General features: G+C 46.0%; 1 protein-coding gene across 1 annotated transcript; it reads right to left on the reverse strand.

The window, feature by feature from the left end:
* Nucleotides 1-3,505: 3,505 nt before the first annotated feature.
* LOC142588607 (ATP-binding cassette sub-family C member 3-like) lies at nucleotides 3,506-100,897 on the reverse strand. The gene is made up of 15 exons (XM_075700442.1): nucleotides 100,797-100,897; nucleotides 99,329-99,536; nucleotides 54,131-54,307; nucleotides 51,856-52,023; nucleotides 51,267-51,448; nucleotides 49,502-49,577; nucleotides 46,172-46,367; nucleotides 45,232-45,542; nucleotides 42,183-42,524; nucleotides 36,466-36,567; nucleotides 35,246-35,461; nucleotides 26,267-26,425; nucleotides 24,273-24,349; nucleotides 11,659-11,853; nucleotides 3,506-4,451 (listed from the first exon to the last, which is right to left on the reverse strand). Exons 1-15 carry the CDS (start codon nucleotides 100,895-100,897, stop codon nucleotides 4,286-4,288), a joined length of 2,676 nt encoding a protein of 891 aa, XP_075556557.1. The 3' UTR covers nucleotides 3,506-4,285.
* Nucleotides 100,898-144,179: the final 43,282 nt, after the last annotated feature.

A 144,179-nucleotide genomic window follows, 5' to 3' on the forward strand; every position in this document is an offset into this window, starting at 1 on the left:
CCGTAGGAAGAAATCTTTCTCATTTCCCTGACAGAAATTCAGGTAGTTGGTGAGACCAAGGAGCCCTCAACGGAAAGGAAGGAAAGGCATTCGGAACGGCGAACCAGAATCAAAGGCAAAAGAAAGAGGCGTCGCAAATTCAGAATTGCGGCAGAGGAGACCACGCGGCCGTGTAAATCTAAAGCCACTTAACCCTGTGGGTAGCGCAGGGAAAGATTTAGAAAGCAGCGTTTGTCGGTTGGAACTTTTCGAGTCAGAGCGCGTTCGAGCCGTCAGACGATGTTGAAATGAAAGCGACGTTCGGCGCGGAGGCGGACAAAAACCAGGGGGCAATTACGTTCCTCCTCGTTTAGTTCTTTTCGAGGTGTAACGTGTCTCACACGGTAGAACGCCGCTGTCAGGCGACGTGACGTATTCATACTAGGCAGGGCATTCCGAGAAGTATGCCAGAAAGGTAGGTAGACAGTACGAAAGGTATCGTTCCACTGCAGTGAGAGGAATGACAAACGTTCCATTTGTATTCTAGGGTTGAGAAGTTTGGCAAGAGCTTTCGGAAAGCGCCCACCTCTAGTGCGTTTTAAGGAGCCAATTTTTCGCTCGCGTAATGTTTCGAACCTCTCTTTTCGATGTGTGGTTTTTAGCAGATAGGCTACATTTTTTATGCGCTTGCACTGCCCATTCTGGGTTAGGTTTGAAACCTGTAGTGGCGCGTAAGAGTTAGTTCGGTTTTCGTAAGTCGTCGCGAGATTTTTTTTCCTTGGAGGAACGACGCCTCATTTAGTGGAGACGTTGTTGAACGCCCAATTTAGAAAGTGTTAGTACTCTCCCTTTGATACGTGCCATGATCGGACAAAAAGTAGCGAAGCGCGTTGCGTGCCTTACACGTGTCTCCATCAGACAGCAGTGTTTTAGAATAGCTTGGAGCGTGCGTGGGTAGTAATTAGAACTAAGCTCGAATCTTCGTAAAATTTCAAGTGCATAAGTTACACGACAAATTTGGGTTCTTGCATTAGTATGGGTACTTTGTGGATCAGCAAAAGAAAAGGCTAGTGCATGAGTCGCACGAAAATTGAAGGTTAGGGGAGCTTATTCGGAAAATGTGGGTGGGAAAAGGAAGCTTTGTCTTCGCGGCCTGTACTTGTCTCGCCAGACTTCTGCAGAGAATACCTTCTCTGGTGTGACACCATCAACCGTGGTCCCAATGCCATCGTTGCCCAAAGTAACGAAAGTAAGGAAGCGCATCCTGTTCGGTACCTCAGTCGAAAACAGACGTCGCGAGAAGAGGTGTTTAGCAACTCGGAGAAAGTGTATTTGCATGGTATCAGCAATTCAAAAGCAAGGACACGATATTCAAGGTACTATATTCACGGTCAAGCGCGACCATGGCCCACTTGCATGGCTGAAGGAAATGGCGGAAAGAAACGGAAGACGAATCAGATGGTCCCCTTTGGTCGGAATAAAAATGCAGACGAGCTGGGCCGGGGACAAGAGCTCAGTTTATTTAGGAACGTGTTTTGTACGTATTGCTAGTGATGTAATTAGGTTAGGCAACCTATAGCTGTCTTGTCGTGAGCCGACCACGACTAGAAGGAAGGAAGACCGAGAGAGGGGCAAAACATTGTAAAGCGATACGGGGATCATAGCGTCCCGTAGGCGTGACGCCCGGGCATGAGAACGAGAGTGTGTGTGCGTGCCTGCGTGCGTTTGTGAGTGTGGCGGGGGGGCTGTGTGTGTGTGTGTGTGTGTGTGTGTGTGTGTGTGTGTGTGTGTGTATTCCCAGGGCGGTGGACACAACGAAGCTAGCGCTAGGCCCTCTGTCTGTCGTGTGGCATCAGCGATCACACCTAGGTGGATCCCCGAGGCTGCGACCGAACATCGACGCTTCGGGCACCCTAACATTTGGTCACCTTCAGGTCGAAACTCATTGCGGCGGAGGTCTTTGTTACGTCTTAACACCACAAAGACGTTACTTGGACGTTTGCCACGTGTCAAACCACCACCCCTCCATCAGCGCCTACCCAGACGTCAACGCAGCGCCAACACCGGCTGTTGAAGGGTCCCACGAAAGGCCCTCACCCCCACCCTATACCTGCAAGCCTGTGCAAAGGATAAAAAGGAGGGGAACAATGACGACGATTTGCGAGTCACAGTTAAGTATACCTTTATTAGAAATCAAAGCACCACCCTTCCATTAGCGCCTATCCAGAGGTCAACGCCATCTGGTGACCAACTCTTGACGGGTCCCACAAAATACTCTCACCTTGCCCTTTACCTAGCAGCCTGAGCGAAGGACGAACAGGAGGGGAACAACGGTCGACGACCGGAAAGGTACAGGTTGCTTTCTTGCCACATATTCCAAACCAGACTCTTCGGAGGCGGAGTTACTGCGGGTTATTGCGAGCATGGGCGTGGTATCGCAACAGAGTCTGCAAGGGCGATATGCTTCTAGACGGGCTTCACATTCTCTAGTCAATTCGCCTAGGGAAGACGACGGTATTAAAGGCGAATGCTTCTTGAGAGTGGGGACGGAGGGTATTCATGTGAACTTCGACATTTAACTTGCTCCTGCATCCAGTAGGCTTCCATAAATTGAGTCATGTAACTATGCAAAATAAACTGTTTTTCTTTCATTTTCTAGAACCCGAGGTAGCAGTCAATGGGCTAGGTGGATTTGATGCCCTGAAGGCCACCCTATCAGCAAAAGACGACTGCCAAAATTAAAATAATGATAATGCACAAGCACGATGGCAACAAAACAAACATGACATTGTGCATGATGATGAAATGGCGAGAATTCCATGACCATTGTAGGAGTACAATGAGATGGTTAGTGTAGCATCATCAACGATGGTGCGACGGCGACTGTATGAGGACAAGTACATGGCGACGATGCTTTGAAGACCACAGCATGACCAGCTTAGGATGATGAAAGTGGAGTGATGACGATGGAAAAGACGATGCCGACATCGCGATGATGATATGACAAGGATTTTCATGACAAATTTACGATGGCTATATTATGCTGACTGTTTGAGAAGACTCCGTTGACAACGATACAACGGCTATGACGCCATCATGACCACCAGAACATACCTAGAGCCCCTAACTATTGGGGAATTTGGGCCACTTGGTCAGCGGGAAAGGCTGATGATGAGGGCATGAAGAGATCAAGGTTACAAATTACGAATTACGAGGAGGGATTTAATATGATGGCAACGTGTGGACGAGCACGTACCTAGTGGTCAAAGCTAAAAGAACAATAGCCACTTTGTGTGCCTTAAGGGTTGGACAGCTAGGCTCAGAATCATAAGATAGGCAACTATTGCAAGTCGCGTTGAATATTTGAGAGAGCGTTTCTTTATTTCTGTATATCTGTGACTCCAATGATGCGTATTTCTTCCAGCAAACGACAGAAAAGCAACGGTCTATATACAGGTCAGATATATATATATATATATATATATATATATATATATATTCCAGTAAAACAGCGAAACGGTGTATATGAATTGTCAAAAATGAAGGAAATATTCCTATTTATCTCTGCAGTGATGCCTACATATACAAGCAGCACATTATGCAATGATGGAAAGGATACATTGCTTCTCGCCGGACTCGAGAGAGAATAACGTTATGCGATCCCGACATACACTATAGTGTAAAGGCTATTTTACGCAATCCGCTAACAGAAAGGTGATCTATTACCATTCAGTAATATTGGTGATTGCTTTGGATACAGGAAGTTCATCTTTCAATTATAGGCACTAGTATCCCTGGTGCTTCTTTAACAATGTATTTGTCTGGGCGAATAATTGCAGTGTTTACACTACTGCGCTGCCAAATATGTCCTCTTTTGGCAGCCATTCCAGCCCCCGAAAGAGTCCTACGGTGGCACTAGACATGCTTTACAATCTGCACATTGTCTTTGCAGCTAGCATCTTCATTGCCTACCGCTTAATATTATTCCTTCGAAGTGTCAAGAACAACAGTTGTGTGCACTTCTTGAAGGCTGAATTGTTAGAAAAACTTTGCGTCTTCGACATATTTGTTGAACTGAATACGAACATATTCAGTTGGTAGAGTTTCTCCATGAAATTTACAGGAACAGCTGCGATTTTATCAAACACAGACCATATGAAATTCCTTTCGCCAGGGCAAGGCATTTTACCATGCTAACATTGTTATTTCGTACAATGACAGTGTTATGACACTCAATGCGTGCTAAACAAACATGTCAGCACAAATGAAGTATTCAGCTATGTACAGGCAGCAGTTATCCCGGTGCTCACAAGGGGGTTTTGTGACAAGGTAGGTCATCATAAACTCCCGAATGGTCCTTTGGTAGGAGACCAGCCTGGCGAAGCATTGTGTGGAATGCGGAATTTCGATTAGAGGCCAGCTGCTGTGTGGAACCGTACTCCACTACCCGACCTTTGGACATCACCAAGATCCTGCGAGTAGAAAAGAGAAGAGCAGAATGTGTACACAACGTGACACTTCATCGCGTCAAGCCATAATATTTATGAGTTGCAAGTTCTTTATTTCTGGAAAACAAAGACAAGGTTCGCCCGCAAGGTAGGGCGAAAGGAGGGCGTAAACGCCCTGACTAAGGCATTTGCCCCGCTGGTATATTACACACACATTGATGAATGATACCACGACACAGTATGTCATGTTACAGCAGATCAGTTCTGTGGTATGCCACAGGGTTGAGGAAGCATAAGTAAATCATGAATTGTCATCCAGCCGAATGTAGCAGTAAACTACAAACGAAACCCACAACGAATTTTCGCAAAAAGTGCTGCGCAGTTGAACAAAAATTCCTCCTGGTCCAGCATCATGGAACGTGGTCCTTAGTCCCGATCTGAGATCCCAGACAGACTAACTTGCCTCAACTGCGAAGCTTTTGTTTTGAAAACCCCGTACCTGTTTTCTTGATAAGTTCTTGCTTCTTTCGGCTGGGTGAGCTTTTTTTTAATGCGTAAGCATTTTTGGTGAGGTTCCCAGTCCTGTAACGCAAGAACTGCAATTCCCTGTTTCTTAACAACTAATTTGCGAAGCTATCTAGTCGTTATGATAGTGTAAATGTTCATCATTGGTATATTTTAAGCGATAAAGACAAATTTAAAGAATAAAATATTTGGAAAGATACTACCTATAGAGATACATAAGGCTTCTTAGAAAAGACCTAGGGAAGAATATAATAGGGGTGGGCCAACTTAAATTTTTGTGTGGGCCAGCTTAAATTAGGGGATGCGCAAGGTAAATTTTGAGGATGGAACGACTTGAAATTTCTGCATGAACCAAAGTAAATCTGGAGCTGGGCCAGCATGAACCTTCCACGTGGGCCCACTGAAATTTGCGGGTGGGCCCTGTTGAAGTTTTCAAGAGTGACATCTCAAATTTGGTGACGGCTCAACTTGGACGTTCCGCAATGAAAATTTGGGGGGTGGCCAACTTGATATTTGGAGGTAGGTCAACCTAAATTTGGAGGCGGACGAAGTTTAACTCAGGGTATGAGACAAGTTAAATTTGGGGATAGGCCAACTTCAAATCTGGGGGTGGGCCAACTTAAATTTGAGGTCGGCAAATTGAAATTTCGAGGCACTCCAATTGAAATTTGAAAGCGAGGCAACTTAAATTTGGAGATTGGCGAACTCAACTTTGGGGGTGGGCAAACTTGAAATTTACACGTGGGCAAACTTAAACTTAGGCATTGGTCAAATTGAAGTTAAGGGAAAGGAGGTGGCTCAACTGAAATTTGGTGGCAGGTCTACTTGAAATTTAGGGTTTGCACAACGGAAATGTGGCGTTGTCACAATTTGAAATTTGGGGGTGGGCCTCCTTATATTTGCGGAACAGCTAACTTGATATTTTGGGTTGACTAAATGTCAAACAGCGTCCTTTTATGAAGACATAAGTGGCACGTGAGCGCGTTGAGACATTTGGCAAGTTTGCGTGCGACCTTACGCAGGTGCAGTCATAACGCCGGCGAGAGCTTGCGCGGACAAGGAACGCGCGCATACTACAGGCTGGCGAGAGAAAAAGCGAGAGCGAATGGCATTGTGGCGATGCACTGTACCCTCACACAATGCCTTATGCGCTACTACGGCAGCTGGCCTTCCCTTTCGACCGCTCAGCTCTGTCAAGGAGTGCTCGTTCCCGACGTTCAGGCTCAATTCGCACGACTGCATTGATGGGGACGGAAGGGGTGAGAAAAGATGACAATTGTCTACTAAAGCGTAAGCACTCTTCGCCACCAGAAAGGCCATGGGTAGACGTGCATAACCAAGGAAAAGCAAGTAAGAAAAACTTACCAAACACGAAGTCACAGCCGAGCCAACAATGCTTACGCATTAGTAGACGTCAGAATTTCGGTACCTTTATTGGAACAAACGCGGGTAAATGACATCTTAGTTGAAATCAAGAAAAAGAAATGGGCATGGGCCGGGCATGTAATGAGGAGGGAAGATAACCGATGGTCATTAAGGGTTGCGAACTGGATTCCAAGGGAAGGAAAGCGTAGCAGGGGGTGGCAGAAAGTTAGGTGGGCGGATGACATTAAGACGTTTGCAGGGACAACATGGCCACAATTAGTACATGACCGGGGTAGTTGGAGAAGTATGGGAGAGGCCTTTGCCCTGCAGTGGGCGTAACTAGGCCGATGATGATGATGATGATCATAATGATGATGATGATTTTTTAAGCATATCCTGTTGTAATCACTGCACCTCAGCTGAAACTGCAATTTATGCTTGTCCTAAATTGTATATTGCTCTATCCGCTTTCAATCAAGTGGTTGCGCTAAACACGAAGGCGTCCGTTGTGACATTTCGGGCAAGACATCCCTTTTATCGCTTTGCCAAATACATTGTGGGTGACTAGCTAAGAACGGGCACGTAGTGGTATTGCATCAGCATTACCAAAGTTGTCTCTTTGAGCACACGCCCAGTGATACACCAAATTACCCAATTCTTTTTTTGTCAAAAACTATCGCTCAGTGGAATCGGCTGTCATGTTAGCAGGTGTGCAGTGAGAATCAAGATGTATTCTTTTCATGCTTTTAACCCCCCTGCTGCAACGCTTTCGGGCTAAGCGGGGATATGGGGATATATTGGAGTTGGAGTTGGAGTTTATTTTCACCAGAGTGATTCAATATTTACATATTCATACATGAGGCAAAGATACAATGTGTGGTGTGGAATGCGGGAAAAAAGCTGCGACATAAACGCAGCTTGACTAGCCCCACATCCCAGCAATACAAGGCATAAAAGTGACAACATTCGTAGTCATGGAAACAAGTAAATAGGCACATAAATACATAGTGAAATTGGTACAATAAGGAAATATAGTTATACAAAAACAAAAAACACATAAAAATTTGTACTCCTCGAGAAGACAAAAAGAATCGCAAAAATGCAGCATCTCATGCCGCATTTTTTGCTCCAAGAAAACACATCAAGAAGTCCATCATGTCAGTAAAAAAGATTGGACATATCCTGTCGCGAAAGAAGGCGTAATCGCTCTAATGAAAAATTGAACTTGTTTAGTACGTGGGGGAGGGAATATTTCAGCATTTGGAGACCATAGTTTGTTCGGCATCGAGGAACCTTCCCATAATCGCTCTGTCTAGTAGGTCGAGACGAGGTGCTGCGCTCTAAGCATGCTATGGAGGTAAGATTATTTTTTCCTTTGTTAAATTCACTTTTCAAGGACACTAATAAACAATATTCATACATGTTATCAAATCTGAATACGTTGAATTTGTTGAATAAAGACGAGGTATGTGCATTATATTTGGCATTTGCTATACAACGTAATGCATTTTTTGAAGCGCGAGTAATTTTTGCTTAGATTGCAGGGTGCAAGTGCCCACACCAAAAGACCGTAGCGTAGCTGTGAATAAAAAAGCGTGTTATAGATAGTTAACATCTGAGTAGTCGGCAGAAATAATTGACATCTCCTAAGCATTCCTAGTGCCTTACTTAGCTTTTTTCTTACAATTTCACTATGGGAATCCCACAACATATGTTCGTGAAAAATTATTCCCAATGCTTTAGCTATCTAAGAAAAATCAATCGCGGAATCGTTCAGGTATAGCTTTGAAGTAGCTGTGTACGTTCTTCCCTTCGATCGAAACAGAACAGCTTTGGTTTTTGAGCAGTTGATTTGTAGGAAGTTTACGGTCGACCATGCATACAAGTCACCTAGTGTCGCGTTTGCTGCTGAAATAATGTCATTTACGTTTAGACCTGTGAAAAACAAGGAAGTGTCATCCGCATATATGACATATTGGATTGCCTTGTTTATGTTTGTAATGTCGTTAATATAAGTAATGAAAAGTAGTGGCCCCAATATACTACCTTGAGGTAGTATATTCTTATATACATTGAGGTAGTATATTCTTATATGGATAAGAATAAAGAATAAAGAATGCCAGACAGCAGCCGTCTGCAAGTTGTGTTTCCTGCCACATATACACTGCCTCGTGTTGTCTGCTTGTAAAACGAACGACCAGAACAGACGTAGTGGACGAAGACAGTAGAAAACTTGGGTGAATGGGGAAAAGAAGTTCAATACAAACAAAGCACAAGGTGGGTAAAGTTAAAAAAAAGCTAATCGCAGTAAAACATTGTAATTCTGTCTCCGGCGTTCACGCAGCATTCTGCTCAGCTTTCTCATACAAACAGCATACACGCACAACATGACGTGAATCAATGTTAAATAAACGGACTTCGTATAGATACTGCAGCAAGCTTCCCAAGCCAGTCAAGGTACATTGATGTGCTCGATGTCAAGTCTGATGAACTTCGAAATTACCTTCTGGGTATTTCTTTTTCCGGAGGCAGAACATATAGTACAATCTCATGCACAGCATCAGCCTGCTGTAACAAATAGCGATTTGTCTTCAAGATTTACTTTGAACTTTAAATTTATGCTAATGGGGAGAACTTGAGCAATAGCGCCTAACTTGTAGAGTGATTTTAAGCAGGAAAGGAAATTTAGATGTTTCCCTTCTTTATATCTCTTTCTGTGAGCCATATTTCTTACTCATGTGCCCCCCTAAATCCTTTGTACTTCATTAAATTCTAGTTTGGTTTCTTCATTTTTATGTACTCTGTGATTGGCGATTTTGTTTTTATTTCATGTTTTGACAAGACGTACTTACAGTTCCCTTTTGTCATTAGCCCCTTTTGCACTTAGGAAGATATAGCTGGGCGCATTTCACTTTTCGTAGCTATCTTTCTTTTCTCTTTCCTCAGAAAACTAAGACAAACAGGTTGACGTGACCGCCTTATAACTCGTGGTTCCTGCATTGCTTTCTGTTTCTTACAGCTTAGAACAACACGCTGTGCTTCATGCACACCCGCTTCATTGTCATAACCAAACCAATTTTAGCGTTTCATTATTATTCGTGTGACTTGGTTCTGTCGTACTCAAACATAATAATCCTCCTTTAAGGGGTGAGTCAGCTATAAAACGCTGCCGAGAAAATGAACTGTTGCTAGGGCGAAAACAAATTGCCTTCTCGAAATTTCGGCATAGGTAGAGATGAGATTTGTCCTCCCAATCCTGATTATTTTAGTCACTACCTTCCTGCGAAGTCACTGTATTGTCTGAATGGCCACGAAAGAAAATGGTATGAAATGTCATCAGTGCCTTCTTTCACGCGGAAAATGTATTTCAAGACTAGGGGTGTTCAGCCGGAGAGTTGCGCTATGACTTTTGCATATCGTCGCATAGGAACAGGAGGTCGTAGAAGTTCTGCGAAAACCCGCAACGTCGAGACAAGTAATTAATTAAGGGAAAATCAGACGTCCACCCGTTTGTAGCAATTGCTACAAAGGAAACCCATACGGGTTCCTCAAAAGAAAAGCCTCAGAGTTGAAGAAAAATTCGTCCTGGTTCGGGACTCGAATCCGGGACCACCGCCTTTCCGGGGCAGCCGCTCTACCATCTGAGCTAACCAAGCGGTTACCAGATGGAAGGGCGAAGTCGAATTTGTCTACAACACGAAGCAAACGCAAGTGTTTGACGTAAAAGTTCTGCGGAAACCCGCAAGGTGGAGAGAAGTAATCAATAAAGGGAAAATCAGACATCCACCCGTTCGTAGCAATTGCTACAAAAGAAACCCATACGGTATCCTCGACAGAAAGGCCTCAGAGTTGAAGAAAAATTCGTCCTGGTCCGGGACTCTAACCCGGGACCACCGCCTTTCCAGGGCAGCCGCTCTACCATCTCAGCTAACCAAGCGACTATCAGATGGCAGGGCAACGTCGAATTTTTCATACGGGTTCTTTCAAGGAACCCGTATGGCTTTCCTTTGTAGCAATTCCTACGAACGGGTGGATGTCTGATTCTCCCGTTGTTAGGAACAGGAGGAGTAAATATTGATTGATCAGTGAAAAATACATGCCGGTAAGGGATAAGTGCAGGGTGGGTCCATATTTCAAGACTCCAGTGGCCACCGTGATCCGCCCAGCTAGATCCAGGAGGCCCTTTTGGGCCTCGAGGTCAGCAAGAGCAGGATGGCCTCCCAGGCCATCCTGATATACCTCCATAGTAAGGTGAGTACCAAAGGTGAATTATTAGTACGAAGTGTTTTGGCGCACTCCCATGTTACCTGAGCCAATGAAGGCCGGGTCCCGCACCACGGGCAAGATTTATTGTACAAGGCTGGACTTAGTTTATGGTATTTACCTAAGTATAGGTAGGTATGCGTCTGTATTCTAGATTTCTGCGCCTCCTCCGCATCAAGTAGTTTGTCTAGTAGGGCGTACGGTTGTCCAGTTCATGGCTGGTGCTCCAGTGTACCGCGGACCAATATGGAATCTGCTTTTTGATCGTTGTGCGTATCTCTAGCTCGCTTAGTAAAACCTTGAGCTACACGAGGGTTGCAATGTGGGCTCGTTAGTAATGCATCCACAAGGGGTGTACGGTTGCGTGATTGAAAGACAGGACAAAAGAAGACACACCGGGACACACACAACGCTTTGTGTGTCCCTGTGTGCCTGTTCGTTCTCGCGGTACCTTTCTGGCCAGGACTACAAAAAGTGGCGTTCGTCTAGAATTACCTTCCCACGAAGCTGCAGAGCCAGCAGTAGGTGGTTCTCTTTTAGTGGCCGAAGCTTGAAGTTGAGTCCAATATGTGTTTTTAACACGTTGCCCATCTACGGAAGGGCGCTAATACTGCACGGCGGTGCCAACGTACGACGAACAATCTGATATATATATATATATATATATATATATATATATATCAGTAAGGGGTAGAGTGTTTAGTTCGACATTTCAATAAAGCTTCGACTGGGGCTAGTTGGCATGGCATCGATGTGCTTCCTGCGCTATACTGTTATACAAAAGACAAAATACAGACACACATGTGCTCATATGTGTGCCTGTGTCTTTCGTCGTTTGTATAACAGTGTGCGCAGCAAGCAGAATGATAGTTCTCCATTGTTTGTATGTTGCTACCGTCGCACAGTTTCGGCGTCCCTTAACCAAAGGACACCATGTTGCAGCTCATATTAAACGCGGCCGCGTCTCTTGATTTCATTTTTATGGTATTCGAGGCTTAAACCCTGCACTAACGGAACACCTGCTCTTCGGACGTTGTGCCCTCATACTGCAGCTGGCAAGGAAAGCAAGGCAGCTTACTTGTCGTAGTCTAGTATAGTCTCGAGCCTGTGCGCGATGGTGAGTACGGTGCAGTAGGCGAAGCTCTGTCGTAGCGTAGCCTGCACGATCCTGTCAGTGTCGCTGTCCATGTGTGACGTGGCCTCATCCATGAGCAGCACACGTGGTCGCCGCAGCAGTGCCCTGGCGAGGCATACAAGCTGTCGCTGTCCGGCACTGAAAATATTCAGCCGAAAAAAGGCAGATAGACTCAATAGTAGGGCATAATAAATGCTGAAATATTGCAACACCGGTTCGGTAGAATATTAGTAGCTACATAACAGTGCTGCAGTCGGCAGATGAGTCAAAATACACACGTAAACCATTGTTGAATACACTGACTTCTTCAACGTAGGTGCCAAATAATTTGGATGATCGCTCTGTGTCAAAGAAAAGATATATATATATATATATATATATATATATATAGAATCCTCATATCCACCAACCCCCCAAGAGCATATGTGAATCTGGAATAATTAAGGAAACAAAGTGAATAACCAGGCAAACTTTATATTGTCTGTTAATTTTCACAACCAGCAACAGCAAGAAGGTAGCTCTTTCCGCACATACTAGACAGCGTCTAGGTTAAGAAAGGAAGGTCACTATATTTGCTCTATTACCAATCTTCTTTATTAGAAGTTCTACATGTATGCACAGAATGAGGGCGCCTCTTTTTTATTGTGCTTCAAGTTGTCCGGCCAAGCTGTGAACTCATACGGTGAACTTCGGCAATCTGCGAAATCCTCCAGCCACCAAGATCAGAGCGGATTGCAGAGTCCCGACTTTCAGCAGCCGGTCACGTTGCGAAGTGAAACTATTTCCACATATGTTGAAATATGGTTTTTCAGAGCAATCATGTGGGTAAGTGTCGCTAGCCCCCTTTCGCAGGATTTAGGGAAAGAAAAGCTAGGCTGCACTTTACACTGCCGTAGCACGTGAAGACGAAAGCCTGCTGCACACTTGGTAATGCATTAAGTTATATGATCGGAGGGATCAGACTACTTGCAGGACATAACAAACTGCAGTGCGAAGTAAACAAGCGGCAAGCCGTTGTCTTCGAAATTCGGCGTCCTCTCTACATTTCCGTCTCGCATCGTCCCGTTGCTGCATGCGCAGTTTGGCTTCTACGGCTCGTTTTTGTCGCTCAGCTGCGGCTTACCGCACTCGTACAGTGGGGTCAGACGTGCGCCAACGACGTTTCGTTTCCATCTTACGTTGCACGCTTTGAGCAGGGGAGAGCAGCACTCGCTGTCGACCCCTTGCTCTCGCCGCTTCCCACGCCACACCTTTTTTTCTCGCTTGGCGAGCATCCTCGGCCGTAGCGCATTTCCAAAGGAGTATGAAACGCATTATTGATGGCTCGGATGTTTGTGTTCAGTTTTTTCTTAATTGAAACGTATGCCCTTTAGTGTGTTTTCTTGATGATATCCATTTATGAATGCCCTGTTCGTTTTACTTCACTGAGCTCTTGTAGCCTCTGCTTTATGACGGTATGAGTCATTGCATTTTTGCTTGCGTAAGGGGTATCGGCCTATCGGCCGTTGGTTACGGGGGTGTGAACCATTGCCCCTTAGCTTGCTCACGGGGGTATGAGCCATTGCTGTTAATGGTATTTTTGTAAGACTCGACTAGACGCCCCGTTGGACAGCAGAGCTGCATATCTCCATTCTCTCATATACTTTCTAATGTCCGCGCCTCGATATTCCCGCGCCCTCTTTGAGCAGACAAAACAAGCCAGTAAGCCATGTGCTGAGACCTGGCGTAGCAAGAGGAAAGCTAAGAAACCACAGTTCCATACAATAATTAGTAAAGGGAACTCCGCTGCTAGTATGGACGAGAGCTGCAAACGTTCCGGCAGCATGGAAATTGAGATAAGTACATGCATTTGCCTAAACTTCGTTCCTCTGGCTTAAAGTGTGTCTTCTACTTTATAAGTTTCTAATTTTCAACAAAGCACTGTGTAATAAATAACTAAATGAACATTATTAAAATTATCCGCCAGCAAGGTACGAACACAAGACGTCTAGCACTGAATCTTCACACTGAAACCGCTCTGGACCGGACGCATACATTCACAAGTGGTATAGAACGCGATTATGAATTCCTCGCGGGCAAGCTGTTGCCTCGAGACGCTTGGCGCATTTCAATTTAGACACCTCGACACGTTGAGCTGCTATTAGTTGCGATTGTGTGTGTTCGCAGGCACAATCGCAAGCGCGGAACAAGCGCGAAACGGAAAAGCCCCAAAATAATTATACTTTTACACTCAGTGACGTGCTTTGCCTTTTTTACAGCTCTGCTGGTAGCCCACAGTCGAGCAATGGAATAGTTGCGATTTTTTTAAGTATGAGCCATTGCAAGTCACCACTGCTAGATTTAGGTCACACAGTCGCAGCCTCCAACGTTAAGTTAATAATAATAATTTAAATATCAACAACTGAATCTTTCTTTCGGGGCCGTCGAAATTCAGATATCATTAAAGTAATATCTGCCCCCGGTGTAGTCCACCTAAACAGGCCAGAGTATGGCGTCAATTCTGCACAATTTTTGAAAGACCTGGAGAAGAAGAACGGGGCCTATATCAGGCGTTGAATAAAAGTGTGCACGTAATTATACGGTCTTATGTGCGTATACGAATGTACATGTATGCGTAAAAAAATGAGAACGGCACGACTACGCCACCCTCAATTATACTGAGAATTTCACGATGCTTTCAGTTCGTAGCCGTTAACAGGAACTTTGCAGCGCATAATATACTTTGTGCGAGAAGCTTTTAAAGGCGCTGCAATCACGACCCGCAAACAGGCATGTCACGTGGTTTTCTCTTTTTTTGTATTTCGCAGGCATCTTGAATAAACGGGAAAACACTTATAACTAACAAAAAGAAAGTTAGAAACTATTTCATAAGACATTTTACAAAGCTCTCTACAATTTTCTAATTGGAATCTTTGCCTAACTTCGTTTCTTCAGAAGTTGGTTATTCAATCTTGACTAATTATGGCATTAAGCAGAATACAAAAAAAATCGCAGTGCCCTTCCACTTTGTGAAGAAAGATTACCAGATTACCAGCGAACCTCTGTATGTGGGCCTCTTATTGGCGAACTGCACCTTCGCCGAGGGTCTGCCAGGCATTGCACTATCTTTGGGATAGGTCCTCGTATGGGGAGTGCTTAACGCCTGCTTCATCTCCGCCGCGGGTCGGGCCGGCATTGCACTGTCTGCGGGATCGGCCTACGTATGGGGAATTTTTTTGCTCACCACAACGATACAAAAATTTTTTTTCACGGTAGAGGTATACAGCAAGGTCGATCCAAATAAGTCGCGAAGCTTCGAGCGAAAAGCGGTTCAGTACAGATTGTCATCGACATCAGCAAGGGGGGTTATAGGAGCAGCGATTGAAGGGCGACTATGTTTGGGGGGAACAAACATTCAGAAAGAAAAAAAGTGTTTTTAATTCAAGCGAGACCACAGTTAGATTCATTCAACGAAAATAAAATTCCTGGTCAATTTTATATATTCGTGACGAGTTAATAAAATACAAGATTATTCAGTTTTATTATTATTAATAAATGCATTTATTTTCGGCGCCCATCGTTACAGGAGGCGTTGACGCCACTATCGCTGGCAATGCAATGCACGTCTTGAAATGGGCAGAAAGGCGCACTCGTAAAGTTCACCTGTTGAAATACGCCCCCCTCACAGTTTGTGCTTTCTTGCTTGTCGAAGTTTGTCTGAATTTGGTGACGCGGGTAGCTTCATCGCTTCTTAATCTGCTCAGTCAAAAGTAGTGAGTTACGACCTACAGATAATTGTGTAGCTGTTTTCGTTCGACTGCGCCGGCCGACGAGCTTGGCGTCCGACGATAGGATCAGCACTCTACACCTAAAGCGTTCGTCGGCCTCCAAAGAATCTATGTTCTAGGCAGGGGTGCGATTTCGACAACCGTACGGCTCACTTTTCCTGCATCGCTTTCCGCGCTAAAAGCTCGAAACGCCCATGAAGTCAAATGGCGGGGCATTTGAATATATAGCTCCAAAAGCAGGCCAACAAAACTAATTTCGAGCCTTTGAAAACAAAATGGCGTCATTTCTGCTTTTAACGGACATGGCGTCACATTATTTGTTCTTGCGCCGGAAGTGTTGCCACCACATACAGATTGCGCTAAACCCCATGGACCACCGATGAACTGCCATGTTTTGAACGTATGGGCTCCTATGGAAGCTTCCCTACAAGGTATATTTACATTGTATACAGCTTCGCTGTAAAATATTGTGACTTACTCTATGGAATAGCCAGCTACCTGCATTTGGTCGCGTCGTCTCCGAGTCGTCGGCATAATTTTAAACTCTGGCTAAAGTTAGCTAAAACATCCTGTATAATCTGGCGTTTTCAGTATCCCAGGCTGCGGCGGGCGCATTCGGATGCGCCTCGCCAGCGACGCCAGCATCGTCGAAGGTTCCCCCTACATAGCGCGTTGAACGCGACCCGGAGCTGCGCGGCGCACAGCTGTTGCCGCAGCGCATGCGCAGAAGTGCGGGACGAGCGAGCGCTGTTTTAAGGCGAAACGTATCCGACTGCACCGGCCACACCCTGGTACACTGAAAACACCCAACTGTGCGGGATAGTATATTGAATGCGGAAGCGAGCAAGCGCGACCTAAACTTGACTGTGTAAACAACAGCAGTGAATGGTGCAGGTTTTCGTCCTCTCATTATTGCACTACCTGCCGGGAAAAATATGCAGTTTCACGTGCAGGTGTCTGCCCTTCGTATTTTTGAGGCTGTTGTGGCCTTGAACAGGAACATGTCCAAACAAAAGCACGGGATGCACAATCTCGCAGCCCGTGCTCCCAACACAAGTTTGCACGAATGCGCGCTTGACTGAGCGGCCTCCGATATAATCATGTGCTACCGAAAGTGCCGCTGGTCAGGAGCATCTGTAGCAGAGAATCGCTCTAGTTCGGAATTCTGTAGGTCCTTTCCTTGCCACTCCCGCGGGCGCGGGGCATGTTTGATCACGTGTGGACGCGCCAACTGCTGTACTCATCTTCCTCAGTGCTTACAATATATGCGGATGGCGCTGGTGCGGCTGCGGAAACATCTTATGCAGGCTGAAATCATACACGGCGACTGGGTAGACGGCAAAAAGGTTTGGCCCCTGCTTCAGATAATGTTTATGAGCTCTCGGAGTTCAATACGCCTTTGTCCAAACAGCGCGAGCCACATATGCAATAGTCGTACAAGAAAGCTAGTCTAGAAATGTATTCTAAACAGCTCAAACATTCTCCCTCATGAATTGATCAAGATCAGCGTGCTATTCTTCGTTATTTATTAGGCAAAGGCTTTGATGCAGACGTTTGCCGTGCCTCTGACTTAGTACCATTCTTCGGTCTGGTTACTATCGGATTGTTTATTTTTGCGCTAATCGCTCGCGGGTGTGCTCAATGGCGATAGGTTTTGTTTTTCTTACTGCGCTGAAGGCGTGAAGCATAGATGTTCTGTAGTTTGTAATAATTTGTAGCAAAGGCATATTATCGCTAGTCACTCGCTTCCTCTGATGACTGTGACGAAGCGACCAGCTTCGTGCATTCATGTACTGTTGGCCTAGTTGCGGTCACAGAAGCTTCGGGGAATCGATTAAAAAGTGCGTCCATTCATATATTCTTCATATGTTGGACCTAGAATAGGCGTATGTTTCGAGTATGAGCAGGGGTGGATGCGTGTCGATAATGTCCGTTAAGCTTGGTACATCGAAAAGTGGCGCCAGTCTCCTAATTTCTGTGTAACGAGCGGTACGAACTTTTGCCAACGTTGAAGGGTTGACGTGCTTTTTTTGGAGGTTAGCAATAAAACACTGACAAATGAGTGAAATTTGTTGCCTTCGACAAAAGCCATACATCACGAAGTGCCCAGCAACACAGACAGTCCTTATATAGCAGCGGTCCGTGAATTTCACCTGGCAGGTTCATTCCATGCATCCCACGTTATGCTAGCATGTATTTTTGCACCCAACTACTTCACACGTCTTCTTTTAAAGGGCCTCACCCCAAGTCTGGCCATATTGAGCTGACAAGCGGTAAGCATACAATGCCCGCTCATGATTGTGTTCGCAATGTGTTACATCGCTATGTGCCGCGGAAAGGTCTGAAATTTCAATCTAAACGCCGTTTCCCCTTTCCCTCGCGCCGACCGTCTCCCAAGCCGGACCGTGATGTACACGTGTTCCTGCGCCTACGTAGTCGTGTTCGCAATGGGGCGTGAATCATCGAGACACGTGACTTCGAGAATTACTCAATGTAATATCTGTTATTTGTGCTATCTGTTGCTTGAATTGACCATTTGAAGTTTAGAAAAATAATAAAACACTCAAACGGAGTCTCTGCGTAAGTTATGTTTTATTGGCACTGAAGCAAAAGAAATGCACTTCCGCTTCGTCTGCTTGTTCCCTTGGTAGTAGAGCCACGTGCGCAGGTATGGAAACTATGCCATTTTCTACCGTGTTCCAGCACGTGACAATGCTCTGAGATCCGCATGTGTCTGCCTCAGTGTTCGTGTAGCACTGAATTATACCGCTAGTCATGTGTCCTCGTGCACAGCGCACAAAACGGCGCACTGTGAAGCGAGACAATCACAACAGCTCGCGTGCAACGACGTCAGCGAAAATGCTCAGCGCCGCAAAAAAAAAAAAATAAGCGAGCATAAAAAATGAACGCAGAGCCCGTGCCGTATGCGTCACGTGATCCTCAAGGTCCGGTATGGGAGAACGCCGGGAAGGAATTTCGCTTTCGAAGGCTATACGGTGCGAGTGGAGAGAGTATCTCGCTCAGCAGTGGAGCTCGCCTGCTGAAATCATGGGTCTGCGGCACTGAAATATTGCTATCTCGGCTAATAATGAGCCGATGTGAAAAATTTTTGCGGCGGAGTGGTCCCTAGAGAACATGTAAAAGCTGCCAGCGTATAATCGAAATTTTCGATGGGACCTGGTAAGGGCCCCTCATCAGGCCTGCCCATTCTGGGCCGGCGAGCACATTGCATGCAATGCCCGCTAACGATCGTGTCTGCTAAGAATCATACCACTACACGCGGTCGAAAAAGCTTAAATTTCAAACCAAATAGTTTTTGCTCGGGCTCCTCGAAAGAAAAGTCTTCTGGTTAAAGTTTTACTTTACTTCGTACCGTAGATGTAAGGGTACCCCCCTTTCGTTGCCTTGTTTCTGCGTCATGTATTCGTGAACTGGGATAAGAAAACAATGGCCCTTTCTACCATGCTCCTGCGCCGCGTTCCTGCTATTTCATGCTCTCGCGTCTCCACATTTCGCAGCATGAATGCAGAAGAGTGCAGCAGCGAACACTCGGTTGCTGTTCGGACAGATGATCGCACAGTAGCAGGGAAAAACAGATAATGGTTTCGTATTCGTGCGCTTTCTCTGAGACAACGTATTTTCAATATTTTCATTTTGTCGCAGCGTTATAGACACACTCTCGGGGATCACACCCTTAGAGTTCTGTTTCCGCGGTTAAAAACGATGTCCCCTATTCTGTTTCATCCCTAGGGAGAGAAGCGGAAACTATGGGCAAGGCAGAAACCGATTCCCGGACGTCGTTGAGACACCTGTCTATTCTTTCACCGTGGTATTACCGTTTTCACCATATGGCAACACGTCATTGTTAAAACTCTATACAAGATTCAACAATTGCGTTAGCGTACACGGAAGCTTCGCTGAGCCGAGATTCCCACAAATACCTGGAATGCATAAAGAATTTTGGCAGCAGCGGCAACGGAAAACAGCGACGACGTACTCACAATCGTGTGCTTCTTCCACGCAGGCCTGTTCTACGTCAAGTTTCTTCGGCCTAACATAGCTGATCACCTAGCTCATCATATCAGCAAAGTTTCGTCACCTGGCCGTATGACACGTGCTGCTGGAGGCCTGTGACGTAACGTGGACAGTAATTCCCATTGGCTCTTCGAGGAGAAGACTACTACAAAAGCTGCGAGCACTCCCGCTCAAGGTTCATTTTGGCAGCAGCGGCAACGGAAAACAGCGACGACGTACTCACAATCGTGTGCTTCTTCCACGCAGGTCTGTGCTGCACTGTTTTACTGAATTTATTTTTTCGTTTGGTTTCCTACTGCTGCTGCTGCTGCCACGGTGTATTTTGCATTGCGATGTCCAAAGAAATCAGGGCTCTTTTCGAGGAACTGAAACATGAACTTCATGCAGAGTTCAAAGGTTTTAGAGATACATTTGAGAGAGATTTTCGGAAAGAAATGAGGGAGGTGAAGAACAGCCTGTCGTTCATTAGTAAAGAGTTTGGTAGAATGAAAGTGGAGAACAAAGAACTGAAAGAGGCGAACGTTCAACTTGAAAGTCTGCGCAGTGACCTTGCACAGCAGTTGAAGGCTCATGAAAGTCGTCTCCTGCGTGCCGAACAGTACTCTCGAAACGCAAATGTTGAAATTACAGGTGTTCCTTGCAACATGCCAGAGAACCTAACCGAGATAATAGGTAGAATTGCAGCAAAAGTGAATGCCTCTATTTTGCCAACTGACATTGACGTAATTCACCGCGTCCCGACAGCCAACTCGGCAGTAAAAAATATACTTGTGCAGTTCAATCGGAGGCAGGTCCGTGACGCTTTTCTTCAGAAAGTGCGCGCTGCAAAATTGGTATGCTCTGACATTGGCCTTGATTCTGACATGCGAAGATTTGTTAATGAGCACCTTTGCCCTGAACTCAAGCGCATTCTGGATGAGGCAACTGCGCAGAAGCGCCAAGCCAAATGGAAGCATGTTTGGGTGCGCAATGGTAAAATCTTTGCTCGTCAAACCGACGATACGCCCACAATCAGAATTGCATGCAGTGAGGACATTGCGAGGCTCACTGCGTCATCCGATAGGGACTAAAGCAAAAGGTGTCACTGGCTCAGAAATGGTAACGTTTGAAAACATGTGGCATGTCTATGCTTCTGAAACCAAGCGCATTTGCAGTGCGACACGTTTATTCTGTAGAAGTTTTGTCATACCCTCGTACATCCCTTGTGAGTATATTATACCCAAAATGAATTGCGTCATGTTACGTTGTTTTGTCCCCATGCTTAAGGTTGTGGCACTAAACAGTTTCAGTCGTGATGAAGCATCCAGTTTGATTGCCCAAGTTTATATCGTACAAATTAACAGTCCCACGTGGTTATTGTTACTGTACCAGGGATATCTGCATATGTCAGCAAGAACTCGGCCTTGCAGTTACACATGTTGCGTCTGCCAACCATGTTCCTATGGTCACGTACTTTATTCTTCTTATCATTTCTTGATGACAGTCAATCGGTATTTTGAACGTGTTTGCCCCTGTGAACTGGCATCTAGTATGAGAAAGAAAGGCTTGTTCTCAGCGTTGCATTTAAACATTCACTCAATGAGGCGTAAACACGAACAACTAGACCAGCTGATACATAATCTTCCGGTATCTTTTGATTGTTTGATGTTTACTGAAACATGGTGCGCACAAGAAAATGATCTCATTTGGATGGAATCATTCTCGCGCTTTTTCTTGAACAGAGGGACTCGCGGGGGCGGCCTAGCAGTTTATATTAAATCTTGTTACGCATTCGAGCTTGTTGATGAATTTTCAGTTATAACAAATGACTATGAAATTTTCACATTACGTCATAACCATCAAATCTTATCGGTAGTGTATAGGCCCCCGAGCGGGAACAGTGCCCACTTTCTCAATTATGCAAACAAATTTCAAGAATTCTGTTCGAGTAACCGTTATAGAGTGGTCATGGGTGGCGATTTCAATATAAATATAGCTGAAGATAATTACACGTCACTTAGTCTTGCCAACATAATTGAATCCAATAGTTTTACAAACGTAATAGTGTCTCCCACAAGAATTACGGATTCCAGCCAGACAACTATAGATTTATACGTCGTAAATGCAGACACTACTGTCGAATACGCTGGTACATTGTCGTCCGACCTTAGCGACCACTGTCCAATTTTTGTGTCGGTTGTACAAAAACTTGCAACTTTCACTAGAAAAGTCCTTACTACCTATCAGTCAATTAATGACACAAATCCTGATAAATTCAGAGAAATGATAAACAGTGCTGACTGGTCCGAAATTTATACTAATAACAGTGCAGATGAAGCGTACAATATATTTATAAATAAATTTCGTAAAATATATGATGTATGTTTCCCGTGGTCTACAAAGCGCCAATCTAAAAAATGAGAAAACCATGGATTACGCCGTCTCTTTATAAACAGATAAAAAAGAAAGACAAGATGTTTCAAAAATTTTTATCCAGCCGAGATTTGGCCGATCTGACTGCCTTCAAACAGTTCAGAAATAAATTAAACAGCGAGTTGCGCAAGGCGCGTAAGGAATATTATACGAATATATTTGAGAAAGACGGCCGCTGCGACGCAAAATTAGTTTGGAAATCAATAAACGCAGTCCTTAACACGTCCAAGCCCTCCAATTCTATAGGAGGTCTTACAATGAACGGTGTAGCCTTAATGGATACTGAACTAGCGGATAGCTTTAACAAACATTTTAATTGTCTCCTTAAAATAGATTACAACAAAGATGCTACCTGCCTAATTTCTGTACAGACACCTGAATCCTTTTTTCTCCCCCCTACGCACCCATTCGAAGTTTTTGCTACACTAATGGCCTTAAAGAACAGCTCCAGCCATGACGCAGAGGGTCTGTCAGTAAAACCAATCAAAGTTGTAGCTGACCTTCTTGCACCTCACTTATCGTATATATTTAACCTATCGATATCTTCATGTGCCTTCCCAGACAGACTAAAACTAGCCAAAGTGATTGTTATGCATAAATCTGGGACGACACACGACATGGGCAACTATCGACCAATATCGATTCTGCCAATTTTCTCGAAACCACTAGAAAAAAATTTTGCTTAAGCGTTTGGAAACTTACTTTAACGATAATCACCTTTTTACAGATTCCCAATTTGGTTTTAGACAAGGCTTATGTACGGAATCTGCGCTACTTAAACAAAAAGAACTAATTTTGCAAAACATTGAAAATAAACTTCTAACAATAGGCATATTTGTCGATTTCAGCAAAGCATTGCACTGCATTATTCATAACATTCTTTTAGATAAACTTTCTACATATGGTATTAGAGGCAATCCGCTTAAGTTGATAAAGTCATACCTCGAAAAACGGCAGCAATCCGTATGTGTTGATGGTTGTAGCTCCAGTTTTGAGTATATAAGATGCAGAGTACCGCAGGGCAGTATCTTAGGTCCGTTCCTCTTTAACGTATATATAAACGATCTCGTCCATATTTCCAAGAAGGCTGAATTTATAATATATGCCAACGACACTAGTTCATTTTTATCTGGAAACTCATCGAATGAACTCCTCTTTGAAGCGAACGTCATATGGGAAACCCTCCATAACTGGTCACATGTAAACAGTTTAAAGATTGATCATAATAAAACAAAGGCGGTTATTTTTCGTTCGATAAATCGGGAAGTAACCATATCAATCCCACTGCTGATTGGAGACTACGACAGCGAAATCGTAAGTAAATATAAATCTCTTGGCGTAATATTTGACGAACATGTTAAATGGGCTGATCACTTCAGTCATCTTCCTTTAAGCTTGTCGAAATCTGTAGGAGCTCTTTCGCGAGGTCGCGACTTGTTTCCCGTGAAAGTTAAAAAATTAATATATGATTCACTATTTCACTCTCAAATAAGCTACTGCCATCTTGTGTGGGAAACTGCGGCTCGCGTGCATCTAAACCATCTACTACTTCTGCAAAAAAAAAAGCTATCCGCATAGTTTCTGGCTCAGATTACCTAACTCACACCAGACCACTGTTTATTAAACATGGAATATCTCCCATTCATCATCTAGTGTCATTTACCATTCTTCGCGCCTTGAATAACTTCAGCTTACCTCGGGCTAAGTTCATAATCCAACTCTCATCGGTGACAGAAACGCACACTCATGCAAGCACCAGACGCAAAGAGAAATGGCATCTACCTCGACTTCGTACGACGTACGGCTCCCAAATGTTGGATTTCCTGGTTCCGAACACCCTTAACACAAAATAATGGTACACAAAAAGTATGAACCTAAACAGAAAAACAATTGTTCAGCAATTTTTTGAGCATGTGGTGGGTTCTAACCCAAATTAGGCTAATAATGTTTTTCTTTCCATTGTATAAAAAGAAATGCTTCTATGTATTGTTTCAACTTGACATATTATATCGTAATGTTGAAATGCAATTACGTTTTACTCCTTCTGTTTCTGCTATACCGATGTATTATGCTTTTTAGTTACTTCTGTGTGCATTGTATATTTGAATTTTTACTTTGTATTGCATTAAGCTTAATTGAAATTCTGCATTGTGTATGGTTCCTTGTTTCATGATGAATGTCAAATTGTACTTTTTTCCCTTCACTGCTGCCATATTGTAAATGGGGCCCCGGACCCCGTCAAGCTGCTTCAAGGCAGCTTTTTTCCCCGGCTTTTTTCTCTTGGAGAAATAAATGAATCTTGAATCTTGAATCTTTTATGGAGGGAGAGCTTCAGCGCCTTACCTGAGATTACTGCCGCCATCTCCCACATCCATTCGTAAGTTCATAGAATGGCGTGAGACGAATTCGGTCAGGTGTGCCTGTCCCAGTGCACACCACACGTCGCTGTCAGAGTGGCTGCCAGTCGGGTCCAAAACTTCCCGGAGGGCACCTTGTGTCAAGTAAGGGTCCTATTACGTGGAAGTTAGAATTTTCGATCGTCCGTTGCCAGTTTAGGCAGCGTCTGCTGCGTTCGTGAAACACACATATCTCTAAAATGGTAAACACAAATTATTCTTTACTTTATCGACATTTCTTACCATATGCGTACAGACTTCATGAGAAAGGGAATGGTGCATAATTGTTCAGTTTGGCAGATCCTATTTGCAGTTTGTTAAAGTTTGCGCAGGCATCTGAAATCACATTTTATGTGCGTGTTTGTGTGTGGAAGATACCAAAAAAAGCACGTTTTCGAGGGCCTGCACTGGGTGCCATATCCATGGTTAACAGGGTTCACGACATCACAAACAATAATTCTCTCATCCTTTTATGTGGTCGTATTTTGGGGAGATTATGAAATGTCTGTGGCCTATGATTGGCGGTGTCGGAGGCATCTTCGGTACTTAAAGCAACACATAACGTTCGTTATTGGCAGGCCACTCTGATAGTGCGTTTGTTGCACTACTACCATATAAGCGTAATGTATAGAAGCGCCACAATCAAGCGATTGTTACAATATCAACGTGTGTAGTGTCCCCCTTCCTTCCATACCACATTCTCGCTTTTGGGAGCTGAGATTTCGGAAAAAGATAATATGCGTATGCGAGCATCATGATTTCTAAAGCCGGCGCATTGCAACCACTAAATACTTTAATAAGTACTTGTCGAACTGCAACCAAATAATCTGTTCGACACAAAGTAACAGCGAATAAAGTGATGATGATGACCATTAAGACGTATTGACCCCCTCTTTGACACATAGACAATACAAATCGTCGCCTAGCCTGTTCATAAGGTAAGCTCTACCACTTTTTTATACATTTCCTTCATGTTTTTCTTTTCCTCAGAACTTCTCTATCTAACTTGCCTAATTTGTACCTTTGACGATGCCTGTAACGGATCCGGTCGTATCGGTAACTTCCCTGCTTTTTTTTTTCACGAATACCCTAAGTGCGTCTTGCTTGTCCCAGCTACTGACCAGTTGATGTTTCTGTGCGCTTTAAACCTAAGCGCTTATAGAAGGCGTAGCTTACTTAGGGCCTTACTAGCCTTCACTATTCATTAAGGTGTGCTGTCTGAACTACCGATTCTCGCTGCAGCACAGACATCCCTCACCTTATTGCGAGTATATACTCCAGAATGTTGTTGTCCTTCGGGAATCAGCTCGAGGCTTTGTGTTATCGTACAGATTTTCCATTCTCATTCCTTTCTTCCCATTTGTGTAACTCTGCATGGTCTTTTTACCCATTCTTTGTGTCCAATGTCCAACTCACTGTCTCTGTTTCTGTGACTTTACTTGGGATGACTCCTTGTTGTCCATTTACAGTTTCAACTACACCTAATTGAAAGAATGGTGATGTCGAAAGCCCGCCTGTTTAAAGAAGGGGTACTCATAGTGAATTATCGTTGGGCACAAAAGTTGTGGTACAGGCAAATCCTGAACATGTTTGACGTTTATCGAATGTATGCTGTATAATATGTCACAGCATTTCTCAGCGCATTCCTATCGAGGCGACCCAGCAGCGCCCAGCGCCACTATTCAGTGAAGAATTATTTCGCTTCAGACGTTTTCAAACAGGGTTTCTTAATATTTGAAGGAAAAAAGGTGAACAAAATAATGAGAACGTTTTTCGTATTACTAACTTGAAGGCTAAGCATAAAATCAAAGGTTGTCGAAGACTTCAGCTTATCATATTTTTTCCAATGACTTTCTTTTTCTAAGGTAATATTTGCCACCCATTTCATAGTTTATGGCTTGTCATCTAGATTTAGCAATAATAAGTGAATTTTCTTCTCGCCTGTGGGATGATGGTGACAGCGGACCGTAGTCGACGGAGCGACACCGTTGTTATGTCGACATTATCGATACGGATGGAACCTGCTGATGCTTTCAAGACTCTGAGAACAGCCATGAGCAGTGACGATTTGCCTGCGCCGGTGCGACCGACAACGCCAACCTGAAATCGAAACAGATAAAGAAATCTTTTAAAGGCAGTTCAGCACGTATAAAAGATACATTGAATACCGCAAGGACTTACACCTAATATCATAAGAAAATATGTTGTATTGGCGTTTATGGAGGTGATATTCTCGGAGACCAGTCATCGTCATCCATTTGAGAAGTCGTATGAAATCTTGGTGTGACCTGGCCGCTATGAATGGCCCATATTAAGCAAACGGCTGAGCATCACATTGAGCCAACACGTGCTGAGCTTTCGTCGAGCTGATCATGCTACCACGCCTTGCGCACAAGAATAAAGACACTACAGTACTGATTACACGTTCATTTGCTTCCAGCATGCTCCCGAGTGGGGTGTGCATTACTATCTTGGTTGCATCGCAGTGTTCTATGCACTCCAATGTCTAATACACAGGGCTCGTTACTTTCCTCTCAGGAAATTTACATCACACCAAAGCGTGCATGCTGTTTCTCACTGGAAATTCCCGGACATCTTTCACTTTTGTGTCTTTGTGTGGTAAGTAGAGGTAATATGAACTCCAGCCTCGTAAAAATACAGCAAGCCCCAGCATCAGTTTCACTTTTGTTTACGTGTATATGGCCTGACGTCATTCAAGAGAGGCGTATCACGATGCACTTTCACTTGATCCGGCTTCCCAGGCCATCAGTTATGCTGCTACCTGTTTTATGGAGGGATATGCAGCATAGCAGGTAACGGAGAAAGGTGGAGAGTGGGCCACATAGTCCTGACGCTGTGATCCCCAGTGGCCACCTTCTGCGTCTCGACGTCTTCACATGTACACCCTCTGGGAAAGGAAATTAAAACTGGGCCACTGAAAAGTTACCAAAGCCAATTATTGAAGGTGTTTCGAGCCTTGCCATGCATTGTCATGGCTCTCGAGGTCCAGGTTATCGAGGTTATTTGCCAGCAATAATATTGAAGATGGTTGTTTAGCAAAAACATAATCACCAAAACCCAGTGTGCTTCCTTTGCCTGTTGAGGGTGTCAAGTGTTTCGTTTTGCCTTTGACTTTGGTTATCTTTTATGGGAATACAGCTAGTATGTTTAGGACAAGAAACGAGACACATTTCATACAACTGATTATTTTTTTCACTATTATTACACGTATTCTTCGAAAGGCATGTTACTGTTATTAGGCTGTGCGCAGCCCTTTGACGTTCAAATATTACTGGTTTATTCAGTTGTTCATCAAGAATTACATTCAAAGAGACGTCACTTATAAGGTACGTCACTTATTATGCGTCTCGTAAGCATTGTGTTATTAATACATCCGTCCAAATGTACTGCATTTCTAATTGGCACGATTTTCCTGAATAAAGTACTTGAATACACCGAAATATCAACGCGGATTATAGGACACAGAAAGGAAGCCCATATTGTAGGTCGTTATGTGGTGGTGGTGGTGATGAAAACTTTTCTTTTCCTTTTGAAGGAAAGGGACAGAGGGGTGAGGGTGCTACGCATGGTCGTCCCTCGCAACCCTTTTAGCTCAACCAAGGATGGACTCCTGGATATTGTGCCTGGGGCTACGCAAAGCCTCCTCCCGCTGCTTCTCGCATCCTATTTTTTACGGAGGGACGAGGGAGGGGGTGCTTATTGCACCACCACATGGTCTTATTAGGATTGGCTTCGGTTGTGGAGTAAAATTTACAGCTAGAGGCGAGGTAGATTAGGGGTGGATGAGTGAAAGGAGGTGATGAGAGGGTATGGTGTGAGTCTGCAGCTGTCGCCACAGCACCTCGAACCTGCGCGGTATTTGTTTTTTAGATGCCGGAATGTTAAATGACCTAGGCGGTAGTGACTGCGTCTGTCATGAAAGGTTAGAAGGTGATCCCATGCAGCTGACGTAGCCGTTGACGCAACGGAGTCCACTCAACTATGTCGGTTTGATGTACCCGCTATTCTAAATTTGGTGCTAAATAACGGGGTCCAAATTCAAACTGACGTAAAGTGTTGTATTTCGCTCACTTCATCGTCACGAGTCTGCATTTCAATGTTCAACACAGCTATTTGAAAACATAAAGCGCGAATTACACACGCGCTAAGCGAAGTTTGTCAGCATCCAAGTTTTTTAGCGTATTTTACATGATGTGATTGCACCTTTAAATCTACTGAAACCTACATTACTAAGAAATATTTTATTATCTATATTAAATGATTTCATTGATTTTTAGCTGGTTTGGTGAGCACAAAATTTGAACTCATGCGAATAAAGGTGCTCTGCTCAAGTCCGATTTGCTGTATGTACAATTGCATGTGCCGTATTTTCATAGTGATCATTGTTTTGCAATCTTGTACCTTAACAAGGCATTTCGAACACGTTCGCAGAGCGTGCTGCCTAAGGTACAAGAAAAAAATGGCTCGACATATGCGTTCAACGCATATACAATGACCACTTCAAGCCCTCGTGGTTTATTGTGTTCATGAGGTGCTATTTCATAACCTGTATTGCCTAAAATAAGACAAACTGATATAAGAAAGGAAACAATTAAAAAACCAGGGCTTATGTTGAGGGCTACATGACAGACCTGACCTAAGGCATTTCTATTTGACAGTGTTTTATTACGATATGGGATCATGGCGAAAGATTGCTCAAATTTGAAGTTTTAGCACGCTATATTAAAACACATCAAACATGTGCAGAGGGCCTGCGCCTTCAGTTTCCTTTCGCATATTTTTCGCGTGCATACTTGGGCCTGCAGAAACGAGGGCTTTGTGCGCCACGTTGCCCGTTTCATTGCGAACTGCGATTCAGCCAATGAACTGAAGCGAAATATATTCATCAGAGTCATCACGAACGAAATGTGCCAGAACAGGGAACACACAATCAAATACGAAAATTTGGGCCGACCCTATCTCACGATGACTATCGACGGTAATGCGATTATCGTAGGATAAACATAATGATGCACTATATTGGTGAAAGCATGCTTATTGCTGAGAATCGGCGGAGGTCATTCTGAAATTTCCTTGCTTTGACTATATGCGACATGCACCTTCTCTAGTATTGGCCATCTTTGCTGTGAGTCTTAATTTTTTATGGGCAACCATGAGTACGACGGCAGCACGATGACCCAGTGACGATGATAAAAAGATGACGAAAGAACGACATCGATGGAACGACAAAGTCATAGAGAAAGTGGCGGCACGACGTCAAGGATGTGACGATTGTGAAATGATGACGCTTCTATAGCGGTTACTGCTTGTAGACAATGGGAATATGACGAATGTATGATAACAATGGCATTGTAACCACTATATGAGGAAGACTGTATGAAACTGAGGGCGTCACGTAGACGGTACGTCACGTGACGCCTTCTATTAACGTGATGTCTACGTGACGGTACGTCACATAAACGTCACGTAGATAAAGAAGACAGAATGACGACGATTCAACTACCACGACTGCATCACGACGACGGTATGACAACCAATGCATGACGACGACTGTCTGAAGACGACGCAATCAGAAACATGTAATGGCAACGGTGGAATAATCGCGAATTAATGCCGAAAAAATTATTACGATAGAACGGCGAATTATTTATGGCGTTTTACGACCCCCAAAACCACCTTACGGGTATTAGGCATGCCGTAAAGGGGCCCTCTGCTTTATTTTGACCACCTGAGGTTCTCTAACGTACACTCAATCTGTGGTACACACAGGCTTAAGCATTTCGCCCTCATCAAAATGAGGCCACTCTCGCGTGAATTCAATCCCACGACTTTATGCTTAGCTGTGCAACTCCGATGCCCTACGCCACCACAGCGGGTAGAAACGCAAAGAACTAGTGACATCAAAAGGAACGACAAAGGTGGCATGACGATAACTTCATGACAATAGGATGACGTTTCTGAAGTGATGTCGTTACTAAGGCGACAGAGTGAGGCTGACGGCATACCGACAATGACATGACGATGACTGCGTCCCGGCGATGAGTGGCGATGATGGCCCGACGAAAGTCGGGTGACAAAGTTAGCGCGATGACAGAAAGAACAAAATGGAAAGGTTAATTACTTAATTACACAATAATTACACAAGTTTGCAATTACCTAATTACACAATGACCCTCAGTCCCCAGCAGCTGCGGAGCAACTCACCAAGGCGGCGGTCAGACCTGTAACGCAGCAGAGGGTGCTAAGGATATCTGGATCCGGAAAGGCCGCCAATAGAAACTGACCCTTGCGACTTACCATCCGAACCCTCTCGATTGAGGCTAGCTTAGCAGGACTCTTTAAGAGATTACCAGATATTGCTTGGGATATCATCGGCCTTCTTTCTGTATCATTGACAGAATGAAAATAACGATTGATTGATTGATTGATTGATTGATTGATTGATTGATTGATTGATTGATTGATTGATTGATTGGTGAGATTAGAAGAACTAATGAGGCGTATTCATTGTTGAATAACGGACATGTCCTCTGCAATAGACCTCTCGTAGATAAGAAGCGATACAGGGTAGAATTCCTAATCCATAAGCACATAGTGGGCAACATTGACGAATTCTACAGCATTGATGAGAGGGTAGCAGTAGTCGTACTCAAACTTAACAAGAGGTATAGATGAAAGTAGTCCAAGGCTGTGCTCCAACATCCAGTCAGGGCGATGAGGAAATAGATCCGTTTCATGAATATGTTGAATGAGCGATGAGAAAAGTCCAAACTATAGTAATGGGCGACTTCAATGCAAAAGTGGGGCAAAGGCAGGCTGGGAAGCAAGCAATTGGCCACTACGGCGTCGATTTTAGGAACGCTAGAGGAGAGATGCTGATAGAATTCGCAGAAAGGAATAAGCTTTGAATAATGAACACCTTTTCCAAGAAGCGTAGCAACAGAAAGTGGACTTGGAAAAACCCTAATGGTGAAACAAGAAATTAAATTGACTTCATACTTTCTGCTGATCCCAGCATAGTGCAAGATGTAGAAGTGATAGGTAGGGTAAAGTGCAGTGATCATAGGTTAGTGAGGGCTAGGATTCACCTCAATTTGAAGAGAAAAAGAGCAAAATTGGTCAAATAGAAACAGGTCACCCTTGAGGCAGTAAGGGTAAAAGCAGACAAATTCAGGCGGTTACTTGCAGAGGAATATGGAGCCTTAGAACAAAGAGTTGATGACGACATAGAGCTAATGAATCAAACTAACTATGTTGGCTTCAGAGGCAGCAATTGAAGTGGGAGGCCAAGCAACAAGGCAACCAGTAGGCAAGCTCTCCCAAGTAACAAAGGACCTAATAAAGAAACGACAAAATATTAAAGCGTCCAACTCAAGAGATAAGATAGAATTAGCGGAACTGTCTAAACTGATCAACAAGGCGAAACTATTCGAATTCGTTATATTCGTTATATTCGAAACTATAACGTGAGAAAGACTGAAGAAGCCGTAAAAAATGGACCTAGCCTGAAATCAATGAGAAAGAAACTTGGAATAGGACAAACCAAGATGTATGCAATTAAGGAAAAGCAGGGTAATATCATTAGCAATCTCTAAGGTATAGTAAAAGCAGCAGAGGAATTATATACTGACCTGTACTGTACCCAGAGCAGTCAGGATACCTCAATTACAAACAGTAATGAACAGGATACAGAAACTCCTCCTATATCTAGTGATGAGGTCAGAAGGATCCTGCAAGACATGAAATGAGGGATAGCGGCCGGAGAAGATGGAATGACAGTCGATTTAATCAAATATGGAGGAGAAATAATGCCTGAAAAACTGGCGGCTCTTTATACAAAGTGTCTATCGACTGCAAGGGTCCCAGTAAGCTGCACGAATGTAAATATTATACTAATCCACAAAAGCGGAGACCTTACAGAATTGAAAAACAATAGGCCCATAAATTACTCCCGGTGTTGTAGAAGATATTTACCAAAACAATCTTCAATAGAATAAGGGCAGCACTGGACTTTACTCATCCAAGGGAACAGGTTGGCTTCAGGAAGGGATCATATCCATGTCATCAATGAGGATATTGAGAAATCTGCCGAGTACAATATTCCACTCTATATGGCTTTCATAGATTTCGAAAAGGCATTTGATTCAGTAGAGATACCAGCAGTCATAGAGGCTTAAAATAATCAAGGAGTACAGAACGCTTACGTAAATACCTTGGAAAATATCTACAGTGGTTCTACACCTACCTTAATTCTACATAATAAAAGCAGTAAGATACATTTAAAGAAAGGAGTCAGACAGGAAGACACAACCTCTACAATGCTATTCACTGCGTGCTTAGAAGAAGTATTGAAGCTATTAAACTTGGAAGGCTTAGGAGTAAAGATCGATGGCGAATGTCTCAGCAACCTTCGGTTTGCCGATGACATTGTTCTGTTCAGCAACAATGCAGACGAATTACAACAAATGATTGACGATCTTAACAGAGAGAGTGTAAAAGTGGGGTTGAAGATTAATATGCAGCAGACGAAAATATTCATAAATAGCCGGGCAAAGGAACAAGAGTTCAATGTCGCCAGTCGGCCTCTAGAGTCTGTGAAAGAGTATGTTTACCTAGGTCAATTAATCACAGGGAACACTGATCATGAGAAGGAAATTCACAGAAGGAAAATGGGTTGGATCACATACGGTACACATTGTGAGCTCCTGACTGGAAGCTTACCATTATGATTGAAAAGGAAGATGTAGAATCAGTGCATTTTACCAGAGCTGACATATGGAGCAGAGACTTGGAGACTAACAAAGAAGCTTAAGAACAAGTTAAGGACCGCGCAAAGAGCGGTGAAACAAAGATTGCTAGGCTTAACGCTAAGAGACAGAAAGAGAGTGGTTTGGATCAAAGAGCAAGCGGGTATAGACGATATCCCAATCGACATGAAGAGGAAAAAAATGGAGCTGGGCAGGTCACGTAATGCGCCGGTGCGATATCCGTTGTACCATTAAGGCTACAGAATGGGTACCAAGAGAAGGAAAACGCAATCGAGGACGATAAAAGACCAGGTGAAGCGCTGATATTAAGAAATTTGCGGGCGCTTGTGGGAATCGGTTGGCGCAGGATTGGTGTAATTGGAGATCACAGGGAAGCCTTCGTCCTGCAGTGCACATAAAACATGCTGATGATGATGATGGTTATGACAATGATGACGACGACGACGACGATGATGATGATGATGATGATGGAGTGTCTACAATAGGACCACAATGGGATGACGACAATGGCGCGACGAAGATCGTGTGACGATGAATGTGGCGACGATGGCATGATGACGACGGTATGACAAGAATGTCAAGACAAAGTGGAGTAAATACGATGGAGTGACCAAGGTGGCACCATAACATTGGTATTACAATGAATGTATAAAAACCTCATGACGACGATGGCGTTGCAACGATGGCTTGATGAGTGTCAGGTGACGAAGCAGGAATTGCGACAATGCAAAGACCACGATGGCAGTAGGACCGCATCCACATGCCTAGTGGCCCAATCAATAAGGAAACATTGTCCAACGGAAAAAGTAAGGCTTGAAGTTGATGTAAGGCGTCAAAAAGTAATCGTGTTTCCCAAAAAACGCCGTTGTAACCAGCGCCATGTGTGTCCCATTCTCGTGTCTGTGTTTTGTGTCAGTCACGCCGGTATAAACATTATAGAAAAACTAAACCTAGAGATCATCTTAGCGTTTCACAGAAAACTATCATGAAACACATCTCAACCAAACATCATTATAACAGACAGGCAAATATTTGCGTGCTTTGGAGCGCGTATCGCGAGAGTGAATAACAGTTCTCCTCTCGTCGCTTTATTGAATGAAACATTGACAAATTTATCTACGTAAGAGGGCCGTGAGACTATGTATCGTTTGACGCTTGTTCATATTGACAGGTACGCTCATATGTGCCTTTTGCGGGGACTTCACTTCGCCCGCTTATAGCTCAAGGTTGCAGTTCAGCGCAAGTCACGTCCGCATTATTTGCAAGTTACTCGAATGTTATCGTTCATACTATCTGTTCTGTGTGTTCTCGTCGAACTTCCTGTAATCACATTGTATGCGCGACACAAATTCTGTAGGAGGTTCTGGAACACATGCGCGAACCAATGATTACGCTGGAACATTCGACAAATACTGCATAAAAGTCGACGTGCCTTTATACATGTTTCATTATACATTATACATTTATGCATTACACCTTAGGTCTGACACTGCGCTCACCGCTATCGTTGTGCTTTGAATGCCGCTTGTATTGCTGGGCTAAGGTTGGCCCAATAAAGAGTTAGTTCTATGATTCATAGTTTTCTCTAAATTAATAAAGTTGTTTCCATCCATCTACTGTATTAGTCGCCATCACTACAACGTGACAATATATATATATATAGGGGGTTTCTTCAAAGCTCAGCACGCAGGAGCCGGCGTAACCTAAGCAGTACAGAGATGACGAACTTTTTTGAAGACTTATTTACTAAACGTGTTCGGCTAGTGAAGCGCCGAAAACGTTTAGTAATTAAGTCTTCCGAAAATTCGGCGTCTATTTCCTGCACACACACACACACACACACACACACACACACACACACAAACATTATATATATATATATATATATATATATATATATATATATATAAACTGCTTGTCGTTTTCGTTGTTGACAAGTTTCTTACCCTCGTCCCGTCTATACCACCCCAGTTTCCAAGCATGCAACCCTTCTAACTTCCCAACATGTCTATACTTTTGATGAACAATCGACCTTGAAAACCAACTTATCATCGGCTTGAAAGAGAAGTCAAATTATCTTAGGTTATTTATGCGCCAAAGAAGCTGAATGTGAAGATGTAAACAAAGATACCTTCTCTCGAGGATGCGCAACAAACGACAAATCGGTGAGAACGTCTGGCAGGATTCCCGGCTTGTAGGATGCAGAATAGTGGTCGAATTCGAGCTTTCCTTCAGAAGGCCACGTTGTATCATGCATTGGACAAATGCCAATGATCTGGCTGCTCTCCCATCCTTTCGCATTTATCCGAGCATTGTCGGTGGTGCTCTTTGATTCGTCATCGTCAACCTAGTTTGATGAAAAAGAAATTTCGCCTGATATGTCTTAGTATCAAAATAATGACAAAAACTACCTCGAACACTCTTGTGTTGCGGAAACGAAGTACTCGGGAAATCAATGAAGCATCGCTCCATTTTATCTGTTCTAATGACATAATATGGAATGCTTTTGCTAGGTATTTTGTTACAACGAAGCTGTTAAGGGCTTTGTTCCCCCAAGACCGTGTCCATGTGTGCACGCAAAACTATCAAGATTGGCTCCAGCATCGTTGTCTTGTTTCACAGCTGGCTCACTGGCGACCCTGCGCGCTACCGCGCAAACACGCTCGCGTTGCTCGTCGTCATTACCTAAGTAATTAAATGAAAAACATAACGACTTAACCGATTTCACAATGAAGTTGTTAACGACTAGTTCCCCAATGATCATGTTCTTCGGTACACACAAAACACCCGATACGTGGGCCGATACCAAAGATAGTGAAATTCCAGGCCGACCCGCAGCGGAGGTGAAGCAGGCGTTAAGCACTCCAGATACGTGGGCCAATCCCGAAGATAGTGCAATGCCGGGGCGACTCGCGGCGTAGGTGCAGTTCGCCATTGAGGGATCCACATACACAGCTTCGCTTTTCATTCTTCTTCGCAGAGTGGAAGAGCACTGAGCTTTTTTATATAAATGCAATAAATTTGCTGACGTATTGTCACCGATTGTCAGCTCTCACCAGAAAACATTGGTGGAGTGGGGGACAATGCTGAAAACTTGTTTGCAAAGGCTTATGTACGTCCTCTCGTTTGCATCTTGAAACTGTAAAAGCGCACAGAGACGAGGAGTGAAGAGAGTGGACGGGAGAAAACGCTTACACACAACAGAAAATTTTTATTGAAAGGAAATGACTAGCCAAGTTATTCATTCTGTTACAGTATATATCTTGTTTTTCTTTGCCGCAAATTCTAATTTTATGCCACAAAAGCGCTTTAATAACTACTGATTTTCCAAAATGATCTTATAGCACTTACCTCTTGCGGCAACCGAGTGTACTCGAGACACTTCTCGAAGGATACTAATGTTTGGACGAAAAAGAACACGGCCCCTGTGGACGCCATGACAAGAAGCGAAACCTGCGAGAAAGAAAAATTGTATTTTAATTTCAAGTAGAAGTCTGTCAGAGAGGAAAACATTTGGGGCAGCTTTGCACTAGTGGCGCGAAGACTGGGCAAACAGCGAACGAGGCGGGCCCACCTAGGTTATTCTTGGTTCGACTAAGTTTTTCGTGGCTATGCTTGGATACTTCGACAAGCCTTCTGTGTGGTTATGCTGCGAGCCTCGGTGAAGTTTTCTGCGTGGTTTTCCTAAGAGCAATGAAACTGTGTCTATAAAGTATCTGGATTGCTTTGTTTTATTTTCAGTACCAGCCTATCACAACGGCCACTGAGGCCAAGCTCACTGCTTAGAAAATCGCGGGCAAACCATCCGTCAGCACCTCCCATGGGTTTCTGAAATTGCCGGTGAATGGTCTCCATGGCTTGGCCGGCGTTATCGTGTTGTCGACGCGACTGGTTGCACGCAAGCTTTTTCTCGGTAACGCGAGCTCGTAACTCGGGATCTTCTGCAACTCGCTGACGTTACGCCGCCGCTATACGAGTGCGATATTTGGGATTGGACTGAAGTCGTCGCAACTGTTCTCGAGTAGCGGCGCGGCGGCGAAAGCCGCCCCGCCGCAACTTTTTTTTGGGGGGGGGACTCCTTTTCCTTCGGGAACGACGCGCTTCATGCGCCCCATTTCTCTCTTCGCCGGAGATTCGGCTGTCCTGTCGGCGCGGCGGCGGAGAAGAGCTGCTTTTATACCCCCGTGGTGATGTCACGGACTAGATCTGCTTTTGCGCATGTGCGGCCCCCGCATGGCGCGGCGAGCCGAAGCTACGGTGGAGTGCTGCCCGCGCGCGCGATGACGTCGTGGATCGGCCAGGTCTTCCTGCCCACGTTCGCCGGCCTAACCACGAGCTTAAACAGCATCGCTGTTAAAGATATATATTCGTACCAAAGTGCTGCTTCTTTTTGCTTGCGAACTGATGGAGTTAATTTCTTAAGCATGCGACCAATACGACAATACATGATAGTCAGTTATTGACCTAAATATAATGCCTTATGGCACTGTGATGTAATTCTCGGAAATTTCTCATTTTGTGCATAGCAAAATAAATTGTACAATTAATATGAATGCCACAATTGCTATTCCCCACTTTGAAAATGATTGCTTTGGTTCGACAAATATAAGGTAATGTGCCACTCTTTCATGGTAAGGCCAGGTACATCAAAAAAATAAACAAGTGCCCACGTAAAGTTCTTTTTTTAAAGCTTGCATTTAGGCATAGTACAAACCATATTAAGAGTACTCGAACAACTCGTGCAAAAAATCTAGAAGTGAAGGACTATATGGTCCATGAATCCAACGTTTAAGGTAGGGTGCGCGGCCAGTCCGAATGCCTGTTGCACGGAAGTGACTGATACGGCTTACATGAAGTCCTGGGCACGTGCATAGTAGGTGTGCCACTATCACATTTTGCATTTTTGTGTCACAAGATGAGCATGACGCTCCGTAAAGACGATGTTACTGTTGGGACCAGAGAGCGGTCACAGGTGGGTTGAGCATGACCTCGACACGCAGCTTCCTTAGCGTAATCTCCTCTCGACGGGTTAAACCACCAGGGAGGTCTGACCCACACGTCAGTAAAATAGTTCGTGTGGTACGCCGGAGGTTTTCATTTTCCTAGACCAGTCGACTGCAGGCGTCTTCCGGAAAATTTGGAAGTGGGTACGTTGTAATCTGTAGATGGGTTACCAGACCTGCTTGAAGGAGACCCGACAGGGCTATTAGAGGCACCCACCATATGCGTATCAGTATATTCGTAGTGGCAACAAGACAGTGAATGCTATCTGAGAGTAGAATGGACCAAGATGCCCTACGTATGTCGTGGATGGCTTCAGTCGAGTCCGTGCGAATGATGAGCTGAGAATATCGAGCAGCTTGAACAGCAAGGAGCAATGGGTCCAAGCCGTCTAGTATGACCGCAAGCTAAGCAAGATAGGCCGGTGGTGCAGGATCGACAACACACGAGAACTTGTGTCCCTATCTGAGCACACCAGTTGTGCGTCACGTTTAGGGCCTCTTGGAGCGCTTGTTCTTGGTGGCAGATTTCAAGATGAACAGACCAAAGAGTGACCTCATCTGCATACATTACGTACTTTGCGTTATGTATCGTCGCTAGCTTCCAAGCTAGTGGAAGGAGGGCAATGTTGAAAAGGACTGGTGCGAGCATAAATTCTTGTGGGACACTCCGATGTGGGACGAAGTGACCTGCTGTTTGACCAGCCAGGTGAATGGAAAAGGCGCGAGCGGACAGGAAGGCTTCGACGAATGTGCAGACAGGGCTAGGGAACTGAAGCCAACGGAGAATTCCAACAATGACTTCGTGACTCACATGGTCATATGCTTTACGAATGTCCATTGCCAGAATGGTGCAAATTTTTCGGAAATAGCATATGATAAGGGCCATAGAAGAATGGTACGCAAGGCCATCCTCAGCACTGAGATAAGCCCCGAACCCGATTTGGCCAAGGTGATAAAAGGAGTATCGCTTGAGCGATCATGCAATACATGTCGCGAGCGTACGCTCCCTCAGCTTGTCTAACGTTGAGGTTAGCGCTATTGCGCGTACGAGGAATATTGAATTGGGGTTTTCCGGGTTTGAGAATATGGACCATTTCTGCATGCCACCAAGAATCAGGGATGACTCATGTAGCCCAAACTTTTTTTATGGCCCCCACTAGCCACATTGAGAAACTCGCCTTCCGTGTTTTTATAAAGTTCATAAGGTATGCTGTCCGGTCCTGGCGCCTTGCATGGCTTCAACAGGTCTATTGCCAATGAAAATTCCACCATAGTGAAGACAGCTTGTATACCCTCCATGTCGGAGAGCGTAGGCGCGCCTGCGTCCGCGGGAAGGCAGTTTTGAAGAACGAAAGGAGACGGTGCTGTGTCCAAAGCAGGAAAAAAAGGTGTGGGCGATAGTTTACGCAAATGCTGCCGGTATCTCGCCTGATACTACAACGGTGCAGGGTGTGGGTTCTGGAGGGCGCCGACCACGTTTCGTTATTTAGAAGGTCCGCCAAGTAGAGGCATTTGACGACGAAGGACCCCGAGAAGAGCACCAGTCCATCCAGAGGCCACGTTCTGAGCAGTGATGACGGCGCAGAGCTACTGCATAAGGCATTGGGCCTCTAACCTAAGGGCATTTGATGCAGGGTCACGTTCTGATGCTAGTTCTTGGCGGCCACAGACTCAGACGCCCACAGACGCTGATGGTGCAAATCCTGAGCGGTTCGCGGTTCATGAACGCACGACGTACACGTTACTTCAATTAATGCAGCACCAAAAGAATGGGATGGGTACCATATGAAATCCGATGCAGGGCTTTCTGATACCACCATGTATCGATCCTAGTCCCCCGCTCAACATAGTTGGCGGACGTAGCCTGTCCCGTCAGAAGATAAGCCAAGGTGAATTGGATGGTTGTCGCTACACCACAGCAGTCGGGTTTACATGACCACGAGACGGTCTTCCTTCCTAGCCACCATGAAAAGTCCGGTAAATGTGGCAGCGAGTGAGGGTGGTTCCGCCGATGGGTAGGCATTGACACATTAATAAGCAGCTTGAATGGGGTGTCCATAGATATGTCCGCCATATACCTAATCTGGATTCCGTAGGCCTATTGCGTTGCGCTGGCGGCGCAGTGGATCCCTGGTTCACGGCGCTCTCCATGCCGCGTTTACCGTTTTCCGGTAGTATGAGATACTAGGCCCTCTTGAGCAGTGCGAAGCCTCGCGGTTTGTGTTTTTCTCTGAGCTGTACTGCGGCTGGGATTTGAAGGATTTCGTGTATGGGAGATTTTGCACCGTACCTTCCATCAAGAAGAAGCAAAGCGATGTCCGGAATGTGCACCTACACCGCGCACGAGAAGTCGCTGATGCAGTTGCGCTGCGGCGCCGCTTTCAAGCACCTACCACTGAAGCCTCGCGACCTCAAGCTGTAACCACAGACCGCTACAACGTGTTTTCTTGCTTAACACGTATACACTTGGAACCACGGCCCCTGAGAATAAATGTAACGAACTGGTTAAGGTAATGCAAGAATAAATAAACTGCTTTAGTGTTGGCGCTAATACTCAGTCTGACCACTTATGATGCGTTTCCACGCTGTCTGCCTTTTGTAAAGCCGCACAGAAGTTCGCCTATGCAGCAGTTGCACTTTTCGTGGAAGTGGACGTCGCCACACGACGCTATTGTGTCTCCCAGCCTTGGCGTTCACCCGTAGGAATCTAGCTCATGCAGAGATGATAGATGCGGCCGCCACTGTTTCGTTTGTCATTCATTGGCTTAACAGCAATACATAATGTTAGAGCAGATCTTTATTGGTCACTTCTTATATTTAGTGCATTTCGCGCTGTAAGTCAGTGTATGTACGACGTGATTCCATCTTCTCTTGCTTATCCTATGAGCAACATATTCGCGAGGAATCTGTAGTGCTTTATGAGAATTCCTTTATATTGCCTGTGCCACTCGGCATGAAGAAATCGTTATAATCTTGCAAATACCTGTGCGTGGCTGTTCCTGAAAAAAAGAAACAAGACTCCACCCGAGTTTCAAGAAACACCACTGCATCTTTGCTACAACGTTGTGCACTGTTATGCGAAGCATGCAGGACATTTTCGACGGGGAGGGAGACCACGTACGCTAAGCGAACGAAGGTCCCTCTTCCGGTATTAAACACCCGCATAAATGAAGCAGTGCAGCCTGAACGCACAAACGAAGTGAGCCAGTCTGGTTGTACAGCCCAGAAACAGCGTAACATATTTGGGAGGTGAGCTGCGACTTGTACCACCCAGCAAGTTTTCTCGCTTGCGAGAGGTAGCAGCACGGTGCGTTAAAACCTCCAGTGCATCAGGCACATAGAATATTAGCATTGAAGAAAAATAACCTTGCACTCAATAGTACAGTGCAGAGGCCACGTATCGGTGCTGTCTACAACGCTGGAATAGTTTTTTTTTAAATCGTACGCAAATGTAATCAATCTAACTCACATACCAAACTAATCCATACATGAAAAAAAATTACTGAGTAAATAAATTTTAAACGGTCATGTGCAGGAGATTCCATAGGGTAGTAGAAACTGTAGACATCCAATGTTTTTTTTAATGCGTAGTGGTAAAATGATAACGTTCACTTTATTATTTGTCTGTTCTCTATTCAATTCCTCTGTTCTCTATGTATTTGCAAAAATAAGAGAAATAAATAAACAAAAGATGCTCCCAACGTAGGGATCCGTATTTAATAATAACCAATGCCGATATATTTCAGTGGTCGCTATCTTATTTTTGGCCTGATACGCTCGAGGCGTGCGACATAAAAATTGACATTGAGCTTGGGAGCACACATTTTAGTTTACTCTTCGGTCATAGTGGCCCGTTTTTGCACACCGAGTAGTGTATTCTACCATTCCGGGTCAATAATGCGTTCGGCGGCCACCGTAGGTCCTTAAAACGCGCGTAAGTGTATAGCAGCGCATGACCACTCTCAGCTCTGTGCCCAACTGTGCATGAAGTATTACGCAGGGAGAGCAACATATCTTTGAGCATACCAGCGAATACAAAAAGAAATACAAAAAGCAACAACTCACTCCCATAGACGAACTAAGTACAAGCCCGACAGAGCTTCCATCCGCTGCAACGTTCTGGATGCGTCCCGACGGAAGAACGGCAAAGACGACGGATGCCAGGATGACAACAAAGCCACACAAGCCACCGAGAAAACGGCAGCACCGTAGGCAGTCCGCTAGCGTCAGCAGGGCAGTCATCGCCGCGTCCACGAGTCGGTAGCAGTGTGCGCAGAAGCGATCCTCGACGCCGTACGACCGGACCACGCTAAGCGTGTCACGTGTCTCAGCCACGTGTTGTAGGAGGCGCGCCACGTGCACGCTTTCAAACCGGCGGGCCATATTCGAGGCTTTTGCCAGAATCACCTGCAAAGGGACAGTCACGAATTTCGCAGAAACAAGAAGGCATTCAGACGGCTAACGACGGCACTGCTTGAATCAATAAATTAGCTTGGTACTTTGTTTAGCGTCAGCAGCAAAATAAAAGCTCCGTAGCGTTGCGGCTGTTGCGGATACCCGATTTCGGAGCAACTGCTATTATAGCACGTATTAGCAATTGTTCCGACTTCGAATATCCGCAATAAGGCGAAATGCTACACAGGTTTACGTTCGCAGTCAAGGGACAGTAATATTTTTACCATTTGGTAAGATCAGTCATCATACACACAACATGGAAGTTCTCTTCACTGCTCAGCCGTAATAAGTGAACAGATGAATGAGCTAGGGTTTAATTGCGGGTCAGAAGGGCGGCTTATTGGGCCAGGTTGTACAGCTGCTTTTCGTCATATTATAGTAGCAGTAGCAAGAATGAAAACCATAAGAAACGTTTTTTTCTTATGTTGACATAGGATAAGGCGCCAGATGAGTGCCCGCTAGGAGCACTAGGTCAATAAGGGAAGTCGACAAAAACGCGCCTCTGGGCAATATTTACATTGGCCAGAGAACTGCGCATCACGAAATGAACGGTATGTTTTTCGTTGAGTGCAACTTCTCCTGCTCTCTGATAAGCGCTCAAGAAAACAAGAATGCAGGCCCGTCCCAGCATACTTCCTTTTTTCCCTACAATTTGACGTATTTTCACACTGACGCACCCGCTCACTTCAGCTTTTCTCTGTTTAGACAAGACAACCCACGCAAGCAAGTACGACACTTGTAGCACTTTTTGCTCTGCCTCCTTGTCATAGCGCCCATTTAAAATATACAAAAAATATGCATGCCTTATACCGGCTATCCATGGTAGTTTTTAGACGCGTGATGGCGCATATGCGTAAGAGTACCCTTTCCTCGCATATTATACGGCCCCCTCAAAGGTTGTCTAGCAGCATATTAAGGTATTTGACGCAGTTAGCCCTGATAAATCACTTAAAATGCTGTTGTTAAGTGTTTTTATGAATAATGGTATAGCTAAGCTAGCGTAAGAATTTAATCCTGATATCTTTTGATGCTTTATTACTGCGCTTACAGCTGGCAGATGCTTAGTCCTGTAGCTAAGACAGCAAACTTATTTACCACAAACTTGGGATCATCGCCGTGTAAGCTCTCGAACGAAGTAGCAGCGAGCGCCTATTGTTATGCAACACTGACGGTACTTTAGAGGCGCGCCTTCGGACGAAGCGACATCCTCAACCAATCTCGACCCAATCAATGACGTCTTGGCATGCTTGCCTTTCCGTAATGTTTTTTTTTCAAGCGAAGCTTGCATTCGCTCACAAGTTTTGGTTGAGACATGATCACGACAAAACCCAATTATTCCGCGATCAGAGCAGCTGCGGCAAAGGGCGGTTTAATGAGTTAACAGCTGCGCCAGCGCCGGAGCGTGAGCCATTAGCAACCATTCCAGCGCGTGCTCACGCCACGCGCGCAACCAATAAGAGCCAATTCGCTTCAGCCGGGAAGGGAAAGGGCAGGAGAGAGGTTCGCGCGCGCTGCACCAGTTTCGTTTCCGGTCAGTTCACTCTCAAAAAACGAATGGGATGGTCGTGCGTTGTGCATTCCGCCGAGTAACGGGCAGCGTTCGACGAGCGGCGGCGAGAATTTGCCCATGAAAGCGCTCGCCATCGCCGCGCTGACCCAGCCGTCGTAGCCGCCCGAGCCCAGGAAAACCGATAGCAACGAGAAGATCCCGAGCTGAGGTAGCGGCAGGTCTAAGCAATCCCGCACTGTCACCTGCGCGTTGCTTAACCTTGGCGAAGGTCAGGTGCACGCAGAACAAGCTTTGCTTACCGAAGCAAGGTTGACACCCACTTTCCGGTAGTAGTAATTTTTTTTTCTGGCTCCCTCTCCTCCACGAGCAGATAAACTGAAATCCTCGCCTTCGAAAAATAAGGAGGAACAAATCGAGACCCTAATCAGTATAATGTTTATTTTACCATCAGCGTAAGCACCACGATTGAATTCGTGCACTTGAGCGACCTCAAAATTGCAGCCAGTATTGTTTGTTACAAATGGTAGAATCCAATGTCCAGTACTATATATATATATATATATATATATATATATATATATATATATATATATATATATATATATATATATGTGTGTGTGTGTGTGTGTGTGTGGTGTGTGTGTGTGTGTGTGTGTCATTACACAAAATGCTTATATCTATCGTTTCCTAAACCGAAAGCTGCCGCAAGCGTTACGTTGTTGAGCGCTACCCTCAACAGAACAAACCGAGCGGCAGCTATCGAGTTTTCTGTCGTGAAGTGCCGTTTCAGCCCGATTTTTCACATGGCTTCACATGGCTTCATTTTTTTCACATGGCTTCAACTTATTCTCAGAATAGTTTAGCTTCAGATTAGGACAAAGTTCAAAAGCCGCGATATGGCTGGACCAGCGATCTCAATCATTTTTAATGCAACAGCACAACCAGTCTAGCGCAACAATGTTTACTGTACCATCAGCGAAAGCAATTAATAAAGTTTTTCATCCATCCATCCATCAGCGAAAGCAACATTGCGAGTAGCCATTAAAATGAGTAGCCTGTATAGCGTTAGCATCAATGGGATCATCTTTCCTTTATCTCCTTAATATTATAGTTCGCGGAAGCAAAACTACAACTAAAATGGCACATTACCATTGCGAATAAGTAGAATGTGACAGCCAAAGCTGCCAGAACTGCTGCCGTTGGCACTTGGAGTCCTGTCACGATGATCCTGGCGATCCCTGCAGTGAGCGACTGCAGCAGCTGCTTGCAGCCCATAAAAAGACGCGAGTCGATGGCGTCCAGTTCAGTGGAAAGGCGGTTGAGCACACGGCCTCTTGGGGTGGCATCGAAGAAGACCACAGGACAGCCTAGGACGCTCCGGGTCATCGCTTTGTACAGGCGGTTGGACAGGTTGCGTTGGCTCACAGCGAGTGTGAAGGCCCCCAGACAACCAAAGAGCACTAAGATGATTTCAGAAAAGCGAAATTTATTACTTACAGCAATATAACGCTTAGAACCCCAAATGAATTAAACAAGGTTCCAATCTGCTCCCAGGAACGCGTTATGTGAAGACACTTTTCAATCGCCGCTGCAGCTCAGTGTTTCTTGCAATCAGAAGCTTCGCACGAGGTTGAGATTTCAATTTTTGGCCGCGTTTGGATGGGCATGAAATGCGAAAACGCTTGCGTATGAAGTATATAAAGTTGGACGTTTAATAACACCAGGTGGTTGAAGCTATCATTGTACTACATCACTACTTCACTCATAGCCCCATCAGGCTATTGAAGGCGCACGCAATACTAAGAGTGTAGGTTCGGCGTCCACTAGCGGCAAGTTGCTTTACGCGCACTTTAATTTCCTTTACCTTTTCGCCAGTGCTCTTCGAAGAGAGAAAAAAAATGAATTTTTTCCAAATTTTGCTAGCTTCATTAACGGTTGGCTTCGCATGGTTCTGACACAAACACTGTAATTTTCGGTTCCCTTTATTCTCTTTAAATAAAGTAGGACGGACAGAGCGGCAATACATGACAGGTCAAGCTATACAACGTTCTGTGAATGATTATGCGGTACACAGTGAACATGAACTCACCATCGCAAATGCATATAGCTATCAGTCCTCCGACCCATACGGACGTACTCCATTGCGAAGTGCTTGCATCTGTCCACTGCTTCATCCAGACCAAATATGCTCCCACGGCGCATGCTCGTAGCAGGAAACTCGAGCAGCAGAAAGCCAGCGAGGGTCCGCATATCCGCACATAAGATAAAAGTAGGTCTGTGTTTCTCTGCAAGGCAAACAATACCCTTTAGTCAGCATTCTTGGGGCATTTTTAGAGCCCAGCTTTCTTTGCCTACCCCTTCGGGACGTAGATGCATGTTCATATTTCTCGACGTGTAGTTAACGCATTAAATCACGAAATAGACGAATTCAATTGATACCTATCGGTACCCGCACTGCACAGGTGTCGGTGGCCACCTTCCTTCTCTGCGCAAGTACGCCTTCAAACAACAAGCGTTACCGAACTGTCGTCACTTCATCAAATGTCCAGGTGCTTGGGGTGGTTGTTCTATTTGTTCCATGCTGAATAAACAGCACCTTTCCGCAAACTATATTTAAATAAACTGGCCAATCCCGCAGGTTGTGTAAACCACCGTCACGTCCTTTAAATAGTTACGTGGTCGCGCAAACGCGACGTGGGAACGTTTGGATAAGTGACCACACAAAACACATTCTGCGGCTGTGTGGCGTTCGCAATTGTCGCATGGAACAGAAGCGCATTATGAAGGTAAGGAACAGAGGTTCTACCGCGAGGGCACGCATTCGGTGTGCAGCGAAAGGCGCCGCATAGCACGAACAGCTAATACATGCGCGTTACAAACCTAACGACACAAGACTTCCGCGATGCGGTGAGAATGCGAATACTTCGTCGTGAAATTGGAAGTAATGAAAAAGGTAACGGCGTTAAAAGCAGGACCTACACGAGCGCAGAGGAGCGTTTATGCTGTATCTGTCTACTATCGTTTTGGTCCTATATTTGGAGCCGCTACTATCGAGTTCCGAAATGCCCCAACTAACCCAATTCAACGCACTACTGCAGGTCGTTTCACTTGAGGTCTGAAATAAAAGGAAATTGCACGTGTAATGTGCCTCTTTCTGTAAAATTTATTGGACGCTTTTCAGTAAGCCTTAGCTTAACAATAACTAGGACAGGTTCATTCGATCAGCCGTCTGTTTCGTTCGCCACGACATTGCAGTCGTCACAGCAAGTCATGAACCGCAAATGGCGTGAGGATGTCCGCGTTAAGGGCGGCTATAAGTGCCCAGGTTTAAAATGACTTTGATGAGCCACGAGTCCCAAGCGGCAACAGCACTTGCGCTTGTGTCATAGAATTGTGTAAACTGTCTCTAAATGCTGAGGGCCAACGTAGTCATACTATAATTTGGCCACGTTATTAAGGTACGCACACAATATCATCAACTGCCACGAGAAACCAACCTAAATCATAACCTGCGTTCAAACAGTTTCAAATAGGAGTTAGCGCCATTCAGCAATTCGAAGATCAATTTGTTTGCAGGACCTTAATCCAAGCCCTTGTAGCACTCACCTAGCACCATTTCTTCTCTATTTCTCAAATGTGCACATAATTCTCTAACGATGATCACAGGGTAGTGTCATCACGTGTAACCCACGACAAACTGCGTTTTCATGAACTCCTCTATATGACACTTGGGCATGGAGATATATACACAGTGGATATCACAATTCTGTCTCTCGATTGTACAGCACAGACATCCCCACAGCCGGCGTCACTGTCCTCTCACCAGTCAAGGGCGTATTGCTGTACATACATTCCATCGTGCGCGTGTATGGCAACGCCTCCTGTTCGTGAGTACATGTTCTGTTCATAAACGATTCCAGTATACCTGTCGACTTGAAGCAATCCATCTTGATTTACTTATTTCATTGATTATTATATATTTGACGTTTTAATAGCGCCGGCATGCTTGAAGCCTAAGTCATCTCCGCCAAAGGTCGTCCTGGTATTTCACTGTCTCCGAGATCAGCGCACCTAGTTTTTTCACACAGAGATCAAGAATACGCGGAACCCTAGCCATAAATTGTTTCGCTGTGATATTCACTAGTTCAGTATCTTAGGCCCCTAAAAGCTTTATGTCTGATTTGTCTCATGCGAATATAGCAGCTTTCAGTGGTTCCAGTTGGCATTTGTCATTCCTATATAGCACGTTGTACATCTTGTGAGCGCTTGAAACCCTAGGCTTCTCAAAACTATTAACAGGTTAGGCTCTGTAGGATTTGGAGCCGGGCTCGAAGGACGATCGGAGGAACTTGGGGTGACAGGACTAGGCGAGCAGGATTTATTTACAGTATTTACATTGTAAACATCAGATACATTTACACAGTTTAGCGTGACTCCCAAATGGAGCCCGCAAGAGTAAGCATACAGCAAACGAGCACACAGGTCACGGGAACATTGACGAGCGCAGAGCACGACGACGAGCTCACACTAACAGCCGAAAACAGCCGTTTTTAAACACTTTGTGTTCCCTAGATCCCTAGGTGAAGCGAAACGTTCGAGGTCATCGTAAACAGGCCGCCTCTCTGCGGGACGTTTTACAAACACACACACGCACCCACAGGTTTCAGTGCCCCCCTCCGCAGGCAGATGACCTTTGCAGCGCAGTCGTCGAGGTGTCCATATTCCTGCGTCCCCGTAGCCAGCTGGTCCCACCCGACCCCAGCCGACGCCTCTAATTTCCGGAGCGGACCTCGCACAGTAGCCTCCGCCGCGGTCCATTGTCTGGTGTCTCGAAAAGCGCGTGGGGAGGTTCTCGCCTCGAGAACTCCCCTGAGCTGACCCCCGTCATGTGGCTGCCGGTTGTCCGCAGTTGTCTGAAGTAAGTTGATGGTTGGTTACCGCTGTCCTCGCTGGTTCTCTGAAGGGCGCCACTACCGCGGGTGGACCGAAACACATGCAGCGGGCTGAAATAACTTGCACAATGCCCCCTCAGCGGGCCATTCCAAACAGCTCACGTGCCATCCCGCTAAGCTTCCCAGATCTTATGTTAAACATGTTTTGTTACTGAGCTTTCTTCATTCAGTAATGAATACCCTTAGATTTTGTGATCGTTTACACCGCCTTTAGAGCTTCAGCGAAGAAGCGTATCGTTTATCTTCAAAATAATTTAAGAGAACGGAATAAAGGCCTTTTATTTTGCTTTCAAGCACGTCAAAGCTGCAAATCGTGAGATCTGTGCTAGTTTCTGGCCTCCAGTAAGTACAACTAAAAACGGGTCTGCGCTAACAGTCTGAACTTAAATATAATAGCACATCAACAACACCAAATAGTCACACTGTCACTCTACAGTTGTGCCATATTGGGTGGGCAATTTACATACCAAGTTTGACGATTCAACTTCATCCTCCGTGACTTTGTGTGCAAGTCCTTTATTCTCATGATTCAGCGGCATTTCTCTGAAAGAAATAATGAAAGTGCAATTCGAATCGCGCAATTCAACGAGACAGTCATCATACGCTATATTCCACTACAGTGAGGCAGCGCATTACGTGGAACTATGATCTTACTGCGACTGTAGTGGTAGTTGGGCTGCTGGTGTTGTGGTAATGTAAGGGAACAGCGCAAAATCTGGTACGGTGGCCGATCAGGCCATTCGTTTATTTGATCGTGTTCCTGCTTCCACCCCCGGAACTAACTGAGTCATTGAGCCATTGTTCTTGTTCTCATCCAGTTTACGTTGAAGAAAAAAAAACTGCACAACACTATTGAGCCTTATTCTTAGCACTTCACGTCTTTAACGAACGCAATTTCAGGGCAAGTTGCGACACCTATACTTGCAGAGAAACGGCACATTGGTGACCGTCGTAGTCGCAGACCAAAAAGTAGGACGAAAATTCAAAGTGTGCTGTTTGTGAATCGAAGGTCGGTCCGGAACTTGGGCGTCCGGTTCACTACCAGTGCACAATGAATGAATCCAACAACTGGTGAGGCAAATGAGCACCGGTGGTTCTATTCAAACAATATGTAAAATGTTGGATGGGAGGGGGGAAGGAGGCGGGGCCTTGGAGGACTGATTCATTGTGATTGGCGCTTATGCTGACAGTGAAAGGCGCCGCTATGTTCCATCACCACTCCTCGGTGCACGCGTAGCCATGCCTGCACGCGAACGACTCTGTCCACTGACCACGCCCCTTGCCCCTCGGCGCATCATCCGTTGCACATGCCTTTCGCATACCGCACGTTCCAGTAAGCTGGAGTTTATGCTGCCACTTCTTCGCATGCAGGCAAACTTGAGGGTGCCTTCAGCAATTGATCGGGCATGGTAAAAGCATTTGCCTACTCCGCGCCTAGACTGCACAGGGACGCCACGAATGTAAACGCTACCAGTACACATTTGCTAATCAGTTCAACAGCACATACACTGAGCCATTAAAATGAAGGAACGCTGATAGTGTGGTGTATAACGTGAACACCTGCGTACCACACGCTCGGAAAACTTGCACTATCCTCCAAGGGACACGAACGATTAAAAAGATATCGTCATGATTTGGCCGGAAGAAAGTACTAAAAGCACTGCCACACGCCGATGGTGGCGGTAGACGAAATAGCTAGGTCTACCAGCAGTTTTCGGCAAAAACAGGCACGCTTACTGTTTGTCTTTTGGTAACTGTTTTTTCGATGGAATGACATCACGTGAATGGCTTGCGGGCAATGCTCGTGAAATGAATTGTTTTCTCAGAGCGCAAGATTCGTCTTGCGTTTAGTATGCATAGCCCACTTTTGTTCCAGTGTTTTCTTTTTTCTTACTTTTAGTTCTCGTTTCCTCGAGCTGCTACGATCTTAGTGGATATCGTTGGCATGCCAATACGCACCTTTACAGAAGCTCGACAATGGTTTAGGATAGAGTGGGCGGGGGGCAACTTTTACGGTAAGCAAAATGCACTGCTGTTTTGTATAATAATATCGAGCATGGTATTGCCAAGGTCTTTCCTCTTTTCATTTTTTTTTTCACGTGGCCAACTACATGGAGAATCCTGAGACGAATTGTCTATTAAACACAAATTTGCATAGCGTCGCACGCAACAACCACAAAGAATAATTTGTGGTTTCATACCAATACTTGCTGTTTAGAGCTTTCCACTTACGTGTCATTCCCATACGTTCTCCTGTCTTTTATTTTATCACCACAGCAAATCATCTTGGGGCACCTCGGGTCGTTCATTAGTTGCTTCACACTCTCAAAAGTCGTAATTTGTCTGTCAGCCACCAGTAATATCCTATCCATCTGCTCAAGGTACTGAGTCTGCGTGCATACTATGAGTCTCGTCTGAAAACACCAAAACGACAAGGTTACGCTAGTAGTCGTCTTCAAGACAAAGGAAACACACTGTTACTAAAGAGCAACAAACACACACCTCTACTTTCAAGTACGTCCACGCCAAAAATACAGGCCAGCAAAAGGTCACAGTGCCCCAACGGTAAAATGGAAGTGTCGTATCCTTTACCAGATATTAGCCCGGCATTAACATAAGATATAACGTAAGTGCGCTAATATTCAGACAACGTTCCTTGATGCATTTTCACTTATTGGTGCTGTGCGTCACAAGAGCACCTCAAAGTAAATTTGTGCTGTGTGCGTCGCGCGAAGTAAACCTTGACTACGTGCTCGCAGTTTGCGTTTTCTTTCGTTGTCTCAGATTCTCTAGCATAATGATCTTATGTTGAGGAGAGCACCTTTTTCCGAAGCATTCCATGCCTGCCAATCACTCTGTCAAAAACCTTCGAGGCCACATGCACGTCCAGAGCGCTCAGTGTGTCGTCGAGCAGGTACACGCTGCTGTCACTGTAGACCGCTCGGGCGAGGGCGATCCTCTGCTTCTGTCCACCACTCAGCGTTGCACCCTGGCAATCGGGCGAGTGACAAAAAAAGAAATATGCTGCTATTTAATGTCTGAAACAAACTAAGCTAACGCAGAAGTTGATGCCACTGAATATCTCATAGGAAAAGCGAAAGTAGGCACTAGCACATGCCCAAGCAGATGGCATATAAATTTATGTTACCCACGAAGGAAGAGTACACAATAAAAGCATAGACCGGAAGGGGAGAAAATGTCTACTGGCGAAGTAACGCGACACAGCCCCACCGCTTTAGACAGCAGCTAAACCTGCAGGCGACAAAAAACTATCGCGCGTAAGCACATGCGTATAACGGAGTTAGCATTCGGCAGCGATCGCGCTTGCCAGCACGTAGAAACGCATTTTGAAAATATGTGTTTGCGTTAAACGGCAGAAAGAGCCACAAATTATGAATTCGGTCATTTAAAGTAATGGTTCCCCTAAACGCATATGTTTGTTATGGCGAGGACATTCATGTAGCCTTTGTTGTTTCCTTGGGCATTCGCGTAGAGAACAGATCTAGCAACCGACACGTCTTCAGGATTAATGCTGTTATACGCCGACGGGATATATTAAATATAATGAACAGATGGGCGATTTGACATGGGTTCATTCTAGAAACGGCGCCTAAGAAAAACATAGACACGAAGTGACATGGTAACCCAAGCACCGAATAAGTGTCCGCTGTCCTGCGTTGAGACACGTCAGGTAATGACGTAGTTTCCGTGAGAACAAAGTCTCTTGGAGAAATGGAGAAAAAGCTACGTCTACTGCAAACATAAACGAAACCCTTTATTTACTCAAGTGAATTTGAAAATGCAGCATACATCGACATGGCTACCTGGCCGCACAACATATCGCCCACGCTTTGGGATTGCGGCCTCATAGCCCTAAAGGAAAGCGAAAAATTCTAAACAATGCAAACCACTGTAATGGCCACCGCTTTGTAATGATAAGTTCTGAGCAACACTTGCAGCCGAAGGCAAAAAAAGGCACAGAAGGGACAGGAGGTGGTGCTGGCTTGCAACTACTTCCTCCTTTCGCTGCAGAAATAGAAGATAACTTGTCGCAGGTGCAATCAATAGCATTTGCATCGCGAGGACGGTCAGTTATTGCATCACGTGGGCGGCTGCCGACTCCGCGACGTTTTTTCCAGTACAAGCGTTCAGATCCAACTCTGCTTGACAGAACTGAGCAGGCTTGAGTAATGTCTGTTCGTAATATTTGGTTGTAAGTCGCCTAAGAATTCACGCTCTCTTTCGCGAGGACACCTTCACGCTGACTGAGTACACCAGAAATGAGCGAGTAAGCTAAAGTTTATGTATAAATTGAATAATAAGTTTTATTCAATACGTGTTCCATTCCAGAATTCACTATTCTAACTTCTAGATCATTTGTTTCTCTTTAGATTGTGTAAGTGACAACAACGTTTCTCACAGACAAATCCACTTGTCATAACGTTGGCTCCCGCTTTTACCTTAATCTCGTTTTGAACAACGTTTGTGGCATTCTACAGCACGAAAAATTAGTGCTAGGGGAGTTTCTTGGCAAATTATTACGCTGAAAGAAAACTACTGTTGCACAAACGCACCACTAGCAGATCCAGTGCACTGTGAAGGTCCGTTCTGCTGGAGAGTTTTCAGCCAGTAAATAGGTTTACCTCGCCTTAGGCAGCCTGAAACTTGTTGTGATTAAGGCAAACCAATTATTTATTCCTCTAATATAGCCATATTTAGATGCCTATAAAGAACTTTAGGGTGGGATACCACACGTAAGTCCCTAAAGGAACATAATACTCTTAAATGTACATATACATTCAATACATTCATTGTCAAGGCATTCCAGAACGAGATTCTTTCTTTCTTTTCGTTTACAAGCTCTTTAGTTAGCCCAGCGTCGACTTGTTATTGACAATACATACATCAAATAAGGAATATTAGCCTTTTTTGCGCAAACAAAATGCAGTATATTCCATACTTGATTTTCGAAAGTTGTTGTCTTAGAATGCTTGGCTCCGTTCAAAAATATTGCTATTAGAACACATCTAGTCATGATGAATATTTGTAGCTTCTATATGTCGGCACTTAAGTTTAGACACAACCGTGAACCGCACCTTTTGTCCAACCTCCGTGAGGTCTCCGGCAGGAAATCCAGCAATATCTTTCAGCAGCTCGCAAGCAGACAGCACCCGTTCGTAGAGGAGCAAGTCTAAATCTCTTCCGAACAAGATGTTGTCCCTGATGGACATGTTGTAGATGCACGCGCTCTGTGGTACGCATGCTATGGTGCCCTGTAACAAAATAATTGATGGTGAATACGAGCCGTACAGAAGTCGTTCAACTGCAATGGCTGACAAGTGTGATGACCACTCAATCACACACACAAAAAAAATCACACTGTTCAACGATAAATTCATTCTCGTTTTTTTTTTCTTTCGTCGAGCAGGTCAACGTTAATGTGCAGAAGCGGTATAAACGCAAAAATATTTTTAACTGGAGTTTCTAAATAGAACAATAATGAACTGAAGAGCGTGATGCCGTGAGAACCAGATTCAATTTCCTGAGGATGAGGAGAAGTGGTGAAATCTACCAACACAGGAAGAGAACGGACCCGGTACTAATTGTGATGAAAAAAACACTCACCCATGAAAACAACAGTTATAGTGCAACTGCGTCGCAAATAGCTACGGAGTGCTGTTCGAGCTACAGCTGAGGAGCACCAGCAGGCGCTTTCCACCTTGCATGTGATGCCTGATAGATCTTCAGATGTCGAAAGAAAAGCACTGTAAGCTCTCCACACCACTACGGCCGTCATTGTTGAGCTATGGCTAAGGCTCAGCCGGAAACCACCGCACTTAAAAGAAAGCGTAGACCCCTAATGACATTTTTTTTAGTAATCGCATATGGGGATAAACTTTTATCTGCACCTTTTTCCTAAAACCCCATTCTCTTTCTCCTTCTTTGCTGATGGTACTTGCAAAGGAGCAGGACGTACCCGTATGGAAAAAAAATAAAATAAATTACGGCAGAACTCATCTTACAATGACTGTCGACGCTGATGCGATTAGCATTCGAACATAGTTAAGACGCACGGTGATCCCGAAGCCCCGTTTATTTGCCATATGTAGTGGCCATTCGGAGACTTTCGTTGTTTCAGGTATACGCGGCCTACTCTGCTATATTTCAGTGGGAATGGAAGCACTGCAGCCGCCAACATGCTTCAAACACATTTTCGTTTTTGGATGCAGATATTCATCGGATTCGCTGCGTGGGAGAACCTGATCGACGTCGCCCATGCGCAGGTGCTGGCTGTTCCGGCAGCAAAGGTTGGAGGTACCAGCTCGCCCGACCGGTCGACTGAGGACCCGTTCCACTGTGAGGCCACTGAAGCCTTCCTTCATGCCAGCGAACCATGCCTCACCGAAGCGCTGTCATTTCCGGCTGCCAAATCGACAGACGCATCAACGCCGGCACGCTTCAAAAGTAGCTGGAATGGCAGGCGCCACTTCAGTGGGAATGGAAGCACTGCAGCCGCCAACATACTTCAAACACATTTTCGTTTTTGGATGCAGGTGAGAACAGCACCTCAACTTTATTGTAAAAAGTCAAACAATGTTTGGCTGCTAGTGCTTCCAGGCCCACAAGTATTGTTCCAATTAGCATGTGAATGTGTTCTTGTTTCCAAGTTGTTATTTATGTCCGGCAACGTAGAGCTAAACCCTGGGCCCCCTAAAGAAGATCCTAGCCTGTTTAACAAGGAGTTGCTACAGCTAGTTAAATCGCTACACGACAAATTTGATTCTAAACACGAAGAAGTAATGACTGCCTTGAGTGAAGTCAAAGAGGCTCAATATTCAATGGAGCAACGAATAGCCGATATCGACAACAGGCTCTCGGCAGTTGAACAATGCATTCGAACATCTGAAGGCCAACAGGGTGGAAGCCTCGGGTCGCAAGTGGTCGTATTGAACCAACGGCTCAACGAGTTTGAAGACCGTTCACGTCGCGAAAACTTAATATTTCATGGGGTAGCAGATAGCGCTGCGGAAACTTGGGCGCAGTCAGAAGAAAAAATTTGCTCGGTTTTAAATTCAGCATTAGGCATGAACCTAAATAAAAGTGATGACCGCATTTCCAGAGCACACAGACTTGGCCGTTTTATCCCCAACAAGTCCAGGCCAATTATTGTCAGATTTTTATCGTCTAAGCTAAGGGAAACGATTCTTTCTTCTAAAAGTAAGCTAAAGACAACTGGTGCTTCCGTAAGTGAAGATTTTTGTAAGGCAACTAGAGCGGTCAGAACTAAACTGTACGACTTTGGCAAAGAAAGCGGTCAATTTTTCACGGTGAAATACAACAAACTATATATCAACAAAAAATGTTATATTTACTCTCCTGATAACGACAGTGTCTGTGAACTTCAATTGGGCAATGTTCCCTGCACTGTTGAATTATCGTCCACTGCTACTAATCACCATTCTGACGCGTCTTTTTCTTAACAGACATTAGGCACCGGCCACGCAGCCAACCTTGTCGTGATTTCTCTTTTTTATTATCGAATGTGCGAAGTGCAGTTAATAAACGTGACGCTCTAGCATCTATTTTCGATTCATGTGCCGCTGACGTGGTTGTATTGACGGAGACTTGGTTGACCGATAAAATTCTTAGCGAAGAGCTGTTCCACTGTGACAAGAATTACGTTGTTCACCGTCATGACCGCAACCTAAAATCAGGCGGTGGTGTTTTAATTGCCGTCGCCGACAATATAGTGTCTTATAGGATTCCACTTGCGTCGTCTTTAGAATTGGTTTGTGTGCGTATTGTCATAAACCACCAAAACACATTGCTTTGTGCGTGTTATCGGCCGCCAAGCGCACCATCTACTTTTTGCGATGAACTGCATGACACTTTGAATTTTCTTGTCTCAAAATTTCCACATTCGCCGTTATTCCTTTTAGGCGATTTTAATTTCCCCAGAATAAGGTGGACTTCGGTATCGCCATTTGTTGTCGGTACGTCCACAGAAAGTCAATCTTTCCTTAACTTGTGCCTGAACTTTAATCTTACGCAACTTGTTTCTACGCCAACTAGAGCTGGCACTACTTCATCTAACACTCTAGACTTGATCCTTGTCACTGAACCAAACTTAGTACATTCTTTAACTTGTTTCCCAGGACTAAGCGATCACTGTTTTTTGCATTTTTTTGTAACAGGCCCCGTTAGATGTGAGAAGAACAATGCAAAATTTATTAGAGATTATGCGAGCGGGGATTACACTGCAATTAATAATGAGCTTGCAGTATTCATTGATGGCTGTATACCAGAATTTTTCAGCCGTACCGTGGAAGAAAACTGGAACTTGTTTAAAAACAAAGCCACGTCCCTTGTCGCTAAATATGTGCCATTGCGCAGACTTTCCGGAAAGAAACGCTCTCCCTGGTTTTCCACGAAACTAACAAGACTGTCAAACAAGAAAAAACGCCTTTTCCGTATTGCAAAACGCAGTCGAACATCTACTCGTTGGAGTGATTATTCTAGTGCGCTGCATGCTTATCGTACCGCATTAAAAGAAGCGAAGGATGTTTTTTTTAATACCTATCTACCGTCACTCCTTTCTACAAATCCGTCAAAATTTTGGAGCACTGTTCAAATAAACAAGAAAAATATCATATCTCTTACAGATACGAATGGTAACACCATGAGCAATGCAGAATGTTGCAATGTCCTAAATGAAACTTTCGCGAAATCTTTTTCCATTTGCTGTGTTGATACAGTGCCGCACATGCGCAAAGAAGATTTTTTTCCCATGGATCCACTTGTTGTCAATTTTGCGGGGATTTTGAAGTTAATTGAAGATTTAAAACTATCGTCTTCCTGTGGTGCCGACGAAATTAATTCTAAATTTTTGAGGAATACTGCTGTCTACTCCTCTATATTTTTTATGTATCTTTTCACCCAATCTATCGAGTGCTCAGCTTTGCCCGCAGACTGGAAGGTGGGGAAGGTGGTCCCTCTGTTTAAATCAGGTAACCCGCATTCTCCTCTCAATTACAGACCCATTTCACTTACCAGCGTGCCTTGCAAAATCCTTGAACACGTAATATTTTCCAATCTTGTCTCATTTCTTGAATCCAACTCTTTCTTCACTTTATCTCAGCATGGCTTTCGCAAACACTACTCCTGCGAAACACAACTAGTATCGTTTATACATAACATTTCTTCCTCTTTAGACAAAGGCCAAGTCATTGACTGTATCTTTCTAGATTTTGCGAAAGCGTTTGACAAGGTGTGTCATCACTTACTGCTTCTTAAACTTAGTACTCTTAATATTGACCCTAATATTCTGAAATGGATAGCATGTTTTCTCAACAACCGTACCCAGTTTGTAACAGCTAACAATTCCAAATCCCCGCGCTGCGCCGTGAAGTCAGGTGTTCCTCAAGGCTCCGTCTTGGGACCGTTATTATTACTAATTTATATAAACGACTTACCTGCCGTAGTTAATAGTTCTATTAAACTTTTTGCCGACGATTGCGTTCTGTACCGTGAAATAACTAATCAGCATGATAACTTTATGCTTCAGAAAGATCTAGATAACATTTCAAGGTGGTGCTCACAATGGCTAATGTTCTTAAATCCGACTAAATGCAAAATTATGTCTGTCTCACGTCGCTCGAACTCACCAACTCCTTTCGGCTATATTATCAACGAAACCAACCTTGAGCACGTGAATTCGTATAAATATCTTGGAATCCAGCTAAATAGTAATCTTTCATGGCATGCGCACATCGAACATATCACGAACAATGCAAACAGATCTCTTGGCTACGTTCGCAGGAATTTCTCAAAAGCCCCACCCCATTTGAAGTTACTGCTCTATAAAACACTAATTAGACCGAAGCTAGAATACGCGTCATCTGTCTGGGACCCTGGTCAAAAAACACTAACAGATACCATTGAGTCAGTTCAGAACAGGTCAGCACGATTCATCCTTTCTAATTATTCCCGCACATCTAGCGTTTCTTTAATGAAGTCGAACCTTGGCCTTATTAACTTGCACATTCGAAGAAAAATTTCCCGTCTCTGCCTTTTTCAAAAAATCTTTTACCAACACAGCTCGCTTAAACAAGACTTAATTTCAGAGCCTTCGTACATGTCGTCGCGTCTTGATCATCGGTTTAAAGTGTTCATTCCTTTCTGTCGCACAAATGTTTTCTCTGACTCATTTCTGCCGAAAACCAGTGCCGAGTGGAACCGCCTTCCCCCCTCCATCGCCTGCATCGAGGAGGCATCATCTTTCAAGACTGCAATAACTGATTATCTTTGGAATTTATCACCTTAATACTAATTGTTTGAGCATGTATTTTTATTATTATTGTACCCACCCCCCTCTGTAACGCCCTTTTGGGCCCTGAGGGTACTGTAAATAAATAAATAAATAAATTTGCCCTTTGCTTTGAAACTGGCTTGCCACGGTCACCCATCAGTATGGTGGCATCAGGATGACTGCATGACACCAGCGTAGCGACGACGATTGCGTCGATGGAGCGACAAAGACGACATAACAACGACAACATCATGACAATGCGATGTTCATTCTGAGCTATGACGATGGTATCACGATGGCAGCTTGACGACGACAATATGACGACAATGAGATAACGAAGCGTGTGTGACGACGACTGAAGGCCGACAAACGGATGAGGACGCTGGAATCACGACAATGACACGACTATGATTGCGGACGACGAGTGTCTGACAGCGGCTGCAAGATGACCCAGCGACAACGCAATGATGAAGAAGCAATGACGTCCATGAATCGACGAAGGCTGTATGACCATGGTATGACGACAAGCGGATGACGTTACTGAGGAAACGAAGATGGTAAAACGACAGCACGATGACGGCAGCATAAATACAATGGTACAGCGACGATTGTTTATCAAAGACAAGAAGAGATTCAGATTTCCAAGTTAGAATGACGAAGACTCAATGACAGGGACTGCGTCAAAGCGACAGCATGACAACAAATGCATGATCATGACTATACGACAAAGATGGCATGGCAACGGTATGATGATATTTGGATGACGACGAGTGTCTGACGACAGCGGCGTGACCAATACGGCTTTACAAGCGCCGGATGATGACGCTGGATTGACCTCAATGGCACGACTATGATAGCATGACGATAAAGGTCAGAGAACACATGAGTGATAGTGACTCTGTGATGACGACGACAGGAAAAGAGCGACATAATCATTCACGGTAAACTTAAAATATTCTGGAACACACTTTCAGCACGGTGCACTAGCGAAGATTCCTCTAACTACATCCGATGGACCCCCTGTTCCTCCTGAATACTAATCCGCTGTTATGGGCGCTTACTTTAGTTATGGTGTTACTCGGGAATCCCCCCTGGCCACTACTTCCCTACCACATTAAAGTTTTGTCCGCATTGAGTCTGTGCTAATTACCGCTGAAGGAATTATGAACCTTATCAATGAGCTTAAGGTATCCAGCGCCCCGAATCCTACTCACCTTCCATCAAAGACACTGAAAAGTACTAACCTAATTTACAGAAAAATTTTAAAATTTGATTTTACGCAATCAATTTCTGATACTTATATTCCTAAGTACCAGAAAGAGTAAAGTTGTTCCTGTTTTCAAATCTTAAATTGTCGCCCAATTATCGCTTAACTGCATCGCTTGCGAACCGTCAGTTCGGATTACATATTCACATGTTGCGTCCCACTTCAAAAAAGCTCATCTTTCTTTTTCAAACAATAGGGATTCCGGTCCAGTGCTGCACAAATGTTTCAATTTAGAACCGATCTTGACGTAATCTAGATTCTTCCATTCAGACAAACGCGACTATGGGCCACGGTGGCTGCAGAACTGGGTGTGTACCATGGTCCAATGAAACTCCTTGATGCCGATTCGGAGCACTGGCTATGTGCCACTCGGTGTGTGCTGGTCTTAAATAAACGTCGTTGACTGCCACCTTGGGTTAGAGTGTGTACCAGTACGTGTGTTCCACCCTACAATGTCAAAAAATGACCTTTTAGATTTGTCCGATGCTGAGCAGAATGGAGACCTCGCCACAGGAGTTCCTCGAGGACAGCCATCCCACGCTTTAGTAGCCTGCGCCACAATTGCGGTGTATATGTACCCATTTCAATGAGTGTCTTTCACGTCAGTGCTTCAGCGAGCGCGCCATGAATACACTGAGTATGTTCAGCTCTTCTGTGAAACCTTAACCAACTTTGGTCACTGCATATCAGACACTGGGTGTGCGGAAAGCGAGGGAAGATTTTTCAGCATTCGCAGGCACCGGCGCGCCACGCTTGTCGCCTCGGAGGCAACGCGCGGACATCTCGGCAGCGCCAATAAACGGTACAGCGTGTACAGAAAGAAGCACGAGAGGAGTCCCAGGGGCGCTATAACGTAAAACTATTCCAAGCTTTTTTATTCCAATTCGGCAATCAGCCCTCCACGATTCGTCGAAAACTTTTTTGGGCCACCCCTACTTCGCCTGTCCGTCACGCGACGTCATGAAAACCGCGATTGCTCCCCATCTGATATGACATGTACACTCTGATGGCGCGTGATGGCACTGAACAAAACAAAAATAGTTATTACTGATTCGACGCCTTTTCGTCATTCGCCCTCGGTTATTGGTCAAAAGTTTTCGGGCTGCACCGACTTCACCTGCCTGTCACGCGACGTCAGAAAACCGCGAAAGCTTTCCACGTGAAAGTGACTTGTAAGTGTTAAAGATGCATGAATATGCCGAACAAAACTGAATTTTTTTCGGAATAGCCGCAGGCTGCCCGATTCCGAAAGCAATAAGAAATGGTTGCCGCCGATCGCTCAGGCACTGCCTACTCGTACCTGCCGGATAGGATGGGTTTATTGGCGTACAATAAAACTTTTGCGTTGCCGTGTAACGTTTTCGAGCACTTTCGGCACGTTTATGATCTTGTTCAGCCATCCACGATTCGTCGAAAACTTTTTTGGGCCAACCCTACTTCGCCTGTCCGTGACGTGACGTGACGTGACGGACAGGTGCTTCTCGGTGCTCTCGACACTCCGGCCGCTAAAAGTACCCTGCAAATGCTCGCCGTGCTAGAGCCGCTTATCGCAGATTTTTATATGCTATAAAGATTTTGTTTGATGCTTTTGCTGTTTACGCAGGGGAGGCCCACACACCAGCTTCGTCCTAGCGTCTCTATATTGAAGTTCACTCGAATTGGCGACTACAGACTTGATGCGCAACCTGATTGTGGCTTCCTGGATGACATCTGTGAATGTTTATCATCAGAGTGCTGAACTTGCTTTCACCTTTGCGCATCCTTCTTGCTATATCATCATCATCCCTCATCACAACTTTATGTCCCCGCTCCCCCTCCCCCTGTGCAGAGTAGCAGGCTAGAGCGCCTTAGCTCAGGCTGACCTCTCTGCCTTCTTTCAATTAAATTATCTCTCTTGCTCAGCCAACTTATCTTTGCTGAGGATCCTTTTTAGCGGAATTCTTAGCCTTGCGTTGCATGCCACCGCGATTTTCGACCAGCCACCGCAAGCTATGTAAGGCAAAGCGGACCCATCGCAGACGCCTGCACCACCCTCTTCATCAGGTTATCAATTTTCAGTGAACTGGCTCGGCCCCATCGAGTGCCTCTCCACTTGAGCGTGCTCCTCGCCTCTTATCAGCCAATTAGATCAGACAAGCCGCTCAATGTATCCAATGATTTTCGTTTTTAAAGGAAACAAAAGTGACCTCCTATAAACGAGGAGAGCCTTTGACTGTATAAACGAGGGGAGCGTTTGATTGGTCTATTCAGACAACCCTGCGGGTCACGGCCCGATGCTTGCTTCAGCGGTTGCGCAAATTTGGCGTCAAGAGATTGGAATAAAGTCATATTGGAATATTACGTTATAGGGCCCCAGGGGCCCTAAACGTAAAACTATTTCAAACTTTGCTGTTCCAATTATGCAATCAGCCTTTCATGATTGGTGAAAACATTTTCGAGACACCACGCACTGCGCCTGTCTGTCACGCGACGTCGCAACAACCACGAAAATGCCCCATCTGATATATGTGCACACTGATTATGTATGCTCATGCCGAACGAAAGCAAAATAGCAATTCCTGAGTCGACGCCTTTTTCGCCATTAGCAAAAAAGACATCATTTGAAGAATTGCTATTGGTCAAACGAGTTTGGGCTACGCCCACTGTAGCTGTCTGTCCCGCGACGTCACAAAACCATGAAAACTCACCACGGCAAGGTGACGTGTACGCGTTGAAGACGCATTAATATAACGAACAAAACTGAAAGCTTTTTCTGAATAGCAGGACATCACTCCGGTACAAAAGGAATAGAAGATGGCTACCCGCCGATCGCCGTGACACTGGCTGCTCAGAGCTGCCGGGGAACATGGATTTATTTTCGTATAACATCAAATTTTATGTGGTAGTATAACGTTATCGAGACCTTTTGACGCGTATAGGACACAGCTGTGTCAACTCTGCTTTGTTGAGGATCCGTTTTAAAGGCATTTTAAAGCTTCCGTTGCACACCGCCGCGATTTTTGACCAGCCACCGCAATCTAAGTAACAGGAAGCGTACCAATCGCAGACGCCGGCCCCATACTCCTCATGCAGTTATCGAATTTCACTGCGCTGGCTCGACACTATAGAAACTCTCTCTATTTGAGCGTCATCCTCACCTCTTCTCAGCCACTTAGATACGAAAAACTGCTCGATGTAGACAATGCTATTCGCTTTGAAATCAAAAGCAAGTGACATTCTATAAACGAGAAGCGCTTTTCATTGGGCTTTTCAAACAGCGCTGCGGGTGACCGCCCGATGCTTACGTTGATGCTTACGTAAATTTGGAGTCGGGAGATTAGAATAAAAACAAATATGAATATTTTTACGTTATAGGGCCCCTGATTGTTGCATGACGCGTTTCTGAACGTTCTCATTGCACAGGCGCGCTATGCTAGATAACGCCGCATGTTCACAGGGAAGCGCAAAAGAGGAGTCTTGCCGAGGTACACGTTTGATGCATAACTCATTTCGCGGTGGCAATATGTTGTGTCACTATACTAGACAGATTTAGTCGGGCGTCCACAACCCCCCAAGCATGCAGCGCGCGAGGTCGTGCATACAACGATGTGAGCGGTCACAAAACGGCAATAGTTGGCCGGACGCAGATGTTGAGAAGCGGAGTACTGACTTGCGCGCGCAGGAACCTGTAGTGTGCTACTCAGCGCCCCATATTCCAGCTTCTGAAGCTGTGTAGCCAATTTCAGCCGCCACGAAGTCAAACCAAAAGCCGGAGTCGTGTCTTGGCCAAGAGCCATATCGAAAAATGCGCTCTCGGTGACACGCAAGAACACGCGAGAACGTATACCGCAAAGCCCGCAGAGCGCGCAGCGTACGCTACGCAGCTTTTGAAAAGTTGCGGACGCATCCGACAGACACTCCATGCTCCTGCGTACTGCGCATGTGCACTGTCCCCTCTGTGTGTTCCCTGCGTACGCAGAGCTACTGCCGACGCCCAACTATAAAACTGTATATTGACTCAATGCTCACACATTAGCGTCGGTAGTCATCTTGCGAAAGGTTGCACCGCAATTTTTCATTTTCTCGTTCAACTGCTACTTGCATCGTCTTCAGTGTTTTCTTAAGCCTCTTTGTTATCCTGGAAGTTTACGCTTTACATATGGTTACGAGTAGCATGCTAATATATGGGCCTGGGTCAGTCTATATTGCACTGACATCGTGAATCGCCCGACTTCACGCAGTACTGTTTATCTTCGTTCTGTCCTACTTTTAAGGCACTACCGTTCCCTTCTTCAACGTTGTAGTGATGCGAATTCTGCTCTTGCCATCTTCCGCGATAACACGCACATAGGTGAAATACAGGGCGCCCTTCAACTTGGTAAGCATCTGTGTCGGTATCAATTATTTTTTAACAATAAAAGCTGAAGAGCTGTTGTTACTATATCGGTGCCCCAGTCTACTCTAACACAACGCATTTATATTGCTCCAAACCAAATCATTCGTTATACTTTCTATACGAGACTTTTCAAATTACCTACTTGGCGTATCGGACACGTTCTAATGCGTGACCCCGTCCTGAAAAAAACACAAGTTTATAACTTGCCCTAAACGTACCTAGATGTTTGTACAGCTGATATCGAAGATCGGGAGTAATTGCACGTAGTTGGAGATTTATAAGATCTATAGATTCAGATCGACAACTGACGATGCCGGTCAGCGGTAGATGGAACAAGCTTGCAAGGGAAGCCAGCAGATAAGTTTTCTGAGTATGTTTTTCTTGGAGTCTAATTTTATATGCTTAAAACACGTTTGTAAGGAAGACACATGTCATTGTTTTTTTGCGCACAGTTAAGAACATTAAAAGGGGCAATCTTATACAACGTCATGCCGGTTAGCTTGTTCTAAAAGAAGAATACAAAGGAGGGACAGAAATTGCGTATCCTATTATGATGGAACATACGCAGAACTATGTGAAGGAATGACAGGACAAGGAAAAATGTGCTTTTATGCGTTGCATATTGCAATCACTCAGTTCAGCCCTTGGTCGCGACCGGGCAGCCACCATTGACCTTTAGCGCAACCACGTGACGTGACGTCACGACAGCCGGAGGAAAAGCTGGGCCCCAACTCGTGCGGTCGCGCGCGGCCGCAGCCACCACCTGACTCCCGCTCCTCCCGCTAGGGGCGCTGCGCCGGCGCGTGACGTCACGGAGGAAGAGCTGGGCCCCAACTGGCGCGGTCGCGCGCGGCCGCAGCCACCACCTGACCGCGCAATATGCAATGCATTCTTGGCTTAACCAAGCTAAGCCTGGCCATTTTTTTTTCCTCTCAGGCTGTTTCTTTTCATGTTTCCGTGTTCTTTTTCAGCAAATTAGGTATAATTCATCTAACCTACAGCCGTTACTAGCGGTGTTCCGTATTTTTTCGAGATTACCGACAATCGTGAAAATTTCCAAACCTGCCTTCGCAATCAATAATCGACCCTGGGCGAGTATGGTGATGTACTGGGCACCCAAACTCGGCGAGCTTTCCACGGCCGCACTTACCGTCACCCTGCAGCGACCCCTTGTTTGATGAACATCGCCCTGAATTGCGCTTAGCAGTGCCGATTTCCCGCTTCCCACGGAGCCCACGAGGCCAACCAAGGAACCAGGCTGCACTTTCAGGTTCACGTCACGCAAAATAGCTTCCCCGCTTGTTCGATGGCAGGCTTCCGCGGAGCTCCACGTGAACCAACAATCTTCCAGGCACACCGATCCTTCAAGTGCAAAAATATGACATGCGATCGAAAAAAGCTCTTTATTCGCCGTGGTGGCTTAGCGACTGTGGCACCGTAGTGCTAAGCACGAGGTCGTAGAATTCAATTAAAAGGAGAAAAGCCAAATTAATTTGACAAAACAGAGTGTCAGTAATGTTAGCTACGCCATTCATAACATAGTGCTGCAAATGGTTGGTTCTTCCTTAACTGTATAAAATCTTCACATGTTTCCACAAACTGAGATTGGACGTCTGAGCTGCATCTATGAAGTATGCCGCACAAAGATTTTAAATTGTTTTAGCACAGCAAGGATACAATTTTTGTATTTTACACGTCCATATCCAAACACTTGCCATTGAAATTTGAAAGTTTTAATCTCCTCAAGTTCCAAGCAGTATACTGAATTTCTGGCAATTACTTCCGCATATAACAAAAGAGTAGTTTGAATATTCCTTTTTTTATTTTTTGGTTCATTTTCTCGCGCGGTTGTACAGAATATAGATCTATTGGAAAACCAGAATTATGAATAGAAATAATTACGTATTAAAATTTGTTATTCCTACATTGCGTTCTCTTTATTATTATTTTACGTGCCGGGGCACCATAGTTATTGTAGGAAGTTAAAAGCAACTGAACACTTTCTTTTCTACCTGAGACCAGCAGAATTACGGAGAGTAAGGTCTCGCAGCTGGCGCTAGAAATAAGTAAACTTTTAATAAATTTAACGCAGTGATCAATGTTTCCGCGGCCTATTAAGCGAGAAAATGCAGGTTACCCTTCCTTCTGGTAGAACTGTTTCTGAGCAACTGAGTCAACATGGAGACAGTCGACATGAACACGGCTTCAACACAACTTTCTGGACGTCTTGCTTTGGAGCGCTCTTGTGACACAAGGAGGTTCTCCCAACCTATACTCGTAGCGTGCAGCATTAGCGTATGTAACTACAAACGTCGCTTTAAGCATATCAGCAGCATCCAAAAGGCCCAGATATGTTCCTCAATTAATAAGGTGTGCCAGTATCTTGCGGTGCAATATTTGACACCAAGGTTATAAGGGTGAGCTGAGCAACATTTTTAGTGAGGCGGCAGCGAAGGCAGCCGACATCTGTTAGCTTGGTGGCTGTCAAGTATCAAAGAAGTCAGCAACAAAGCCGGCGTCGCAGGCCCAATGTTGTCGTATGAGCAGCCCAGTGGTTTACGCAGCCATCATCGCTATGCCTTGTGCAGGGCACACGAAAATACATCGTTTTTAGGGCCGCCTACATCAGCACTAAGCTCAGATGTAGTGCATGGTGTGTATATACACGGATACAGCGAAGTATTTCCAATGGATACGCTGAGCTGCTTACAAGGCATCGGGCTGATTTCAGGCAGCAACAAAACAGAGCCTCATAACTTTTGAAAGGCGCGGGAACTGCCTTACACAGCTTTACTGCTTCTGACGCATCTGTCGTTTCATCTGTCGCACAGCATGTGCTGCGAGCCCAATTGACACTATGGCAAACGCTTTCCATCAACAGTACCGCGACGGCAGCTGGCAAACGGGATTGTGTGTGATTTTCCGCGTCACAAGATTGCTTTCTCGCATATTCGAATTACAATCCGATGCTGTCATGTAGGTTGTGCGCAAGTCGTACTTTACGAATTGTGTGAGAGATTTTAATTTCATATATACAATTAGTTCAATAAAGTACTTGTGCCAGGTGTAGGGCTTACAAGAATATGGATCCTACAAGGAGCTGGACAACAGCTTTGTATTTCAGTTTCCATGTAACAGGATTATATTTTCTTATGTGTTCGAGTTACAATCCAATGCTAACATATCTGTACCTTGGCAATTTCTGACGAAATTTACTTTTTAACGTTTTTTTAGTTCAATAAGGCTCTTCCACACACGTACGTGTGAGCATAACGTGCTTTGATTGTGTCGTTAGTGCTCGTCAGGTGGGGTTGCGATATTTCTCTAGCGTCCCCGCCAGCTTCGCCGTGCATCCATTTTCGCAGGGTGGGATGGGAGACGGATTTTTATAGTGCAGTACATAGGCGCTCGTTCCTGCGGTGAGCGTCAGCGTCGTCACCAAGTGTACGAGCACAGAGAACGATGAAAAACTGAAAGCGGAGCGCGGGTGAAAATTGGCGATAACAAAGAGTGCGCGAAGAGAAAAGCCAAGCAGGGAGGTACAGCGGAACCATGAGGCGGAAAGCGCTAAAGGAGGGTACGGCAAAAACATTAGAAGAACAGCGTATTCACGCGCAAGACGGGCTTTGCGACGACGATGGTTACGATAGGCGCCAGAAAAGCGCGCGTTGTCTTTTCACCGACGACGCCACGGACACTATATAAAGGAACAAAGCGCTGCATGAGTCGAAGTCAGTCTGCGACGGCGCCCGTGAATCGCACCCACGTGGCCACCGCGCTCTGCCTCCCTTTATCTCCCAATTAACGAGGCAGTTGCTCCTCACTTCGCTCCTTTTGCAACGTGCCGCACAACATAAATTGTCCACACCAGCCAATATATCGCGAAATGAAAACGCTTATACAGTTGCACTTAAATTTTAGAGTACGGAGCATTGTCGTCGTCGGTGAATTTTTATGTGTGCTTTCCTAGAGTGCAGAGCGCGTACTACACTCAACAAGTCCTTCAATGTTCAATGCAGCTACGTTTTAAATGTTGCGGCAGATAAATATAGTTTACAGCAGTGAAATGGCCTATAAGCCTCGGGTGTAAGAATGCTAGTGTATTCTAATGATGTTAAATTGAGTCATGACAGCTGCCGCCACTGAGTGCCTTGCTTGTGATGTGTCCTCTGTATGTATGCTATGAACACACCATCCTTTCCGTGGCGGTCTTACTGCGCTCAAAAATCCCAATGGCGCCATTGCACTACTGACCGTTTCACGATATAATGATACATGGCTAACGGGGCACAGCCTTTAATATTCTGACAAAGGTTTATGCAACTTTTGATGATCTAAGGAGATAGCGTATATAACGTGGAAATTTTAGCATTTTTCGTAAACTTTAAGAAGGTATTCGCCTGTGTCTTCATCTGTCAACAGCATTCTCCACGCTGCTGAAGCTGAAAACATTAGCAATACGTCATTACCCACGCAATATGGACACGACAAATAAATTCTTAAGCAATTAAATAACTATGCCCTGTTAAATACCCGTATTTTATATTAGCGGGTTTACTCACTTTGGGTATACTGGGACGAGAGGACATGCGTGCCCTAGCTGCATATGACAGCTGATATTGGTGTTATTTTTCTTTGAATTGTGAGGAGGGCAGCGCCCTTTTTGTAAAACGCGCATCACAATCTCAAATAGTGGGTTATGGTGTAGTCTAATAGGGCACTCTGGTCGTCTCGGGGCGAAAACGAGGCTCCTTTTGCGGTGGTGGCCTGGGGTGCTGGATCACTCCGGTCTACTAAAGCGTCATCTGTCGCTGGAAGCTGAAGTCATTGGCGGCAAACGGTTCTGTAATGGTGCAACACCGGGCCTCCGGCTTCGGCAGTTATGATTGTCGCGGTGGTTATGCATGTGGGTGCGCAGCTCGCCGATGGCCGCTTTCGCATAAATTTTCGGTAGCAATTATATGAACACTCCAGGCGCACTTTTGCCATCGCCATCGCTGTGATCTTCCGCATGCAGTCCAAGGGCGATAACACCGTCGCCGCGCGTCGCATGCTGTACGTCGCATTGAAAGGGTGCGAGGGAAGCCGGCGATCACGGCTCAATCTCGCGCGCGCGTAGGAGGAAAGTGGAGAGCAAACGCGCCGTCTTCCGTCGCGCGATATGTCGAGGGAGGATCGAAGGGATTTGAGTGCCGCGTTGTGCTCCGGCAGGAACTGCGTATCTCGAGACCGGGCGCGAGGGAAACTGACGATCGCTGCATAGAGAAAGAAATTCAATAAGAAAGCACACTCGGCGAAAACTGGCGGCAGGAAACACGTCCCGCCTAGTGTTAATTCCATCCGTTAGTTCAAGAAGAAAAAAATGAAAGTTTATTTCCACCTTGTAAGGTACAGACGGGGGTAGCGGAAAAACAAGCTGTCCATTGGACAGCTTGACAATTCCACCATCCCTCATTTGGGCAGAGGCAGCATCACATTCTTTCATTCATTGAAAATATATACATGTATACCGTACATACATAATATTGCACATCATATACATTCCTCAAACGTCACGAAGAGCATCAATGGAAAAATAGACATAGAATGGTCATACAAGTGTTACAAAGCATTCACATACATCAGCCGGGGCTGATTGAGAGACGAAGAGAAAAGATTGAAACCAACCGAAGTGTAATAATTTAGTAGTGTGCATAATGTATACGTCAGGCACTGTTTCCCATAGTTTGACCGTGGTGCCGGTACCGCCCAGCCTTCGAAGTGTCTTGTGATATAATTTAGTGCTCTAGTGGGCAATTGGGCGAGTTTATGCAGATTAAAAATATTCTTATAGACTTCCGTCTTATAGACGTGACTTCGTCGATATTTGTACAGATTATACGCTGGAATTACACCAGTGTTCACGAAGAAAATTATTGTCGATGCAGTGTAGGGATCATTATATGTATGTCGGAGATATTTTTTCTGTAGTAAGTGAATATGCTCTAGATTGTTGGATGTCGTGTTTCCTCACACTAACTGACAATTGCTCAAGTGTGAAGAAAAAAGGAAATTATATAGCAAGAGCTTGACGCGCGTAGAAAGAATGTACCATAAGCGGCCTATTTACACCTGTTATTTGGCCCAATGTGATTTCAACATTTTTGACATAATCATCCCAAGTAAGGTTCGCGGAAAAGATGACACCGAGACATTTGAAATTCTCGACTGTATAAATACTTCGCGAGTTTAATTTATCGTCTTGATGCTGAGGTATATGTTTGTTTTTCGGCTCAAATATAACTGCTTTCGTTTTGCTCTCATTTACCTTCATTAGATTAAGTTTCGACCATTCCTCGAATGATTTCATTGTATTGTTACATTGTTTAATAAGAGCATGGATATCATTACCAGCGAAAAAATACTGGTGTCGTCTGCACATATAATAAATCTTGCCTGAGGGTGAATGTTAACGATATCATTAATATCAAGTTGACGCGGGCATCGGATAAAGGGAATCTGAAGTGAATTTACAGAGCGCGCTTTATTTTTTTTTACTTTCCCGCTAAACCTCAAATGCTTTGCTTATAAATGAACGTATAATTCGCGACCTATTTTTCTTGTGTCGCCTAGCAACAAGCTAGCGGCATGCAAGACGCGCCATACGATGCGTCATGCGCCAGAGGAGCCACGGAAGCGACCCAGGATGGCTCCGCATATGAAGGTCGTCTATTCGGCTACCCGCCTCTTCTGGACGTAGCCTGTTTGTTCGGCTCCCGGCGTATTTTTGCGTTCATTCTGCACTTCGACACGGCACCACTGCACTAGTGGACTACGGCAAGGTGATAAATCTTATTTGACGGTCTGCGACACATTTCGAACAAATTTGTGGTCACGGCACAAAACCGAGACTAGCGACGCAGTTAGCGAAAAGCAGCTCGGCCTTGGTGAGGCGGTTAGGTTGAAACGGCGTAGGTTAGGGCGTGTTGGTTCATAACTGAGGTTTTTTAGCGCACGAAAATGGACGAAGGACAGTGGCAAGACAGCGCTGTGTCCACGTCTTGCCACTGTCCTTCGTCCCTTTTCCTGCGCTAAAACACCTCGGTTAGTTTGGCGTGTACAGAAGTTTTGTGGGACAAGTTTGTGACGTTTTCTTTCGCCCGGCAACATCATATACCTTCTTTCGGTACCACGCTTGTCGAAAACCCGACGAGGAATAACAAGAGGGATAACACGGGAGTGTGTTGCTTACGTCGGCAGGATGCACGAAAGATAACACCCAGGGACTCAAAAACCAAGAACTTGAGAATTCTGTCTTCTTAGTGACTGAAAAAAGGCTTTGCACCCACGCGTTTGTCTTGAGTGCGAGCGAATGAATTCTGCGAGCGTGTAACCTGGACCGTTGCGACCGCTGAGGCGAAGTTGTTTTGGAAACACACCTTCGCCCGTGTAATTGTGCTCTTAAATGCAGGAAATAATGACCGGGAAGGGAGGAATGCTTGAATATCATATGTTTCCTTCATATCTTATGGCAATGTTTGGGAGGAGTCTATACTTTTACGAAATGTGTGTAAATGTGAATTTATTTCTAATGCCGCCCATTCATCACTCACGCATGTTTCGCCTCTAAACGCACTATCCCTGTTAGGTCTATATACGAAAATGGTACATGCTTGTAGTGTACTTCTTTTTTTTCAGCAGATGGCGTCCAGTGGACCTTCGAAGGGCAACTAGTGCTGCTTACCTGGTGCCATAACTTTGGATGAATGCACAAAAATACCGGAACGAGCATTTATATAGAGGAGAATAAAAATAAACATTTCATTATTTCAGAAGGCGCTTTGCGTTTACTTATGAAATCGCACGTGGCGCAGGTTCCATATAGGCATGCAAAGAACGTTCGCAATCATGTTTACTTAATAGAGAGCTTTAGTTTAGGGGACGCAAGCGGCTTGCGTACGCAAGAACCAGGGGCGACGGTACTGCGCGTGCGCATGCCCCTACGTCTGAGTCTGCGCATGCGCAGTGCCGGCCCTCTTAGTTCTTGCGTGCGCAAGCCGCTTCCGACCCCTAAACTGAAACTCTCTAATAGTAATTCCGCGCCAAGGCCGCTCGAAGTTCAGCGGTAGAAACGAAAAAAGAAAGCCGCGCCGATCAGCGTAGCCGGCGTGTCTTGTACCTGCTGGTATTCAAAACGCGCGTGCCTAAAACCCCAACCGGCAGGTGTTAATCCCATCCGCTTTGCGCGCTGCAGTCGATTCGGCCGCTGGGCCCTATGTGAGGGTGCACTCTTGTTAAATTTCTTTCTCTATGATCGCTGCTCAATGTCGCGCGCGATCGGGAGGAGAGCGGTGAGACAGCGCGGAAAGGAGGGGGGCGGCGGTTTCTACTCCGCCAAAATATGCGTACTTTTCAAAGTCGCGCTTGCTTGCGCAAGCCGTATTTCTACAGGGATTTGCAGGCGGCTAATACACTTGCACACGGTTTGTATTCACCGCTATTGCGGTGAAGCAATACACAGCACGAAGACAACTTCGATATCTGCTCCTGCCACGCTGCTCACACCTGCGTTCTGGCAGCGAGTATCCGCGCTCATCGAGCGTGATGTGTTCATATTTTCTTGAGCACGCTGACACCGTGCTTGTTAATTCCGTTTGTAAGAGAATATTTCCGAGTTTATCTATTATCCGAGTTTCTACTCCCGAGTTTAACTATTATCCTTTCTTGATATGGCTTCCTACTAATTTGCTATCGCAATCGATTCTTCACCTTTGGGGCGAAACTGCGACCATTTTTTTATGTGCACGGTAAGCACTGGATATGTAAATGTCTTTTTTTTTTCGTTTGTTCATTGAATGTACTGCACAACGATTCGAACTCCGGGCTTTTTCAGATCGCGCACATTGATCACATTGGCTGTCCATATTGACCATATTCTTGCCCTTAGGCGCCCTTTTGCGGAGCAAGATGTCCGAACAATGGTGGCTGCATTCGTTGCAGAGCGTTTTTTTTCTGCCGTGAAATTTGTCGATCGCTTTTTTGTCTGAGGCAACATGAAGAGAAATCCTGTGAAACCCACCAGGTACAGTGCTGGTGCTCCTTCCAGGCTTCTCATCACCGTGTGTCTCGAAACAATTTCACAAAAAAAATGTATGCGTGCTTACCGAACGGAACGAGCAGACGAGTGTTTGCTTGTCTTCTGTAACCCAAACCCTGAGCAGACAATCAGAAACGCTATATGACCTGTGGTTGGAAACATCCTAGCTTGGATGGCGTTATCGATGTATGCTAACAGTTCCTGTGATTTATTTTTTTTTGCAAATTGCAATAAGTTGTGCTGTTTCCTGAAATACTTTTAGTTTGCAGAAAATTTTGCCCAACATATTTGAAATTCGCGCGCTCTGCACGCCGATCGACCACAGCGCCTATCTGCTGGCGTAAGCGCAGCGGCGTCCTCGGTTCTCCCGTTGTTCTACTATACGGAGGACGATACACTGCGCCATTCCAGTACATCGTAACCGGATAGAGCCCATCTTCTTTCACAGAGACTTGAGTAGAGCAAGAAAATGTCACTTAGTAGCTTCGAGTCAACGACGTTAAACATCTCCGTTTAAATGTACCTCTTCAGATTACCTACTGATGCGAGGGAACACACGGGAAAAGCGGGAGATGGAATTTCGAGATAATGTACACAACTAGAAAAAGGGAAAAGTCGGAGACATCATTTCGAAAAGTGGACATGCCTTCTTGAAAAAATGCAAGTCCACTTGTCAGAACGCGGGCTAGGGCTTTCATCTTGTTCTCATATTGCTTATCTACCAACGCTGATCACACGGGCAAACAGATGTTTACAGAAGCAATGCTTAAGATTGATCTTCACTTGATCAGCACTGTTCTCTTTTGTCAGTTTGTGCCCCTGAAAGTGGTGAAAATAAACTTAGGCTTCTTGTCCTGTCTTTATTTATATCTATTTTATTTTTTTATTTTTTGCTGAAGCTTCGCATTTATTCTTGCATGACCCACGTTGTTAGCGTCCGCGACGGTGACCTTATGCAAGTGCATGAATTATCGCCCCTAAATTGCACAGTGGTTTACAATGTACGCCGTGGATGAGTGCTCCAGATGAATTTTCGACTCTTCTCGAGGATATTTAACGTGGAGCTAGAGCAAAATAGGGGATTGGTTTTACATGTCATACTCAGCGAAATGTGGATGCCACGGCTGCGAATCTAGTCCAGGATCTCGCGCTCAACAGCACAACACCAGCCGCTACATTACAAGGAACAGTGACGCTACAGTAATACATTGTGATAATTAACTTATGATTCTGGCAGTAAAAATATGCGATAAATATTTGCATAACTGGTAGAAACATCATCAGCCTGGCTACGCCCACTGCAGGGCAAAGGCCTTTCCGATACTTCTCCAACGATTCCGATCAGGTGTTAATTCTGGCCATGTTGTCTCTCCAAACTTCTTGATTTCATCCGCCTACCTAACATCCTTCCGCCCTCTGCTACGTTTCCCTTCTCTTGGAATCCAATCCGCAACTCCTAATGACCATCGGTTATCTTCCCTCTTCACTACACGCCCTGCCCATGCCCCCCCCCCATTTTTTTTCTCTTGATTTCAACTAAGATGGCATTAAGTAGCGTTTGTTCCCTCACCCAATCGGCCCTGCTCTTATCCCTTAAGGTTACACCCATCATTCTTCTTTCCATAGCTCGTCGTGTCGTTCTCAATTTAGGTAGAACCCTTTTCGTAAGCCTCTAGGTTTCTGCCTCGTAGGCGAGTACTGGTAAGACACAGCTGTTATACACTTTTGTCTGGAGGAATAATGGCAACCTGCTGGTAATGATCTGACAATGCCTGCGAAACGCACCCCAGCTCAATTTTATTCTGATTATTTCAGTCTGATGATCCGGATCCGTCGTCAATACCTGCCCTAAGTAGATGCATTCTCTTACCACTTCTAGTACCTCGCTACATATTGTAAACTGCTGTTCTCTTCAGAGGCTGTCAAACATTACTTTAGTTTTCTGCAGGTTAGCTCTTAGACCCACCCTTCTACTCTGCCTGTCCGGGTCACTGAGCATATATTGCAATTGCTCCGCTAAGTTACTAACCAAGGCAATATCGTCAGCGAATCGCAAGTTACTAAGGTATTCTCCATGAAATGTTATCTCCCATAGTTCCCAATACAGGTCTCTGAACACCTCCTGTAAACACGCTGTGAGTAGGATTGGAGATATCGTATCTCCCTGCCTGACGCCTTTCTTTATTGGGATTTTGTTGCTTTCTTTTAATGAGGACTACGGTGATTGTGGAGCCGTTATACATATATTTCAGTATTTTTACGTGCGGCTCGTCTACACCATGATTTTGTAATGCCTGTATGACTGCTGAGGTTTCGACTGAATCACTCGTAATCAATAAAACTATATATAGGGCTTGGTTATATTTCGAACATTTCTGTATCACCTGATTAATAGTGTGAATATGGTCTATTGTCGAGTAGCCGCTACGAAATCCTGCCTGGTCCTTTGGCTTACAGAAGTCTAAGGTGTTCCTGATTCTATTTGCGTTTACCTTAGTAAATACTTCAACTGATCGGTCTATAATATTTCAAGTTTTGGCGTCCCCTTTCTTATGGATTAAGATTATGTTGACGTTCTTCCAAGATTCCGGTGCGCTCGAGGTCATGAGGCATTGCGTATACAAGGTGGCCAGTTTTTCTACAACAATCTCCTCACCATTCTTCAACAAATCTGCTGTTACCTCACCCTCCCCAGCTGCCTTCCACCTTTGCATAGCTGCCAAGGCTTTCTTTACTTTTTCCGGCGTTACTTGTGGGACGTACAAATTGCTTTAGACTATTACCTCTTCTATTATCGTCGTGGGTGCCACTGGTACTGTATAAATCTCTATAGAACTCCCCCGCCACTTGAGCTATTTTATCCATATATTGATGGCTGTGTCTCTTAGCACATACATCTGATTTTTGCCTATTCCTAGTTTCTTCACTGCTTTGAGGCTTCCTCCATTACTGAGAGCATGCTCAATTCTATCCATATTATACTTCCTTACGTCAGCTGTCTTACGCTTGTTGATTAACTTCGAAAGTTCGGCCAGTTCTATTCTAGCTATAGGGTTAGAAGCTTTCATACATTGGCGTTTCTTGACCACATCTTTCGTCTCCTGAGATAGCTTACTGGTATGCTGTCTAACGGAGTTACCACCGACTTCTATTGCACACTCCATAATGATGCCCACGAGATTGTCGTTGATTACTTCAACACTAAGGTCCTCTTTTTGAGTTAAAGCCGAATACCTATTCTGTACCTTGATCTGGAATTCATCTTTTTTCCCTCTTAACGCTAACTCTTTGATCGGCTTCTTATATGTACAAGTTTCTTCCGTTCCCTCCTCAAGCCTAGGCTAATTCGAGTTCTTAGCATCCTATGGTCACTGCAGCGCCCAGTGACATGACCATGTCCAAACTAATGTCCTCGAAAACAAAGGTTGCGCCAACACTGGTTTTCTTTTTGCGCGTGCGTTGCCAGCTACTTGCCTTCAGGTTTGACGCCCTCTTCGGCAAAGGTGATGTCTTGTCTTCTTTCGGGTTCTGTGCATGCCTTGGTGATCCTCTTCAATGCGTAGACTGACTGTGAATGAGAAAGTGCTTTTCTCATATACAGATAAATGCGAGAGTGCCAATCAAGCCGTATTCATTTGTACTCCGCAGATTGCACATTACGATGACTCAGATTTAAACAAGAAATGAAACTCATGACGAAACCATGCAACGCATTGAACTGCCTCTGACTGGCGTTTCTGTCTTATTTCTGGGCAGACGCAAACAGACACAAGAGGTTTAACCTAACCCTTTGAACATAGCATTTCGTTTTCCGATAATCATAGTTACTTTCGGTTAATACCCTGATGCACGTGCAGTAAAGTTGTCGTGTGTTGCTATGCTTAACAAAAAGCAATTGCAGAAAGGATGTCTCAATTCAATGGTAAGGAAGGAGAACAGCAGGAGAAAGTTCCATCGTCATCGCCTGTCTCGGTCCAGAAGAAGATCCAGTTCGCCCTTCGAGCTGAGCTATCGTTGCTGCGGCTGTGTTTTTGGCAATCGCTCGACGACTCCTATAAACTTCGTCACCGAATTCACATTTTGTGGCCCCAAATAGATGGCTCGTACTAACGACATCGTAGCCGCCATGCTGCTGCACCAGTACAATGATAAGGTGGTTCCGTGTCATCACGTGGAAGCTATCAATAATATGACTTACAATCACGTCAATGAAGAAGCATAATGGTTCACAGGCACGGTGATAAGCTGGTTCCGTGACATCACGTGGAAGCTATCAATAAGATGGCTTGCGCTAACGTCATCGTAGTCGCCGTACTGGTTCACCGGCACGGTGATAAGCTGGCTCCGTGACGTCATGTGAAAGCTATCAATGAAGCTTGAGATGATAAAGAATGTCATCGCGTGCATATTTGTTACAAGGACTAGAGCTACCGGCCATTAGTGACTACGCGTTCCAAATCGTCAGGTTTAGACTCAGACCCTTTATTTTCCAAGGTGTCCATATGTTTTAATGAAGTGTGTTTAATTTGAAAGCTGCTAGCATATTTAGCCCCTCATTAACGAAAAGATGTCAGGAGTGGGTCGCAAACCAAACATTTTTGCTATGCAATGAAAAATGTCTGTTTAAACTATATTTTTCCAAACCGCCTGATTTGCCATTTTTTGGTGAATTCCATTACGATTTTTTTCAGTGATGTAGTAGACAACGCAACGTAGTGGTCGCGTTTACTTCCTGCCCGCCAGTGGCTACGCTTGCAGCTGTGTACTGTTCTTACAGCTATTATTTCGGATTCCCGGCGCGTTTGCGCCAGCTCCGTGGTGCTGTCCTGGTACTGCATCTGCGGCCCGGGCGTCCAGAGATAGGTCCAGAGATAATGCATTTGGCTGGAAACGTAACAAAGCCACGTAGACGCGCTATCACCCTCCACAGAATCAGCCCTGCTGGACCCAGGACCAGCGTTCTTCATTGCGTCCGTGTCTGTCATGAGAGTTGTGCCTATATACATTAGCGTTCCTGCTGAGCACCTGTGTGATACCACACAGTGGTTCATGCACACGTCAGCGCGCAGTAGACAGCAACTGCGAAGCAAAAGTTGAACACGATAACTTAAGGGCCCCGTGTTGCAGAAAATTCGGCGGCATCGTGCGGCGTCCAGCATCGACCGTATTGCGAGCGAAATAATCACTCCGAACCACGCAGCCATCGGTGTAGCGCAACGAGGTTACTTCACTAACTGAATTTCTCCAAGTAAAATGCGTAAAAAATCATGAATGACGACTTACACACAACCTACAAACATGATAACGTCGGAGTGTAATTTCAATATAAGAGAAAACATCATTCTGTTACGCGGAAGCGCAAACACAGACCCCTTGTGTATTGTTTCTACCGCTCAACACTTTCAGTGGTAGAAACACTCCCGCCTTAAAGCTTTCAGGCGGTATGCTATAAAAGCTCAATAGTGAAGAGTATGGTACGAAGGGTGCATGCTAGCCAGGTCAGTCATGTAGTTCCGGGAGAACGCACCGCAAGATGACTGTCGAAGTTAATGCGATTGGCATTCCAGCAATGTAGACACATTTTATAACTTTAGAGACCTTTTTCAAGTTTCCGTAGTGGTTATTTTAAATTTCTATTGCTTACAGTACGGTCGCCAATTGCAAATACGAGCGATCAACTCTGTTATACCGGAAGCTGATAAGATCTTCGCATGTTGGATGTCCTGACAGCAAGTGATACTCTGTAACCGATTTTACATATAGTCGTGATTAGCGTCATGTCGGCTACTGCATGCCGCTGTATAAAAGTCTACAACCTGCTTCACAAATTAAAATGCTACAAATGTCCTGAGTATGCTATGCCAAAGCGTAAGCATTCTTTAAGTCGGCTGCTACTGCGCACTTGCTTACTTGGCTGGCTTATAAATGTCTACACAACGCCATCAGTCATCTGCTATTACACTAATATAAGGAGTATTAATGTTAGCTTGACCAATTAGGCAATTATTCTGCAGACAAATAGTATCAACTGAGCCGAAACACCATCACAAGCGGTTCTTTTTTGCCAGACCAAAGCATTTTGTACGCTTAAGCGTAGATGGCCGTCTGTGAAAACTCGCGATATTATATTCGTAGCCTCGAGGCAAGCGAGCGCCACAGGTCGTGAAGAGAATTGCCGGGTTCGCGCCTTTTTCGGTTCTGCTTCAACACCGCGTCGAAGCACCACGGGAATGGAAGCGGAGGCAGTCGCGGACATTACATTGATCTCGACGGTGCGACGCCTGGTGTGCCACAGAGAAAGCTCTTAATCCAACACATGCAGCGAACAGACACCACTAGCATGCACAGGCAGCACCGCTGCGTCGAAGCACCAAGGCAATGGATGCAAACGCAGCCACCGATGATACATGCACCTCGACGACGCGACGCCTTCTGTGCCACAGGGAAAGCTCACATCGCAACACACGCAAAGAAGAGACGCCGCAAACGTGCACAGCGAGAATCGCTGCGTTGAAGCTCAAAAGGAATGGACGCGAATGCAGTCGCAACGATGACATTGTTCTCGATGGCGCGACGCCTTGTGTGTCACAGGGAAAGCTCATATCCCCACACATGACGAGAAGAGGCGCTGCTAACATGCACAGGGAGGGCAGCTGCGTCGAAGCACCAAGGTAACGGATGCGAACGCAGTAGTCAACTTTACAACCATCACGACGGTGCGACGCCTGGTGTGGAACAACGAAAGCTCTTATCGGAACACGCACACGTTACACGTTACACGCAAGGAAGAGCAGCCGCAAACATGCACAGCGAGCAGCGCTACTTCGAAGCCCGAAAGGAATCGATGAGAATGTAGCCACGACCACTACATTCTTTTCGACGGTGCGATGCCTTGTGCCACAGGGAAATCTCATATTGCAACACATGCAGAGAAGCGACGCGGCTAACATGCACAGTGAGCACCACTGTGTCGAAGCACCAAGACAATAGATGCGAACGCAGTCGCAGACATCACATTCATCTCGATGGTGCGACGCCTGGTGTGCCACAGGGACAGCTCATATTGCAAAACACGCAAAGAAGAGACGCCGCTAGCATGCACAGTGAGCACCGCTGCGTCGAAGCACTAATGGAATGGATGCAAAATCAGTCGCTGACATTACACTCATATCGAAGGCGCTACGCCTCGTATACCACAAGGAAAGCTCATATTGCAACACATGCTGAGAAGAGACTCCTCTAACATGCACAGCGAGCACCGCTCCATTGAAGAACCGAGGAAAGCCGAAGTGGAGCCGAGCAGAGCGGTTGGCTCTGCATGGGGCTCCGTGGTTTTCTATTTTTTGACGAGTCTTTCCTACTATGTGCTGAATTTCGTGTGGAATACGTGATTTGGGAACATCTAAGGACTCTGCACATACCAGTGTTCGCGGTGAGCCTTTCGTCTTTTCGTAAATACGGGCCAGGACGTGCCGGCCACTCGTGGGTGGATTGCTAACACTTACACCGACTACGGCGGCGGCGGCTGCTGCGCGGCAGACGCCGTGCGCGCTGCCGCAACAGATGGCGAAGCCGGCTGCGTCCGGAGCTGCGACGCCCACGGGGGCGACGAATGCTACGACGAGCACGCCTAAATCAAACTACATTGAAGCTTCAAGCTCGCACGAACCACTAAAAGTTCGAGCGACGCTCTCTGACCTGGACCGGGAAGAAATGGCGCACCAAGACACCGACGAAGGGGATAGTATCATCCTACAAGACACCGATATGCCTGTCACACACGTAGGGCAGGAGGAGAACAAAGAAGGAGACTGGCAAACGGTGTTAACTGTTCGACAGAAGAAGGTTCTCGCAAGAGTTCGAAGAAAAACCATGGGAGCAGGGGGTGCCCATGACTCCTCGAGCCAGCACCTCGGACCAGCCAAGAAACCGCTGATGAAGAAAAAGCCACGAGTCAACAGACTACCTCCGTTACCGAAAGAAGACTTCAATATAATAGTCTGACCACATCAAGGGCTACGACGGCTCCGCAAATTTCCGAAGCGATCATCATGGCCACACAAAGGAAGGAGAGGGGAACACTCCCTTTTATGACTAAAGCCACGATCAAACATCTTTATCTTACCTACGCCCAAACAAGGGGTAGCAGATAGAGTCAGGAAGATAACGACGCTCGTTATCAACGGCAATCAACACGCAGCAAACGCTAACGTGACGGCCGGAGAAGACACAAAGAAAGGTGTAGTGCACGAATTGGCACCGCACACGAGTCCGGAAACACTCCAAGCCAACCTGCGCATCAGAACGCAAGGAGTGAAGATACTAAGAGCGCGCATGCTTGGGGAAACAAAGACAGCAGTTACTGTTTTCTATGGCCCCACGATACCACGCTTTCTCTACTAAGTGGGATGAAAAATGCCCTGTTACCCATTGAAGAACACCGTACAATTCTGCAACGCTTGCATACAAACAGGCCCCAGGACGGACGTGTGCCCTCAACCCCATACCTAAGTATGCAGCAAATGTGGCACTAAGGAGCCAGATCCAGAGCACGAATGTAAAACCACCTGCTCCACTTGCGGAGAGAAGCATCTTGCCGGTTCGAAGGACTGCAAGAAACGGTACAAACGGCCACGGCAGGACAAGAAAACGCATAGGAAGTCTTCCTCAGGAGGAAGAAGACGACGACGGTGCGAGCGGTCGCATGTTGCCTCGGCTCCTGCATTTTTCCTTTTTGTGCCTACCCAATCGCTTCAAGAGCCTGATTTCCTGCCTGGACCTATGTGAGTGTTATCGGCAATTCTTGACAGTTCCTTTAGCAACTCCGACGTCCCTTACGCGAGCCGCAGCCCTTTTTAGGGCTCTCGGCTGACCGTCTCGCTGCTGGGCCTAGCTCCGCTTAGCATGGGCGCCGGAACGGAGCGCGATGGCGCGCGCACCTGGCGCGAGATCCACAATAACCTCTCGAAACAGCGTCAGCATCCTTCGCCACCAGCATACCCCACAGTGGCTCATAGGACTCAATAAAGAGCAGAACCGAAGCCCCCGCCGCTGCCGCGCAGCGATTATAAAATCATCCTAAGAGTTCGTGGGGGCCTCAACTGCGCTGGAATCCATGCATGCATCCTCAGACAAGTCATCCTCAAGGCTGCCGGGCTCCCCATCACCGACCGCACCAGTTCTGACCACATTCGTGTCAACACCATCAACAATACCGTTCTAATCAGCACACCAGACATGGGACGTGCAGATCTCTACCACAACATCCAGAGTCTGCAATTCAATGGTAACCCTTACGAAGTCGTCACCCATGTGGCCGATCCCATCGATACCTGCAGAGGATGCATTCACTTGCCCCCAGGTTACTCAGAAGATGACATCGCCTCAACCCTCCGCAGATGCAACCCAACATTGATTATTGGGGGCGCACGACGCCTGGGCAATACTGAAACCATCATGGTCATATTCCAAGGCGAAATCATCCCTTTCTACGTCAACTACGATGGCTGTTCACTTCGATGCCGCCCCTTCAGGCAGAAGGTAGAAGCCTGCACCCGATGCCGCGGGATTGGTCATCGCCAGGACGTCTGCACTAATGCCACGGACACACTCTGCCCCAAGTGTGGAATGAAAGACGCACCCATGGACCACGAATGTGACCCGATATGTGTTGTGTGCAACGGAAAATATTAAACCGGCTCCTCACTGTGCAAACAAAGGTTCAAACCGCGCCCTAAACGTCCCAGGCACAAACAAGACACTTCACCCACCAACCGAACTCCCAGTCTCCACCGCACTCGCGACTCAAGCCGGCGAAGAAGTCGGAGCAAAAGCAAGGACCGCGGGCCTGGCTATGCAACCCAAGACGTCGCCTGGCCAGCTCTATCATCAAGCCCTGCTCTCGCCAACTCCTCGCGCAACCCACCCCAGGTAAGCTGGGCTAAGGTAGCCTCTTCCAGCTGCTCCTCAAACCAGACTGCTAATAATGAATCCCTCCTTAAAGCAAATACAATTCTAAAAGCCGAAATTCAAAGACTTAAATTAGAACTCCAATCTCGTCACCCCTCTACTTCAACCTCTGAAGCCCCTCTCTCTAACACGACCCTTTCGACTCATCATCCATCAGCCCTACCTGAAACCTCTTCACACCGCCCCATGGACACTAGCCCCCCCCCGCCCCCCACTGAACGGGAACCGCTTCACCCTCCCCCCAGCAAACGTAAAACTCCGAGCACTCCGCGATCAGAGGACACCCTAGACGAGACAATCTTAAATTATAACGACAGACTAACCGCTTTGGAGACTAAATTCCATAATATACTCACTGCAATTGAAAAAATCAATACAGATTACACAGCCAGGAATGAAAAGCTCGACAAATTTATTGAATTCGTACAAGCACACATCCAACAAACTACAAGTTGGATAGCTGGAGTCACCGCGAATCATCCTAACATAGTTGCACCTGCTCGATCCGCCTCCCCACCAGATCCGGTTAACAATGGCCAATGACCCGACCCGCTCCGAGTTTGAAGTGTGGCAGTGGAACTGTGGAGGGTTTCGAAAAAAGAAAGCACACCTCCAGCAGTTTCTAGCCTCCTCTTCTAATCTCCCAGCTGTCATTGCGCTTCAGGAAACTCACGGGCTAATCAGCTTCCCAGGTTATAATGTCTATCAGAACAATAAGGTCTCCCGGCCCGATACGGCAATTCTTATGCAAAAGCACCTCACTGCCAATCACTCCCAATTCGACAGCGTCGATATAGAGCACGATTTTCTAGAAATTATTCCTCGCAAAAATACTGCACCTGGCCTTTACATTCTCAATATCTATAGTCGTCCACAAGGCAAACATCACCGCTTTGACTCCCTTTTCGCTCAAGCTATTGCCGCTGCCACCCACCACCCCCTCCTAATCCTTGGAGATTTAAGCGCACCCAACCATTTGTGGGGTAACTCCGTTTCTACTCCTAAGGGCAGAGCCCTATGGATCCACATACAAGACCACAGACTCACATTACATAACGACATCGATGCACCAACCAGGCTAGGCAATAGCGTAGCTAAGGACACCTCCCCCGATCTTACGCTTACACACAGAATCCATTTTTGACATGAAAACTGTTTACAGCGCAAACACATGCAACCACAAAGCATAAGGGACAGGACACAAGCGCTGGTCAACTAACTTTTATTAACAGAAGACGGGTGCCTTATATAAGGGGAAAGGCAGAAGTGAAGGGGGAAGGGAGTGATACAATCGGGGAAAATGACGATGCGCATCGGTGAACGAACGTGCAAGCAGTCAACGCATTCAGACGCGAAGAAACAAGAAAACGAAAAAAGTAGACAAACACTAACAAAAGGCGAGGGATACTAAGATACAATGAAATCAGTAAGCAGCCGCTTCCAAAAAATGAAGCTCTGCCGCAAAAAGCGATACAGAAGGGGTGCTTACGCACTTGCTGCCATATTTGTGTATGTAGAACGCTTCCAAACTGACGCGCGCCGTCGCGTCGGCACTTTTGCCGAGAATCTTCGTCTCTCCCAAACGAGCCTCGCATCCTGTGCATCCAATTACATGCGCGACCAAATGTGCGTACTTGTCCTTTAAGTTGCTTAAATTTCGGGCATGTTCAGCGCCTGTGTCCTGTCCCTTATACTTTGTGGTTGCATGTGTTTGCGTTGTAAACAGCTTTCATGTCAAGTATGCACCAACTCGCCCAGAAAGAAGTTTTAATGAATCACAGAATCCAACACGTCACATGGCACAACTCACAAGTTAACCTCGGCAGCGACCATTACATTATTACCATCACACTACAATTCAAACACAAACCCTTTGCACCCAAACGCCTCAGCCGTACCAATAGGGACAATTTTCGAGAGGCCCACCAGATATCAGCTCCCACAAACATTCAAGACATTTCAGAATGGGTTCAGCAACTACACGCAGACGCCCAAACGCACACTACCACTCTGCCCCCCGAAACCGCTCTCACTACGGTTGATTCCAAGCTTCTACACATGTGGGAAGCCAAACAGTCTCTTCTCAAACGGTGGAAGAGGCAACGGTTCAACCGAAAACTAAGACTCAGAATTGCCAAATTAGACCTCCAGATCCAGGAGTACGCCACACAACTGGCCTGCCAGCAGTGGGGCCAGGTATGCTAAAGCATGCGTGACAACGTCGATAACAAGCGCACATGGCAACTCTTGCGACACTTATTAGACCCTACCACATCGCGCACACACCACAACCATAGCATAAACAAACTGCTACATGCACACAAAAACAATCTCAACGGATTCTTCGACGACCTCCGCCATAAACATCTGCCTCCCGCTCAGAAGTATGACATGCCAAAATATACTGGCGAACCCAACGACCTACTTAGCGCCGCTATCACGGAAGCAGAGGTTCGCCATGCCCTCGCCACCCTGCGCACAATGTCAGCACCAGGCCCCGACCTTATTAACAATAAAATACTCCGCAATCTAGACGACAACTCTGTCAAAGCCATCACGGCATACTTCAATCACTGCTTTGACACTGGCACCCTCCCTAGTTCGTGGAAAGATGCCAGGGTAATTTTTATCCCAAAGCCAAACAAACCCCTAAACACTTCTAATATCAGGCCTATATCACTAACCTCTTGTCTAGGTAAAACACTCGAACACGTCATCCTCAACCGACTCAGTAAATACATGGAGGACAATCTTTATCCATCAGAAATGGTAGGTTTTCGAAAATCTATCTCATGCCAAGATATCATGCTTCGAATGAAGCATTACATCATTACACCCAATAGCAGTCTTGATACGCAAGCAATTCTCAGTCTGGACCGCCACGGCGCCTTCAATAACGTTTCACATTCCGCCATCCTCCGAGAGCTTAATCTCATTGGGGTTGGCGGAAAGACATATGACTACATATGTACCTTCTTATCCAACCTTACCGCAACGATACACATAGGCACAGAGCAATCCCTTTCATACGCTTTAGGTAGCTACGGCACGCCCCAAGGCTCAGTGCTGTCCCCTTTTCTTTTTAATCTTTCTATGATGCCGATGGCGCAAGCATTGCGGTCTATTCCCGATCTCAAGTTTTCACTCTACGCCGATGACATCACTCTTTGGACGACTGGCGGCTCCGACGGAAAGATTCAAGACACTCTACAGGCCGCAGCAGACGCCGTCGTGGCTCATGCCGGGGCTATGAATCTCACATGCTCCCCTCAAAAATCCGAGCTGCTACTTCTGCCATCCCACCGGGGGACCGGAAAACACATGTCTAGCATAGAGGTAATCCTAAACCACATCCCCGTTACTAGAGTGGACAGGCTCCGGGTGCTCGGTTTACACATTCAAAGCAACCGGCTCAACACATATACTCTACATACACTCCAGACCACAGTCGATCACACCCTGCGTCTTCTAGGGTGAGTCTCCAATAAACATGGCGGACTAAAGGAGGCTGAACTTCTCCGCTTGATTCAGGCCTTCGTTATCAGTAAGATTACATTCGCAACACCATATCTACATTTCCTTAAATCAGAATCAGATAAGATTGACACTCTTTTACGCAAAATATATAAATTTGCTCTCGGGGTCCCCATACATACCTCCACTGAAAGGCTAATGCTTACTGGAACTTTCGACACACTTTCTGAACTCACAGAAGCCCACCTCACATCCCAATATAGCAGACTTTCTAACACCGCAACAGGTCGACACATTCTACAAACTCTTTCTATCCCTCCGGCACCCATCATCAAGACTAAATACACCATTCCACATCACATACACGAGAACCTCTGCATCCCCCCACTTCCTAAAAACATGCACCCTGTGCATCACAAACAGCGCAGGCGGCAGCGAGCAAAGGCTCTCCAAAAACAATTCTCCACCTCTAAAGACGTGCTCTATGTTGATGCAGCCGAATATGGGAACAGAAATCATTACGCAATATCAGTCATTAACTCTCACGGGCAGGTCGCTGTGGCCGTCTCCATTCCTGGCTCTTCCTCGGAGGAGGCGGAGGAAGCGGCCCTCGCAATTCCAAATTCATCAGTTATCGTTAGCGACTCCAAAGGAGCCATACATAACTTCGGAGCGGGTAGGGTCTCTAAGCCAGCTTTTTCTCTCCTCTTGGCTCATCCTTTCAATCAAACTGTGGCATTAATCTGGACTCCCGCGCATGCGGGCCTTGCCGGAAACGAGGCGGCTCATGCCAGTGCCCGAGGATTTACAGTACGGGCTCAGGTATCAGATGCGTCGGACCTCGCCACGGAGGAGGCGCCGTTTACAGCGCGGGATCGACTTATTACTTACCACGAAATCTGCACACACTACCGATTAGACCGCTTAACCTTTCCGCCACTCATGGGCAAATCCCCGAGTAGGTGTGAAGTTCTGTGGCGACAGCTGCAGACTCGCACCTTTCCGTCCCCTTACCTCCTCCACCGCATTCATTCCGCCATTTACCTTTCTTCCTCTTGTAAATTCTGTGTATCTCACAGAGCAGACTTAAACCATATCATGTGGGGGTGCCCTAAGCACCCCCTTCCCCCTTTCCTCAAGCAATTAATATCTAGTGAGGAGCAGTGAGAGGCTGCCTTGCGCAGCTCCAGGCCCGATCTTCAGGAGGCCATCCTGGAGTGGGCTGAGAGGATAAAGGAGGCCTACTTCAATTAGTTCCTCCCCCCACCCTCTATTCCATTGCCCCCTTCCCTTTAAAGAGGGATAAATAGAGTTTTTCATCATCATTATCATCATCCTCCAGACTACTCAAAACTCCAATCAAAGAGTCTGTACCAAAGCGGCGGTGGTACGACACGGATGAAACAGACGACGACAGATGGCAACCATTAAAGCGACAAGAAGATCTCTGGATTTCAAGTGCCTTCAAATGCAGATTACGCAAACTGGACCCCACGCTACGGCTACAATCTAGCCTTTCCCGCGGCGATACAACCTTGCTGTGGCACTTGTGGCTGGGAGTGGCGTTCACGAACGCATACTCCTACCGTATGGGAATGGTTGAGAGCCCGATGTGCGACTCCTATGGGTGCGAGGAAACCATCGAGCACCTATTGTGTACCTGCCCTCGCTACGATGTCCAACGCCTCTCTCTGCGGGCAACTTTACACCGACTGGACTCGAGACCGTTCACCGAGTGAAAGATACTCGGACCGTGGCCACACCCGTCACTGGCTCGAAAAGCGATTCGTGCACTAGTGCAGTACTTGAAGTGCACCGGTTTAAGAGACCGTTTAGAGTGTCCTTGTGTATGGTGCTCCTCCTACACGTACTCAGTGCTTACTCTCACCCTTTCTTCCTCTTTCTATTCCCCTTTCTGCCACCTCCAGTGTAGGGTAGCAAACCGGATGCTGTTCTGGTTGAACTCCCTGCCTTTCCTCTCCTTGTTTTTATCTCTCTCTCTCTCTAGGAAACCTACAAGCGGTGTGGCCATGACGAAAGCGATCCCGATCAAGAGAGCGACGAAGGTAACATAAGGACTCTGACTATTCAGACCACCCCACTTCTAACCGCCAGCCCGTTCTTACAGGGTCCAGGCAAAAATCTCCCACTCTAGCAAGGAAGAAGAAACCCACCTACAAGAAGGTGAGCTGAGAGGGGGTGGTTCCTACCACGGCTCCCATAACATCGAACCCAGAATACCAATAAATTGTATTACAAAATTGGCAACTCCAAGCGAAGCTTAGAAGAACTTAGGCTTGAGATCGCCGCACTTAAAGGCCAACTCGCAGCTAAAGCGGAACAAGTAAAGCCCAAACATTCGGCACAACAGGAACACATAAAAGCGACACCCACTAGAGACATAACACAACAACTCCTAGTGTAACAGAAGCAAAGCATCCAAACTTCCAAGAACAGTTATACACTGATTCAAAGCGACTTAAAGGATACGTAGAAGAAAGGCTAGCCCGACAAAGACCACTGCGTGAAAGAGCGAATAGCAACCCTAGCGCGCCGTCGGCTAGAAAAGCCAAGAATGGCACAATCTCGGACTCCATGGACGTCGAAAGCGTGGTAAAAAATGGCCAGTAAAACGCCCTGAACCGTAGACACCGCTGAGATATGACACTGGAACTGCCGCTCTTTCCAAAGAAGAGCGGCCGCACTACAGACTTACATCGATTAGGCCATCAGCAAAGTTGATATTATATGCCTCCAAGAAGTAAGAAAGGGTACAGTCAAGCTCAGTGATTACTACACAGTTACGAATCAGCAGTACCCGCGGGTTGCTACATTAGTGCATAAAGGAATAGCGGTGAGCTCGCACTAAGTCGCTCAATGCGCAACCAAGCACCAAATCATTGAAATACACACATCGAAGATAGGGAGAGCAAAGACCATTATTTGCAACGTATACAGCCCTCCCAGGGAACGTCAACCGGACTTTGCGGCAATTATTGAATACGCATTAGGCCACCTGGGAGGAAAAGACAAATTTGTACTCCTAGGCGACTTCAACGCTCCCCACTCCAACTGGGGATACCGACGAGATACCCCCAAAGGCGGAATCCTGGTAGAAATTACAGACAATTATGATCTAGAACTACTAACTCTCCCACTAGCCCCATTAGGAATAGCGTGTGCGGGGACACCTACCCCGACCTAACCTCCACGCTAAACATAGCGGGTGGGCAATGAAGAAATTTAAACGAAAATCTGGGAAGTTACCACTATGTTATTAGCTATTCAATGACCACACCACAAATTTTCACCAAAGCAGGCCAGAATCACAAACTGGACGGCGTACAGGAAATATCCAATGTCCACAACACCCCCCAAGAGAGCTGAGGACTGGGCAAAGGAACTCAATGTCGCGCACGAAGCCACAACACGAAGCATATCCATTAACGCGAAAACACCTGCAGTCGACCCGCACCTGCTGCACCTGTAGGAGGGCCGGCGCAGCTTAACCAAGCGCTGGAAAACTCAAAGACTGAACAGAAAACTTAGGGCACGAATAGCAACGCTAACAGAACAAGCAAATGAGTATGCCGGAGTATGCAAGCGGGAAATGGGCTCCAATTTCGCGTTTCACTGAAAGGGACGTTATCCACCGCTAAGACATGCGCTACCTTACGTAGCATGATAGACCCGGACTCTACAAATACGGCAACAGCGAGAACGATACGCACCCTAGTAGGTGCGTACAAAGGTGACACCGATAAACTGATCCAAGCGCTCAGGGACAAATACATTAAAACAAAGGGCGTTAGTGTCGCATCTCTCAGCTACAAAGGGCCGACAAACAAACCTCTAGATGAGCCCATTACGGTTGCGGAACTGTATGCAGCGGCCCAGGACATCAGACGAAACACAACACCCGGAGGGGACGGCATCACCAACGCAATGCTGCGCAACCTCAGCAATTAGCAACTGGGACGACTAGTCGACTATTTCAACAGGGGCATATCAGAAACTGGTACCATTCCACAGCAGTGGAAGGAAGTGGATCCCTAATCCGGGAAAACAGAAAACTATTCAGAACTTCAGACCAATCTCATTTACGTCATGCCTCGGAAAGCTGTTTGAAAAAGTGATACTCACCAGGCTAACCGATTATATCGAAAGTCACAACCTCCTATCGGTGTACATGTACGGTTTCCGCAAACATTTTTCAACACAGGATGTTTTCCTTAGGCTGAGAGACGAAGTAATAAACAACGTGACGACTGGTGAATAAAACATAGTGGTGGCATTGGACCTGAAGAGCGCATTCGACACTATGTTCCATAAGCTCATCATGGGGGCACTAGAAGAAATGGGATGCGGAAATAAAAATTTTGACTACGTCATCATCATCATCATCATCATCAGCCTGGTTACGCCCACTGCAGGGCAAAGGCCTCTCCCATACTTCTCCAACAACCCCGGTCATGTACTAATTTTGGCCATGCCGTGCCTGCAAACTTCTTAATCTCATCCGCCCACCTAACTTTCTGCCGCCCCCTGCTACGCTTCCCTTCCCTTGGGATCCAGTCCGTAACCCTTAATGACCATCGGTTATCTTCCCTCCTCATTACATGTCCTGCCCATGCCCACTTCTTTTTCTTGATTTCAACTAAGATGTCATTAACCGCGTTTGTTCCCTCACCCAATCTGCTCTTTTCTTATCCCTTAATGTTACACCTATCATTCTTCTTTCCATAGCTCGTTGCGTCGTCCTCAATTTGAGTAGAACCCTTTTCGTAAGCCTCCAGGTTTCTGCCCCGTAGGTGAGTACTGGTAAGACACAGCTATTATATACTTTTCTCTTGAGGGATAATGGCAACCTGCTGTTCATGATCTGAGAAGGCCTGCCAAACGCACCCCAGCTTATTCTTATTCTTCTGATTATTTCCGTCTTATGATCCGGATCCGCCGTCACTACCTGCCCTAAGTAGGTGTATTCCCTTACGACTTCCAGTGCCTCGCTGCCTATTGTAAATTGCTGTTCTCTTCCGAGATTGTTAAGCATTACTTTAGTTTTCTGCAGATTATTTGTTAGACCCACTCTTCTGCTTTGCCTCTCCAGGTCAGTGAGCATGCATTGCAATTGGTCCCCTGAGTTACTAAGCAAGGCAATATCATCAGCGAATCGCAAGTTACTAAGGTATTCTCCATTAACTTTTATCCCCAATTCTTCCCAATCCAGGTCTCTGAATACCTCCTGTAAACACGCTGTGAATAGCATTGGAGATATCGTATCTCCCTTCCTGACGCCTTTCTTTATTGGGATTTTGTTGCTTGCTTTATGGAGGACTACGGTGGCTGTGGAGCCGCTATAGATATCTTTCAGTATTTTTACATATGGCTCGTCTACACCCTGATTCCGTAATGCCTCCATGACTGCTGAGGTTTCGACAGAATCATTTTTTAGGAGGTTGTGGCCAAGTACTGCACCAGGGTGGCCAATTCTGCTCTGGTGAGGGAGTGCGTTACGGGTACGGTCACCGGGATCAGGCCAACTCCAGGCCTGTTTGCGCAATTTTTATCAACACGCGGATTTTTATTTTTTTAATCCGGTGGAAAATTGCTGGCACCGGGATTCGAACCACGGTCCTCTTGCACGCGAGGCGGGTGTTCTACCTCTACACCACCGCTGCTGAATTCTACGTCAAATCGTTCTTAACTGGCAGGACTGCGACGATAGGTTTAGAAGATATGCGATCACCCAAGTTCAATCTCCCCAACAAAGGAACTCCACAGAGAGCTATACTCTCGCCATTATTTTTAACCTTGGTATGAACAATTTGGCAAGAAGGTTGCATCAAATCCGAGATCTCAAACTGGCGCTCTATGCAAATGATATATCATTATGGATGCATAAAGGATCGTTAGGGCACAATGAAAGCATCCTATAAGGCGCCATCAACACCATCCAACACTTCGTGGCAGAACACGGCATGGCCTGTGCACCAGAAAAGGCCGAATGGATCAAAGTCTATGGACGAAACTACCGTAACAGGCCAAACCAACACCTCGAACTTGAGAACCAAATGCTTCCAGAAATAACCAAGGTTCGTGTTTTGGGCCTCTAAATCCAAAGAAACGGGCGAGCGGATCGCACAATCGCGACCCTGAAAGCGACAACGAAGCAAATAGAAAGACTAATAGGAAGAATCACAAAGAAAGAGGGATGCCTATACGAAAGCGAAACGATACGACCCGTTCATGCTTTTGTCATCAGCCGGATAACATATGCTCTACCCTATGAAATCTTAAATCGCACAGAAATCAAGATGGTGGACCAGATCATACGGTGCGCCTAGAGGTGGCGCTAGGATTACCGGTGAACACCGGAAATGAAAGACTACACGACACAGGAGCTTACAACACCTTTGAAGAGCTCAAGGCAGCGGTTATGATTAATCAGGCTGTGTCTCAGACAAGCCGGACAACAACTACTGACTTAAATAAGGTATTCGGCAAAACCTCAATATTGCAGTGACCAAATCCACCAGATACGAGGCCACATCAGGAAGCAAATACAAGCCACACCAATACCAAAGAACATGAATCCCGAATACCACAAAGGCCGAAGGCAAGCCCGAGCCAAGCAACTTACCAAAAGCTTTAGGAATAATCAAGAAGTGTAATACACGGACGCCGCTCGGACTGCTAGAGGACACGTCATTGTAGCAGTTCGCAACACGCAGCGGAAAAGAGCCGAAATAGTGGCCTCAATAAACACAACATGCGCAGCCACTGCTGAAGCTTCAGCAATCGCGATGGCAATCAAACACAGCCACAGCGCCGGGCACTCGGCACCGGTTATAGGCACGGCACTGGTTAAGCAGCATTCAGAATGTACATGCAAGGCAGATTGCCACGAATCGCGCTGAGGATCTTAGGCGTCGCACGCGAAGAAGAACATGCAATCATATGGTGTCTAAGACACGAGGGCATCCCACGCAATGAGAGGGCACACTTCCAAGCTCGAGAACTCAAAAACCGAGCGGGGAACTGCAGCCCTTTCCAAGATAGTCCACTTACAGCCCGAGACATCCTCGAACACCAACGTCGCACGAGAGAGCGCCTTGCCCCCCTCATCGGCAACTGAGGGTAGAAAAAGCCAACGCATACAGAAGAATACAGACACACTTATCCCCACTTGAGAAGAGCACACCACACGAATCACACACTAGATGCCGGTGCTTGTCCATGGTGCGGTGCGTGGCCGTCGCTGCCACATGTGACGTCGGAGTGTAGAAAAAACCACGAGAAGCGAACTCGCCTGAGATGCTTGCCTACAATAGGGAGCCATTGGCGATCCTCCTCGCCCGGCCAGGCCGGGGGGCCCAAAGGGGCCTCTTGAACCAGGCGGAGAGAATAGCCAGAGTCACTGGTGTCCTGGAATAGGGAGCCACCCAACCGCTTCTCTCCCACCCTACCATTTTCCTTACTCCCCTCTTCCATCTCAATAATTAATAAAGTTTTTCCACCACCACCACCACAGAGGGAATAGATGCAAGCGCAGTCGCTGATGTTACATCCAGCTCGACAGTGCCATACCTGGCGTGCAACATGGAGAACTCTTATTGCAACACATGCAGAGAAAAGATGCCACTAACATGCACAGCGAGCCCCACTGCGTCGAAGCACCAAGGAAATACAGGCCAAGCATTCGCTGACGTTACATACTGCTCGGACGATCGACGTCTGGTGTGCCACATCGCAAGGCAGGCCACTAACATGCGCAGCGAGCACCGCTGCGTCGAAGCACCAAGGCCATGGATGCGAACGCATTCTCGGACATTGCATCCATCTCGACGGAGCGACACCTTGTGTGCCACAGGAAAAGCTCTTAGTGCAACAGATGCAGAGAAGAGACGCCGCTAACATGCACAGCGAACTCCGCTGCGTCGAAGCACCAAGGCAATGGATGCGAACGCAGTCGCTGACGTTTGATCCATCTCGACGATGCCACTCCTGGTGTGCCACAGGGAAAGCACTAATTCCAACACACATAAGAAGAGACGCCGCTAACATGCGCAGCGAGCACCACTGCGTCGAAGCACCAAGGCCATGGATGCGAACGCAGTCTCGGACATTACATCCATCTCGACGGAGCGACACCTTGTGTGCCACAGGAAAAGCTATTAGTGCAACAGATGCAGAGAAGAGACGCCGCTAACATGCACAGCGAATGCCGCTGCGTCGAAGCGCCAAGGCAATGGATGCGAACGCAGTCGCTGACGTTAGATCGATCTCGACGGTGCCACTCCTCGTGTGTCACAGGGAAAGCACTTATTCCGACACACATAAGAAGAGACGCCGTTAACATGCGCAACGAGCACCGCTTCGTCGAGGCACCAAGGCAATGGATGCGAACATAGTAGCTGACGTTAGATCCATCTCGACGGTGCCACTCCTGGTGTGCCACAGGGAAAGCACTTATTCCAACACACATAAGAAGAGACGCCGCTAACATGCGCAACGAGCACCGTTTCGTCGAGGCACCAAGGCAGTGGATGCGAACATAGTAGCTGACGTTAGATCCATCTCGACGGTGCCATTTCTAGTGTGCCACAGGGAAAGCACTTATTCCAACACACATAAGAAGAGACGCCGCTAACATTCGCAACGAGCACCGCTTCGTTGAAGCACCAATGAAATGGATGCGAACGCGAGCGCGGACGCTACGTTGATCTCGACGATGCGACGCCTATTGTGCCACGGGGAAAGCGCCATCGTTGACATTATTGGCTTTGGCCCTCCCCGTTGGCGCTGTTGCGCAGTGAGCCTGCTACTTTTATGTTCTAGTACACTGTACTGGCACTTCTGTGTGTGCTATGAATGCGCTCGCTGCGTCTCGGGATTGAGAGGCCGAGCGCCGAACGAAAAGGACCAAGCAGCGACGCAAGTGGCACAGTGCCATTCGAATAACCCCGAAGTCTTCGGCAAGCGCTGGGCACAAGCAGAAGTCCGACAAAAGCCGTGGGCTTGCCATGCCCAGGAGACTCCCGAGAAACGTGCTAGGAGGCTTGCGACAACATGGGTGTGATAATAGTCAGGCTTAAATATCGGAACGCTTACACTCAATCAAAGCATTTCTAAAACAATCTACGCGCATTGCACAGAAACGGACTAGCACGCATTCGCTTCCGCGTAACCTGCGTTCAAGCACCGAAATGCCAATGTAACGTTTTACTGAACTGCCTTGCCGGAACGCAGCCATGTAACCGATAGAGCAAAGCCTAGCGGTGCGCCGACTTGTCCTCTTCGCTTTGGCTCCCTAACTCACTGCACAGAAAATGTAGATGCGATGACGCATGCCACTTTGTTCATGCTAGGTTACAAATATGCGATGGTTACGCGCGGCAGTGAAAGGGTAGCATTATGTGTCTTTAAAGGCATTTATGAGGCCAGTCATCAATAATAATGAATAATTATTATTATACTTATGAGAGGGAAGTTCGCTGATTCAGCAGTCTCTGCACCCCTCAGGTCGGAGTCAACCTGTTTAAAAGCTTCGGAAAGTGATCCTGTAAACATATCTTTTCAGAAAGAAACGTGGGTGCCACTAGGCTATCTGAAGGATGTATGTTTCACACCCAAAAGCGAAGTGTCTTCTTGTAGATCAATGGTTTATCTCTTCGACGTTTTACATATGTTGTGTATCTTCCACGGAAAAAAACTCCCCCGCCTTAACTCACATTGTGATCTGGTTCGCGATGTGTGTCATGAAGATTGCTTGCTGGAATGTTCAAGATGTCATTATGGTAGCAACCAGATTCTAGTAACCGTGAACACGTTCTACGTTTCTTAAATATTAAGTAGTTCTTGGTACAGATTTGGCCTTTCATTCTTCAATGTAGCTGTTTAGAATAGGCCGGATGCCTTCGTTGCTTTTGTGCTCTCAGCCGCCATTTCACGGAGCCTGTATGCACCGTTTATTTGAATTTTGGATACACACTTTCAATGATAAACCCGCCGTGGTTGCTCAGTGGCTATGGTGTTGGGCTGCTGAGCCCGATGTCGCGGGATCGAATCCCGGCCACGGCGGCCGCATTTCGATGGGGACAAAATGCGAAAACAGCTGTGTACTTAGATTTAGGTGCACGTTAAAGAACCCCAGGTGGTCGAAATTTCCGGAGTCCTCCACTATGGCGTTCCTCATAATGAGAAAGTGGTTTCGGCACGTAAAACACCATAATTTAATTTATTAATAATTTCCGGGCCCCAGATTTACACGCTAAAAACAATTTTTAAGCTAACTTTACCAGTAGAAGCATTTATGACAATGACAGCTACAGTAAGAAAATCTGTAAGTTGTTTGCATAAATTACCTGACGCTACGTGGCTTGTAGGCAGTGAAATACAGCACTAGAGCACGTGACCAAAGAGAAATTTGCACAGACACATTGTGCATGTCTCTTCTCAACATCTCGAATAGGTGTCTATGACTCCTCGAAGAAGACAGCGCCCACACGAGTGCGCGCCGTCTTCAACACTCTATATGAGGAACAGTGAGTGAGACCTTTATTCAGGTCCTGAGGGGAAATCAATCCGGCGGCTCCACCCAGGTCGGGGCTGGTAGACAGAGTCCTTCGGCGACGGCCCGGGCCCTCTGGACAGCCTTGAGCTGAGCGATGAGCTCTGTGCTTCTGAGCACTGAGTCCCAGGAAGACTGGTCGGCAAAGTCCGTGCTCGCTTTGGCAGGGCACAGCCAGAGCATCTGTTCGAAGTTGTATTCGTGGCCGCAGTGTGGGCATTCAGTAGGAAGGTCAGGATCGATCCTGCTTAGTGTTGTTGGTGTGATGTATGTCCTAGTCTGCAACTCTCTGTAAGTGACGGCTTGTGCTTTTTTGAGCTTTGGGTGAGGAGGAGGAAAAATTCTTCGAGATAACCTATGATTTGAAGTGATTTCGTGGTATGATACGAGTGGGTCTTTGTTGTCTAGGTCCCTCCAGGCTGGGTTGAAGCGAGAGGGTGGACCGCAGACGCGGAATGTGAGCTCTCGCGCCAGTTGGTGTGCTCGCTCGTTCGGATTACAGACAGGAGGTCCGGAAATGTTGCCCATCTGGGCCGGGAACCATGTGATGTGTGGGGAGGTGAGGTTGTCTCCTCCCATTTCTTGGAAGAAGATGGTGTTGATAACCGTAGCTGCTTTCCTAGAGACGAGGGCTGACGAGATGGTTCTAATAGCTGTTCTTGAGTCCGAGTAAATGACTGACGCTCCTTTGCAGCTTCGAAGGGCCACCGCGATGGCCATTTCTTCTGCTTCGTGAGTTAAGTTGGTAACTACCGTGGCTGCGTTGACGAGTGAGCCATGGGCGTCCACCACAGAGACCGCGTAGGCGCCCCGATTCCAATATCTGGCCGCGTCAACGAAGAGGACTTGCGTTTCGTTACGTTTGACGTTGTCACGGATTGCCTTCGCTCTCGCTTTTCTCCGCCCTTCGTTGTGGGTGGGGTGTATGTTTCGTAGGATGGGATCAACGGTTATTGATCTCTTGGCGTTTGTGCATAGTTGCGACTTCTCTGGTGGCACGAAGGGGGGCCGTATGCCTGCTTCTAGTAAGGTCTCAATGCCCGCCCTTGTGAGTGAGAGCCGACTAATTTGGTAGTTTCGCTGTGCCTCAAAAAGTTTGGTTGCCTTGTTGTGTAGCCCCAATTGGAGGAGTCGCTCCGTGCTAGTGTTTCTAGGGAGGCTTAGGACCTTTTACAATCCCGTTCTGGTTAATGTATCAATTTTATTCAGCTCCGTTTTCTTTTAGTTGAGTAAGGGGGCGGCGTAGGTTACGTGGCTGATGAGGAAGGCGTGAAATGCTTTCATGAGGTTGTCCTCTTTCAGTCCGTCCCTTTTGCTGGCGACCCGTGATATGACCCTGGTGAACTTGAGGGTGCTCTTTGTCATGCGTTTTAGTGCATCCGCGTTGTCATTGCTGTAAGCCCCAATGATCATGCCCAGGACCTTGATTGTGTTAAACCTGGGGATGTTTCCTCCGTCCCTGGTGTGAAGGTGAACGGGGAGGGAGCTAAGGGGCTGTCTCAGCCTGGGGCCTTGTTTGCACAGAAGGAGCTCCGATTTGCTGGGGGAGAGCTTCAGACCCGTGTTCGGAAGAAAAGCTTCCGTGGTGTCCAGCGCTTGCTGTAGGTTCTGCTCCAGAGTGCCTAGCGGGCCGCTCGTGGACCAAATGGTGATATCGTCGGCGTAAATCGCATGCCCTACCCCCGGGACTTTCGAGATTTCTTTTGCGAGATCATGCATTGCGATGTTAAAAAGGCGAGACGAAAGCACTGACCCTTGCGGGGTACCGATGTTACCTAGCATGTGCTTTCTGCTTCTGATTTGTCCGACGTTTATGGTGGCTGTTCGGTTATCCAAAAACGATCTTACGAAATTGTGGAATTTTACTCCGAGATCTAAAGTGGATATTTCGTTGAGGATGTGCTCGTGCCTGTCCGTGTCGAAGGCCTTGGTTAGGTCGAGCGCCAGGATGCCTTTTACATTCCTGGATTTGCTGTCTATGACGGCGTTCCTGATGAGTAGAATGGCGTCTTGTGTGGACAGTGATTTTCTGAAGCTTATGCGATTGTGGCGGAATAGGCCGTTTTCTTCAATGTGCTCTCCAATTCAATTGTGGATGGCATTGTCTGCGACCTTCCCGAGGCACGACGTAAGGGAGATGGGTCTCAGATTCTTTGAATGAAGCGATTTTCCGGGTTTGGGGATGAGGACTACATTGGCAGTTCGGCATTCGTCCGGCACCCGGCCTTCAGACCATACCGCGTTAATTTCACTCATAATGATTTGTATCGCTTTGTCATCTAGATTTCTGAGTAGTTTGTTTGTTAGTCCGTCTGGGCCGGGGGCCGAGCGTCCGTTTAGTTCATGAAGGGCGTGCACATTCTCCGAAACTTCGAAATGACGATCCAGCGATAGTTGAGGTGTCCCCTTATACTCGCGTGCCGGGTCGTCCCACGGGACAGATTTGCGCTCTACTGGTAGGCAGATGTCTGCCGGGGCGTCAGCAAAGTCCCGCGGACTCGTGTCTTCTTTCGTGTGAAGATGAACGAGCCTTTCGATCGTTAGTTGGGCATAACTCTTGGTTGGTTTGTTGTTGTCGGCGAATAGGTTCTTAAGAAGGCTCCACTTGCTGCCCCTTCTCATTTTACCGTCTGCCTCATTACAAACTTCGTCCCATTGCTGCGCATTTAACTTTCTGGAGTGTTCTTCGATCTCTTTGTTGATTTTCGTCAATTTATACCTCCGCCTCCTGTTTAGCTTCTGCTGTTTCCATCTTTCTCTTAGCACATTCTTGGCCTCCAGGAGGTGTGCCAGTCTGGAGTCCATGGCGGGCCCCTCCATATCCGCGCTTACTTCTTTAGTAGCATTGGCCACCCTAATTTTCAGATTTTCCAGGAGCTCTTCGAAGAGTTCTTCTTTTGGTCCGCATTACCCCTCATTCTTCTGAAGAGGTCTCAGTCGACGTAGGTGTAATTCTTGGGAGAAGTGGGTGTGATGTGGACGTTGATTTCTTGGATGTAATGATCACTGCCAACGTCCTCTTGCAGGTTGTCCCACGACCCGTCAGTGTTTCTGAGGAACGTCAGGTCCTGGGTGGTGTCCCTCTGAACCGAGTTGCCTCTGCGCGACGGAAGACTTGAGTCCGTTATGAGTTGCATGCCTAGGGTGTCCGCACACTCCGCACGGTTAATTCCTTTCCTATCATTGGTGGCGTAGCCCAAGACGGTGTTGTGCGCGTTGAAGTCCCCGGCAACGATCAGTGGTCTGTCCTTGGTTTGCGATGCGACCTATGTGAGAAGTTTGTTAATGTTTCTGAGTCTGTCAGTCGGGGAACTGTAGACGTTTAATACGTAAAGGTTGGTCTTTAGGACCCGACTGGGGATGGTGTCTGTGAGCATGGATTCCAGGCCTTTTTTGTACGTTGCGGTGCCCCTTTCCACGAAGTTGAAATCTTTGCATATGAGAGTGGCAACGCCCCTGGATTGTTTGAACTCTGGGTCCAGGGTCGGCCTGGAAACCCTGTACCCCGAGAAGGACATGTTTTGAATGTTCTTTTCCGCCCCTCATTCTTGTAGGATGATGACGTGTGATTTTCTTTACATGATCAGACGAATTGTGTTAGGTTAGATTTCTTTTTGTTGAATGAGTTACAGTTCCATTACCAGATCTTGAAATATTCTGGTGCATTATCCACTGTACTGGTTTGGCATGGCCCCATTTATGCTGGGCTCACTCATTGGGCTTGGCGGCTTTGAGGGTACGGGCGGCGCAGGTGTGGCTCCCAGGGCAGACATGGGCCCTGGGTGTGGCGTGGGGAATATTTTCGTGGTTTTGAGATGAGCGATTGGTCTTTCTAGGTGGTCGAGTCTGCCGCAGATTTGAGTGAGTACCTCTAAATATCAGTAATTGGCGATTGAAGTACGTTGTACTTGCTCTTCTTCTTCTTGCTGCGCTTTTTAGCTTTGTTCTCCCTGACGGAGGCGTTAGAAGGAGCCTCGCTGACATCAGACATAGAAGCGTCCGCGTCAGATGTGTCATCGGTTTGGATGACGACGGCCCTGCGTTTGTGTGTGCTACACGATGCGACCATGGTCCCTGAAGAGTGAGGGATGGGTATCGGTGGGTTTGTTAAGATACGGCCTTCTAGTTTGGCTAGGGTCGCCCTGAGTTCAGCTAGTTCCTGTTTGAGTGCTTTGTTTTCCCTCTCTAGTGTGTGTATTCGCGGGTCTGCCACGTGCTCTGACTGTGCCTTACCTGGCTTTGAAGTTGGCGGTGCAGAACCGTTGTTGCTGACCATGTCGGCCCATGTCATTTTCTTGCCGGGCCGCCTGGAGCTGGATCTCGACCGTGATCGGCCCCTGGAGCGGGAGCGCCCTCTGGATTGGGAGCGCTTTCTTGATTGGGAGCGGCCTTTGGATTGAGAGCGCCCTCTGGATTGAGAGCGTCCTCTGGATTGCGAGCGCTGCTTGGGGATGGAGCCACCTGCCGGATCCAGCTGCATGGCCACTGGGTCATCGACCTCGTACGGGTTGACATCTCTGTCGGAGCGCTTTCGTCTTCTTCTCCAGTGTCTTCGCACGACGTATGGGATGTGAAATCTTTGTCTGCACGAACGGTCGCCCATGGGGTGATTGCCCTCGCAGAGCTTTCATATCGAGGTGCAGTTGTGTAGTTCTGCAGCGCCGTCTGAGAGCGCTTCTCCGCAGTTGTGGCATTTACTTCTCTCTTCTTTGCTGCTGTGGCATACATTGGCCCTGTGCCCGAACCGGCCGCAGGCGTGACAAACGTCGACTTGTGGTTTGTAAAGTGAACGTGGCAATAGGGCCGTTCCGCCCATGACGTTGTTTGGAACTCGAAGTACGGCGAAGAGGATCAAAACGACATGCGTGTTTTTGATTCTCTTGATCTCAATGGCGGTCGGGTTCGTTCGATTTATAATCATGCTTTTGAATGCATGCTCTTCTATCGAGGGCTTAACGTTCCTGATAACCCCTTTGCAAGTGCTTTCAGGCGCGGCCACCGTATGCAGAGACCTCCAAAGCTCCGACTTTTGTGTTAATTTTCTGGATGCCGGCATAGGCGGCAGCGTTGGATGACACTGGAGTCGAAATCACAATAATATGTTGTACCTTATTGGAGCAGATCGTGTTCTCCGATGCTTGTTGGTCGGTTAGGGCCGCGGCCATGGTCAGAGCCCTCGCCAGCAGCACCAAGTCCGCCTTCGAAACGTCGAGCCCTCCTCGGGGCCGGACAATGATCTTAATCTCGTCTCTCGGCATCCAGGGGAGGCGCAAAGCGGCTACGACGCTCTGAACTGTCGAGCGGGAGCGGGCGTTGAAACAGTTCTTCGTCGCCGTGCTTGCCTGCGTCGCGGCCTTTGCCGGATCCCGTCGTCGTCTGGCGCCTAGGGCGGTGGTGCACCCAGCTCCGTTGAAGTCTTCCGGATTGAGATCCATGCCTTCAACCGTCACCGTTTCGGACATCTTCGCCGTCTTTTCAGGGTGACAGGGGCCTTATGAGGCCGGGCGCCGCCTCGAAGCTAACCCTAGCTAACTCGAAGCTAACGAAGCTAACTCGAAGCTAACGCTAGCTCCGTACTCGTCACTAACCCTAGGCACCGTTTCGCACACTCAAACTTCAATATCTCGCCGAAAACTTCACTCACCCCAATGAAAAAGGTATCGTCGGAAAGCTCGCGCGAAACTGGTTTAGAAAAGGCCAAAATATCGATGGCGAACACAAAAAGGTTCGAAAACATTCAAAGAAGCTTAAGCCGACGCCGCCGCGTCTGCGCTCATTTCTAACTTCCTCTTCTTCCCATATGAGGAACAAAGAGCGAACGTAAAAACAGATAGCCCATTTCGAGAACGAAACTAATTATTTTCTTTTCCTAGCAGCAATAGGTGATGTGACCAGTATGGCTCACTAGTCATATCCAACTTACCAGCACAATCATTCTTAGCATGACAACGATGTTGCTGCAGGCTGGATCCAGAAGTGACAATGCGTAGATGCAGGAGAACGAAAGTGATGCAGTCAGTGCCTTCTCAGGATAGCACAGTGCCCACGTTCCGAACAGTATGACAGCCATCTGCGTAAAATGTGGTTGAAAAAGATCAATCTTGACACGTATGACGATTATTTGACCTCACTCAACGCCTTTTAGCCAGCTCATAAGCGCGCAGGCAAGGCTGGAATAACAAGTTTTAGGGAATAATTCCTACAAAAATGTATCGCAAGAAACATGCTCGATGGCTATCTCAGAGGATACAGAGCGCTTTTCCCCGCACAATGCGCAACGCCCGAAAAAACGTCCTTCCGGGAAACCGTTCCTTAAGGACCGCCATTTGCTTGGACCGCGAAACCCTGACTATGCACGATCGAAACCAGAGGCGGTCGCATAAACTACACGTCTCACTTAATTCGTTTTCGACAAAGTGTCTTGAAAATACGCGTCTGCATCTCGAAAGTTGTGGTCCCTCCTGCGAAAGGCATCCCTCCTGCGGCTGCGTTGGCTGGCACTAGCTGGCTCCTCCGGTTGGTGACGCTGCTTTCTCGGTGTGTTTCCCGAGAAACCTGATGTACATGGTGAGGATGGAAAGGGCGATAGAAGGAAGTAATATCGGCTTTAATCTCTCATATAAAAAGGTGGGTACATATGAGGAGCGTGGAGAAAATTCATATGAACAAGGGACTGAGGCAGGGGTGCCCTCTATCCCCACTGCTGTATATGATGTACATTGTGAGGATGGAGGGGTGCTAAAAGGAAGTAATATCGGCTTTAATCTCTCATACAAACAGGCGGATACAGTAGTAGAGCAGCAGCTTCCAGGTTAATTTTGTGCGGACAACATTGTGATGTTAGCTATGAAGCATGCTGATTTGCAACGTCTGGCTAATATCTGTGGGCAGCAAGGCAACACTTTAGGTTTGAAATTTAGTGTTAGAAAATCTGGTGTTATTGTATGCAATGAAAACAGTGATGGTGGCGATACAGGGCCAGGGAATACCTCGGGTAACAGAATATAAATGCCTTGGTATAAGGATAAACGAAGGCAACGAAGGCACGGAGGCTCGGTTTATGCCTGAGCGCATGTCAACAAGTGATCTAATTGTCAACTGGAAGCCCTTATCTTAAAATGTTACCGCATTTTTCTTATCCTGCAACAATGCTATGCAGGAATAATAAAACAAAATACGGCACAACTCATCTCACGATGACTACGATGGTAATGTGAATAACAGTTGGGCGGAGCAATGCACCGAAACACCACGTAGTTTGGAATTAACGTTTATTTATTATCTGTAGAGGTGATTTTGAGACTTCCATTGCTTTATTTATGTCGGGTATATGCGACATAGCCTGGTATTGTCAAAGTTTGCCAATGCACTTGCTTGCCAAGGTCGCCAAGTAGCATGGCGGATTACTGACAACTATATGACGCCGACGCTATGAACATAATACAATGGTAAAGAAGAAATGCCGTCGACGAAAAAATAAAGATATGATGACGAGCATGACATGACGAATACTAGAAGATAATGTTTAAATTACAATCATGGTATAACGACGACAGCCTGACGACGACATTACGATATAGGGAGGACAACGAATATATGTCGAAGAATGCATGACGACCACATTATGATGACAACCGCATGCCGAATCTTTACGAGCAAGGTGGCATGACAAAAGCGGTAGGAAAACAAGTGTATGGTAGCGACTGTTTAACAACAACGCGCATGGGGACAATGGCATGACAACGAAACTTAATCGAGACTGATTGATAATTTTATGATTACGACAGAATAAGCACGAAGGAATGACAAGCTAAGCGACGGCCTCATATGCGAGTTTACAAGAGCTCTAGTAGGAGATACTTTAATTTCACTATCTTGCTTCTCTCGCACCCCAAAGAATCTGGTATCTGTCGGTGGTGTTATTTTCCTGTCGCATAATTCGCTATCCCTAATACTGCTTCGCCTTTCCGGCGTAACTGTAGCCTCTCTGTCTGTCTATCTCTTTTCTTTTTATATGAGTCCGAATATAAGTTTTGCAGAGCATGAGCGCTGTTGATTCTCATTTAGAGTGAATCCTACTTGGCCTCATTTCGATTACTGAGCGAGTTTTGCAGGGTGTTTCAGCTATCATGCACCAAAACCTAAAGAAAGAGAAGCTACGTTAGTCCAAGAAAACATTTACTGTTTCCAGTACAGCGCAGTAGCCTCCACTCATTATTCCGTAACTGAGATTGAATTCGGTAATTGCAATTATTTATCAAACTCTAGAGGTACTGTCCTTATTATCAATGTGTAAGTGAGGCATTGGTATTCAACCGCACTTCCGATCTACCTGCGATGTTCTCAGCGACGTATAGATTGCCTGCAATTTTTTTCCGACAGATAAAGAAACACCACGAAATATAAAAAAATACCACGTGACTGCGCTCACACCCGCATCATATTGCAGTGCCTTCAAATAAGCTGATTGAAAGCTACTGCACTGGTTGCCGCAAACCCGAAGAGACCGCGCACCACCTTGATAGTGGTACGGAAGAAGCACCAACAGCAGGTTTCACGGCTTTGGAGCTATTTCTTCCTCTCATTTCAACGTCACCCTTATTATCCGTCTCTCAAGGCCGACTGATCACATTGATGACAAAATCCCCTTGATTACGCGGCCGAACCACCAATATGAATTTGCGCGAAACGCATTACGCCAGCCATAGAATGTTTCAAAATCCCGGCTCTGCTAGCACCGCGTAGCAAGAATGCGCGCGCAGCTATTCTTCGCGCCAAGAACTTGCTGCGGGCCAAAGCCAAATTAGAGTAATGGTTTTAATTTTCGTGAGACGGTATACGTACTGCAAAAACATGTTCGTACGAAAAAATAAAAGCGAAACGAACAGAACTGGAAGCGACCTACGCGCAGGTAAAAGGCAAAACCGATGTGTTCAAGAAAGTACATATACCACTTCCAAATGAGCCGAATTGGCAATCGGGACGTCTGCACGAAATAAAAAACAATAACAAAAATAACACCTGATTTCAATGGCACTTATCTATCAATTCGTAAGCGCCGTTGAACACCAGCTGCTGCCTAATGGACCTGTTCGAATGGGCCTCGTTCAGCAGATACGCTGTGCTAAGTTCACTTTATCACAACTTCAATGCCTTTCTTAAAGACGACGCTGGGATTCTACGGCAGACATCCGTTATGCTTGCCTTGAGTTAAACTGGCGTCCGTCTCACTCATGTAAACACGATCTCTCACAAAACGCCTCTGGTTAACCTCCCTACCTTTCTATGCATCCTTTTACCGCTTTTTTCACATAACCCCAAAGAAAGAAATCGAGTGGAGAGAAGTCAAGTGACCTAGCCTACCAATTTACAGGCCCGTGCTTTCCGATCTATTGCGCATGAAAAGTCGCATAGAGCCACTTTCGTGCTCAGCTTCTGCTGAGTAGTGGCGCCCCACCTTGCTGATACTACAGAAGTGGAAGACGTGACAGCGGGACTTCGCTGAGAAACTCATCTCCCACTCCTTCAAGGATTTCGACTATGTAACACTGTCCAGTCAGCGTGTGTTCGAAGAAAATGGGACCAATTGTAGCAACTGCGTAAATTCCGAACGACGCATTGAAGGACCACTCGCACTGGCGCCAATTGCGCTTCACTCAGTGCGCAATGTAGTCAGTGTAATATTGTGCATTATTGGACTTTACCTGACCGTCTGAGCGAAAATTGGCTTCATCTGTGCACACGTACGATGTTGCTCAAGAAGTCCAATGAGTCACCGACTTTTATGAGGACCCAATTAGAGAAATGTAGACGATTCTGCAGGTCCCTTCGAAGCATTGGCGCTGGCTAACGTGGTTTTCGCATTTCGCCCCCGTCGAAATGCGGCCGCCGTGACCGGCATTAGACCCCAAAATCTCGTTCTTAGGAGCCCAACACCATAGCCTCTAAGCAACCACGGTGCGTACTTCCGTAGCATTGAGGTCAGGCTAGAAATTTCTATAAAGAAGTTCTAGAAGGCTCTGTAAAACGTCACAGTAAACAGTTTCTAATTTTCTAACTAATAGGTATTAAGGAGTTTCCGATTATTGCAGAAGCCCGCGGAATCCAAAAACATACCACATGACACGCCCACTTGTACGTCGTGCTTGCAGTGCTCCCAACGTTCCGCGTACAAATGAACATAGCATCTAGCAGGGTGTACTACGCTTCAAAGAATAATAATTTATAGGGTTTTACGTGCCAAAACCACTTTCTGATTATGAGGCACGCCGTAGTGGAGGACTCCGGAAATTTTGACCACCTGGGGTTCTTTAACGTGCACCTAAATCTAAGTACACGGGTGTTTTCGCATTTCGCCCCCATCGAAATGCGGCCGCCGCGGCCGGGATTGACACTTCAAAGACGACAGGGCAGTGATGCAGGCTCTGGCTGTGCAAATTACGCCAGCGATGTCTTTCCCTCGCGGCGGTTCACGACAGCGATAAGCAGAAGCGGCGGTAGCACACCCGGGTAAATAGTATATTCGTTTGTAGGCGGAACGTTTGATAGCGCTGCATTAACCACGCGCTAGCGGACATGTGACGTGGTATCTCTTTTTTTTATTTCGCGGATATATGCAGCAAGCGGAGAAACGCTAATACCTAATAAATAGAAAGAACTTGTTTAATGGGACATTTTGCAAACCTCTCAACAACTTTCTCATTGGAAATTTTCGCCTAACTTCATCGCTTCAAAATCTTGCTAATCACTCTTGACTAATTAAGCGCTTAAGCACAATAAAAAAGATGGTTTTACTTACTCTATAATATAGTCAGCAACATGCATTTGGTCCCGTCGTCTTAGACTGCATCGGCATATCTTTAATCTCTGGCAAAAGTTAGGTGGGACACCCTGTAGGACACCCTGTAGGACACCCTGGGGGGGGGAGGGTAGACTCCAACATTGGCGTGAGGGGGGTAGCGCCCCCCCCCCGGAAAACTCTCGAGAGGGCTAGGGCCCCGGAGCACCCACGTAGCCGACCCCTGTGATTTCTACATTTACAAGTTTATACGGTCGATAGGCCACCATTGGCATCTGAACCTGGGAAAGTTTAAATAACGCTAGAACATTATCTAGTGAGGTGAGTCTAGCAGTGCTATTGGGGGAATTAGAGGGCAGCAATGGGATATCATCATTCCATTATATCATCGTATAATGGGGCTCAGTGAAGTTCGGAGGACAAATGAAGCATATAGAGTGCTAAAAATAGGCACATCCTGTGCTACCGGGGCTTAGCGGAGAGACGAGAACTAGGAGTCGGATTCCTGATTAATAAGAATATAGCTGGTAACGTACACCAATTCTATAGCATTAACGAGAGGGTGGCAGGTCTTGTTGCGACACCTAATAAGAGGTACAAATTGTAGGTCGTACTAAGGTATTCTCCATTAACTCTTATCCCCATTTCTTCCTAATCCAGGTCTCTGTTCTGCCCCTACATCCAGTAATGATGACCAGGAAGTCTTAAGCCTCTATGCAGACGTGGAATCGGCGATGGGTAAAGTCAAAACAAAATACACTATACTGATGGGCGACTTCAATGCCAAGGTAGGCAAGAAACAGGTTGGAGACAAGTCAGTGGGGGAATATGGCATAGGCACTAGGAATAGCAGGGGAGAGTTATTAGTAGACTTTGCAGAACAGAATAATATGCGGATAATGAATACCTTCTTCCGCAAGCGGGATAGCCGAAAGTGGACGTGGAGGAGCCCGAATGACGAGACTAGAAATGAAATATACTTTATACTCTGCGCTAACCCTGGCATCATACAAGGTGTGGATGTGCCCGGCAACGTGCGCTGCAGTGACCATGGGATGGAAAGAACTCGAATTAGCCTAGACTTAAGGAGGGAACGGTAGAAACTGGTACATAAGAAGCCGAATAATGAGTTAGCGGTAAGAGGGAAAATACAGAAATTCCGGATCAAGCTACAGAACAGGTATTCGGCTTTAACTCAGAAAGAGGACCTTAGTGTCGAAACAATGAACGACAATCTTACGGGCATCATTAAGGAGTGTGCAATAGAAGTCGGTGGAAACACCGTTAGACAAGATACCAGTAAGCTATCGCAGGAGACGAAAGATGTCATCAAGAAACGCCAATGTATGAAAGCCTCCAGCACTACAGCTAGAATAGAACTGGCAGAACTTTCAAAGTTAATCAACAAGCGTAACACACCTGACATAAGGAAGTATAATATGGATAGAATTGAACATGCTTTCAGGAACGGAGGAAGCCTAAAAACAGTGAAGAATAAACTAGGAATAGGCAAGAATCAGATGTATGGGTTAAGGGACAAAGCTGGCAGTATCATTATTCGAAAGTTACCCTGGTATGGCATAAGAGGTGTAGCATATACTTTAATTAAGAACTATCTCAGCTCCCGTAAACAGTTTGTTAGCCTAAATGATTCTAAGTCCCAACTTCTTGATTTAAACTGCGGTGCTCCTCAGGGCTCAATCCTAGGCCCAACTTTCTTTCTTCTCTATATCAATGACATTGTTAACATCCCAAACACACCGTGCATAACTTTGTATGCAGATGACACCAGCGTTTTCTTCTCTGATCATAACATTCAAGAAGCATTTAACGTAGGCAATAGATGGATGGGTCACCTCAACTGTTGGCTAAATTCAAATAGAATACAACTGAACTGCGAAAAAACAAAGTACGTCATATTTACACCAAAAGGAAAGCAGCTGATGGGTCACTACGAGTTAAATTTTGGGGGGCGCATTATAGAAAATACGAAGTGCGTAAAATTTTTAGGCGTATGGCTTAACGAAAACCTGTATTGGTCCATTCATGTGGAGACCCTCAGAGCTGACATTCGTAGAGCGACGGGAATGATTAACATGTTAAAGCATCTTATTCCAACGAATTTAAAGAAACAGCTATATTACACACTAATACACTCTCGTCTACACTATTCTCTTCTGGTCTGGGGAACTACTACCAAAACTAACCTTATGTCACTATATAGGCTGCAAAAAAGAGCCGTAAGGGCAGTTTGTATCCTACCTGTACTTGCACACACTAAATCGTTTTTTGATAAGCTTGGCATCCTCCATATAGACCACCTATTTTTGCATAAGCTATCGCTCGAGGCGTTCCGTCTCCGTCAGGCTGATCACATACAGTTTAATCAGACCTTCGCCACCAAAGAAACTCCGTATAATCTCAGACATGAGCCAATCTCTATACCGCTTACTCGCACGAACTACGGGAAACAGGCATTACACTTTCAAATATCAACCTTACTTAACAATAATCCCACAATTCTGGAACAATTACAAACCACGAAATCAAGCTTGAGGTTCAAGAAATCTGTTAAAACGTATTTTCTTCGCTGCTTTATTGTATAACTTCCTTATGTACTACAATGTTACTGTTTTGTTTTCCTTTTTAACATGTTCTGATCGAGATTCGAATTGTTAATCCTTCTTTATATGTTATCATATTTCGAAAATTGTAACACTTGTTGTGCTGTTGTTTGCTTCAGAGTGTCAACATGCTTTGGGTGCTGCAGCCTTTGTCAGGCAAGAATATTGCCTTTTGCTGCAGCCCCTGAGACAGCTGTATGTCTCAAACAACAAAATAAATGAAAAAAAATGAAAACATAAATGAGATCGTTCAAGTGGCTGAGGAGTTCTAAGATATTTATACAGTACCAGTGGAACCCACGATGATAATGGAAGAGGGAGTAGTCTAGACGAATTTGAAATCCCACAAGTAACGCCGGAAGAAGTAAAGAAAGCCTTGGGTGCTATGCAAAGGGGGAAGGCAGCTGGGGAGGATCAGGTAACAGCAGATTTGTTGAAGGATGGTGGGCAGATTGTTCTAGAAAAACTGCTCAACCTGTATGCGCAATGCCTCATAACCTCGAGCGTACCGGAATCTTGGAAAACGCTAACATGATCCTAATCCATAAGAACGGGACGCCAAAAACTTCAAGAAATATAGACCGATCAGCTTACTGTCCGTTGCCTACAAAGTATTTACTAAGGTAATCGCAAAAAGAGTGAGGAACACCTTAGACTTCTGTCAACCAAAGGAGCAGGGAGGATTCCGTAAAGGCTATTCAACAATAGACCATATTCACACTATAAATCAAGTGATAGAGAAATGTGTGGAATAAAACCAACCGTTATATATAGCTTTCATTGATTACGAGAAAGCGTTTGATTCAGTCGAAACCTCAGCAGTCATGGAGGCGTTACGGAATCAGGGTGTAGACGAGCCGTATGTAAAAATACTGAAAGATACCTAGAGCAGCTCCACAGCCACCGTAGTCCTCCATAAAGAAAGCAACAAAATCCCAATAAAGAAAAGAGTGCCAGGGAGATACGATCTCTCCAATGCTATTCACTTCGTGTTTACAGGACGTATTCAGAGACCTGGACTAGGAAGAAATGGGGATAAGAGTTAATGGAGCATACCTTAGTAACTTGCGATTCGCAGATGATATTGCCTTGCTTAGTAACTCGGGGGACCAATTGAATGTATGCTCACTGATCTGGAGAGGCAAAGAAGAAGGGTGGGTCTGAAAATTAATCTGCAGAAAACTAAAGTCATGTTTAACAGTCTCGGTAGAGAACAGCAGTTTATGATAGGTAGCGAGGCATTGGAAGTGGTAAGGAAATACAGCTACTTAGGACAGGTAGTGACCGCGGATCCGGATCGTGTGACTGAGATAATGAGAAGTATAACAATGGGTCGGGGTCCGTTTGGCAGACATTCTCAGATCATGAACAGCAGGTTGCCATTATCCCTCAAGAGAAAAGTGTATAACCAGCTGTGTCTTACCAGTACTCACGTACGGGGCAGAAACCTGGAGGCTTACGAAAAGGGTTCTACTTCAATTGAGAACGACGCAACGAGCGATGGAAAGAAGAATTATGGGTGTAACGTTAAGGGATAAGAAAAGAGCAGATTAGGTGAGGGAACAAACGAAAGTAATTACGTCTTAGTTGAAATCAAGAAAAATAAATGGGGCGTAGGCAGAATATGTAATTAGGAGGGAAGATAGCCGATGGTCATTAAGGGTTACGGACTGGATTCCAAGAGAAGGGAGGCGTAGCAGGGGGCGGCAGAAAGTTAGGTGGGTGGATGAGATTCAGAAGTTTGCAGGGAAGACCTGGCCACAATTAGTACATGACCTCGGTAGTTGCAGAAGTATGGGTGAGGCCTTTGCCTTGCAGTGGGCGTAACCAGTCTGATGATGATGATGATGATGATGATGATGATGATGATGATGATGATGATGATGATGATGATGATGATGATGACGGTCGATAACCCAAACAACTATCACTACTTCGTATAGCTGTCCACTAATTTGGTATCTCAATCAATGCTTCGTGTTTTGCGCGAAACTGCTACTTTTTTTAATCATCGAGGCTTTTGCCGTGGCTTTCGCGGCGTGGCACAATGTGTTCCATGATACAGACCAGTCGCAGCACTTGGGAAGATAACTTTTATGTTCCCTACATTATGCTGGGATGCCCGGGGTGGTATAGAATTATCACATTCGTTAATACTGCATTTTGAGAAATGTACCTCTATTCTTATATTCCAGCTTTCCCAACCAGCTTTCTCAAGGAAGTATCGCAGATAAGATAGTACTCCGTACTACGAGCTGCATGTACGCGACGCAAGTGACGCGCGCACTTAATCTCGCATGAGCCTGCTGTAACTACAAAAGTACAATTCTGTCGCCTCGTTTTAGGAAGCGTGGCCTCAAACTGAAGCTTCGTCGAAGATTCAGTGGCAGGGGTCTGGTGGACTCTCCATTGCGGCATTGATCAGTTTATGTGTTTAATTGTCATTATCATGTAATTCTTTGTTTAGTTTAACTGTTATATTGCACATTTTTTGGAACATATAGAAATCAGCAGTCGACGTGCAATCTCTATCAAAATCGCTCGACAACGACCTGTAAAAAAATGAATCACCGGTATCTGATAGCAGAAGAACGGTTAGCGCAGCGACACCGCCAGGCTATCGCAACCGTCCGTGATGACATCGTGGGCACTATTTGTTTCTTACCCATTACTGTTGTTAGAGCAGCTCTGGAACTTGGAAGCTTCTGTTGTTCATAGTGATGAATCACTGTCGTGCGACCTCGGCAATATTCTCGGTTATTTCTCGACCTTGGTAAATTTATTGAAGCCTGCTGCCACTTTTCCGACCCGACTCTAGCGTTTAGCTCTTTCGGAGAATTTCACATGAGCGTTCTCATAGCATAAGTGCGTTTGAAGATACCAAGTAAAATATTTGGTTTTATTACATTTCACTTCAGTGGAGTAATTATACTGACGAAGTAAACTTCGTTAGTATTAATCACAGCGTAGGGATCTGTGAGCTCGAACTTTCATTGTTCCTGCTAGTGCTGAATATTTGTTTTCGATGTAAACACTCACCATGTTCAGTTTAAGAGAAACGCATCAAGGAAAAAAGGCGCGATCCACGGCTATCTAGTTGTTTTTCGTGATCGGGTCATATCCATAGAAGAGTGCAATTTCGGATCCGGAAATGCTAAGAAATGTTTCACATTATATCAGGTGCTTTGACACCACTCAACACATTCGCCTTGAAGTACCAAAAATTACAAAAACCTAATTTAGAAATTTATGTATAGGTATCACAGGATCGTAATGAGCTTTATGTGCGTGTAATTGCACGTAATTGAATCCGTGAGTTTACATTAGCACCCCAACAAAGGACATTGCGGTATGCTGCAGTTAATGGGTGATAATTTTTCCTGAATACACCGGGAAGTCTTGTCGATCGCACTGTAGTACAAATAACGGCACCACTAGCATTTAAGTATTGTTTATACGACACAACGGCAAAATGAAGCAATGAAGCCACAGAATAATTTTAGAAAAAGAATGTTGACAGCGGTCTCCACTATTGAAAATAGAAGGCTTGTCTTTATTTTAGTACCTTAGAAAATTAATAAAAATGATCAATGTCAATAAACAATGGCTCCGAGCCTGAACTTACATGTACATTCCGCGCACTGGGGTAGTTGACGCTCGAAGATAGTCTAAGCATTTTACAGGGTTCTGGTAATCCAGAATAGTTTGGGCTTCTGCATATTGTTCCTAGCTGGACTGCCAACAAGTGCAGAGAGTGCGAGTATACTATATCCATTTGACAAACTAATCATCAAGGCCATCCACTCCATGCCCTATTATTTTGGTTCAAAAAGTGGCGCTAAGGTTTCAGAAGGTGGCGCACGGAGTTTCAACTGGGGTGTAGTTTTGACGGCAAAATATAATGCGCTGTCGTATCATTCGGTATTGCGGACAATGGTGAGGTTACCCCTTCCGGTGTCCACAGACATGCAAATAGGATTTTATGCATAGCAGATGGCACAGCCGTATTTCATGGGGATGAAGTTATCATCATAATGAATAAGACGCGTCACCAATTGCGCAAGCCTTATAAAGAATATTTCTAAGCATACTAACTTCACCAATAATTTACAAATGATGGATGTATCATTATTATTTTTTTACTTTGTCGCGATGGGCCATTAGTCAATGAAAGATAATAAAAAATCTTATCTGCGTACTTTACCTCTTTGTGAAAAACGTTTTTGAAAATGCAGCGTTGTGTGGCTGCACAATAAATTGATATTTATTAAATCTGAAAGTACGAAGACGCACTGAAAGGTGCACCAAGCCCTATATTACAAGTTTGGCTTTTGTTCAGTGGAGTGGGCAGTACCTCATAACCAAATTAGGTAACATTGCTAAACTCATTGACATTCGTGCATTATTTGTGACCAAAGAGGATATTGGGAACATCTACGAGAACGAAGTTATGTACGAGCAGTCGATGAGCGCTATTGAATGGCGGCAGCTGATCCAGTGTAGACCAGCTCAGCTTCCCGCTTGGTGCCGTAAACAAGATCTTTTGAATGTGGGCGTGCTTTTGGATAGTGGGGGCTCGATTTTGTAACTTGGTCGCGGCGAGCATAATTAGTGTCCTTAGTTCATTTTACAATAACGGCAAGAACAGATGGAAGTTAAGTAAAATAAAAATCGGAGCATGCGAGCTTACCACTGAACTGGTGGAGACCAAAAGGGAGTCCAAGAGCCCGTCCGTGAGGTTGATGGCAAACATATGTTTAATCTCCGGTCGCCTGAGCTGCGACAACGATTCGGCGAACTTCTCCTCCCACGCGTAGAACTTCACCAGTCGTACGGAGGTCAAAATATCGGTTATCTTCTTTAGTCGAGTGTCACGGCATTTTATTACACGTGCCTGAAAACAGAAGAAAGGCTACATTGTACGATTTCAGAATCAAAGAGGACGATTGCTCTAGCTAGGGCTTTTAATCTTTCACTGTCTCTGCAATAATAATTTCGTTGCGCTATATTCATATCCTAAGAATTCCGTATGAATTGAGGGCTGAATTCACAAAACGTTTAGTTCGTAACGGTTGTTTGCTAATGCCTACGAGGCTTTTCTAATTCGTCGGAATTAGCGAGTGGCTGGAATCATCTACTACGAACAGATATGGAGTATTTTAATGTATATTGCTGCCTTCAGAACCTGCACCTGTTCGGAAGCCACGTGTAGATATTTACTGAGAGGATTACCAAGAGCTTCAAAGCTGGTTTGCTGTGTTTAGCCGTGCCTTCTTTCCTTACGTCACCATCATCAGGCCATATCCTTATACTCTGCTTTAATAAGTATTGCTGGAATTCTTTATTGCTTAGGATTTTTTTTCTTTCAACTGCAGCGCAGAGGCGCTAATCGTATGGGAATCCTTTCAATCGTACATCGATGCTGCCACAGAAACACTTCAGGTTGCTTTTTATTGCGTTGTACTTCCTCTCTCCTTACTACTGAATTCGCCAATGCTCCAATATGTTTTCCCTGAACCAGATTAAGCTTTCTTTCGTCTCAATTTAAGTAATCCAGAAACAACGCCGAGTTGTACAGTAACTACTGGAATCAGCGACCTTTCTTGTTGTGTTGCTACCGAAGAGCCAGAAAAAAAAAACAAATTCGTACCCACATTTCTCGTTGCAGCTTCATCGCAGGAATCAACAAAAAGAAAACGAAGAGTTGCCAAGCCACGCAGCAAAGCACAGGAATTGTGCCTGCACGGTGCCAGAGGGCGTAGAACATGAATGGTGTGAAGAGGAGCGCAAATGCGACCCTTGCGATGACAGTGGCAGCCGTGGATATTATGACGCAGTCGACTCCTACGAGCGACACAAAGTACCCCGCCGGATACCTTGACAGAGCGGTTGGATTCATGAGCATCATCTGTGAAGGAGAGAAACACGCTTACAATGTGGAAGGGCAGGCGTATCGGGTGAGGTTGAGTACAACAAACGCGATCATAATAAAAATTTCTGATGTATTAGACAAAAACAAACAACAGTCAATTTCTTGTGAGGTTAGTAAGATCTTAATTTATTAATATACAGCCGTTAGGCAGTTACTACGCTATCTATTTTCCGTGAGCTACGGCCTACTCACTTTTTATACAAATTTTAAGCTTTTTATTATCGAGGACATCTAATACATCGCATATGACATGTAAATACAGAAGGTTTCAAAGTCACAATACTGAGAGAAAGACCTCCTTAAAAACATTAATACAGCAACAATTCGCTAAACAGCAGTAAACAAAGAAATCTGACTTAAAGAAAATGTCCATTTAAGCGAGAAACAAACCCTATATATATATATATATATATATATATATATATATATATATATATATATATATATATATATATATATATATAAACACTTATTATGAATATTAGGAAGTGTTGATGAGCTTAACAGGCATGAGCGCAACATCTTTTCTAATATTTCAAAGGATCGATCCCTGCTTTATAGCAAGAGGCACGAAATTCCCTAATGGTAATGATGCGTGGTTTGCAGCAGACTTGCCGTGGTTAGTCCAGGCTTCAGGCAAGAGAAAGTTATTTAATTTTGCAAAGCGGGTTCACGACATATGAGGAAACTGATTAGTGTGTAGTAAAGGAATTGGAAGCTTTCCATTCACATACTTATATATGCGATTACCGAGTAAGCATCTGTTTAGTTTCTGAAGCGACAGAATGTCGGGAGCCGAGCAAGGAGGACGTATAGGACATAAAACTACTGGAGGTTGCTATTCTTATAGCTTGATTGTGGAGATGCTGCATGGTTGGTGAATAACTAACATACGTGTTTCGCCATGATGAGACGCAAAAGAAAACATTGCTGCGAAAAAAGCGTAATAAAGTGTCAACAGATTTTGAAAAAGAAAGAAAAGACAGACGTTTAGTAAAATTTGAATGGAATATGTTGCTTTTCGCGTAAGCAGTGAGACATGTGAGGTAAACTTTAAATATTCATCTAGTTTGGTCCCGAGAAACATTGCGCTAGAGGTACCATGAGTTCGAATATCGTACACGTAGAGAAAGGGATTGTTAGGAACAATTCGGCTACTTTAAGAAAACATAACGAAGTTGGACCCTTTCGAATTTGTACTTATTGATATTTAATTTATTCATTCTGAACAAGTCAACAAAATTTGTCAAGCTGGTATTTAGTTTAAACAAGATTGAGTTGACCTTTTATTGGCGGTTATTATAGTTGTAACCTCCGCATAAAACGTAAAGAAAGAATATACAAGACTGCGTAAAATCATTGAAGTAAATCAGAAATAAGAGCGCGACCGGTATTGGCCCCTGCGGCGCGCCGATGTTGATGGTTCGGGCACTAGACTATGTAGCCGACACATAAACCAGTTGCTCGCCAACATCCGAATATCTATAAATTAGCTCTAATAGAGGCCCAGATACACCTAATAACTCTAGTTTCTGAAATAATATGTCGGATAATCGAACTCAAAGGTTTTGAAAGGTCTATAAATCCACTTCGAATGACACTAGCGGTGTCGGTGGCAGATTTAATTATGTCTGTTGGTGATATTAGAGCTAATTTGGTTGAGTATCCCGGTCTGAAACCCCACTGGACATTGGAAAGAATACAAAGCTTATCAAGATAGGTTCCTAAACGTTCTGCAAAATGTTTTTATATGATTTTATTGAAAAGTGAAGCAATTGCGGTGGGGTGGTAATCAGATATTATTCGTCTGTCGCCTTTCTTAAAGACGGGAATATTTCTTGCTTTTCTTTTGGTGATGTTGGGAAGCATCCCGCTTGAAATAAAATATCGGCGATGTGACACTAGATTGAATGCGCTAGTGTTTTCATGTCGACATCATAAAAATCATAAAGTTCAGCGCCTCTATTCTTAATAATAATGATAACGGTGGAAACATTTTCAGATGAAGCCACGTGCAGAAAAAAAAAAGAATTTAGTAATCGCGAGAATGTTTAGTCGACGGGCGCGGTCGACTGAGGTAAGTGAATGCCTAAAAAGTCATTGAAAGTCTTCGCTATAACCTCAGTTCACGTACATGAACTGTGTTTGCCGTTTTGTCTAGCATCGCGAAGAAAATACAGTGCAGTTAGAGCTGATGCTATGGAACGATCTGCTTACCCAAAAAGACGACATTGGCTGAATGCTTATATTAAGAAAACAGAAAGTAAGAAACAATGCGAAGGGAGGAAATCAGTGTGCTCTAGTTTAGGTTTCTGCTCATCGAAGCTTGCCTTGTCCCACAACATGATCTGTCATCCATCTCGCGTGCCATTAATTATTTTAGAGCTGCAGGCCTGGTACTCCCAGGTCACGAAAGGCATGTGCTTTATAACCATGACAACATTCTTTAGAGAAAACAAGCGAGCGCAGTGGTTTCAACAAATAAAGACTCAGTAGAGGCAGATGATGATCATTGTGAAAAAACAAGATGCGCACGAGAGAGTGCAGTTTTGTTTTACAGAGTGCTGGTGACAAAGCAACTGCCTTGCTTTTGCAGCCGAACTGCGCCCTCAACGGCTGTCACTACAGTGAGAGGACTGTAGCTGGTGTAAAACGACGGGAAGTCGGGATATGAAAAAGAACCGTATATATATATATATATATATATATATATATATATATATATATATATATATATATATATATATATATATATATATATATATATATATATATATAACCTGGCTAACACTCCCGCAGATCACTGTAGTCATCATCATTATCAGCCTGTACAATGCAGGATGAAGGCCTCTACAATGATCTCATATCTCCAATAACCCCTGGCTTGCGCTAGCTGATTGCAACCTTGCGCTTGCATATTTACCAGTTTCATCACCCCACCTAATTACTTGCTGTCACCGAGATCGATTCCCTTCCTTCGCATCTATTCTGTAACTCTAAAGGTCCACCGGCTATCTGCCCTACACATTATGTACTGCGCCGCACTACTTTCTTCTCCTGATATCAATTACAACATCAGTTATCACCCTGCTCTTTGATCCCCAGTGCTTTCTTCTCTGTTAACGTTACGACCTGCATCTTTCGTCCCGTAGCCCTCTGCACAATTCTTAACTTGTTCTGAAGCTTCTTTGTCAACCTCCAAGTTTCTACATGTATGTTAGCACCGGTAGAATGCAATGATTGTACTTTTCAATGGCAGTGGTGCACTCCCAGTCAGAATTTGGTCATTCCCACCGTATGCAGCGACTCCGGCAGCAAGGGGGAGCGGGGGGAATGGTCTCGAGCCCCTTTCAAGTTTTCCTGTATGGGGCTCAGACCCGCCCCCACTCTTCCCCCCCCCCCCCCGCCGCTCGGTCTGTCCGTTATCCCCGCTTCCCCCTTGCCTGTCATGACCCCGTATAGTGCTTGTTTCCGTCATGATGAATAAACACACAAATTGTCATCAATTAAATCCTCCCCATTTCAGTCGTGTTATCTGCCCCTGTTCTGTGGTGATACCGGCGGGTCAAGTGGGCACAACACGCTGTTTGGTCGGCTTCGGAAATACAAAAGAACGCCACATGCAAAGCTGTCCCATTTGGAGCCCAAGTTTTCAGTAAGCAGCAACTGTCAGTTCCTTAAACATTTCGTCAAACAACTGCGTCGTGGCTCTCGACAATACGTGCGACGTGGTTACACGGGTAGCGCTAAACTGAGATGACGTAAACAGGTAACGGGACGAATATTGTGCAACCACTGCACGTCAGCCAACTCCAACTATGTTTGCGTGAGTATGATGCTGCCTTGCAAAATGTCTTAAGGCCCGCATCTGACAAGCACCGCCGGCAAAGTGTGCAGAATAACTAGAATAACTAGACGGCGCAGTAGGCAACACCAGACTACTGCGTCGATACGACTGTCTGCCTCATCAAACATTCACCGCAACGAGCAACATTAATTACTGTAAAGAAACGTGATGTCGCGCCGACGATCTTCCTTCTCTTATTTTATTCGCTTTCTTTCGGGATTGTGAACGCATACTACACATACATGCGCACCCTGTGCCTACACACGCCAACCATGTAGCCAATATGTTAACAGTTTGAGCGGCGCATTCGTCGCACTCTTAAAGGCCACGCGATTAAGATACGCCGGCAAGAAGTGTCTTGAGCAATATCGCGTCACCCGGCCACTTGTATTCAACGTTCCCGGCGCCACGTAACCGGACATGTCACCTTCGCACACTTCGCGTCACGCTGTCTTTGCTGCGCGAAAAAAAAAAGAACGTGCAAAAGAATTAACTTCTGAGGCGTTAATAATACGTAAACGGTCATGAAGACTGCGAGCTTCTGTTTACCTTTCTTTAGTTAGTTTACTGGCAGCGATAACCGTGTAAAATCCCGTAATGCTTTCTATCGTTAAGTTTTCACCAGTCCGCGCTCCTTCGCCTCGGCGCCGCAGGGATCATGGCGCACGCAAGTCGTATGGTCGCCACGATAGCGGCTTCTCAATAGAAGATAAGCAGTTTCTTTCTGACACCACCAAAACGCTTATGTGCAAAAAATAAAACTCCACAAGATATTTCATATTATGTCTCTACACTTACTGATTGCACGCGTAAATTTTATTAGTTTATTTGCTTCCACATTTTTGCCTTAAAGGTATGTACCTCTCCTGCGGCTCCGTCCCATGCAATGCAGCCATATTACGCAAGAAAATTGCTCTAGCAGTAAGGCTTCAGTATTGAAAGTTTGTTTTATATTGCAGCCAATGAAACGCCGTGAACTTCAATGGAAACCTTTCGGAACTTTCAACCGCCATACGTATTGCCCATGGAGAACGACTGCAATATAATTACACCTACATCTACTTCATTACAGAAAACATCCCAAGGTGGGGCGGCTGATATAGGATGTCGACAGCGTCGCGGTTAAAGACTCTCCTTCTGATGCCTTGTCGGCCATGCTTCGTTCGCTGCAGAGCAACGTTGAGCGATAGTGATTACCCTACACGTGCGCAATTTATCGTACGAGAAAGAAGAAGCGTATGTGTATTTGAATAACGCAAATACTGTAATTACAGATGCGGAGGATTGATCTTCGTACTTCTCGCAATTTAAACTGTGCACCTGTTTATATCTACATCTGTTGTGCACGTGTGTAGTAGAAAAAGAAAGTACGTAATAACTTTTTTTTCACTTAGTGTACACCGCCTTCACGAAACGGATCGCATTTCATGTGATACTCACGTGGTAAAGCGGACCCCGAGAGCAGAGGATTCTTCTGTGTATGCATTTCGTGAGGTTATATTACGGGAAGCACTACATGTTTCCTTATTTTCTTTCAACAAAAAATACAAAACTTCTGCTGTTTCTTCCCCTGCACTGGCCGTCTGTCAGCGCCCTCCCCAACCCCCCTAACCACCCATCATAAAATATTTGCAGAGTCAATGGCCCTATGCACCCTAAACAATTTTTATTGCTCTGTAAGTTTCTTTCTGCTCATTATGTTTCCATGTAAATAATTATATAACCGCTCTACTGCACAGACTTTAAAGGCGGACTAGAAATCACAAATTCGTGTTCCCTTGACATCCTATTGAACATTACCTTTGCCTTTGCCTTTGCCGTATTACTCTTCGACCCCACACTTACACTTTCACGGCTAACGTTATGATTCATTTAGTTGCAGCGAATCCCCAGTGTTTCTGAAAAGTACAGTGCAAAACAAACACTGTTGAGATATTGGCCGTTTACCATCATTCATAAGCCTTTCCAGTGCAATAGTTTGGCAACGTCTTCAGAGCATGAGAAAGATTGCGCCACGTAACATTCCTGGATAGGTAATTTTCTACTTTATTTGTAGAGAAACAAGGTGCCTGTGAAATCCTTGTAGGTATTTCCCAATATACTCACGTATGCCTCCTGTTTTTTCTTGATCATGCAAGGCCTCGAAAAATAATGGTATCCCTACGGAATCAAATACTTCCTTTCACCTATATATATATATATATATATATATATATATATATATATATATATATATATATATATATATATATATATATATGTGTGTGTGTGTGTGTGTGTGTGTGTGTGTGTGTGTGTGTGTGTGTGTGTGTGTGTGTGTGTGTGTGTGCGTGTGTGTGTGTGTGTGTGTGTGTGTGTGTGTGTGTGTGTGTGTGCGCGTGTGTGTGTGCGTGTGTGCGTGCGTGCGTGCGTGTGTGTGTGTTTTACACACAGCAGATTGCTGAATTACCCGATTGATGATATAGTATTCTCGTACACACACAAAAATACCCAGAAAGGTGTAAAGGAAATGACGCCACGGTAGCTACACTGGTAAGTGCATCGCACACGCAATGTGAACACGTGGGTTTGGAACGCCCCTGCAGCCACCAGCCTTTTTGTCGACTTTCATTTATTATTGGTTGCTACATTTCACAAAAATAAGGAAATAGTTTTCTTGCGCTTTTCGTCTTGTCATTGTCAGTTGGATTTATGCGAAGGTGACTTATGTTGTGGACTCAGAGCTGCCGGGTGGTTTCGCCTAAACTGGCCGAATGCTCGAGAAACGCGGTATTCTGAGCGGCCTCCCACACAAGAGAGGGAGCGGGTGGTCAGTGGAGCACCTCGGTGATATTGGGCAGTAATAGTTCATGCGCGCTGTAGTAGCTCAGGTGATCCTCCAGTGATGGCGTTCGCGATTGAAATGTCTAAATTAATTTGCAGAAAGCTACTGACACGTCTGGGATTGCATATTTAATACAGAATAATAAATTGTAGGAAACCTAAGCCTCTATAGCAAAAACGTATGTCCTGTGTTGAAGTTTGGGCACGTTATTACAAGTTTACACGCCAGGGTAGAATTTCATACAAGTATGTTTCCACTTATCGCTGTCGCGTTTCGTAGTTTTATACGAATTATCTGTCCCAAATTGTTTTTATAATTGCGAAATTATAGTTTTGCATATATAAACGCATTCGAGTTCATATTAGAGCTTGTGCATACCTTCTTGCGCCATACATTGCTGGTCTCCAATTCCACCAAGAGCCAGCTGCGAATATGCAAGCGCTAGATGCTCTTACCGGCCGAAATGGGGCCAGCGAAAAAAATCTTGACAGGCGAGACACAACGCTGGATTTCCATGCTATCGCTAACGTAGTAGCTACACCAACAACTGCATAGGCAACTTTGAGAAAGAATAGTGTATCTCCTTGACCATCACACAGCCGGCAAAGGTGGGGCTAGCGGCTCCTCACATGCTGAGACAATGACGGGGTTGCGAATGTCACCTACAGTTTCGGGCTCCCACGAAATTATTTCAAATAGAATGCATTAATGTCCAAAGGGTACCTGTTTTGAGAGGTGGCACCATAGTACTAAAGAACGGATTTATTTAATGCAGTAATAGCAAGCCATTTTGACTCGAACTTGGGCAGCGTACGGCAACCGTCGTAAAATGCCCGATTTGACGGAGTTGGTCTCAGACTGTAGAACATCTACGGGTTTTATTGTTTACATGAATATTGACTCGTGCACCGATTTATCCTTTTTTAGGACTGCCTTTCATCCGCTCGCAAATGATGTTACCGCTCGGCGCTATAGCAGTCGGCATCATTTGGCACTTACTTACTCGAGTGTTATCTTTGATTCTGTTTGTCATGGATGTTGTCGCCGAAACTTGTGTATTCAGATCGTATGTACGAGGCGAACTGTGCAGTATTTTCTGGAAGGCACGGGGGCACCGCCTATTACGCAGGAACCTTCGACGAGCCATGTATAAAAGCCGACGCCCTTGACCCGGAGATGAGAGTTCGAAGACCGCCAACTGTGTTTCGCCGCTGTCGTTGCTAATCGAGTGTCAGCTGTTTTTGTGGGCACTTGTTCTCCCAATAAAAAGTCAGTTTCGTGATTCACAGTTTTTCTATACTGCGTTCTTCACCTTCACTAAAACGTGACAATATCTTCTATAGCTAGGAAATTTAAAAATAGTGTTGGATCTTCAACAGCTATCTCTGTAAACGAACCAGTATAGGTGAAATAATGTATAGGCTGCACCAAATACTCTTAGCCAAGCTGTTCAACTTAAAGAAAGATTAAGCAAACATGCGGCAAGGTAGGATTTTGGAACCTGTGTTGTTCGCTCGTGAAAGCTAAAGCGACTGAATACTATAAAGCTTATATTTGTTCCTTGCACGGCGTGCTATTAAAGCTCTTTTTTTCCGTTGAACAGCATGGCTAACGTTTGCTGGGACGCACAATATAGAGTAATTATGTTTAAATTCAGCCCAGTATGCTTTTTTTCTTGAAAGTTACAACCAATAAAGAAAGACTGCATTGATGTGACACCAGAACACGCCGAACACTTGTTCCGACGTCATTCTGGGCTCCCCATATCCCAATGCCATGAGACTGGTTCACAAATACCTCAGGGCTTTATTGTTACTAAAGACGCTAGTGCATGCAGCAAAATCTCTCTTACGCCCCTCAAGGCACCAAGTCGCTTGCTTGCCCGCAAGGCCGTCCATCGAATGTGCATAGCCTGCTTACCTTGTTGAAGATGGCGCTCTGCAACAGCGACCTGATTCGCACAGCCATTGCGTAAGAGCACGCGGCTTCAAAGCATCCGGAGAAGAACTCCGAGGCACAGCTGGCCACCAGCAGGGCAGTCCATGTTGTGACCTCAACTTCACTATCGGCTCTCAGCAGCATACTAGGAACATGCCAAATATTTGAAAAAAGCACGTGTTACAGAGACAGTACAGATGGTGCACAGCGGTGCTTTTAACATGTCGCGTGGCCACACACATGATTTTAAACAATTGTACACTTAGTATAACGGGTATTGGGCGTGATTTCGGGGAATATTTTCGGTGTTATAAATATCAGGTGGTTTAGCACATTTACAATGTTTGTTGCGGTTACGTGCGTTATAGTCGCACATATTCGCTCTGGAACCACATCGCATGGGGTCACGGTTAATCCCTTTTTGCCTCATAAAAGAAGTATTACAGTACCGGAAATGCTATCGCGCATCTCGTGTATTCTTTGGAATTCCGTCCTTTTGTTATTTCTTTAGCGCTGTACAAGTGAACACGAAAAAATATTCTACTATAAGCATTTGGCTATTCATACATAACTTAATTAACACGTTGGAAGTTTCTGACAGTTTTTGTAAACATACTTTAGCGCCATGGTCATACATAATTATTTTTGTAAAGAATCACAGAGGACAAGCCTGTCGTATGAATCAATGACGGCATGCATGGCGCTAGATTCCCACTGTAAAGGCTGCTCTGAGTTTTCAATTTCCTTGCAGTCGTCTATGACTGTCATTTACCTGTGGAACGCTGCTTACTTGTGGTTGCGACATACAATTTTGACCAGTTTAACCAAATGGATCTTAAACTTGATGGAAAGAGATCAGCTGGTAAAAAAATGGACTTATTAAAAAAAACTTTAGGTGTCATCATCATCAGTGTACTTTTATTTCAACTACAGGAGGGCGGTTTTGCCCAGATATCTCCAATTAGTCCTGTCTTGCGCTGGCCAATTCCAATTTGAGATTTAAATTTCCTAATTTCATCAATCTACCTCATTTTCTGTCGTGCTCGGCTGGGCTTCCTTTCCCTTGGCACACATTCTGAAACTCTAATATCCCACCGGATATTACATGGCCGGCCGAGCTACATCTTGTTGTGTTAACGTCAACTGGAATATCAGTTATCTCCGTTTGCTGTCTGATACACACCACGCTCTTCCTCTATCTTAACATTCCGCCTGTCTTTTCTGGTTCTATCGCTCTTTGCACGGTCCTTGTTCTTGAGCCTGTTTCCTAACCTCCAAGTTTCTGTACCATATTTTATCACCGGTAGAATGCAATGATGGTGCGCATTTCAACGACAGTGCTATGCTCGCAGTCAGGATTCGGTAATATCTGTTCAATGCGCTCACACTCATTTTTATTTTTCTCCGAATTTTCTTCTCATGGCCAGACTCTCTTGTGAGTAATTTACCTAGACGGACGAATATGTCGTCTATATAGACGTATATATTGTCTGAAGTGTAGATGCAGCTTCTCAGATCTAGTTCCATTCCTGCTACCACCAGGGGTTTAGGTGCAGCTGTGTTGCTGTTATCTCATGACTCGTACAGAATATGGACTTTTCGTGCAGAAATTCTCATGGTAATATATAAAACTTTGCTTTCAAAGGTCTAGATTGCTAAAAAAACATGCAAGGAAGTCTAAATATCACGTTGCACATTCGACAACGAAATAATTCGGTAGTCTCAAAAAATTAAAAAGGGAAATAAATGAGATACATTTGAAGGGCGATGGCGAATACTCAATCAACAAATTCCGGCTAGTAGCGCAAACATCCTTGTCACTGAACTTGGTAATTAAGCCTGGTTGCGACTACTCGAGCCGTCCCGTTTCCTGGTGCTCTTCGGTCTGTATCTCAGAGAAACACATAGGAACTTACGATTATTTGGTATCTTGTGAAGTCATAGTAAGGGCTGGTCTTTATTAAGCCCGAGACACGAGGCGAAGGATCCCTGGCGCAGTCGACGCTGATGATGTGTCCACACGCGTGATGAAAAAGAAGGGCTCGTATATGATGATAATAATATACAGATGATGAAGAAATGCACAATAAATGCTCACACATTTTTCCCGCGTGTGAGCGGCCGGAGAACGCCGCGCGAAGGGCTTCGCACGAAAAACGTACACAGCTTCAGTAGAGCGGCAACGGTGGTCAGTTAAGGCAACGACAGGAGTCACACGATAATTAGTGGTAGAGGTCATTTCTAAGCCAATGTATGGGCCAAGAAAGAGGAGCTGAAATTTCTCACGCAACCCAGGACTGGGAAATGGCGTCAAGAGCAGCACTTTATCGTCAGGATGCTAGAATACTACTTTATTAGAAGTGTCCTAATGATGCTTGCGGCCCTGTTGTCTGGCTTCGGTGTTGACGCGGGCACGCTGGCGAGAATGAATGAGGCGGGAAACACATTCTTCCCAGGAAGATGGATATGAACCGACAGGGGCAGAGAATAAAGAAACGACGGGAAAAGAACTGGGCGAACGGTCATAGACAAGGTAGCATGACGAGTTGTGTGTTAAACGGTGGTGTTATATGCGAAGGGGACAAGTGGGAAACTTGCGTCTTAATTTCTGCCATCTGGTATAATATACGTGGCTATCACGTCCGAGGGCGTACGATGAAACCACTCAGCCAGGCCGTCGGTCTGAGGATGGTAACTAGAAGTAATCTGGTGAGTAGTGCCAGAGGCTCGGAGCACTTGGCCAACCAGTTGTGAAAGGAATGTCTTTCCGCGAGCCCTAAGAACGACACGAGGGGCACCGTGGCGCCAGATTTTGGCTTGATGAATGAAGTCAGCAACTTACGATGCAGAAGCAGAACTGGCACAGGCTATTTCGCCATAGCGCGTGAGGTGGTCGATGGCTATCACAATCCATCGACTACCAGCGGGATTCATGGGAAGTAGCCGATAGAGATCTATGCCAACAACCTCGAATAGATCCACAGGACACGTTACTGGTACAGTTATCCGGCAGGAGCTGATGCTGGCTGCTTTTGACACTCACAAATGGCGCAGGGAGCGACGTATCTCGCGACACTGGTAGACAGACAAGTCCAATGGAAACGACTTCCTATGTAGTGATAACTTGTCTGGATATCAAGGTGTCCAGCAGTCAAATCGTCATTAAACGCCATAAAGACACGCTCAAGAAGGCAGCGAGGCAGTACGGGCACGCAGCGTAGTCCGGCAAGTTGATGGATATGGCGGGGCAGCACGGAATGTTGCAGCTTGAATTGTGTTAGCTCTCAACAGAGCTGAGCGTAACGTGGCTGCAAAGCTCCACCAGTGCGGTATATAATACGTCGGCAGTAGAAGTCGGCCAGTTGTTCAGACGAGAATGATTCATGGTCGTCCGAAATGATCGTCAGGAGCGACGAAGGACAAAACCGCCACAGAAGAGACGTCAGTGAGCGCGTCACTGGATCTGGTTGCTAAATCCTTGACGAGTGCGGCTGTAGGTAGCGGGCAGTGAGAAAGAGGGTCTGTGTCTTGGTGCTCTTTACCAGACTTGTAGATAATCTCAAAATTATATTCTTGAACGCGAAGAATCCAGCCACCAGGACGTCCTGACTAGTTCTTGAATGTGGAAAGCCAGAATATGGGGTGATGGTCTGTAACGATCGTAAAGGAGGAGGAATAAACATTTTATTCAAATAGTGGATTGAGATTCTTATGGGTAGAGCTCCTATTCCCTGGGCCCCATTAGCTCTATAGCTTGTTCGGGCCGGTCCTAGGTTGCCTGCTGGCTTCCTAATTCCTGCAAGGCGAGTCGCGCCTCCCAAGACTTCTTGAATTTGTTGCGTCTAACGAGGGCTGAGTTAAGTTACCTCTGTTGGTCTTGTTTGCAAGGTCAAGTGATATGTTCGGGAGTTGGAGTGTCGCCGTACTAAGGACAGCAGCCATCGTATTGGGACGGGTGTATTTTGCTCAGTGGGTGTATGTTGAAATATGTGTTTGTTTGTAGCCGCTTCGAGTCTTTGGAACGCCAGCCTGTGAGCTTAGGGTGGGCGGTCCCGTTGTCGCTCTGGCGAGTCTTTGGCTGTCGAGGATATCTAGCGGCAGCTTAGGTGTCAGGTATTCCTCCCGTGTCGCTGTGTCCGAGGCTCGCAAAATTAGTCCTCGAGACAGGCGGTCCGCCTGTGCGTTTCCCTGTACACCTTCATGCGCGAGACGTAATATGATGTGGTCCTCTCGAAGGTTGGTTCCTAGTACGCCTAGGACGCTGCGAGGTGCTACGTCCCTTAGAAACACTAAGCAAGCTTCTTGTGAATCTATGAGAACATGAGCAGATTGCCGCTTCACCTCTGCCGTTCGTATGGCTACTGCTACGGATGCCGCTCCTGCCACGGCCGTGCCCTTGGAGTTGATCCTAGCTGACGAGATAGCTTGGTTCCTTCTAGGGACAGCGGCAGCAAATGCTCGCTGTCTCGAGGGGTACGAACTTGCCTCGGTGTAGTACGTGTTGGGGTCGCTCCTTAGAGTGCCGCCGATCTCACTCGTCTGCGTCCGGCGTTAACCATTGCGACCACGTGTATGCGTTCTCTGTCTTGTCTGGTTATTTGGGTGCGTCTCCTCCATGCAGAATTGGGCTGCCAACGGGTAGTGAAGCATTTGTAGTAAAGTTATGCGTTGCATTGTGGAGCTGAGTCTCTCTCTCTCCCTGCGCGATCAGGACTTACGTGGCGTATTCATCGTACGTGTTGTAAATACCCAACACTGCATGCGCTCAGTGCCATTGCAGTCGGAGAGGCATAATGCACCTTTGTGCCATATTCTTCGGCTGTAGCGCGATTTGCAGCTTTGTAGATCGTGCATATTAGTATGTTCGCCTGATCTAGTTCACATCTGCGTTAAAGCTGGTACACTAGAGCGTACGTGATGAGGCTGATGAGGAAGGCTTGTCCTCCCTGGTATTGTCCTCCCTCATGCCGTTCATACTGCGGGGCGATTTTTCATACGGGTCTCACTACGCTCCAGGTTGTGTGTTTGAGTTTGTTTAGCTTTGATGGTGTGCTACCCGTCTCCAGAATTAGTATTGCTAGCACCTTACGCTCTTGCACTTGTTTCAACTAGCTTCAACTGATCTCCAGATTGAGGGTGGCAGAGCGTGTCTCCCGGGTGTTTTTAGGACTGCTTTGTATAAATTCTGATTTTTCTAGTGCCCAGCTCATGCCTGCCCTATTCACATGTTTGTCAATTGTGTTGATCGCTCTTTGTAGAGTGCCTTGTCTCTTCCCGAAGGACCCTTTGCTCGCCCAAAGGGTGACATCATCCGCATATATAGCTACTCCGAATTCCGGGTTTTCCTGCAACGGTAGAGTCAATTACCTCATTCCTGTGTTGAAACGTACGGGGGAAAATATAGAGCCCTGTGGAGTAATCCCTCTCCCGTCCCTCACCACAGCCTACCTCTCGTAGAGCGGTGAGTATCGCGTCATGGGATATGTTGTCAAAGGCCTTGTACAGGTCCAAGGCAAGCAGGATTCTGTTTACGCTTCTGGGTTGTGGGTTGAGAACCTCATCCCGAAAGAGGAGGAAGTCATCGCGCATGGAAACCCCTTGTTGGAAACCATACATCGAATTTGGTAGGAGTTTGTTGTCCTCCACGTATCGCTCAAGCCGTGTTCGGGTGACTTTTACGAAATGTTTTCCAAGGCCGGAGGTTAACAATATTGCTCGGAGGGTCTGGAGTTATTTTGGTTTCCCTGGCATAGGTGTTAGAATCATCTCAGCCTCTTTCTATTCAAGTAGTACGGACCGTCCGCTTTTCCAAACCGTATCTTTGTAGAGCTGCGTTATTTTCTCTAGAAATTCGGTGCCCAGGTTCCAGATCAGGGCATTTGTAATATGACCCGGTCAGGGCGCCGTGTTCCTCTTTAAAGCCTGTGCGGCAGCGTATACTTGTGCAAACGACATGGTTTCGCCAAGGGTGGGGTTAAACAGTCCCTTTTCTCTTGCGTAGGTGCTTTGGAGCTGGGGCGGTAGCTCCGCGTCTGAGTCTGCGTAGTTCTTAGCTAGGCGCCTCAGGGCGACCGTCGTTTCTCACCGCGTGATTGCAGCGGTGAGCATACTGCCAAGGATTGACAATTTTATCGTCGTGCTTAGAGTGTCAGGAAAGAGTCACAGAAATTCCTCCAGTTGGTAGTGCTCATATCTTGCGAGTACGCATTGGCTGCCCCCGTGAGCTGTGTGATGCGCTCTCTGTGCTTTCGGCTGTGCCGTTGTTTCTTCCATCCTTTGCTGAGGCAAGGCTTCGTGTTGCTTCCAAAGACGGCTCCGATGGATATCGACCGCTGGGTTTTCTTGTGTAGTTTGAAATTGTCAGTTGACTTGTTTTCAGACGCGTCCCGCAGATACCTCGTCAAGTCTCGTATTGTGTTGAGGTTTGGGGCTTCTGTTTGGCATTTTCTAAATTTCGTCTTGTCTGTTAGACGTGGTGTGCCGATCGTATGTCTTATTTTCGCCGCATGAATGGGAGCACCGAGAATGTATCAGTCACTATGTTAGTCTAAGCGCCTCCCCGTTCATCGCTTACAACGGTGAGGTCAGCGGCCGCGTCTCTTACCAAGTTATTTCTAAGTATGGAGGATAAGTCAGGTTGCGTGACGACGATCAGATAGTGAGTTTTAGATGCCTTCAGTAGGTTCGTACATACTGTAGGTTCGTAGATTCTCTTGGCAGCATGTGTTGTGCTCAGCCATCCTAGGGGGCATAAAAAATTTTTCTCTATGTCAGTCGTTAACGAGACCTTGGGATCGCGGCCTCGGGGGTTAGGTTTCCCCGTTTCCGTGATTTTTCCACCCCTTTGATGGGCTTGTCGACATACATATTTCTTGAAGATTCCTATTTTTGCACAGAGAAGTCCGAGCGGGGTTTCTATGTTCTGTAGCTTCCCCTCCGCGTGCTGCGCTCCGGGAGTAGTGTGTCCTGTTGCGTCTGTTTGCATTTGTGTTGGTTGGTGTTGTGTGCTTTGGCTTCGGGTCCTAGTTGCCAGACGTTGTTTTTGTGCTGCGATTTCGGCCTATAGTTCGGCAAGACTAGATTTAGGTTGCTTATTTTCTTCGAATATTCTCGGATATTCCTCCCTCTGTGACATTAATGTGGTCGTGGGGGCCATGACCCTTGCCCGGCTAACCTGCGTATACGTAGGTGGCGTCGGCATCTTCTGTCCCACCGTTTCCGCGGTAGCTCAAGTATACAGCTGTGATCCGCCTGCTTGTTGCACAACACTGTTGTTTATCGCTCGAGGCCTGAATCTTGATTTTGACCTCCGTCGATGCAGCGCTGGTGTCTTAGAGCGTGCTCTGGCTCTTTTTCGACCGTTGGGTGACGGAGTCCTGTGTAGACTTGGTGATCAGGGCTTCGCTTTGGCGCTAAACTCCGATTCCCCATCCTTGTATGCAAACCTTCTGATTGCCCTGCGCTTTGGGCTGGGCGAGCGCCTTCTCGGTTGCCTGACGGGTGTTTTCGGTGATGATGATATTTGAGGATTAATGGCGCAAGGGCAAGGTATCGCCAAAGTGCGCAATGCTAGTGGTAATGAATATGTAGTGGTCCGATGGGTTCTGTGAATTTAATGTGACGTGGCTGTGAAGAGGCCTAAAAGAGTTGGTGTAAATTGCATAAAATGTACACTTAATAAAATTATGGCAATAATTTATGGCGTGTACTATGATCACTAAAATGCATTAAGAAAGAATGATGCATTATATAAAATATGCGAGATGGTAAATTGCTTAGAGCACTACTGCCTCGCCAGAGCCCTTGAAACACAAGGGCCTAGAGGCGTGTGCTATTCAAAATAATTATCACAGCGTCATCCTCTGAAGAGAGGAGGCGCTACGAACTAATGGGGCTAATAACATGTAGCACAAGTTCTTTCAGGGAACCTAGGACAGTGTCGGTACCAAAGAGCGGTTCTGCACCGAGTAACATAACAGGATGAAGGGGGATGTGCTGCCGGTATGCTAAGGGAAAATGTTTCTTTCTTTCAGATTCAGCTTCCCGACACTCCTCAAGGACGTTGAGGACGGTCAGCCTCTCCCCTCATCCACCACAGGTTGGAGGCTCGTTTCCGGCGAGTAAAAAGTTATGTGTGCCATATGTGTGTCCTTTTCTTAGACGACAGAATAGGACATCAGTCCGGCGTGATTTTGTTACAGGAGGCCAGAAACCTAATTGTGGCTTTATTGCATGCAGCTTATTATTTGTTTCCGGGCCCCACAAGCGTTGCCAGTAGTTTTGCAGTTTCCTTCTTAAGAAAGGCTTCAGGTCTGTGACAGGGACCGAAGCAGTAGGATTAACTACATGCAATGTAATCGGTGCGGCTATCTGGTCCGCTAGAACGTTACCCTTGATGCCCCTATGTCCAGGCACCCAGCATATAATCACATGTTGATTATATATGTATGCTTTACACAGGACGGAATAGAGTTCATTAATTACCGGATTTTTGTGGTTACAGAATGACATCAAGGCCTTCACAACACTGAGTCCGTATAAACAACTGATTTCTGGAGTTTTGACTTCTTTATGTGCTTTACAGCCGACAACAGTCCGTAGGCCTCAGCCGTAAAGATGCTAGTTTCCGGATGCAGTACATCAGTTACCGAGAAGGATGGACCGACGGCTGCATAGGACACCCCGTCGTGTGACTTCGATGCGTCTGTGTAGAATTCCGTGAAGGAGTGCTTGTTCTGGAGTTCCCGGAAATGCATTTGGATTTCAATCTCTGGAGCGTGCTTTGTAACTTGCATGAGAGTTAAATCGCATTGTATCATCTGCCACTCCCAATGCGGTAGCAGCTTAGCTGGAGGCATTAGGCGATGTTTGGGGATTCGGACATCCATTTCAGCGCTCAGCTCCCTCACACACAGCGAGAAAGGTTGTCTTCCGGAGGGATGATTGCGAAAGAGTGTAGCATATGTCATATCGTTAACGGTATTATAACACGGATGTTGAGGATTAGAGTGGACTTTCAGAAAATATGTTTGGCTGATGCATGTTCTCTGCAGATGAAGTGACCACTCATTTGATTCTGCATATGTACTTTCAATGGGACTTGTTCTGAAAGCGCCAGTGGCCAGTCGGATTCCTAGATGGTGGACTGGGTATAGCATCTTTAGAGCGTTCAGGGCGGCAGAGTGATAAATCACGGCCCCATAGTCTAATCGTGATCGAATGAGGCCCTTGCATAGATTCATGAAACACTTTCTGTCACTACCCAAAGTAGTCTGGGATAGAAGTTTCATTATGCTCATTGTTTTAGACATATTTCTTTAGGATGTTAAATGTGGGGGACGAAAGTAAGTATATAGTCAAGTAAAACACCTAGAAATGTGTGTTCTTTGTTTAGAGGTATCTGTCCACACAGTTCTAAGCAAGGATCTGGGATCAGGCCTCTCTTTCTTGCAAAAAGACCGCAAGAACTTTTGTTAGGATTGACCTTAAATCCAATGTTGTCTTCCCACCTTGACACTCTGTTCAGGCCATGCTGTACCTGTCTCTCGCACACTGCGAGGTTAGAGGATTTGAAAGCTATTTGAATGGCATTCACGTAAACGGAATAAAAGATGGCGGGTGGTAATGAAGCACGAAGCGTGTTCATCTTCACCATAAAGAGCGTGCAGCTGAGCACGCCTCCTTGGGGTACACCCGTTTATTGCGTAAAAGGACGTGAAAGTACATTGCCGACTTTTACCCGGAAGGTACGATTGGACAGATAGCTTTCAATTAGGTTTAGCATACTACCATGGATGCCCATTTCTGACCAGTCTCTTAAGATTCCGTAACGACACGTTGTGTCATGCGCCTTTTCCATATCGAGAAATATCGACAAGAAGAACTGTTTATGTATAAATGCGTCCCGGATATTTCCTTCAACGCGTACGAGGTGATCGGTTGTGGAGTGTCCTTCTCGGAAGCCGCACTGATAAGGATCAAGTATTTTGCCCATTTCAAGGAAATGGATGTGTCGCCGATTAATCATTTTTTCAAATACCTTACAAAGGCAACTTGGGAGGGCGATCGGGCGGTAACGTGTCACTGAGGAAGGATCTTTGCCTTGTTTCAAAACAGGAAGCACAACTGCTGCTTTCTATGAAGTTGGAAGGTATCCTGCAGCCCAAATGGTGTTCAAAATTGTGAGCAGTGTAACTTGGATGTCATTGTGTACGTTTTTGATCATTTCATACATGATTCTGTGAGATCCCGGTGCAGAGCTCTTGCATGAGCTCAAGGCAGCTCTCAACTCGGCAATATTAAAAAGACAGTTGTACGGTTCATTCTGCGGACATTTTCTTATGAGTTGCTTACATTCTTCTATTTGTCTATATTTCAGAAAGGATTGCGAATAATTGTTTGAACTTGACACGCTCTCAAAGTGCTCCCCAAGTGAGTCTGCCTGATCTTGCAGTGTATCGCCCTGTGTATTTACCAGAGGGAGTTAATAGGTTTGCCGCCCTCTAATCCTATTAACCTTGTTCCAGACTTTGGCCTCATCTGTAAACGAGGTAATACTCGATAAAAACTTCTGTCAACTTTCTTTTCTGGCCAGTCGGCGGGTTCTCCTGCCTTGGGACTTCACTTTTTTAAAGTTGACAAGATTCTCGGCAGTGGGAGAAGCACGTAGCAGCCCCCACGCTTTGTTCTGCGTTTTTGCGAGCGATCCTACATTCGTGGTTCCACCACGGGACACGCCGTCTCCATGCCGAGCCACTTACTTCATATATGTATTGAGATGCGGCATTTATAATGAAAGCTGTAAAATACTGCACAGCAGCGTCAATTCCTAAATAAGACCTCATTCCATGAGATACTAGTGACAGTTCGAAATTTTTCCCAGTCGGCTGTATCAATCTTCTACCTAGGAGCCTGTGGCAGATATTCGTTTTTTATATGTTCTTAGCAGTATGGAGAAGTGGTCGCTCCTGTAAGGATTTTTCATAACTTCCCATTCGAGTTCAGGCTGTGTAGACGGGGAAACTATGCTGAGATCAATTGAAGAAAAGGTTCTGTTTGCAAGAGAGTAATATGTGGGTTCCTTCTTATTCAGAAGGCACGCGCGAGAAGAAAAAAGGAACTGTTCAACAAGGCGACCTCGCGCATTTATACGAGAGTAGCCCCACAGGCAGCTGTGCGCATTGAAATCACCCAGAACAACATAAGGTTCTGGCAATTGATCTATAAAGGATTTAAATTCATGTTTCGTTAATTTGTAATGTGGAGTACGTAAAGAGAGCTTATGGTAATGAGTTTGTTTCCGCCACTGCTTCAAGAGGCGTTTGTAGCTGTAAGAGTTAGCCCGCAGTGCTTTTATGGATAACAATGGCGACGCCGCCCGATGATTCGACAGCATCATCGCGATCTTTGCGAAAAGTTATATACTGTCGGAGAAAGTTTGTGCTATGATTTTAAGTGTGTTTCCTGTAAACACAGCACTTTGGATTGTGTTTGTGGATGAGCTTTTGTACATCATCAAGGTTTCTAAGGAGACCTCTGACGTTCCATTGAATTATCTGTGTGTCCATAATGGAAGTAAATAGGTGATGTGTGTACAGAAACAGAAGTATTAATTACAGAGATTTCAGAGATTAAATTACAGAGCTCTTTCGAGGCCCTGTAACTGGGGTCTTGCCCTTTCTGGAACGTTCACTACATGGACACTACACTACAATGGACACTACCCCTATCCTCATGGCGCGCCAAGCGCCGTGAGGATAGGCGTAGTGTCCATTGCCTCTTGTGAGGCGCCCGACACACGCTCTTGCGAGCGAGAAGTTTTCCGAGAGAGTCCTGCCTCGGAAGGCAAGACCCTTGCTCCCAACAGCCCGGAGGTCGATGGGGCTCCCTGATGGATCTGGCTGCGCCGGCTGTTGCCTGCACTGGAAGGGGCCGGGGAGGTTGGGGCCGCCTCGGCTGCGCCCACCTACGGAGTCGACGGCCCCATCTGCTGGGTTGGCGTAGCAGCGCTAGCTGCATCCGCCGGGGGGGAGGGGGGGCGGACGGATGGCGTCACTGCCGCCTCACTGGGTGTGAGTTGGACAGCCGACGGAGGCCGTTGTGACGCGGCCCCCTGACGCGCCACATCGGCAAAAGTTTTCTTGGGTAGGTAGGATGCCTGCCTGCGTGCGTCCTTGAAACTTATATTTTCCTTTAACTGTTGCAATTTCCTTCTCTTTTTTCCAGGATGGGTACGACCGCGAGTACGCGGCGTGCTCCCCATCACAGTTTGCACAGTGGAGAGCATTCTCACAAGCCTCAGAGGTGTGTTCGTGGGTACTGCATTTCGCACAATTTTGGCGGCCTCGGCAGGTCTGCGAACTGGGGCAGAAGCGCTGGCATTTGAAACTTCGGAGTGTATCAGGCTCGTACAGCCTAACACGGAGCTTGATGTACCCGGCCTCGATTGACTCGGGCAAGATTCTAGATCCAAAAGTAATTATTAGGTGCTTGGTCTGAATCTCTTTACCATCCCACCTTATCTTAATTCTTCTGACATTGATAACATTTTGCTCACTGAAGCCCTCCAGGAGTTCCGCCTCAGTCAGCTCAAGCAAATCATCATCCGACACAACACCACGGGTGGTGTTCATTGTACGGTGCGGGGTTACCGTTATGTGGGTCTCCCCAAATGACACTAGTTTCGGTAGTTTCTCACATTGTTTCAGATCGCGGACCTCCAAGAGGAGGTCACCGCTTGCCATCCTCGACACCTTGTAATCTGGACCAAAAACATCAGTCAATGATTTTGAAACAAGGAATAGTGAAATGGTTCGCACTGCTTTGTTTGACTTTTCACAGTGAATAACGTGGAAGCGGGGGAAATTCTGGATTTGGTGTCCCGAAAACTTGAAGACATCTTTGGTGCGCCCTCATTTCTGAAGGTGATCAAGAAGGGAGGGGAAAGAAATTTCCATGGAAATATGTATACATTCGGCAACAGCGCCCACCGCCCACCACGGAGACCAACGAGGGGACGCGGCTGAGCTTGCATGCAAGTCTGCATGACGCCAGTCGTACGCTGTGACTATAACCGAATAAGGTGTACCAAAGATTGCATAGCCACACAATGATAACCCTTGCCGCCAAGGAGAAAGGAAGTAAATGGAAGAGAGAAGGAGACAGGAAAGGACAAAAAGTGACAGAGAAAGACGAAGGCTTGAGGAGAGAGAAAGGAAAAGGCGACTGCCGATTTCCTCCAGGTAGGTCAGTCTGGAGGTGCCGTCCATGTGAAGCCGAGGGCGAAGAGGTGTGTTGCCTCCGCCAGGGTGCCTTAACGGTGCAAACAACCAGCATCGGCTGAACGCCCAGGATCCCCCTTTCCCCAGACACGGCTAAGCCGAGCACGGCTACACGCGGGAGTGTCCAACCCTCGTGCGCTCGGGTACGTGGTGTCGCAACACACCAAACGCCTGCTTGCGCAGACGCCCCTGTGGGCGGTGTTTTCGGCTTCTTCAGTTGCTGTGTAAAGCTGCGGTCACCTTTGACGCGTTCCCCTCTTCCCACGAGGCACACTTAGGCGCGCACATATACCCGTCCGACGGGTCTCTCGTTCCACATATGCTGCAGACGCGAATGTCCGGTTGGGGACAGAAATCTGTGCGATGTCCCTTACTGTAGCAGGTCTTACTGTAACACTTGTAGCAGGTCTACTGTAACACCTGCACCATTGCTCTATTCGGGTGACAGGCATGTTCTACTCTGCAGCAATACGCAAAGCGAGGGAGAGTCGGGCCACTGAAGGTGATCGCTGCGCTCGTCGCGTCCGGCATCATGGGTGCATGTATTATTTCTACCCCTGGCGTTCTTACCAGCAAGTTGGCTATGAGCATTAAGGTGGGTGTGCTGCCTGATATGCCGTGCCCCACTCCTCTGAGGGCTTCTTTGCCAGTGACCGCGTACACGTTTACGCCATATGTGCGACCATCAATTGCGAGCGTGGTTATGCGACGAATTCCCTCCGCTACTTCTTGTTCCGAGGTTGACATGATAACTATGTTCGATCCCGGCTTTATGCGTAACAGACAGTGCTCACCTGTTGCGGTGTATTGGCAAGCGGATGAGACTACCTCAGCCATCTCCGGGGTGGAGATTGTTCGCAGTGGTAAACCCTGGTGGGGTCGAATCACTATCATGAAGTCGTCTTTAAAAACGGCGGGTATTTGATTCCCTTCTGTTTTCTTCGGATTTGGAGTGGGTTTTCCTCCGATTTTCATTCTTCGGGTCTTCTTAGTCCCTGTTTCTTCTCTCTCGTTTGCTTTCTTTGCCACAAGGTGAGTACGGTGTGCCAGTCGTCCGCGGTGGTCGTTCTTTCTGTAGTTTCAGAGTGAGTTGCCGTTGACTTGATGCTGCTCGAATCTTCGTCAACGTCAATGTCCTCTTGCGTTGTGTCACAAAAACGCACGTGGGCATTGTTTCTATCGAGCGTAGATGCGTGGGCCGCCATCTGCGTCTGCGTTGCCGCATCACCGGCGCACCTACGAGAATCTCCTACCTATCGGTAGGCTCGGCGCGGTTTCCACATAGTGGAGGGCTTCTTCTGTCTTGAAGGCGTAAATAACGGCTCCCGGGCCACAAAACTGGTGTTCACCGGTTCTGGGTAATCTTACGAGTCAACTGGAGTTGAACGTTCTTGGGTGTTTAGAACGGAACACACCAAAAACACGGAATTGCGTATTGCGATCCCCGTGCTTCCACACTCCTCGACGCCCTTTAACTACGGAAAAATGACGGCCGTGGAGACAAAGGCGAAACTTCAGACGCAGACCAAGCGACAACTAGGCACTTCTGCTCGGTGACTGTATAATTTTTCTCGGCAGTTGCGAGTACGCGCTTGGCATATGCAACTACTCTCTCGCGGCAAGAGCTGGCTCGCTGGGGGAGGGCAGCACCAATGAAATGGGCGCTGGCGTCCCTGTGCAAGGGTGTAGTTGCAATTACATCAAACTACCATAGGAGAGATTCAAATGTGATGGGGCCCTTTATCTGGTGAAAGACAGATTCACATTCCCGTTACTAAGCACTGTAAAGATGTTTACAGCCTTAAAGGTGTTTTCTTGTCGCGCTGGTTCCACCCTTATCATTAGGGCCTTACAAAAATTTGCAGAGGACGACAATGCAGCTCTAACTAGACGTGGATCGCAAAAGACGTAGCTGAAAACTATTTAATCATTCTGACAGGCTTGGGTACACAGAAATTACGGACAGGCGAGTTTCATACCTCTCCGGGTTAAATTGTCATGTTGGATATTTCTGCACTCCCAAGGTTGTCACAATGATTGTATAGTTTCTAATCATTATCAGCCTCTAAATTTTTGTATGGCTCTAATGGTAAGGGTCTTAGCAGTGCGACGAGAAAGCACCCTTAAGAGTGCAAGCATTATTACAGTGTAAGAAGAGAGCACTAAAACGCAATAAGTCGCCTAAAACAGCAGCTACAGAGGCGAAGTGGTGCATAATTCGGCGAAAATATGAAGCGATAACAAGGAAACTGCGAGGTTCCTCGACCTTTAATGTACGCGGAAAGCGAAGTACCGCCGATATTTTCTAAGGATGAGGTCGCACGCCATCGTTGCTCACAATATGACCTAACATCTTCATGCTCTTGCTTGCAAAATGATACTTTTTGGTGTTGAGCTGAACATGAGCGTTAGCGAGGCATGTGAGGACCTATTCAAGACGTTTCAGGTGCTTGGAAAATGTCCATAATAAAATAACGATATTGTTACGCTGCTATCGATACATAGATTAACGTGAGGCTTGGCAGAGCGATAAAGATGAGGATGAGGTCGCTTGCCCTAGCTTTCTTTGTAAACATTTTTAGATATATATTTCGCCTACATCAGACTTTGGTGGAGGTGCGGAGTATGTAACGCCTCCCAACGGAATACCGCAGCGGCAGTCGTGCTGTATGTCCGCCTGCAATGGCAGGAGTCGCACTGCCTACATCAGCGCCCGCCACTTCAACAGTCATGCTCGTGCACAGCCGGCATCCTGGCACGTTCTGCGGTTCCGGTTCTGCGGTTCCCTAACAATTCTCGTAGTTTTTCTTTGCAGGTGTCCCAGCTTCCGATCGCAGATTCGTGGTTATGAAACGATACTTTTACGGTGCCTTTGAGGCAGGAAATAATATTTGCCAACATCATGGTAGGGCCCCATTTGTTTTGAGCACTAATGCGTTGTACTCTGCCAGCCATTCTTCAATTAATGGCTGGCGTCCAACTTGTCCAGCCAAGATATATATATATATATATATATATATATATATATATATATATATATATATATATATATATATATATATGCGCAACCTTGTCGTCCTCTCGCATCTCACAGAGGATGACAACATTGGACATATCTTGAAAGTGATCACCAGCGCTGCATTTGCAAACATTTCTGTATAGTCGACGCTATTACAAGGAAGTGCGGCAGCTTTGAGCAAGCTAAACGTAGACGCATTGACCACGCGTTTTCCTATCTTCTCCAACATGGCTGCCACGTCCTCTTGCGATGACCACATGGCCACACAGCCATCATATCTGCCAGATCAGGTGAAACGGTTGTACGCCATGAACTTGAAGCCATGACTCCAGCCCCAGTTCACGCCCATGACTGGAGCTCGATTACGACTCCATTCTTCCAAGCCATTCTCCGGCAGGGGCTCACCAACACGGACACTCCCTCTATGTGCACCATGACCTGCCCAACACAAACTTCATGGCGTCCGCCCTCATACTATCGAGAACAGCAATTCGCTACACGATCTCGTAAACCTGCTGCGTGGAAAATCTCTGACGATCTACTGCTATGCTTTACTTGTCACCATATCAGCCACGTCAACTTTACTGCGCCCCACGCTGGTCCTCAACCCCTCGAACACCGTCTACCCGTTACGGCCTTTCCGACAGCAACCGTTTCCACCTTCCACCCAGTCGTATTTCCCCAACGCCGATGTTCCAACAAGCATAAATAGTCCATCCCCGTCCCCTTGTGGTCGCCGGTCAGGTTCGTCTTTAAGCCGCCGCCTGTCGCCTCGCTCAGCGAAGACTCACCACACGTCGTGCCCCTTTAGCCCTCCACGTGGCTATCAGCAAAACTAAGCAGCGCAGCGTTCGGAGGTTAAGCTGCATTGACGACTCCCACCATAAGTTATCTTGTTAAACGTTGATGTTGATGGTGCCACTATTTCTGTGCTCATCAAGACTGGGGCGGACATCTTTGTGATGATTGCAGATCTTCGTCGTCGCCTTCATAAAGTGCCCAAACATGCTACATCTTCTGCGTCACTGACGGACGTACTCCTGCCGTTCTTGAGTTGTGCACCACCTGCGTCTGCAATGCTGGCCATCCCACTTCTCTCCTATAAGCCACCATTGCGAAGTTCCCGCATTACCTAATACTCGGCTTTCATTTCTATCCAGTCATTCTGCTCTCATTTATTGTGCGACTGGCGCTCTGCAGCTTGAGCTGCCCCGTCTTCCCGATATTCCAGCCGGCATACCACCACGTTTATGCACTCGCCATCACATTCGCTTGCCACCTCAAGCTGCTATATACGTTACCTTGAAGTCTGCACATCATATTCGCGATGGCGAGTACGACTTGTCTCGAATTATTGATGTTCTGTTAGCCCGCGATATCGCCCTTGCTCACATCATTGTTTCTATTGCTGACACTAACATGACCGTTCCCCTTCGCAATGTCATCCTGTTTACGAAGGTTATACTGCAAGACATCTCACTGGCCACCATTTCTGCACTTGATCCCTGCAAGATTGTCGCATTGGATGCAGATATTTCGCCGCCTTCTTGGTCAGCCAAATCCGCTCCTTCGTTACTCCACGACATTAACAAGATGATCGCTAACGTTCTGAAACAGACACAAGCTCAAGATCTCTACCGGATTCGGGCGTCTCACGGTGACACCTTTGATTTTGATGGTCTACCTCGAGGCAAAACACCTGTGTGACTTATCAAATCAACACTGGCGACGCCAACCCTATACGCTGGCATCCATATCATGAATGTCCCGTCATCCAGAATGAGGTCGACGAAATAATTTTAAAAAATTTCATCGAGCCTTCGTTTAGCGAGTGGGCCTC

The sequence above is a fragment of the Dermacentor variabilis genome, chromosome 7, assembly GCF_050947875.1.
Source record: "Dermacentor variabilis isolate Ectoservices chromosome 7, ASM5094787v1, whole genome shotgun sequence".
Taxonomy (NCBI): domain Eukaryota; kingdom Metazoa; phylum Arthropoda; class Arachnida; order Ixodida; family Ixodidae; genus Dermacentor; species Dermacentor variabilis.

Excerpts from the sequence above, each read along its gene's own strand:
- LOC142588607 (XM_075700442.1), bottom strand. The coding sequence starts at position 100,897 with ATGGAGGGGCCCGCCATGGACTCCAGACTGGCACACCTCCTGGAGGCC. Across the intron at positions 52,024-54,130 it reads TCACGGAGGTTGGACAAAAG|GGTGCAACGCTGAGTGGTGG; the intron begins GTGCGGTTCACG and ends CCCGATTGCCAG. Across the intron at positions 11,854-24,272 it reads GATGGCGGCAGTAATCTCAG|TGCCGGACAGCGACAGCTTG; the intron begins GTAAGGCGCTGA and ends GAATATTTTCAG.